We start from the raw sequence: 144,179 nt of genomic DNA, 5'->3' as shown, positions 1-144,179 counted from the left end.
GCGGTACCACACTACTACCTGGTCCAACCCAGAAAACGCCCAGGATCTGGCCAACAAGTATGCGAAAAATACGGAAGCATGAGTCGGATGATGGCAAATACCAGACCTAACCCAGATCTAACCGGTATTATCCTCTAAAATGTAGATTGAATCCAGGTTTAACTCACTGTTTAAGCGTGATACCACATTGTTATGTGATCCAAACCAGAAAACGCCCAGGATCTGGCCAACAAGTATGCCAAAATTGCGAAAGTATGAGCCAGATGATGGCAAATACCAGATCTAACCCTGACCTAACCGGTGTTACCCTCTAATAAATAGATCGAATCCAGGATTAACTCACTGTTTCAGTGTGGTACCACATGACTGCGTGATCCAAACCTGAAAACGCCCAGGATCTGGTCAACAAGTATGCGAAAAATGCGAAAGCATGAGCCAGATGATGGCAAATACCAGACCTAACCCAAACCTAACCGGTGTTACCCTCTAATATATAGATCGAATCTAGGATTACTTCACTGTTTCAGTGCGGTACCACACTACTACCTGATCCAACCCAGAAAACGCCCAGGATCTGGCCAACAAGTTTGCGAAAAATGCGGAAGCATGAGCCAGATGATGGCAAATACCAGACCTAACCCATACCTAACCGTTGTTACCCTCTAATATATAGATCGCATCCAGGATTACTTCACTGTTTTAGTGGGTTACCACACTACTACCAGATCCAACCCAGAAAACGCCCAGGATCTGGCCAACAAGAATGCGAAAAATGCGAAAGTATGAGCCAGATGATGGCAAATACCAGACCCAACCCTGACCTAACCGGTGTTATCCTCTAAAATATAGATTGTATCCAGGTTTAACTCACTGTTTGAGTGTGGTGCCACATTACTACGTGATCCAACCCAGAATACGCGCAGTATCTGGCCAACAAGTAGGTGAAGAATGCGAAAGTATGAGCCAGAGGATGGCAAATACCAGACCTAACCCTGACCTAACCGGTGTTATCCTCTAAAATATAGATTGAATGCAGGTTTAACTCATGTGCCTGTGTGGTACCACATTACTACGTGAACCAAACCAGAAAACGCCCTGGATCTGGCCAACAAGTATGCGAAAAGTGCGAAAGTATGAGGCAGACGATGGCAAACACCAGACCTAACCCTGACCTAACCGGTGTTATCCTCTAAAATATTGATTGAAACCAGGTTCTACTCACGGTTTGAGTGTGGTGCCACATTACTTCGTGATCCGACCCAGAAAACGCCCAGTATCTGGCAAACAAGTATGCGAAAAAAGCGAATGTATGAGGCAGGAGATGTCAAATACAAGACCCAACCCTGATCTCACCGCTGTTATCCTCTAAAATATAGATTGAATCCAGGATTAACTCACTGTTTCAGTGTGGTACCACATTACTACGTGATCCAAACCTGAAAACGCCCAGGATCTGGCCAACAAGTATGCGAAAAATGCGAAAGTATAAGCCAGATTATAGCAAATACCAGACCTAACCCTGACCTAGCCGGTGTTATCCTCTAAAATATAGATTGAATCCAGGTTTAACTCACTGTTTCAGTGTGGTACCACATTACTACGTGATCCAAACCAGAAAACGCCCAGTATCTGGCCAACAAGTATGCAAAAAATGCGAAAGTATGAGCCAGATGATGGTAAATACCAGACCTAACCCTGACCTAACGTGTGTTATCCTCTAAAATATAGATTGATTCCAGGTTTAACTCATGTGGCTGTGTGGTACCACATTACTACGTGATCCAAACCTGAAAACGCCCAAGATCTGGCCAACAAGTATGCGAAAAATGCGAAAGTATGAGCCAGATTATAGCAAATACCAGACCTAACCCTGACCTAACCGGTGTTATCCTCTAAAATATAGATTGTATCCAGGTTTAACTCACTGTTTCAGTGTGGTACCACATTACTACGTGATCCAAACCTGAAAACGCCCAGGATCTGGCCAACAAGTATGCGAAAAATGCGAAAGTATGAGCCAGATTATAGCAAATACCAGACCTAACCCTGACCTAACCGGTGTTACCCTCTAATATATAGATCGAATCCAGGATAAACTCACTGTTTCAGTGTGGTACAACATTACTGCGTGATCCCAACCAGTAAACGCCCTGGATCTGGCCATCAAGTATGCGAAAAATGCGGAAGCATGAGCCAGATGATGGCAAATACCAGATCTAACCCAAACCTAAACGGTGTTACCCTCTAATATATAGATCGAATCCAGGATTACTTCACTGTTTCAGTGCGGTACCACACTACTACCTGGTCCAACCCAGAAAACGCCCAGGATCTGGCCAACAAGTATGCGAAAAATACGGAAGCATGAGTCGGATGATGGCAAATACCAGACCTAACCCAGATCTAACCGGTATTATCCTCTAAAATATAGATTGAATCCAGGTTTAACTCACTGTTTCAGTGCGGTACCACACTACTACCTGATCCAACCTAGAAAACGCCCAGGATCTGGCCAACAAGCTTGCGAAAAATGCGGAAGCATGAGCCAGATGATGGCAAATACCAGACCTAACCCAAACCTAACCGGTGTTACCCTCTAATATATAGATCGCATCCAGGATTACTTCACTGTTTCAGTGCGGTACCACACTACTACCTCATCGAACCCAGAAAACGCCCAGGATCTGGCCAACAATTATTCGAAAATTGCGAAAGTATGAGGCAGACGATGGCAAATACCAGACCTAACCCTGACCTAACCGGTATTATCCTCTAAAATATAGATTGAATCCAGGATTAACTCACTGTTTCAGTGTGGTACCACATTACTACGTGATCCAAACCTGAAAACGCCCAGGATCTGGCCAACAAGTATGCGAAAAATGCGAAAGTATGAGCCAGATTATAGCAAATACCAGACCTAACCCTGACCTAACCGGTGTTATCCTCTAAAATATAGATTGAATCCAGGTTTAACTCATGTGGCTGTGTGGTACCACATTACTACGTGAACCAAACCAGAAAACGCCCAGGATCTGGCCAACAAGTTCGCGAAAAATGCGAAAGTATGTGCCAGATGATGGCAAATACCAGACCTAACCCTGACCTAACCGGTGTTACCCTCTAATATATAGATTGAATCCAGGTTTAACTCACTGTTTGAGTGTGGTGCCACATTACTACGTGATCCGACCCAGAAAACGCCCAGGATCTGGCCAACAAGTAGGAGAAAAATGCGAAAGCAAGAGGCAGATGATGGCAAATACCAGACCTAACCCTGACCTAACCGGTGTTACCCTCTAATATATAGTTCGAATACAGGATTAACTCACAGTTTCAGTGTGGTACCACATTACTACGTGATCCAACCCAGAAAACGCCCAGTATCAGGCCAACAAGTAGGTGAAAAATGCGAAAGTATGAGCCAGATGATGGCAAATACCAGACCTAACCCTGACCTAACCTGTGTTACCCTCTAATATATAGATCGAATCCAGGATTAACTCACTGTTTCAGTGTGGTACCACATTACTGCGTGTTCCCAACCAGAAAACGCCCTGGATCTGGCCATCAAGTATGCGAAAAATGCGGAAGCATGAGCCAGATGATGGCAAATACCTGACCTAACCCAAACCTAACCGGTGTTACCCTCTAATATATAGATCGAATCCAGGATTACTTCACTGTTTCAGTGCGGTACCACACTACTACCTGATCCAACCCAGAAGACGCCCAGGATCTGGCCAACAAGTATTCGAAAATTGCGAAAGTATGAGCCAGATGATGGCAAATACCAGATCTGACCCTGACCTAACCGGTGTTATCCTCTAAAATATAGATTGAATCCAGGTTTAACTCACTGTTTGAGTGTGGTGCCACATTACTACGTGATCCGACCCAGAAAACGCCCAGGATCTGGCCAACAAGTAGGAGAAAAATGCGAAAGCATGAGTCGGATAATGGCAAATACCAGAACTAACCCAGATCTAACCGGTATAATCCTCTAAAATATAGATTGAATCCAGGTTTAACTCACTGTTTCAGTGTGGTACCACATTACTACGTGATCCAAACCAGAAAACGCGCTGGATCTGGCCAACAAGTATGCGAAAAGTGCGAAAGTATGAGGCAGACGATGGCAAATACCAGACCTAACCCTGACCTAACCGGTGTTATCCTCTAAAATATTGATTGAAACCAGGTTTTACTCACGGTTTGAGTGTGGTGCCACATTACTACGTGATCCGACCCAGAAACCGCCCAGTATCTGGCCAACAAGTATGCGAAAAAAGCGAATGTATGAGGCAGGAGATGGCAAATACAAGACCCAACCCTGATCTCACCGCTGTTATCCTCTAAAATATAGATTGAATCCAGGATTAACTCACTGTTTCAGTGTGGTACCACATTACTACGTGATCCAAACCTGAAAACGCCCAGGATCTGGCCAACAAGTATGCGAAAAATGCGAAAGTATGAGCCAGATTATAGCAAATACCAGACCTAACCCTGACCTAACCGGTGTTATCCTCTAAAATATAGATTGAATCCAGGTTTAACTCACTGTTCCAGAGTGGTTCTACATTACTACGTGATCCAAACCAGAAAACGCCCAGTATCTGGCCAACAAGTATGCAAAAAATGCGAAAGTATGAGCCAGATGATGGTAAATACCAGACCTAACCCTGACCTAACCGGTGTTATCCTCTAAAATATAGATTGATTCCAGGTTTAACTCATGTGGCTGTGTGGTACCACATTACTACGTGATCCAAACCTGAAAACGCCCAGGATCTGGCCAACAAGTATGCGAAAAATGCGAAAGTATGAGCCAGATTATAGCAAATACCAGACCTAACCCTGACCTAACCGGTGTTATCCTCTAAAATATAGATTGAATCCAGGTTTAACTCATGTGGCTGTGTGGTACCACATTACTACGTGAACCAAACCAGAAAACGCCCAGGATCTGGCCAACAAGTTCGCGAAATATGCGAAAGTATGTGCCAGATGATGGCAAATACCAGACCTAACCCTGACCTAACCGGTGTTACCCTCTAATCTATAGATTGAATCCAGGTTTAACTCACTGTTTGAGTGTGGTGCCACATTACTGCGTGATCCGACCCAGAAAACGCCCAGGATCTGGCCAACAAGTAGGAGAAAAATGCGAAAGCAAGAGGTAGATTATGGCAAATACCAGACCTAACCCTGACCTAACCGGTGTTACCCTCTAATATATAGTTCGAATACAGGATTAACTCACAGTTTCAGTGTGGTACCACATTACTACGTGATCCAAACCAGAAAACGCCCAGTATCTGGCCAACAAGTAGGTGAAAAATGCGAAAGTATGAGCCAGATGATGGCAAATACCAGACCTAACCCTGACCTAACCTGTGTTACCCTTTAATATATAGATCGAATCCAGGATTAACTCACTGTTTCAGTGTGGTACCACATTACTGCGTGTTCCCAACCAGAAAACGCCCTGGATCTGGCCATCAAGTATGCGAAAAATGCGGAAGCATGAGCCAGATGATGGCAAATACCTGACCTAACCCAAACCTAACCGGTGTTACCCTCTAATATATAGATCGAATCCAGGATTACTTCACTGTTTCAGTGCGGTACCACACTACTACCTGATCCAACCCAGAAGACGCCCAGGATCTGGCCAACAAGTATTCAAAAATTGCGAAAGTATGAGCCAGATGATGGCAAATACCAGATCTAACCCTGACCTAACCGGTGTTATCCTCTAAAATATAGATTGAATCCAGGTTTAACTCACTGTTTGAGTGTGGTGCCACATTACTACGTGATCCGACCCAGAAAACGCCCAGGATCTGGCCAACAAGTAGGAGGAAAATGCGAAAGCAAGAGGCAGATGATGGCAAATACCAGACCTAACCCAGACCTAACCGGTGTTACCCTCTAATATATAGTTCGAATACAGGATTAACTCACAGTTTCAGTGAGGTACCACATTACTACGTGATCCAACCCAGAAAACGCCCAGTATCTGGCCAACAAGTAGGTGAAAAATGCGAAAGTTTGAGCCAGATGATGGCAAATACCAGACCTAACCCTGACCTAACCGGTGTTACCCTCTAATATATAGATCCAATCCAGGATTAACTCACTGTTTCAGTGTGGTACCACATTACTGCGTGTTCCCAACCAGAAAACGCCCTGGATCTGGCCATCAAGTATGCGAAAAATGCGGAAGCATGAGCCAGATGATGGCAAATACCTGACCTAACCCAAACCTAACCGGTGTTACCCTCTAATATATAGATCGAATCCAGGATTACTTCACTGTTTCAGTGCGGTACCACACTACTACCTGATCCAACCCAGAAAACGCCCAGGATCTGGCCAACAAGTATGCGAAAAATGCGAAAGTATGAGCCAGATTATAGCAAATACCAGACCTAACCCAGACCTAACCGGTGTTATCCTCTAAAATATAGATTGAATCCAGGTTTAACTCATGTGGCTGTGTGGTACCACATTACTACGTGAACCAAACCAGAAAACGCCCTGGATCTGGCCAACAAGTTCGCGAAAAGTGCGAATGTATGAGGCAGACGATGGCAAATACCAGACCTAACCCTGACCTAACCGGTGTTATCCTCTAAAATATAGATTGAATCCAGGTTTTACTCACTGTTTGAGTGAGGTACCACATTACTACGTGATCCAACCCAGAAAACGCCCAGTATCTGGCCAACAAGTAGGTGAAAAATGCGGAAGTATGAGGCAGATGATGGCAAATACCAGAGCTGACCCAAACCTAACCATTGTTACCCTCTAATATATAGATCGAGTCCAGGATTAACTCACTGTTTCAGTGTGGTACCACATTACTACATGATCCAAACCAGAAAACGGGCTGGATCTGGCCAACAAGTATGCGAAAAGTGCGAAAGTATGAGGCGGACGATGGCAAATACCAGACCTAACCCTGACCTAACCGGTGTTATCCTCTAAAATATAGATTGAGTCTAGGTTTAACTCACAGTTTGAGTCTGGTGCCGTATTACTACGTGATCCGAACCAGAAAACGCCCAGGATCTGGCCAACAAGTAGGAGAAAAATGCGAAAGCATGAGGCAGATGATGGCAAATACCAGACCTAACCCAAACCTAACCGTTGTTACCCTCTAATATATAGATCGAATCCAGGATTAACTCACTGTTTCAGTGTGGTACCACATTACTACGTGATCCAAACCAGAAAACGCGCTGGATCTCGCCAACAAGTATGCGAAAAGTGCGAAAGTATGAGGCAGACGATGGCAAATACCAGACCTATACCAAACCTTGCCTGTGTTACCCTCTAACATATAGATCGAATCCAGGATTAACTCACTGTTTCAGTGCGGTACCACATTACCACGTGATACAACCCAGAAAACGCCCAGGATCTGGCCAACAAGTAGGTGAAAAATGCGAAAGTATGAGCCAGATGATGGCAAATACCAGACCTAACCCTGACCTAACCGGTGTTACCCTCTAATATATAGATCGAATCCAGGATTAACTCACTGTTTCAGTGTGGTACCACATTACTACGTGATCCAAACCTGAAAACGCCCAGGATCTGGCCAACAAGTATGCGAAAAATGCGAAAGTATGAGCCAGATTATAGCAAATACCAGACCTAACCCTGACCTAACCGGTGTTACCCTCTAATATATAGATCGAATCCAGGATAAACTCACTGTTTCAGTGTGGTACCACATTACTGCGTGATCCCAACCAGTAAACGCCCTGGATCTGGCCATCAAGTATGCGAAAAATGCGGAAGCATGAGCCAGATGATGGCAAATACCAGATCTAACCCAAACCTAAACGGTGTTACCCTCTAATATATAGATCGAATCCAGGATTACTTCACTGTTTCAGTGCGGTACCACACCACTACCTGGTCCAACCCAGAAAACGCCCAGGATCCGGCCAACAAGTATGCGAAAAATACGGAAGCATGAGTCGGGTGATGGCAAATACCAGACATAACCCTGATCTAACCGGTATTATCCTCTAAAATATAGATTGAATCCAGGTTTAACTCACTGTTTCAGTGCGGTACCACACTACTACCTGATCCAACCCAGAAAACGCCCAGGATCTGGCCAACAAGCTTGCGAAAAATGCGGAAGCATGAGCCAGATGATGGCAAATACCAGACCTAACCCAAACCTAACCGGTGTTACCCTCTAATATATAGATCGCATCCAGGATTACTTCACTGTTTCAGTGCGGTACCACACTACTACCTCATCGAACCCAGAAAACGCCCAGGATCTGGCCAACAATTATTCGAAAATTGCGAAAGTATGAGGCAGACGATGGCAAATACCAGACCTAACCCTGACCTAACCGGTATTATCCTCTAAAATATAGATTGAATCCAGGATTAACTCACTGTTTCAGTGTGGTACCACATTACTACGTGATCCAAACCTGAAAACGCCCAGGATCTGGCCAACAAGTATGCGCAAAATGCGAAAGTATGAGCCAGATTATAGCAAATACCAGACCTAACCCTGACCTAACCGGTGTTATCCTCTAAAATATAGATTGAATCCAGGTTTAACTCACTGTTCCAGAGTGGTTCTACATTACTACGTGATCCAAACTGTAAAACGCCCAGTATCTGGCCAACAAGTATGCAAAAAATGCGAAAGTATGAGCCAGATGATGGTAAATACCAGACCTAACCCTGACCTAACCGGTGTTATCCTCTAAAATATAGATTGATTCCAGGTTTAACTCATGTGGCTGTGTGGTACCACATTACTACGTGATCCAAACCTGAAAACGCCCAGGATCTGGCCAACAAGTATGCGAAAAATGCGAAAGTATGTGCCAGATTATAGCAAATACCAGACCTAACCCTGACCTAACCGGTGTTATCCTCTAAAATATAGATTGAATCCAGGTTTAACTCATGTGGCTGTGTGGTACCACATTACTACGTGAACCAAACCAGAAAACGCCCAGGATCTGGCCAACAAGTTCGCGAAAAATGCGAAAGTATGTGCCAGATGATGGCAAATACCAGACCTAACCCTGACCTGACCGGTGTTACCCTCTAATATATAGATTGAATCCAGGTTTAACTCACTGTTTGAGTGTGGTACCACATTACTGCGTGCTCCCAACCAGAAAACGCCCTGGATCTGGCCATCAAGTATGCGAAAAATGCGGAAGCATGAGCCAGATGGTGGCAAATACCTGACCTAACCCAAACCTAACCGGTGTTACCCTCTAATATATAGATCGAATCCAGGATTACTTCACTGTTTCAGTGCGGTACCACACTACTACCTGATCCAACCCAGAAGACGCCCAGGATCTGGCCAACAAGTATTCGAAAATTGCGAAAGTATGAGCCAGATGATGGCAAATACCAGATCTAACCCTGACCTAACCGGTGTTATCCTCTAAAATATAGATTGAATCCAGGTTTAACTCACTGTTTGAGTGTGGTGCCACATTACTACGTGATCCGACCCAGAAAACGCCCAGGATCTGGCCAACAAGTAGGAGAAAAATGCGAAAGCATGAGTCGGATAATGGCAAATACCAGAACTAACCCAGATCTAACCGGTATAATCCTCTAAAATATAGATTGAATCCAGGTTTAACTCACAGTTTCAGTGTGGTACCACATTACTACGTGATCCAAACCAGAAAACGCGCTGGATCTGGCCAACAAGTATGCGAAAAGTGCGAAAGTATGAGGCAGACGATGGCAAATACCAGACCTAACCCTGACCTAACCGGTGTTATCCTCTAAAATATTGATTGAAACCAGGTTTTACTCACGGTTTGAGTGTGGTGCCACATTACTACGTGATCCGACCCAGAAAACGCCCTTTATCTGGCCAACAAGTATGCGAAAAAAGCGAATGTATGAGGCAGGAGATGGCAAATACAAGACCCAACCCTGATCTCACCGCTATTATCCTCTAAAATATAGATTGAATCCAGGATTAACTCACTGTTTCAGTGTGGTACCACATTACTACGTGATCCAAACCTGAAAACGCCCAGGATCTGGCCAACAAGTATGCGAAAAATGCGAAAGTATGAGCCAGATTATAGCAAATACCAGACCTAACCCTGACCTAACCGGTGTTATCCTCTAAAATATAGATTGAATCCAGGTTTAACTCACTGTTCCAGAGTGGTTCTACATTACTACGTGATCCAAACCAGAAAACGCCCAGTATCTGGCCAACAAGTATGCAAAAAATGCGAAAGTATGAGCCAGATTATAGCAAATACCAGACCTAACCCTGACCTAACCGGTGTTATCCTCTAAAATATAGATTGAATCCAGGTTTAGCTCATGTGGCTGTGTGGTACCACATTACTACGTGAACCAAACCAGATAACGCCCAGGATCTGGCCAACAAGTTCGCGAAAAATGCGAAAGTATGTGCCAGATGATGGCAAATACCAGACCTAACCCTGACCTAACCGGTGTTACCCTCTAATATATAGATTGAATCCAGGTTTAACTCACTGTTTGAGTGTGGTGCCACATTACTACGTGATCCGACCCAGAAAACGCCCAGGATCTGGCCAACAAGTAGGAGAAAAATGCGAAAGCAAGAGGCAGATGATGGCAAATACCAGACCTAACCCTGACCTAACCGGTGTTACCCTCTAATATATAGTTCGAATACAGGATTAACTCACAGTTTCAGTGTGGTACCACATTACTACGTGATCCAACCCAGAAAACGCCCAGTATCTGGCCAACAAGTACGTGAAAAATGCGAAAGTATGAGCCAGATGATGGCAAATACCAGACCTAACCCTGACCTAACCTGTGTTACCCTCTAATATATAGATCGAATCCAGGATTAACTCACTGTTTCAGTGTGGTACCACATTACTGTGTGCTCCCAACCAGAAAACGCCCAGTATCTGGCCAACAAGTATGCAAAAAATGCGAAAGTATGAGCCAGATTATAGCAAATACCAGACCTAACCCTGACCTAACCGGTGTTATCCTCTAAAATATAGATTGAATCCAGGTTTAACTCATGTGGCTGTGTGGTACCACATTACTACGTGAACCAAACCAGATAACGCCCAGGATCTGGCCAACAAGTTCGCGAAAAATGCGAAAGTATGTGCCAGATGATGGCAAATACCAGACCTAACCCTGACCTAACCGGTGTTACCCTCTAATATATAGATTGAATCCAGGTTTAACTCACTGTTTGAGTGTGGTGCCACATTACTACGTGATCCGACCCAGAAAACGCCCTTTATCTGGCCAACAAGTATGCGAAAAAAGCGAATGTATGAGGCAGGAGATGGCAAATACAAGACCCAACCCTGATCTCACCGCTATTATCCTCTAAAATATAGATTGAATCCAGGATTAACTCACTGTTTCAGTGTGGTACCACATTACTACGTGATCCAAACCTGAAAACGCCCAGGATCTGGCCAACAAGTAGGAGAAAAATGCGAAAGCAAGAGGCAGATGATGGCAAATACCAGACCTAACCCTGACCTAACCGGTGTTACCCTCTAATATATAGTTCGAATACAGGATTAACTCACAGTTTCAGTGTGGTACCACATTACTACGTGATCCAAACCAGAAAACGCCCAGTATCTGGCCAACAAGTAGGTGAAAAATGCGAAAGTATGAGCCAGATGATGGCAAATACCAGACCTAACCCTGACCTAACCTGTGTTACCCTCTAATATATAGATCGAATCCAGGATTAACTCACTGTTTCAGTGTGGTACCACATTACTGCGTGTTCCCAACCAGAAAACGCCCTGGATCTGGCCATCAAGTATGCGAAAAATGCGGAAGCATGAGCCAGATGATAGCAAATACCTGACCTAACCCAAACCTAACCGGTGTTACCCTCTAATATATAGATCGAATCCAGGATTACTTCACTGTTTCAGTGCGGTACCACACTACTACCTGATCCAACCCAGAAGACGCCCAGGATCTGGCCAACAAGTATTCGAAAATTGCGAAAGTATGAGCCAGATGATGGCAAATACCAGATCTAACCCTGACCTAACCGGTGTTATCCTCTAAAATATAGATTGAATCCAGGTTTAACTCACTGTTTGAGTGTGGTGCCACATTACTACGTGATCCGACCCAGAAAACGCCCAGGATCTGGCCAACAAGTAGGAGAAAAATGCGAAAGCAAGAGGCAGATGATGGCAAATACCAGACCTAACCCTGACCTAACCGGTGTTACCCTCTAATATATAGTTCGAATACAGGATTAACTCACTGTTTCAGTGTGGTACCACATTACTACATGATCCAAACCAGAAAACGGGCTGGATCTGGCCAACAAGTATGCGAAAAGTGCGAAAGTATGAGGCGGACGATGGCAAATACCAGACCTAACCCTGACCTAACCGGTGTTATCCTCTAAAATATAGATTGAGTCTAGGTTTAACTCACAGTTTGAGTCTGGTGCCGTATTACTACGTGATCCGAACCAGAAAACGCCCAGGATCTGGCCATCAAGTATGCGAAAAATGCGGAAGCATGAGCCAGATGATGGCAAATACCTGACCTAACCCAAACCTAACCGGTGTTACCCTCTAATATATAGATCGAATCCAGGATTACTTCACTGTTTCAGTGCGGTACCACACTACTACCTGATCCAACCCAGAAAACGCCCAGGATCTGGCCAACAAGTATGCGAAAAATGCGAAAGTATGAGCCAGATTATAGCAAATACCAGACCTAACCCAGACCTAACCGGTGTTATCCTCTAAAATATAGATTGAATCCAGGTTTAACTCATGTGGCTGTGTGGTACCACATTACTACGTGAACCAAACCAGAAAACGCCCTGGATCTGGCCAACAAGTTCGCGAAAAGTGCGAATGTATGAGGCAGACGATGGCAAATACCAGACCTAACCCTGACCTAACCGGTGTTATCCTCTAAAATATAGATTGAATCCAGGTTTTACTCACTGTTTGAGTGTGGTGCCACATTACTACGTGATCCGACCCAGAAAACGCCCAGGATCTGGCCAACAAGTAGGAGAAAAATGCGAAAGCAAGTGGCAGATGATGGCAAATACCAGACCTAACCCTGACCTAACCGGTGTTACCCTCTAATATATAGTTCGAATACAGGATTAACTCACAGTTTCAGTGAGGTACCACATTACTACGTGATCCAACCCAGAAAACGCCCAGTATCTGGCCAACAAGTAGGTGAAAAATGCGGAAGCATGAGGCAGATGATGGCAAATACCAGAGCTGACCCAAACCTAACCATTGTTACCCTCTAATATATAGATCGAGTCCAGGATTAACTCACTGTTTCAGTGTGGTACCACATTACTACATGATCCAAACCAGAAAACGGGCTGGATCTGGCCAACAAGTATGCGAAAAGTGCGAAAGTATGAGGCGGACGATGGCAAATACCAGACCTAACCCTGACCTAACCGGTGTTATCCTCTAAAATATAGATTGAGTCTAGGTTTAACTCACTGTTTGAGTCTGGTGCCGCATTACTACGTGATCCGACCCAGAAAACGCCCAGGATCTGGCCAACAAGTAGGAGAAAAATGCGAAAGCATGAGGCAGATGATGGCAAATACCAGGCCTAACCCAAACCTAACCGTTGTTACCCTCTAATATATAGATCGAATCCAGGATTAACTCACTGTTTCAGTGTGGTACCACACTACTACCTGATCCAACCCAGAAAACGCCCAGGATCTGGCCAACAAGTATGCGAAAAATGCGAAAGTATGAGCCAGATTATAGCAAATACCAGACCTAACCCAGACCTAACCGGTCTTATCCTCTAAAATATAGATTGAATCCAGGTATAACTCATGTGGCTGTGTGGTACAACATTACTACGTGAACCAAACCAGAAAACGCCCTGGATCTGGCCATCAAGTTCGCGAAAAGTGCGAAAGTATGAGGCAGACGATGGCAAATACCAGACCTATACCAAACATTGCCTGTGTTACCCTCTAACATATAGATCGAATCCAGGATTAACTCACTGTTTCAGTGCGGTACCACATTACCACGTGATACAACCCAGAAAACGCCCAGGATCTGGCCAACAAGTAGGTGAAAAATGCGAAAGTATGAGGCAGACGATGGCAAATACCAGACCTAACCCTGACCTAACCGGTGTTATCCTCTAAAATATAGATTGAGTCTAGGTTTAACTCACTGTTTGAGTCTGGTGCCGCATTACTACGTGATCCGACCCAGAAAACGCCCAGGATCTGGCCAACAAGTAGGAGAAAAATGCGAAAGCATGAGGCAGACGATGGCAAATACCAGACCTAACCCTGACCTAACCGGTGTTATCCTCTAAAATATAGATTGAATCCAGGTTTTACTCACTGTTTGAGTGTGGTGCCACATTACTACGTGATCCGACCCAGAAAACGCCCAGGATCTGGCCAACAAGTAGGAGAAAAATGCGAAAGCAAGAGGCAGATGATGGCAAATACCAGACCTAACCCTGACCTAACCGGTGTTACCCTCTAATATATAGTTCGAATACAGGATTAACTCACAGTTTCAGTGTGGTACCACATTACTACGTGATCCAAACCAGAAAACGCGCTGGATCTCGCCAACAAGTATGCGAAAAGTGCGAAAGTATGAGGCAGACGATGGCAAATACCAGACCTATACCAAACATTGCCTGTGTTACCCTCTAACATATAGATCGAATCCAGGATTAACTCACTGTTTCAGTGCGGTACCACATTACCACGTGATACAACCCAGAAAACGCCCAGGATCTGGCCAACAAGTAGGTGAAAAATGCGAAAGTATGAGCCAGATGATGGCAAATACCAGACCTAACCCAAACCTAACCGGTGTTACCCTCTAATATATAGATCGAATCCAGGTTTAACTCATGTGGCTGTGTGGTACCACATTACTACGTGAACCAAACCAGAAAACGCGCTGGATCTGGCCAACAAGTATGCGAAAAGTGCGAAAGAATGAGGCAGACGATGGCAAATACCAGACCTAACCCTGACCTAACCGGTGTTATCCTCTAAAATATAGATTGAATCCAGGTTTTACTCATTGTTTGAGTGTGGTGCCACATTACTACGTGATCCGACCCAGAAAACGCCCAGGATCTGGCCAACAAGTATGCGAAAAAAGCGAATGTATGAGGCAGGAGATGGCAAATACAAGACCCAACCCTGATCTCACCGCTGTTATCCTCTAAAATATAGATTGAATCTGGGATTAACTCACTGTTTCAGTGTGGTACCACATTACTACGTGATCCAAACCAGAAAACGCGCTGGATCTGGCCAACAAGTATGCGAAAAGTGCGAAAGTATGAGGCAGTCGATGGCAAATGCCAGACCTAACCCTGACCTAACCGGCGTTATCCTCTTACATATAGATTGAATCCAGGTTTCACTCATGTGGCTGTGTGGTATCACATTACTACGTGATCCAAACCAGAATACGCCCTGGATCTGGCCAACACGTATGCGAGAAATGCGAAAGTATGAGCCAGATGATGGGAAATACCAAACCTGACCCAAACCTAACCGGTGTTACCCTCTAATATATAGATCGAATCCAGGATTACTTCACTGTTTCAGTGCGGTACCACACTACTACCTGATCCAACCCAGAAAACGCCCAGGATCTGGCCAACAAGTATACGAAAATTGCGAAAGTATGAGCCAGATGATGGCAAATACCAGACCTAACCCAAACCCAGCCGGTGTTGTCCTCTAAAATATAGATTGAATCCAGGTTTAACTCATGTGGCTGTGTGGTACCACATTACTACGTGATCCAAACCAGAAAACGCCCTGGATCTGGCCAACACGTATGCGAAAAATGCGAAAGTATGAGCCAGATGATGGCAAATACCAGACCTAAACCAAACCTTGCCTGTGTTACCCTCTAACATATAGATCGAATCCAGGATTACTTCACTGTTTCAGTGCGGCACGACATTACCACGTGATACAACCCAGAAAACGCCCAGCATCTGACCAACAAGTAGGTGAAAAATGCGAAAGTATGAGCCAGATGATGGCAAATACCAGACCTAACCCTGACCTAACCGGTGTTACCCTCTAATATATAGATCGAATCCAGGATAAACTCACTGTTTCAGTGTGGTACCACGTTACTACGTGATCGAAACCAGAAAACGCGCTGGATCTGGCCAACGAGTATGCGAAAAACGCGAAAGTATGAGGCAGACGATGGCAAATACCAGACCTAACCCTGACCTAACCGGTGTCATCCTCTAAAATATAGATTGAATCCTGCTTTTACTCATTGTTTGAGTGTGGTGCCACATTACTACGTGATCCGACCCAGAAAACGCCCGGGATCTGGCCAACAAGTATGCGAAAAAAGCGAACGTATGAGGCAGGAGATGGCAAATACAAGACCCAACCCTGATCTCACCGCTGTTATCCTCTAAAATATAGATTGAATCTGGGATTAACTCACTGTTTCAGTGTGGTACCACATTACTACGTGATCCAAACCAGAAAACGCCCTGGATCTGGCCAACACGTATGCGAAAAATGCGAAAGTATGAGCCAGATGATGGCAAATACCAGACCTAAACCAAACCTTGCCTGTGTTACCCTCTAACATATAGATCGAATCCAGGATTACTTCACTGTTTCAGTGCGGTACCACATTACCACGTGATACAACCCAGAAAACGCCCAGTATCTGACCAACAAGTAGGTGAAAAATGCGAAAGTATGAGCCAGATGATGGCAAATACCAGACCTAACCCTGACCTAACCGGTGTTACCCTCTAATATATAGATCGAATCCAGGATAAACTCACTGTTTCAGTGTGGTACCACGTTACTACGTGATCCAAACCAGAAAACGCGCTGGATCTGGCCAACAAGTATGCGAAAAGTGCGAAAGTATGAGGCAGGCGATGGCAAATACCAGACCTTACCCTGACCTAACCGGTGTTATCCTCTAAAATATAGATTGAATCCAGGTTTAACTCACTGTTTGACTGTGGTGCCACATTACTACGTGATCCGACCCAGAAAACGCCCAGGATCTGGCCAACAAGTAGGAGAAAAATACGAAAGCAAGAGGCAGATGATGGCAAAAACCTGACCTAACCCAAACCTAACCGTTGTTACCCTGTAATATATAGATCGAATCCAGGATTAACTCACTGTCTCAGTGTGGGACCACATCACTACGTGATCCAAACCAGAAAACGCGCTGGATCTGGCCAACAAGTATGCGAAAAGTGCGAAAGTATGAGGCGGACGATGGCAAATACCAGACCTAACCCTGACCTAACCCGGTGTTGTCCACTAAAATATAGATTGAATCCAGGTTTAGCTCACTGTTTGAGTGTGGTGCCACATTACTACGTGATCCGACCCAGAAAACGCCCAGGATCTGGCCAACAAGTAGGAGAAAAATGCGAAAGCATGAGGCAGATGATGGCAAACACCAGACCTAAGTCTGACCTAACCGGTGTTATCCTCTAAAATATAGGTTGAATCCAGGTTTAACTCATTGTTTGAGTGTGGGGCCACATTACTACGTGATCCAAACCAGAAAACGCCCTGTATCTGGCCAACAAGTAGGCGAAAAATTCGAAAGTATGAGACAGATGATTGCAAATACCAGACCTAACCCTGACCTCACCGCTGTTATCCTCTAAAATATAGATTGCATCCAGGTTTAACTCACTGTTTAAGTGTGACACCACATTGCTATGTGATCCAAACCAGAAAACGCCCAGGATCTGGCCAACAAGTAGGCGAAAAATGCGAAAGTATGAGCCAGATGATGGCAAATACCAGACCTAACCCAAACCCAGCCGGTGTTGTCCTCTAAAATATAGATTGAATCCAGGTTTAACTCATGTGGCTGTGTGGTACCACATTACTACGTGATCCAAACCAGAAAACGCCCTGGATCTGGCCAACACGTATGCGAAAAATGCGAAAGTATGAGCCAGATGATGGCAAATACCAGACCTAAACCAAACCTTGCCTGTGTTACCCTCTAACATATAGATCGAATCCAGGATTACTTCACTGTTTCAGTGCGGCACGACATTACCACGTGATACAACCCAGAAAACGCCCAGCATCTGACCAACAAGTAGGTGAAAAATGCGAAAGTATGAGCCAGATGATGGCAAATACCAGACCTAACCCTGACCTAACCGGTGTTACCCTCTAATATATAGATCGAATCCAGGATAAACTCACTGTTTCAGTGTGGTACCACGTTACTACGTGATCGAAACCAGAAAACGCGCTGGATCTGGCCAACGAGTATGCGAAAAACGCGAAAGTATGAGGCAGACGATGGCAAATACCAGACCTAACCCTGACCTAACCGGTGTTATCCTCTAAAATATAGATTGAATCCTGCTTTTACTCATTGTTTGAGTGTGGTGCCACATTACTACGTGATCCGACCCAGAAAACGCCCGGGATCTGGCCAACAAGTATGCGAAAAAAGCGAACGTATGAGGCAGGAGATGGCAAATACATGACCCAACCCTGATCTCACCGCTGTTATCCTCTAAAATATAGATTGAATCTGGGATTAACTCACTGTTTCAGTGTGGTACCACATTACTACGTGATCCAAACCAGAAAACGCCCTGGATCTGGCCAACACGTATGCGAAAAATGCGAAAGTATGAGCCAGATGATGGCAAATACCAGACCTAAACCAAACCTTGCCTGTGTTACCCTCTAACATATAGATCGAATCCAGGATTACTTCACTGTTTCAGTGCGGTACCACATTACCACGTGATACAACCCAGAAAACGCCCAGTATCTGACCAACAAGTAGGTGAAAAATGCGAAAGTATGAGCCAGATGATGGCAAATACCAGACCTAACCCTGACCTAACCGGTGTTACCCTCTAATATATAGATCGAATCCAGGATAAACTCACTGTTTCAGTGTGGTACCACGTTACTACGTGATCCAAACCAGAAAACGCGCTGGATCTGGCCAACAAGTATGCGAAAAGTGCGAAAGTATGAGGCAGGCGATGGCAAATACCAGACCTTACCCTGACCTAACCGGTGTTATCCTCTAAAATATAGATTGAATCCAGGTTTAACTCACTGTTTGACTGTGGTGCCACATTACTACGTGATCCGACCCAGAATACGCCCAGGATCTGGCCAACAAGTAGGAGAAAAATACGAAAGCAAGAGGCAGATGATGGCAAAAACCTGACCTAACCCAAACCTAACCGTTGTTACCCTGTAATATATAGATCGAATCCAGGATTAACTCACTGTCTCAGTGTGGGACCACATCACTACGTGATCCAAACCAGAAAACGCGCTGGATCTGGCCAACAAGTATGCGAAAAGTGCGAAAGTATGAGGCGGACGATGGCAAATACCAGACCTAACCCTGACCTAACCCGGTGTTGTCCACTAAAATATAGATTGAATCCAGGTTTAGCTCACTGTTTGAGTGTGGTGCCACATTACTACGTGATCCGACCCAGAAAACGCCCAGGATCTGGCCAACAAGTAGGAGAAAAATGCGAAAGCATGAGGCAGATGATGGCAAACACCAGACCTAAGTCTGACCTAACCGGTGTTATCCTCTAAAATATAGGTTGAATCCAGGTTTAACTCATTGTTTGAGTGTGGGGCCACATTACTACGTGATCCAAACCAGAAAACGCCCTGTATCTGGCCAACAAGTAGGCGAAAAATTCGAAAGTATGAGACAGATGATTGCAAATACCAGACCTAACCCTGACCTCACCGCTGTTATCCTCTAAAATATAGATTGCATCCAGGTTTAACTCACTGTTTAAGTGTGACACCACATTGCTATGTGATCCAAACCAGAAAACGCCCAGGATCTGGCCAACAAGTAGGCGAAAAATGCGAAAGTATGAGCCAGATGATGGCAAATACCAGACCTAACCCAAACCTAACCGGTGTTATCCTCTAAAATATAGATTGAATCCAGGTTTAACTCATGTGGCTGTCTGGTACCACATTACCACGTGATCCAAACCAGAATACTCCCTGGATCTGGCCCACAAGTATGCTAAAAATGCGAAAGTATGAGCCAGATGATGGCAAATACCAGACCTAACCCAAACCTAACCGGTGTTATCCTCTAAAATATAGATTGAATCCAGGTTTAACTCATGTGGCTGTGTGGTACCACATTACTACGTGATCCAAAACAGAATACGCCCTGGATCTGGCCAACAAGTATGCGACAAATGCGAAAGTATGAGCCAGATGATGGCAAATACCAGACCTAACCCAAACCTAACCTGTGTTACCCTCTAATATATAGATCGAATCCAGGATTACTTCACTGTTTCAGTGCGGTACCACATTACTACGTGATCCAAACCTGCAAACGCCCAGGATCTGGTCAACAAGTAGGTGAAAAATGCGAAAGTATGAGCCAGACGATGGCAAATACCAGACCTAACCCTGACCTAACCGGTGTTACCATCTAATATATAGATCGAATCCAGGATTAACTCACTGTTTCAGTGTGGTACCACATTACTACGTGATCCAAACCAGAATACGCCCTGGATCTGGCCAACAAGTATGCGAAAAATGCGAAAGTATGAGCCAGATGATGGCAAATACCAGACCTAACCCAAACCTAACCGGTGTTACCCTCTAATATATCGATCGAATCTAGGATTACTTCACTGTTTCAGTGCGGTACCACACTACTACCTGATCCAACCCAGAAAACGCCCAGGATCTGGCCAACAAGTTTGCGAAAAATGCGGAAGCATGAGCCAGATGATGGCAAATACCAGACCTTATCCAAACCTAACCGGTGTTACCCTCTAATATATAGATCGCATCCAGGATTACTTCACTGTTTTAGTGGGTTACCACACTACTACCAGATCCAACCCAGAAAACGCCCAGGATCTGGCCAACAAGTATGCGAAAAATGCGAGAGTATGAGCCAGATGATGGCAAATACCAGACCTAACCCTGACCTAACAGGTGTTATCCTCTAAAATATAGATTGTATCCAGGTTTAACTCACTGTTGCTGTGTGGAACCACATTACTACGTGATCCAAACCAGAAAACGCCCAGGATCTGGCCAATAAGTATGCGAAAAATGCGAAAGCATGAGTCGGATGATGGCAAATACCAGACCTAACCCAGATCTAACCTGTATTATCCTCTAAAATATAGATTGAATCCAGGTTTAACTCACTGTTTAAGTGTGATACCACATTGTTATGTGATCCAAACCAGAAAACGCCCGGGATCTGGCCAACAAGTATGCGAAAATTGCGAAAGTATGCGCCAGATGATGGCAAATACCAGACCTAACACAAACCTAACCGGTGTTACCCTCTAATATATAGATCGAATCCAGGATTATCTCACTGTTTCAGTGTGGTACCACATTACTACGTGATCCAAACCAGATAACGCCCAGGATCTGGCCAACAAGTATGCGAAAAATCAGAAAGCATGAGGCAGGCGATGGCAAATACCAGACCTAACCCTGACCTAACCGGTGTTATCCTGTAAAATATAGATTGAATCCAGGTTTAACTCACTGTTAGAGTGTGGTGCCACATTACTACGTGATCCAACCCAGAATACGCCCAGTATCTGGCCAACAAGTAGGTGAAGAATGCGAAGGTATGAGCCAGATGATGGCAAATACCAGACCTAACCCTGACCTAACCGGTGTTATTCTCTAAAATATAGATTGAATCCAGGTTTACTCATGTGGCTGTGTGGTACCACATTACTACGTGAACCAAACCAGAAAACGCCCTGGATCTGGCCAACAAGTATGCGAAAAGTGTGAAAGTATGAGGCAGACGATGGCAAATACCAGACCTAACCCAAACCTAACCGTTGTTACCATCTAATATATAGATCGAATCCAGGATTAACTCACTGTCTCAGTGTGGTACCACATTACTACGTGATCCAAACCAGAAAACGCGCTGGATCTGGCCAACAAGTATGCGAAAAGTGTGAAAGTATGAGGCAGACGATGGCAAATACCAGACCTAACCCTGACCTAACCGGTATTATCCTCTAAAATATAGATTGAATCCAGGTTTAACTCACTGTTTGAGTGTGGTGCCACATTACGACGTGATCCGACCCAGAAAACGCCCAGGATCTGGCCAACAAGTAGGAGAAAAATGCGAAAGCATGAGGCAGATGATGGCAAATACCAGACCTAACCCAAACCTAACCGTTGTTACCATCTAATATATAGATCGAATCCAGGATTAACTCACTGTCTCAGTGTGGTACCACATTACTACGTGATCCAAACCAGAAAACGCGCTGGATCTGGCCAACAAGTATGCGAAAAGTGCGAAAGTATGAGGCAGACGATGGCAAATACCAGACCTAACCCTGACCTAACCGGTGTTATCCTCTAAAATATAGATTGAATCCAGGTTTAACTCACTGTTTGAGTGTGGTGCCACATTACGACGTGATCCGACCCAGAAAACGCCCAGGATCTGACCAACAAGTAGGAGAAAAATGCGGAAGCATGAGCCAGATGATGGCAAATACCAGACCTAATCCAAACCTAACCGGTGTTACCCTGTAAAATATAGATCGCATCCAGGATTACTTCACTGTTTTAGTGGGTTACCACACTACTACCAGATCCAACCCAGAAAACGCCCAGGATCTGGTCAACAAGTATGCGAAAAATGCGAGAGCATGAGTCGGATGATGGCAAATACCAGACCTAACCCAGATCTAACCTGTATTATCCTCTAAAATATAGATTGAATCCAGGTTTAACTCACTGTTTAAGTGTGATACCACATTGTTATGTGGTCCAAACCAGAAAACGCCCAGGATCTGGCCAATAAGTATGCGAAAAATGCGAGAGCATGAGTCGGATGATGGCAAATACCAGACCTAACCCAGATCTAACCTGTATTATCCTCTAAAATATAGATCGAATCCAGGATTAACTCACTGGTTCAGTGTGGTACCACATTACTACATGATCCAAACCAGAAAACGCGCTGGATCTGGCCAACAAGTAGGAGAAAAATGCGAAAGCATGAGGCAGATGATGGCAAATACCAGACCTAACCCCAACCTAACCGTTGTTACCCTCTAATATATAGATCGAATCCAGGATTAACTCACTGTTTCAGTGTGGTACCACATTACTACGTGATCCAAACCAGAAAACGCGCTGGATCTGGCCAACAAGTATGCAAAAAATGCGAAAGTATGAGCCAGATGATGGTAAATACCAGACCCAACCCTGATCTCACCGCTGTTATCCTCTAAAATATAGATTGAATCTAGGATTACTTCACTGTTTCAGTGCGGTACCATATTACCACGTGATCCAACCCAGAAAACGCCCAGCATCTGGCCAACAGGTATGCAAAAAATGCGAAAGTATGAGCCAGATGATGGTAAATACCAGACCTAAGCCTGACCTAACCGGTGTTATCCTCTAAAATATAGATTGAATCTAGGCTTAACACACTGTTTCAGAGTGGTTCGACATCACTACGTGTTCCAAACCAGAAAACGCCCAGGATCTGGCCAACAAGTAGGAGAAAAATGCGAAAGCATGAGGCAGATGATGGCAAATACCAGACCTAACCCCAACCTAACCGTTGTTACCCTCTAATATATAGATCGAATCCAGGATTAACTCACTGTTTCAGTGTGGTACCACATTACTACGTGATCCAAACCAGAAAACGCGCTGGATCTGGCCAACAAGTATGCGAAAACTGCGAAAGTATGAGGCAGACGATGGCAAATACCAGACCTAACCCTGACCTAACCGCTGTTATCCTCTTACATATAGATTGAATCCAGGTTTAACTCATGTGGCTGTGTGGTACCACATTACTACGTGATCCAAACCAGAATACGCCCTGGATCTGGCCAACAAGTATGCGAAAAATGCGAAAGTATGAGCCAGATGATGGCAAATACCAGACCTAACCCAAACCTAACCTGTGTTACCCTCTAATATATAGATCGAATCCAGGATTACTTCACTGTTTCAGTGCGGTACCACATTACCACGTGATCCAACCCAGGAAGCGCCCAGTATCTGGCCAACAAGTAGGTGAAAAATGCGAAAGTATGAGCCAGATGATGGCAAATACCAGACCTAACCCTGACCTAACCAGTGTTACCCTCTAATATATAGATCGAATCCAGGATTAACTCATTGTTTCAGTGTGGTACCACATTACTACGTGATCCAAACCTGAAAACGCCCAGGATCTGGCCAACAAGTATGCGAAAAATGCGAAAGTATGAGCCAGATTATAGCAAATACCAGACCTAACCCTGACCTAACCGGTGTTATCCTCTAAAATATAGATTGAATCCAGGTTTAACTCACTGTTTCAGAGTGGTTCTACATTACTACGTGATCCAAACCAGAAAGCGCCCAGTATCTGGCCAACAAGTATGCAAAAAATGCGAAAGTATGAGCCAGATGATGGTAAATACCAGACCCAACCCTGATCTCACCGCTGTTATCCTCTAAAATATAGATTGAATCTAGGATTACTTCACTGTTTCAGTGCGGTACCATATTACCACGTGATCCAACCCAGAAAACGCCCAGTATCTGGCCAACAGGTATGCAAAAAATGCGAAAGTATGAGCCAGATGATGGTAAATACCAGACCTAAGCCTGTCCTACCCGGTGTTATCCTCTAAAATATAGATTGAATCTAGGCTTAACACACTGTTTCAGAGTGGTTCTACATCTCTACGTGATCCAAACCAGAAAACGCCCAGGATCTGGCCAACAAGTATGCGAAAAATGCGAAAGTATGAGCCAGATGATGTCAAATACCAGACCCAACCCTGACCTAACCAGTGTCATCCTCCAAAATATAGATTGAATCCAAGATAAACTCACTGTTTCAGTGTGGTACCACATTACTGCGTGATCCAAACCAGAAAACGCCCTCGATCTGGCCATCAAGTATGCGAAAAATGCGGAAGCATGAGCCAGATGATGGCAAATACCAGACCTAATCCAAACCTAACCGGTGTTACCCTGTAAAATATAGATCGCATCCAGGATTACTTCACTGTTTTAGTGGGTTACCACACAACTACCAGATCCAACCCAGAAAACGCCCAGGATCTGGCCAACAAGTATGCGAAAAATGCGAAAGTATGAGCCAGATGATGGCAAATACCAGACCTAACCCAGATCTAACCTGTATTATCCTCTAAAATATAGATTGAATCCAGGTTTAACTCACTGTTTAAGTGTGATACCACATTGTTATGTGGTCCAAACCAGAAAACGCCCAGGATCTGGGCAATAAGTATGCGAAAAATGCGAGAGCATGAGTCGGATGATGGCAAATACCAGACCTAACCCAGATCTAACCTGTATTATCCTCTAAAATATAGATTGAATCCAGGTTTAACTCACTGTTTAAGTGTGATACCACATTGTTATGTGGTCCAAACCAGAAAACGCCCAGGATCTGGCCAACAAGTATGCGAAAATTGCGAAAGTATGCGCCAGATGATGGCAAATACCAGACCTAACACAAACCTAACCGGTGTTACCCTCTAATATATAGATCGAATCCAGGATTAACTCACTGTTTCAGTGTGGTACCACATTACTACGTGATCCAAACCAGATAACGCCCAGGGTCTGGCCAACAAGTATGCGAAAAATCAGAAAGCATGAGGCAGGCGATGGCAAATACCAGACCTAACCCTGACCTAACCGGTGTTATCCTGTAAAATATAGATTGAATCCAGGTTTAACTCACTGTTAGAGTGTGGTGCCACATTAGTACGTGATCCAACCCAGAATACGCCCAGTATCTGGCCAACAAGTAGGTGAAGAATGCGAAAGTATGAGCCAGATGATGGCAAATACCAGACCTAACCCTGACCTAACCGGTGTTATTCTCTAAAATATAGATTGAATCCAGGTTTAACTCATGTGGCTGTGTGGTACCACATTACTACGTGAACCAAACCAGAAAACGCCCTGTATCTGGCCAACGAGTATGCGAAAAGTGTGAAAGTATGAGGCAGACGATGGCAAATACCAGACCTAATCCTGACCTAACCGGTGTTATCCTCTATAATATAGATTGAATCCAGGTTTAACTCACTGTTTGAGTGTGGTGCCACATTACTACGTGATCCAACCCAGAATACGCCCAGTATCTGGCCAACAAGTAGGTGAAGAATGCGAAAGCTATGAGCCAGATGATGGCAAGTACCAGACCTAACCCAAACCTAACCGGTGTTACCCTCAAATATATAGATCGAATCCATGATTAACTGACTGTTTCAGTGTGGTACCACATTACTACATGATCCAAACCAGAAAACGCGGTGGATCTGGCCAACAAGTATGCGAAAAGTGTGAAAGTATGAGGCAGACGATGGCAAATACCAGACCTAACCCTGATCTAACCGGTATTATCCTCTAAAATATAGATTGAATCCAGGTTTAACTCACTGTTTGAGTGTGGTGCCACATTACGACGTGATCCGACCCAGAATACGCCCAGGATCTGGCCAACAAGTAGGAGAAAAATCCGAAAGTATGCGCCACATGATGGCAAATACCAGACCTAACCCAAACCTAACCGTTGTTACCATCTAATATATAGATCGAATCCAGGATTAACTCACTGTCTCAGTGTGGTACCACATTACTACGTGATCCAAACCAGAAAACGCGCTGGATCTGGCCAACAAGTATGCGAAAAGTGCGAAAGTATGAGGCAGACGATGGCAAATACCAGACCTAACCCTGACCTAACCGGTGTTATCCTCTAAAATATAGATTGAATCCAGGTTTAACTCACTGTTTGAGTGTGGTGCCACATTACGACGTGATCCGACCCAGAAAACGCCCAGGATCTGACCAACAAGTAGGAGAAAAATGCGGAAGCATGAGCCAGATGATGGCAAATACCAGACCTAATCCAAACCTAACCGGTGTTACCCTGTAAAATATAGATCGCATCCAGGATTACTTCACTGTTTTAGTGGGTTACCACACTACTACCAGGTCCAACCCAGAAAACGCCCAGGATCTGGCCAACAAGTATGCGAAAAATGCGAAAATATGAGCCAGATGATGGCAAATACCAGAACTAACCCTGACCTAACAGGTGTTATCCTCTAAAATATAGATTGTATCCAGGTTTAACTCACTGTTGCTGTGTGGAACCACATTACTACGTGATCCAAACCAGAAAACGCCCAGGATCTGGCCAATAAGTATGCGAAAAATGCGAGAGCATGAGTCGGATGATGGCAAATACCAGACCTAACCCAGATCTAACCTGTATTATCCTCTAAAATATAGGTTGAAACCAGGTTTAACTCACTGTTTAAGTGTGATACCACATTGTTATGTGGTCCAAACCAGAAAACGCCCAGGATCTGGCCAACAAGTATGCGAAAATTGCGAAAGTATGCGCCAGATGATGGCAAATACCAGACCTAACACAAACCTAACCGGTGTTACCCTCTAATATATAGATCGAATCCAGGATTAACTCACTGTTTCAGTGTGGTACCACATTACTACGTGATCCAAACCAGATAACGCCCAGGATCTGGCCAACAAGTATGCGAAAAATCAGAAAGCATGAGGCAGGCGATGGCAAATACCAGACCTACCCCTGACCTAACCGGTGTTATCCTGTAAAATATAGATTGAATCCAGGTTTAACTCACTGTTAGAGTGTGGTGCCACATTACTACGTGATCCAACCCAGAATACGCCCAGTATCTGGCCAACAAGTAGGTGAAGAATGCGAAAGTATGAGCCAGATGATGGCAAATACCAGACCTAACCCTGACCTAACCGGTGTTATTCTCTAAAATATAGATTGAATCCAGGTTTAACTCATGTGGCTGTGTGGTACCACATTACTACGTGAACCAAACCAGAAAACGCCCTGTATCTGGCCAACAAGTATGGGAAAAGTGTGAAAGTATGAGGCAGACGATGGCAAATACCAGACCTAATCCTGACCTAACCGGTGTTATCCTCTATAATATAGATTGAATCCAGGTTTAACTCACTGTTTGCGTGTGGTGCCACATTACTACGTGATCCAACCCAGTATACGCCCAGTATCTGGCCAACAAGTATGCGAAAAATGCGGAAGCATGAGCCAGATGATGGCAAATGCCAGACCTAATCCAAACCTAACCGGTGTTACCCTCTAATATATAGATCGCATCCAGGATTACTTCACTGTTTCAGTGCAGTACCACACTACTACCTGATCCAACCCAGAAAACGCCCAGTATCTGGCCAACAAGTATACGAAAATTGCGAAAGTATGAGCCAGATGATGGCAAATACCAGACCTAACCCAAACCTAACCTGTGTTACCCTCTAATATATAAATCGAATCCAGGATTACTTCACTGTTTCAGTGCGGTACCACATTACCACGTGATACAACCCAGAAAACGCCCAGTATCTGGCCAACAAGTAGGTAAAAAATGCGATAGAATGAGCCAGATGATGGCAAACACCTGACCTAACCCTGACCTAACCGGAGTTATCCTCTAAAATATAGATTGAATCCAGGTTTAACTCATGTGACTGTGTGGTACCACATTACTACGTGATCCAAACCAGAATACGCCCTGGATCTGGCCAACAAGTATGCGAAAAATGCGAAAGTATGAGCCAGATGATGGCAAATACCAGACCTAACCCAAACCTAACCGGTGATGTCCTCTAAAATATAGATTGAATCCAGGTTTAACTCACTGTTAGAGTGTGGTGCCACATTACTACGTGATCCAACCCAGAATACGCCCAGTATCTGGCCAACAAGTAGGTGAAGAATGCGAAAGTATGAGCCAGATGATGGCAAATACCAGACCTAACGCAAACGTAACCGGTGTTACCCTCTAATGTATAGATCGAATCCAGGATTACTTCACTGTTTCAGTGCGGTACCACACTACTACCTGATCCAACCCAGAAAACGCCCAGGATCTGGCCAACAAGTATACGAAAATTGCGAAAGTATGAGCCAGATGATGGCAAATACAAGACCTAACCCAAACCTAGCCGGTGTTATCCTCTAAAATATAGATTGAATCCAGGTTTAACTCATGTGGCTGTGTGGTACCACATTACTACGTGATCCATACCAGAAAACGCCCTGGATCTGGCCAACACGTATGCGAAAAATGCGAAAGTATGAGCCAGATGATGGCAAATACCAGACCTAAACCAAACCTAACCTGTGTTACCCTCTAACATATAGATCGAATCCAGGATTACTTCACTGTTCCAGTGTGGTACCACATTACCATGTGATACAACCCAGAAAACGCCCAGTATCTGGCCAACAAGCAGGTGAAATATGCGAAAGTATGAGCCAGATGATGGCAAATTCCTGATCTAACCCAAACCTAAACTGTGTTACCCTCTAATATATAGATCGAATGCAGGATTATTTCACTGTTTCAGTGCGGTACCACACTACTACCTGATCCAACCCAGAAAACGCCCAGGATCTGGCCAACAAGTATGCGAAAAATGCGGAAGCATGAGCCAGATGATGGCAAATACCTGACCTAACCCAAACCTAACCGGTGTTACCCTCTAATATATAGATCGAATCCAGGATTACTTCACTGTTTCAGTGCAGTACCACACTACTACCTGATCCAACCCAGAAAACGCCCAGTATCTGGCCAACAAGTATTCGAAAATTGCGAAAGTATGAGCCAGATGATGGCAAATACCAGATCTAACCCAGACCGAACCGGTGTTATCCTCTAAAATATAGATTGAATCCAGGTTTAACTCATGTGGCTGTGTGGTACCACATTACTACGTGAACCAAACCAGAAAACGCCCTGGATCTGGCCAACAAGTTCGCGAAAAATGCGAAAGTATGAGCCAGATGATGGCAAGTACCAGACCTAACCCAAATCTAACCGGTGTTCCCCTCTAATATATAGATCGAATCCAGGATTAACTCACTGGTTCAGTGTGGTACCACATTACTACATGATCCAAACCAGAAAACGCGCTGGATCTGGCCAACAAGTATGCGAAAAGTGCGAAAGTATGAGGCAGACGATGGCAAATACCAGACCTAACCCAGATCTAACCTGTATTATCCTCTAAAATATAGATTGAATCCAGGTTTATCTCACTGTTTAAGTGTGATACCACATTGTTATGTGGTCCAAACCAGAAAACGCCCAGGATCTGGCCAACAAGTATGCGAAAATTGCGAAAGTATGCGCCAGATGATGGCAAATACCAGACCTAACACAAACCTAACCGGTGTTACCCTCTAATATATAGATCGAATCCAGGATTAACTCACTGTTTCAGTGTGGTACCACATTACTACGTGATCCAAACCAGATAACGCCCAGGATCTGGCCAACAAGTATGCGAAAAATCAGAAAGCATGAGGCAGGCGATGGCAAATACCAGACCTACCCCTGACCTAACCGGTGTTATCCTGTAAAATATAGATTGAATCCAGGTTTAACTCACTGTTAGAGTGTGGTGCCACATTACTACGTGATCCAACCCAGAATACGCCCAGTATCTGGCCAACAAGTAGGTGAAGAATGCGAAAGTATGAGCCAGATGATGGCAAATACCAGACCTAACCCTGACCTAACCGGTGTTATTCTCTAAAATATAGATTGAATCCAGGTTTAACTCATGTGGCTGTGTGGTACCACATTACTACGTGAACCAAACCAGAAAACGCCCTGTATCTGGCCAACAAGTATGGGAAAAGTGTGAAAGCATGAGGCAGACGATGGCAAATACCAGACCTAATCCTGACCTAACCGGTGTTATCCTCTATAATATAGATTGAATCCAGGTTTAACTCACTGTTTGCGTGTGGTGCCACATTACTACGTGATCCAACCCAGTATACGCCCAGTATCTGGCCAACAAGTATGCGAAAAATGCGGAAGCATGAGCCAGATGATGGCAAATGCCAGACCTAATCCAAACCTAACCGGTGTTACCCTCTAATATATAGATCGCATCCAGGATTACTTCACTGTTTTAGTGGGTTACCACACTACTACCTGATCCAACCCAGAAAACGCCCAGGATCTGGCCAACAAGTATACGAAAATTGCGAAAGTATGAGCCAGATGATGGCAAATACCAGACCTAACCCAAACCTAACCTGTGTTACCCTCTAATATATAAATCGAATCCAGGATTACTTCACTGTTTCAGTGCGGTACCACATTACCACGTGATACAACCCAGAAAACGCCCAGTATCTGGCCAACAAGTAGGTAAAAAATGCGATAGAATGAGCCAGATGATGGCAAATACCTGACCTAACCCTGACCTAACCGGAGTTATCCTCTAAAATATAGATTGAATCCAGGTTTAACTCATGTGACTGTGTGGTACCACATTACTACGTGATCCAAACCAGAATACGCCCTGGATCTGGCCAACAAGTATGCGAAAAATGCGAAAGTATGAGCCAGATGATGGCAAATACCAGACCTAACCCAAACCTAACCGGTGATGTCCTCTAAAATATAGATTGAATCCAGGTTTAACTCACTGTTAGAGTGTGGTGCCACATTACTACGTGATCCAACCCAGAATACGCCCAGTATCTGGCCAACAAGTAGGTGAAGAATGCGAAAGTATGAGCCAGATGATGGCAAATACCAGACCTAACCCAAACCTAACCGGTGTTACCCTCTAATGTATAGATCGAATCCAGGATTACTTCACTGTTTCAGTGCGGTACCACACTACTACCTGATCCAACCCAGAAAACGCCCAGGATCTGGCCAACAAGTATACGAAAATTGCGAAAGTATGAGCCAGATGATGGCAAATACAAGACCTAACCCAATCCTAGCCGGTGTTATCCTCTAAAATATAGATTGAATCCAGGTTTAACTCATGTGGCTGTGTGGTACCACATTACTACGTGATCCATACCAGAAAACGCCCTGGATCTGGCCAACACGTATGCGAAAAATGCGAAAGTATGAGCCAGATGATGGCAAATACCAGACCTAAACCAAACCTAACCTGTGTTACCCTCTAACATATAGATCGAATCCAGGATTACTTCACTGTTCCAGTGTGGTACCACATTACCATGTGATACAACCCAGAAAACGCCCAGTATCTGGCCAACAAGCAGGTGAAATATGCGAAAGTATGAGCCAGATGATGGCAAATTCCAGATCTAACCCAAACCTAAACTGTGTTACCCTCTAATATATAGATCGAATGCAGGATTACTTCACTGTTTCAGTGCGGTACCACACTACTACCTGATCCAACCCAGAAAACGCCCAGGATCTGGCTAACAAGTATGCGAAAAATGCGGAAGCATGAGCCAGATGATGGCAAATACCTGACCTAACCCAAACCTAACCGGTGTTACCCTCTAATATATAGATCGAATCCAGGATTACTTCACTGTTTCAGTGCAGTACCACACTACTACCTGATCCAACCCAGAAAACGCCCAGTATCTGGCCAACAAGTATTCGAAAATTGCGAAAGTATGAGCCAGATGATGGCAAATACCAGATCTAACCCAGACCGAACCGGTGTTATCCTCTAAAATATAGATTGAATCCAGGTTTAACTCATGTGGCTGTGTGGTACCACATTACTACGTGAACCAAACCAGAAAACGCCCTGGATCTGGCCAACAAGTTCGCGAAAAATGCGAAAGTATGAGCCAGATGATGGCAAGTACCAGACCTAACCCAAATCTAACCGGTGTTCCCCTCTAATATATAGATCGAATCCAGGATTAACTCACTGGTTCAGTGTGGTACCACATTACTACATGATCCAAACCAGAAAACGCGCTGGATCTGGCCAACAAGTATGCGAAAAGTGCGAAAGTATGAGGCAGACGATGGCAAATACCAGACCTAACCCTGACCTAACCGGTGTTATCCTCTAAAATATAGATTGAATCCAGGTTTAACTCACTGTTTGAGTGTGGTGCCGCATTACTACGCGATCCGACCCAGAAAACGCCCAGGATCTGGCCAACAAGTAGGAGAAAAATGCGAAAGCATGAGGCAGATGATGGCAAATACCAGACCTAACCCCAACCTAACCGTTGTTACCCTCTAATATATAGATCGAATCCAGGATTAACTCACTGTTTCAGTGTGGTACCACATTACTACGTGATCCAAACCAGAAAACGCGCTGGATCTGGCCAACAAGTATGCGAAAACTGCGAAAGTATGAGGCAGACGATGGCAAATACCAGACCTAACCCTGACCTAACCGGTGTTATCCTCTTAAATATAGATTGAATCCAGGTTTAACTCATGTGGCTGTGTGGTACCACATTACTACGTGATCCAAACCAGAATACGCCCTGGATCTGGCCAACAAGTATGCGAAAAATGCGAAAGTATGAGCCAGATGATGGCAAATACCAGACCTAACCCAAACCTAACCTGTGTTACCCTCTAATATATAGATCGAATCCAGGATTACTTCACTGTTTCAGTGCGGTACCACATTACCACGTGATCCAACCCAGAAAACGCCCAGTATCTGGCCAACAAGTAGGTGAGAAATGCGAAAGTATGAGCCAGATGATGGCAAATACCAGACCTAACCATGACCTAACCAGTGTTACCCTCTAATATATAGATCGAATCCAGGATTAACTCATTGTTTCAGTGTGGTACCACATTACTACGTGATCCAAACCTGAAAACGCCCAGGATCTGGCCAACAAGTATGCGAAAAATGCGAAAGTATGAGCCAGATTATAGCAAATACCAGACCTAACCCTGACCTAACCGGTGTTATCCTCTAAAATATAGATTGAATCCAGGTTTAACTCACTGTTTCAGAGTGGTTCTACATTACTACGTGATCCAAACCAGAAAGCGCCCAGTATCTGGCCAACAAGTATGCAAAAAATGCGAAAGTATGAGCCAGATGATGGTAAATACCAGACCCAACCCTGATATCACCGCTGTTATCCTCTAAAATATAGATTGAATCTAGGATTACTTCACTGTTTCAGTGCGGTACCATATTACCACGTGATCCAACCCAGAAAACGCCCAGTATCTGGCCAACAGGTATGCAAAAAATGCGAAAGTATGAGCCAGATGATGGTAAATACCAGACCTAAGCCTGACCTAACCGGTGTTATCCTCTAAAATATAGATTGAATCTAGGCTTAACACACTGTTTCAGAGTGGTTCTACATCACTACGTGATCCAAACCAGAAAACGCCCAGGATCTGGCCAACAAGTATGCGAAAAATGCGAAAGTATGAGCCAGATGATGTCAAATACCAGACCCAACCCTGACCTAACCAGTGTCATCCACCAAAATATAGATTGAATCCAAGATAAACTCACTGTTTCAGTGTGGTACCACATTACTGCGTGATCCAAACCAGAAAACGCCCTCGATCTGGCCATCAAGTATGCGAAAAATGCGGAAGCATGAGTCAGATGATGGCAAATTCCAGACCTAATCCAAACCTAACCGGTGTTACCCTGTAAAATATAGATCGCATCCAGGATTACTTCACTGTTTTAGTGGGTTACCACACTACTACCAGATCCAACCCTGAAAACGCCCAGGATCTGGCCAACAAGTATGCGAAAAATGCGAAAGTATGAGCCAGATGATGGCAAATACCAGACCTAACCCTGAGCTAACAGGTGTTATCCTCTAAAATATAGATTGTATCCAGGTTTAACTCACTGTTGCTGTGTGGAACCACATTACTACGTGATCCAAACCAGAAAACGCCCAGGATCTGGCCAATAAGTATGCGAAAAATGCGGGAGCATGAGTCGGATCATGGCAAATACCAGACCTAACCCAGATCTAACCTGTATTATCCTCTAAAATATAGATTGAATCCAGGTTTAACTCACTGTTTAAGTGTGATACCACATTGTTATGTGGTCCAAACCAGAAAACGCCCAGGATCTGGCCAACAAGTATGCGAAAATTGCGAAAGTATGCGCCAGATGATGGCAAATACCAGACCTAACACAAACCTAACCGGTGTTACCCTCTAATATATAGATCGAATCCAGGCTTAACTCACTGTTTCAGTGTGGTACCACATTACTACGTGATCCAAACCAGATAACGCCCAGGATCTGGCCAACAAGTATGCGAAAAATCAGAAAGCATGAGGCAGGCGATGGCAAATACCAGACCTAACCCTGACCTAACCGGTGTTATCCTGTAAAATATAGATTGAATCCAGGTTTAACTCACTGTTAGAGTGTGGTGCCACATTACTACGTGATCCAACCCAGAATACGCCCAGTATCTGGCCAACAAGTAGGTCAAGAATGCGAAAGTATGAGCCAGATGATGGCAAATACCAGACCTAACCCTGACCTAACCGGTGTTATTCTCTAAAATATAGATTGAATCCAGGTTTAACTCATGTGGCTGTGTGGTACCACATTACTACGTGAACCAAACCAGAAAACGCCCTGTATCTGGCCAACAAGTAGGTGAAGAATGCGCAAGTATGAGCCAGATGATGGCAAGTACCAGACCTAGCCCTGACCTAACCGGTGTTATCCTCTATAATATAGATTGAATCCAGGTTTAACTCACTGTTTGAGTGTGGTGCCACATTACTACGTGATCCAACCCAGAATACGCCCAGTATCTGGCCAACAAGTAGGTGAAGAATGCGAAAGTATGAGCCAGATGATGGCAAGTACCAGACCTAACCCAAACCTAACCGGTGTTACCCTCTAATATATAGATCGAATCCATGATTAACTCACGGTTTCAGTGTGGTACCACATTACTACATGATCCAAACCAGAAAACGCGCTGGATCTGGCCAACAAGTATGCGAAAAGTGTGAAAGTATGAGGCAGACGATGGCAAATACCAGACCTAACCCTGACCTAACCGGTGTTATCCTCTAAAATATAGATTGAATCCAGGTTTAACTCACTGTTTGAGTGTGGTGCCACATTACTACGTGATCCGACCCAGAAAACGCCCAGGATCTGGCCAACAAGTAGGAGAAAAATGCGAAAGCATGAGGCAGATGATGGCAAATACCAGACCTAACCCTGACCTAACCGGTGTTATCCTCTAAAATATAGGTTGAATCCAGGTTTAACTCATTGTTTGAGTGTGGGCCACATTACTACGTGATCCAAACCAGAAAACGCCCTATATCTGGCCAACAAGTAGGCGAAAAATTCGAAAGTATGAGACAGATGATTGCAAATACCAGACCTAACCCTGACCTCAACGCTGTTATCCTCTAAAATATAGATTGAATCCAGGTTTAACTCACTGTTTAAGTGTGACACCACACTGCTATGTGATCCAAACCAGAAAACGCCCAGGATCTGGCCAACAAGTATGCGAAAAATGCGAAAGTATGAGCCAGATGATGGCAAATACCAGACCTAACCCAAACCTAACCGGTGTTATCCTCTAAAATATAGATTGAATCCAGGTTTAACTCATGTGGCTGTCTGGTACCACTTTACTACGTGATCCAAACCAGAATACTCCCTGGATCTGGCCAACAAGTATGCGAAAAATGCGAAAGTATGAGCCAGATGATGGCAAATACCAGACCTAACACAAACCTAACCGGTGTTATCCTCTAAAATATAGATTGAATCCAGGTTTAACTCATGTGGCTGTCTGGTACCACTTTACTACGTGATCCAAACCAGAATACTCCCTGGATCTGGCCAACAAGTATGCGAAAAATGCGAAAGTATGAGCCAGATGATGGCAAATACCAGACCTAACCCAAACCTAACCTGTGTTACCATCTAATATATAGATCGAATCCAGGATTACTTCACTGTTTCAGTGCGGTACCACATTACTACGTGATCCAAACCTGGAAACGCCCAGGATCTGGTCAACAAGTAGATGAAAAATGCGAAAGTATGAGCCAGATGATGGCAAATACCAGACCTAACCCTGACCTAACCGGCGTTACCCTCTAATATATAGATCGAATCCAGGATTAACTCACTGTTTCAGTGTGGTACCACATTACTACGTGATCCAAACCTGAAAACGCCCAGGATCTGGCCAACAAGTATGCGAAAAATGCGGAAGCATGAGCCAGATGATGGCAAATGCCAGACCTAATCCAAACCTAACCGGTGTTACCCTCTAATATATAGATCGCATCCAGGGTTACTTCACTGTTTTAGTGGGTTACCACACTACTACCAGATCCAACCCAGAAAACGCCCAGGATCTGGCCAACAAGTATGCGAAAAATGCGAAAGTATGAGCCAGATGATGGCAAATACCAGACCTAAGCCTGACCTAACCGGTGTTATCCTCTAAAATATAGATTGTATCCAGGTTTAACTCACTGTTGCTGTGTGGAACCACATTACTACGTGATCCAAACCAGAAAACGCCCAGGATCTGCCCAATAAGTATGCGAAAAATGCGAAAGCATGAGTCGGATGATGGCAAATACCAGACCTAACCCAGATCTAACCGGTGTTATCCTGTAAAATATAGATTGAATCCAGGTTTATCTCACTGTTTGTGTGTGGTGCCACATTACTACGTGATCCAACCCAGAAAACGCCCAGAATCTGGCCAACAAGTATGCGAAAAATGCGAAAGTATGAGCCAGATGATGTCAAATACCAGTGTCATCCTCCAAAATATAGATTGAATCCAAGATAAACTCACTGTTTCAGTGTGGTACCACATTACTGCGTGATCCAAACCAGAAAACGCCCTGGATCTGGCCAACAAGTATGCGAAAATTGCGAAAGTATGCGCCAGATGATGGCAAATACCAGACCTAACCCAAACCTAAACGGTGTTACCCTCTAATATATAGATCGAATCCATGATTAACTCACTGTTTCAGTGTGGTACCACATTACTACATGATCCAAACCAGAAAACGCGCTGGATCTGGCCAACAAGTATGCGAAAAGTGTGAAAGTATGAGGCAGACGATGGCAAATACCAGACCTAACCCTGACCTAACCGGTGTTATCCTCTAAAATATAGATTGAATCCAGGTTTAACTCACTGTTTGAGAGTGACACCACACTGCTATGTGATCCAAACCAGAAAACGCCCAGGATCTGGCCAACAAGTATACGAAAAATGCGAAAGAATGAGCCAGATGATGGCATATACCAGACCTAACCCAAACCTAACCGGTGTTACCCTCTAATATATAGATCGAATCCAGGATTACTTCACTGTTTCAGTGCGGTATCACACTACTACCTGATCCAACCCAGAAAACGCCCAGGAACTGGCGAACAAGTATGCGAAAAATGCGGAAGCAAGAGCCAGATGATGGCAAATACCTGACCTAACCCAAACCTAACCGGTGTTACCCTCTAATATATAGATCGAATCCAGGATTACTTCACTGTTTCAGTGCGGTACCACACTACTACCTGATCCAACCCAGAAAACGCCCAGGATCTGGCCAACAGGTATACGAAAATTGCGAAAGTATGAGCCAGATGATGGCAAATACCAGACCTAACCCAAACCTAACCTGTGTTACCCTCTAATATATAAATCGAATCCAGGATTACTTCACTGTTTCAGTGCGGTACCACATTACCACGTGATACAACACAGAAAACGCCCAGTATCTGGCCAACAAGTAGGTGAAAAATGCGATAGAATGAGCCAGATGATGGCAAATACCTGACCTAACCCTGACCTAACCGGAGTTATCCTCTAAAATATAGATTGAATCCAGGTTTAACTCATGTGACTGTGTGGTACCACATTACTACGTGGTCCAAACCAGAATACGCCCTGGATCTGGCCAACAAGTATGCGAAAAATGCGAAAGTATGAGCCAGATGATGGTAAATACCAGACCTAACCCAAACCTAACCGGTGATGTCCTCTAAAATATAGATTGAATCCAGGTTTAACTCATGTGGCTGTGTGGTATCACATTACTACGTGATCCAAACCAGAATACGCCCTGGATCTGGCCAACAAGTATGCGAGAAATGCGAAAGTATGAGCCAGATGATGGCAAATACCAGACCTAACCCAAACCTAACCGGTGTTACCCTCTAATGTATAGATCGAATCCAGGATTACTTCACTGTTTCAGTGCGGTACCACACTACTACCTGATCCAACCCAGAAAACGCCCAGGATCTGGCCAACAAGTATACGAAAATTGCGAAAGTATGAGCCAGATGATGGCAAATACAAGACCTAACCCAAACCTAGCCGGTGTTATCCTCTAAAATATAGATTGAATCCAGGTTTAACTCATGTGGCTGTGTGGTACCACATTACTACGTGATCCATACCAGAAAACGCCCTGGATCTGGCCAACACGTATGCGAAAAATGCGAAAGTATGAGCCAGATGATGGCAAATACCAGACCTAAACCAAACCTAACCTGTGTTACCCTCTAATATATAGATCGTATCCAGGATTACTTCACTGTTTCAGTGCGGTACCACACTACTACCTGATCCAACCCAGAAAACGCCCTCGATCTGGCCATCAAGTATGCGAAAAATGCGGAAGCATGAGCCAGATGATGGCAAATACCAGATCTAACCCAAACCTAAACGGTGTTACCCTCTAATATATAGATCGAATCCAGGATTACTTCACTGTTTCAGTGCGGTACCACACTACTACCTGATCCAACCCAGAAAACGCCCAGGATCTGGCGAACAAGTATGCGAAAAATGCGGAAGCAAGAGCTAGATGATGGCAAATACCTGACCTAACCCAAACCTAACCGGTGTTACCCTCTAATATATAGATCGAATCCAGGATTACTTCACTGTTTCAGAGCGGTACCACACTACTACCTGATCCAACCCAGAAAACGCCCAGGATCTGGCAAACAAGTATACGAAACTTGCGAAAGTATGAGCCAGATGATGGCAAATACCAGACCTAACCCAAACCTAACCTGTGTTACCCTCTAATATATAAATCGAATCCAGGATTACTTCACTGTTTCAGTGCGGTACCACATTACCACGTGATACAAACCAGAAAACGCCCAGTATCTGGCCAAAAAGTAGGTGAAAAATGCGATAGAATGAGCCAGATGATGGCAAATACCTGACCTAACCGGAGTTATCCTCTAAAATATAGATTGAATCCAGGTTTAACTCATGTGACTGTGTGGTACCACATTACTACGTGATCCAAACCAGAATACGCCCTGGATCTGGCCAACAAGTATGCGAAAAATGCGAAAGTATGAGCCAGATGATGGCAAATACCAGACCTAACCCAAACCTAACCGGTGTTACCCTCTAATGTATAGATCGAATCCAGGATTACTTCACTGTTTCAGTGCGGTACCACACTACTACCTGATCCAACCCAGAAAACGCCCAGGATCTGGCCAACAAGTATACGAAAATTGCGAAAGTATGAGCCAGATGATGGCAAATACAAGACCTAACCCAAACCTAGCCGGTGTTATCCTCTAAAATATAGATTGAATCCAGGTTTAACTCATGTGGCTGTGTGGTACCACATTACTACGTGATCCATACCAGAAAACGCCCTGGATCTGGCCAACACGTATGCGAAAAATGCGAAAGTATGAGCCAGATGATGGCAAATACCAGACCTAAACCAAACCTAACCTGTGTTACCCTCTAACATATAGATCGAATCCAGGATTACTTCACTGTTCCAGTGTGGTACCACATTACCACGTGATACAACCCAGAAAACGCCCAGTATCTGGCCAACAAGCAGGTGAAAAATGCGAAAGTATGAGCCAGATGACGGCAAATTCCAGATCTAACCCAAACCTAAACTGTGTTACCCTCTAATATATAGATCGAATCCAGGATTACTTCACTGTTTCAGTGCGGTACCACACTACTACCTGATCCAACCCAGAAAACGCCCAGGATCTGGCCAACAAGTATGCGAGAAATGCGGAAGCATGAGCCAGATGATGGCAAATACCTGACCTAACCCAAACCTAACCGGTGTTACCCTCTAATATATAGATCGAATCCAGGATTACATCACTGTTTCAGTGCGGTACCACACTACTACCTGATCCAACCCAGAAAACGCCCAGGATCTGGCCAACAAGTATTCGAAAATTGCGAAAGTATGAGCCAGATGATGGCAAATACCAGATCTAACCCTGACCTAACCGGTGTTATCCTCTAAAATATAGATTGAATCCAGGTTTAACTCATGTGGCTGTGTGGTACCACATTACTACGTGAACCAAACCAGAAAGCGCCCTGGATCTGGCCAACAAGTTCGCGAAAAATGCGAAAGTATGAGCCAGATGATGGCAAGTACCAGACCTAACCCAAACCTAACCGGTGTTACCCTCTAATATATAGATCGAATCCAGGATTAACTCACTGTTTCAGTGTGGTACCATATTACTACATGATCCAAACCAGAAAACGCGCTGGATCTGTCCAACAAGTATGCGAAAAGTGCGAAAGTATGAGGCAGACGATGGCAAATACCAGACCTAACCCTGACCTAACCGGTGTTATCCTCTTAAATATAGACTGAATCTAGGATTACATCACTGTTTCAGTGCGGTACCACACTACTACCTGATCCAACCCAGAAAACGCCCAGGATCTGGCCAACAAGTTTGCGAAAAATGCGGAAGCATGAGCCAGGTGATGGCAAATACCAGACCTAACCCAAACCTAACCGGTGTTACCCTCTAATATATAGATCGCATCCAGGATTACTTCACTGTTTTAGTGGGTTACCACACTACTACCAGATCCAACCCAGAAAACGCCCAGGATCTGGCCTACAAGTATGCGAAAAATGCGAAAGTATGAGCCAGATGATGGCAAATACCAGACCTAACCCTGACCTAACCGGTGTTATCCTCTAAAATATAGATTGTATCCAGGTTTAACTCACTGTTGCTGTGTGGAACCACATTATTACGTGATCCAAACCAGAAAACGCCCAGGATCTGGCCAACAAGTATGCGAAAAATGCGAAAGTATGAGCCAGATGATGGCAAATACCAGACCTAACCCAAACCTAACCGGTGTTACCCTCTAATGTATAGATCGAATCCAGGATTACTTCACTGTTTCAGTGCGGTACCACACTACTACCTGATCCAACCCAGAAAACGCCCAGGATCTGGCCAACAAGTATACGAAAATTGCGAAAGTATGAGTCGGATGATGGCAAATACCAGACCTAACCCAGATCTAACCGGTATTATCCTCTAAAATATAGATTGAATCCAGGTTTAACTCACTGTTTAAGTGTGATACCACATTGCTATGTGATTCAAACCAGAAAACGCCCAGGATCTGGCCAACAAGTATGCGAAAATTGCGAAAGTATGCGCCACATGATGGCAAATACCAGACCTAACACAAACCTAACCGGTGTTACCCTCTAATATATAGATCGAATCCAGGATTACTTCACTGTTTCAGTGCGGTACCACATTACTACGTGATCCAAACCCGATAACGCCCAGGATCTGGCCAACAAGTATGCGAAAAATCAGACAGCTTGAGGCAGGCAATGGTAAATACCAGACCTAACCCAAACCTAACCGGTGTTATCCTCTATAATATAGATTGAATCCAGGTTTAACTCACTGTTTCAGTGTGGTACCACATTACTACGTGATCCAAACCAGAAAACGCGCTGGATCTGGCCAACAAGTATGCGAAAAGTGCGAAAGTATGAGCCAGATGATGGCAAATACCAGACCTAACCCTGACCTAACTGGTGTTATCCTCTAAAATATAGATTGAATCCAGGTTAAACTCATGTGGCTGTTTGGTACCACATTACTACGTGAACCAAACCATAAATCGCCCTGGATCTGGCCAACAAGTATGCGAAAATTGCGAAAGTATGCGCCAGATGATGGCAAATACCAGACCTAACCCAAACCTAATCGGTGTTACCCTCTAATATATAGATCGAATCCATGATTAACTCACTGTTTCAGTGTGGTACCACATTACTACATGATCCAAACCAGAAAACGCGCTGGATCTGGCCAACAAGTATGCGAAAAGTGTGAAAGTATGAGGCAGACGGTGGCAAATACCAGACCTAACCCTGACCTAACCGGTGTTATCCTCTAAAATATAGATTGAATCCAGGTTTAACTCACTGTTTGAGTGTGACACCACATTGCTATGTGATCCAAACCAGAAAACGCCCAGGATCTGGCCAATAAGTATGCGAAAAATGCGAAAGAATGAGCCAGATGATGGCAAATACCAGACCTAACCCAAACCTAACCGGTGTTATCCTCTAAAATATAGATTGAATCCAGGTTTGACTCACTGTTTCAGTGTGGTACCACATTACTACATGATCCAAACCAGAAAACGCGCTGGATCTAGCCAACAAGTATGCGAAAAGTGTGAAAGTATGAGGCAGACGATGGCAAATACCAGACCTAACCCTGACCTAACCGGTGTTATCCTCTAAAATATAGATTGAATCCAGGTTGAACTCACTGTTTGAGTGTGACACCACATTGCTATGTGATCCAAACCAGAAAACGCCCAGGATCTGGCCAATAAGTATGCGAAAAATGCGAAAGAATGAGCCAGATGATGGCAAATACCAGACCTAACCCAAACCTAACCGGTGTTATCCTCTAAAATATAGATTGAATCCAGGTTTGACTCACTGTTTCAGTGTGGTACCACATTACTACGTGATCCAAACCAGAAAACGCGCTGGATCTGGCCAACAAGTATGCGAAAAGTGCGAAAGTATGAGGCAGACGATGGCAAATACCAGACCTAACCCAAACCTAACCGGTGTTATCCTCTAAAATATAGATTGAATCCAGGTTTAACTCATGTGGCTGTGTGGTACCACATTACTACGTGATCCAAACCAGAATACGCCCTGGATCTGGCCAACAAGTATGCGAAAAATGCGGAAGCATGAGCCAGATGATGGCAAATACCAGACCTAATCCAAACCTAACCGGTGTTACCCTCTAATATATAGATCGCATCCAGGATCACTTCACTGTTTTAGTGGGTTACCACACTACTACCAGATCCAACCCAGAAAACGCCCAGGATCTGGCCAACAAGTATGCGAAAAATGCGAAAGTATGAGCCAGATGATGGCAAGTACCAGACCTAACCCTGACCTAACAGGTGTTATCCTCTAAAATATAGATTGTATCCAGGTTTAACTCACTGTTGCTGTGTGGAACCACATTACTACGTGATCCAAACCAGAAAACGCCCAGGATCTGGCCAATGAGTATGCGAAAAATGCGAAAGCATGAGTCGGATGATGGCAAATACCAGACCTAACCCAGATCTAACCGGTATTATCCTCTAAAATATAGATTGAATCAAGGTTTAACTCACTGTTTAAGTGTGATACCACATTGTTATGTGATCCAAACCAGAAAACGCCCAGGATCTGGCCAACAAGTATGCGAAAATTGCGAAAGTATGGGCCAGATGATGGCAAATACCAGACCTAACCCTGACCTAACCGGTGTTATCCTCTAAAATATAGATTGAATCCAGGTTTAACTCATGTGGCTGTGTGGTACCACATTACTACGTGAACCAAACCAGAAAACGCCCTGGATCTGGCCAACAAGTTCGCGAAAAATGCGAAAGTATGAGCCAAATTATGGCAAGTACCAGACCTAACCCAAACCTAACCGGTGTTACCCTCTAACATATAGATCGAATCCAGGATGAACACACTGTTTCAGTGTGGTACCACATTACTACATGATCCAAACCAGAAAACGCGCTGGATCTGGCCAACAAGTATGCGAAAAGTGTGAAAGTATGAGGCAGACGATAGCAAATACCAGACCTAACCCTGACCTAACCGGTGTTATCCTCCAAAATATAGATTGAATCCAGGTTTAACTCACTGTTTGAATGTGGTGCCGCATTACTACGTGATCCGACTCAGATAGCGCCCAGGATCTGGCCAACAAGTAGGAGAAAAATGCGAAAGTATGAGCCAAATTATGGCAAGTACCAGACCTAACCCAAACCTAACCGGTGTTACCCTCTAATATATAGATCGAATCCAGGATGAACACACTGTTTCAGTGTGGTACCACATTACTACGTGATCCAAACCAGAAAACGCGCTGGATCTGGCCAACAAGTATGCGAAAAGTGCGAAAGTATGAGGCAGACGATGGCAAATACCAGACCTAACCCTGACCTAACCGGTGTTATCCTCTAAAATATAGATTGGATCCAGGTTTTACTCACTGTTTGAGTGTGGTGCCACATTACTACGTGATCCGACCCAGAAAACGCCCAGTATCTGGCCAACAAGTATGCGAAAAAAGCGAATGTATGAGGCAGGAGATGGCAAATACAAGACCCAACCCTGATCTCACCGCTGTTATCCTCTAAAATATAGATTGAATGTAGGATTAACTCACTGTTTCTGTGTGGTACCACATTACTACGTGATCCAAACCAGAAAACGCGCTGGATCTGGCCAACAAGTATGCGAAAAGTGCGAAAGTATGAGGCAGACGATGGCAAATACCAGACCTAACCCTGACCTAACCGGTGTTATCCTCTTAAATATAGATTGAATCCAGGTTTAACTCATGTGGCTGTGTGGTACCACATTACTGCGTGATCCAAACCAGAATACGCCCTGGATCTGGCCAACAAGTATGCGAAAAATGCGAAAGTATGAGCCAGATGTTGGCAAATACCAGACCTAACCCAAACCTAACCTGTGTTACCCTCTAATATATAGATCGAATCCAGGATTACTTCACTGTTTCAGTGCGGTACCACATTACCACGTGATCCAACCCAGAAAACGCCCAGTATCTGGCCAACAAGTAGGTGAAAAATGCGAAAATATGAGCCAGATTATGGCAAATACCAGACCTAACCCTGACCTAACCGGTGTTATCCTCCAAAATGAAGATTGAATCCAGGTTTAACTCACTGTTTCAGAGTGGTTCTACATTGCTACGTGATCCAAACCAGAAAACGCCCAGGATCTGGCCAACAAGTATGCGAAAAATGCGAAAGTATGAGCCAGATGATGTCAAATACCAGACCCAACCCTGACCTAACCGGTGTCATCCTCCAAAATATAGATTGAATCCAAGATAAACTCACTGTTTCAGTGTGGTACCACATTACTGCGTGATCCAAACCAGAAAACGCCCTGGATCTGGCCATCAAGTATGCGAAAAATGCGGAAGCAAGAGCCAGATGATGGCAAATACCTGACCTAACCCAAACCTAACCGGTGTTACCCTCTAATATATACATCGAATTCAGGATTACTTCACTGTTTCAGTGCGGTACCACACTACTACCTGATCCAGCCCAGAAAACGCCCAGGATCTGGCCAACGAGTATTCGAAAAATGCGAAAGTATGAGCCAGATGATGGCAAATACCAGACCTAACCCAAACCTAACCGGTGTTATCCTCTAAAATATAGATTGAATCCAGGTTTAACTCATGTGGCTGTGTGGTACCTCATTACTACGTGATCCAAACCAGAATACGCCCTGGATCTGGCCAACAAGTATGCGAAAAATGCGAAAGTATGACCCAGATGATGGCAAATACCAGACCTAACCCAAACCTAACCGGTGTTACCCTCTAATATATAGATCGAATTCAGGATTACTTCACTGTTTCAGTGCGGTACCACACTACTACCTGATCCAACCCAGAAAACGCCCAGGATCTGGCCAACAAGTATTCGAAAATTGCGAAAGTATGAGCCAGATGATGGCAAATACCAGACCTAACCCAAACCTAACCTGTGTTACCCTCTAATATATAAATCGAATCCAGGATTACTTCCCTGTTTCAATACGGTACCACATTACCACGTGATACAACCCAGAAAACGCCCAGTATCTGGCCAACAAGTATGCGAAAAATGCGAAAGTATGAGTCAGATGATGGCAAATACCAGACCTAACCCAAACCTAACCGGTGATGTCCTCTAAAATATAGATTGAATACAGGTTTAACTCATGTGGCTGTGTGGTACCACATTACTACGTGAACCAAACCAGAAAACGCCCTGGATCTGGCCAACAAGTTCGCGAAAAATGCGAAAGTATGAGCCAGATGATGGCAAGTACCAGACCTAACCCAAACCTAACCGGTGTTACCCTCTAATATATAGATCGAATCCACGATTAACTCACTGTTTCAGTGTGGTACCACATTACTACATGATCCAAACCAGAAAACGCGCTGGATCTGGCCAACAAGTATGCGAAAAGTGCGAAAGTATGAGGCAGACGATGGCAAATACCAGACCTAACCCTGACCTAACCGGTGTTATCCTCTTAAATATAGATTGAATCCAGGTTTAACTCATGTGGCTGTGTGGTACCACATTACTACGTGATCCAAACCAGAATACGCCCTGGATCTGGCCAACAAGTATGCGAAAATTGCGAAAGTATGAGCCAGATGATGGCAAATACCAGACCTAACCCAATCCTAACCTGTGTTACCCTCTAATATATAGATCGAATCCAGGATTACTTCACTGTTTCAGTGCGGTACCACATTACCACGTGATCCAAACCTGAAAACGCCCAGGATCTGGCCAACAAGTATGCGAAAAATGCGAAAGTATGAGCCAGATTATAGCAAATTCCAGACCTAACCCTGACCTAACCGGTGTTATCCTCTAAAATATAGGATGAATCCAGGTTTAACTCACTGCTTGAGTGTGGGGCCATATTACTACGTGATCCAACCCAGAAAACGCCCAGTATCTGGCCAACAAGTAGGTGAAAAATGCGAAAGTATGAGCCAGATGATGGCAAATACCAGACCTAACCCTGACCTAACCGGTGTTATCCTCTAAAATATAGGATGAATCCAGGTTTAACTCACTGCTTGAGTGTGGGGCCACATTACTACGTGATCCAACCCAGAAAACGCCCAGTATCTGGCCAACAAGTAGGTGAAAAATGCGAAAGTATGAGCCAGATGATGGCAAATACCAGACCTAACCCTGACCTAACCGGTGTTATCCTCTAAAATACAGATTGAGTCCAGGTTTAACTCACTGTTTGAGTGTGGTGCCACATTACTACGTGATCCGACCCAGAAAACGCCCAGGATCTGGCCAACAAGTAGGAGAAAAATGCGAAAGCATGAGGCAGATGATGGCAAATACCAGACCTAACCCAAACCTAACCGTTGTTACCCTCTGATATATAGATCGAATCCAGGATTAACTCACTGTTTCAGTGTGGTACCACATTACTACGTGATCCAAACCAGAAAACGCGCTGGATCTGGCCAACAAGTATGCGAAAAGTGCGAAAGTATGAGGCAGACGATGGCAAATACCAGACCTAACCCTGACCTAACCGGTGTTATCCTCTAAAATATAGATTGGATCCAGGTTTTACTCACTGTTTGAGTGTGGTGCCACATTACTACGTGATCCGACCCAGAAAACGCCCAGTATCTGGCCAACAAGTATGCGAAAAAAGCGAATGTATGAGGCAGGAGATGGCAAATACAAGACCCAACCCTGATCTCACCGCTGTTATCCTCTAAAATATAGATTGAATGTAGGATTAACTCACTGTTTCTGTGTGGTACCACATTACTACGTGATCCAAACCAGAAAACGCGCTGGATCTGGCCAACAAGTATGCGAAAAGTGCGAAAGTATGAGGCAGACGATGGCAAATACCAGACCTAACCCTGACCTAACCGGTGTTATCCTCTTAAATATAGATTGAATCCAGGTTTAACTCATGTGGCTGTGTGGTACCACATTACTGCGTGATCCAAACCAGAATACGCCCTGGATCTGGCCAACAAGTATGCGAAAAATGCGAAAGTATGAGCCAGATGATGGCAAATACCAGACCTAACCCAAACCTAACCTGTGTTACCCTCTAATATATAGATCGAATCCAGGATTACTTCACTGTTTCAGTGCGGTACCACATTACCACGTGATCCAACCCAGAAAACGCCCAGTATCTGGCCAACAAGTAGGTGAAAAATGCGAAAATATGAGCCAGATTATGGCAAATACCAGACCTAACCCTGACCTAACCGGTGTTATCCTCCAAAATGAAGATTGAATCCAGGATTAACTCACTGTTTCAGAGTGGTTCTACATTGCTACGTGATCCAAACCAGAAAACGCCCAGGATCTGGCCAACAAGTATGCGAAAAATGCGAAAGTATGAGCCAGATGATGTCAAATACCAGACCCAACCCTGACCTAACCGGTGTCATCCTCCAAAATATAGATTGAATACAAGATAAACTCACTGTTTCAGTGTGGTACCACATTACTGCGTGATCCAAACCAGAAAACGCCCTGGATCTGGCCATCAAGTATGCGAAAAATGCGGAAGCAAGAGCCAGATGATGGCAAATACCTGACCTAACCCGAACCTAACCGGTGTTACCCTCTAATATATACATCGAATTCAGGATTACTTCACTGTTTCAGTGCGGTACCACACTACTACCTGATCCAACCCAGAAAACGCCCAGGATCTGGCCAACGAGTATTCGAAAAATGCGAAAGTATGAGCCAGATGATGGCAAATACCAGACCTAACCCAAACCTAACCGGTGTTATCCTCTAAAATATAGATTGAATCCAGGTTTAACTCATGTGGCTGTGTGGTACCACATTACTACGTGATCCAAACCAGAATACGCCCTGGATCTGGCCAACAAGTATGCGAAAAATGCGAAAGTATGACCCAGATGATGGCAAATACCAGACCTAACCCAAACCTAACCGGTGTTACCCTCTAATATATAGATCGAATTCAGGATTACTTCACTGTTTCAGTGCGGTACCACACTACTACCTGATCCAACCCAGAAAACGCCCAGGATCTGGCCAACAAGTATTCGAAAATTGCGAAAGTATGAGCCAGATGATGGCAAATACCAGACCTAACCCAAACCTAACCTGTGTTACCCTCTAATATATAAATCGAATCCAGGATTACTTCACTGTTTCAATACGGTACCACATTACCACGTGATACAACCCAGAAAACGCCCAGTATCTGGCCAACAAGTAGGTGAAAAATGCGATAGAATGAGCCAGATGATGGCAAATACCAGACCTAACCCTGACCTAACCGGAGTTATCCTCTAAAATATAGATTGAATCCAGGTTTAACTCATGTGGCTGAGTGGTACCACATTACTACGTGATCCAAACCAGAATACGCCCTGGATCTGGCCAACAAGTATGCGAAAAATGCGAAAGTATGAGTCAGATGATGGCAAATACCAGACCTAACCCAAACCTAACCGGTGATGTCCTCTAAAATATAGATTGAATACAGGTTTAACTCATGTGGCTGTGTGGTACCACATTACTACGTGAACCAAACCAGAAAACGCCCTGGATCTGGCCAACAAGTTCGCGAAAAATGCGAAAGTATGAGCCAGATGATGGCAAGTACCAGACCTAACCCAAACCTAACCGGTGTTACCCACTAATATATAGATCGAATCCAGGATTAACTCACTGTTTCAGTGTGGTACCACATTACTACATGATCCAAACCAGAAAACGCGCTGGATCTGGCCAACAAGTATGCGAAAAGTGCGAAAGTATGAGGCAGACGATGGCAAATACCAGACCTAACCCTGACCTAACCGGTGTTATCCTCTTAAATATAGATTGAATCCAGGTTTAACTCATGTGGCTGTGTGGTACCACATTACTACGTGATCCAAACCAGAATACGCCCTGGATCTGGCCAACAAGTATGCGAAAATTGCGAAAGTATGAGCCAGATGATGGCAAATACCAGACCTAACCCAATCCTAACCTGTGTTACCCTCTAATATATAGATCGAATCCAGGATTACTTCACTGTTTCAGTGCGGTACCACATTACCACGTGATCCAAACCTGAAAACGCCCAGGATCTGGCCAACAAGTATGCGAAAAATGCGAAAGTATGAGCCAGATTATAGCAAATTCCAGACCTAACCCTGACCTAACCGGTGTTATCCTCTAAAATATAGATTGAATCCAGGTTTAACTCACTGTTTCAGAGTGGTTCTACATCACTACGTGATCCAAACCAGGAAACGCCCAGTATCTGGCCAACAAGTAGGTGAAAAATGCGAAAGTATGAGCCAGATGATGGCAAATACCAGACCTAACCCTGACCTAACCGGTGTTATCCTCTAAAATATAGGATGAATCCAGGTTTAACTCACTGCTTGAGTGTGGGGCCACATTACTACGTGATCCAACCCAGAAAACGCCCAGTATCTGGCCAACAAGTAGGTGAAAAATGCGAAAGTATGAGCCAGATGATGGCAAATACCAGACCTAACCCTGACCTAACCGGTGTTATCCTCTAAAATACAGATTGAGTCCAGGTTTAACTCACTGTTTGAGTGTGGTGCCACATTACTACGTGATCCGACCCAGAAAACGCCCAGGATCTGGCCAACAAGTAGGAGAAAAATGCGAAAGCATGAGGCAGATGATGGCAAATACCAGACCTAACACTGACCTAACCGGTGTTATCCTCCAAAATATAGGATGAATCCAGGATTACTTCACTGTTTCAGTGCGGTACCACACTACTACATGATCCAACCCAGAAAACGCCCAGGATCTGGCCAACAAATATGCGGAAAATGCGGAAGCATGAGCCAGATGATGGCAAATACCTCACCTAACCCAAACCTAACCGGTGTTACCCTCTTGTATATAGATCGAATCCAGGATTACTTCACTGTTTCAGTGCGGTACCACACTACTATCTGATCCAACCCAGAAAACGCCCAGGATCTGGCCAACAAGTATTCGAAAATTGCGAAAGTATGAGCCAGATGATGGCAAATACCAGATCTAACCCTGACCTAACCGGTGTTATCCTCTAAAATATAGATTGAATCCAGGTTTAACTCATGTGGCTGTGTGGTACCACATTACTACGTGAACCAAACCAGAAAACGCCCTGGATCTGGCCAACAAGTTCGCGAAAAATGCGAAAGTATGAGCCAGATGATGGCAAGTACCAGACCTAACCCAAACCTAACCGGTGTTACCCTCTAATATATAGATCGAATCCAGGATTAACTCACTGTTTCAGTGTGGTACCACATTACTACATGATCCAAACCAGAAAACGCGCTGGATCTGGCCAACAAGTATGCGAAAAGTGCGAAAGTATGAGGCAGATGATGGCAAATACCAGACATAACCCTGACCTAACCGGTGTTATCCTCTGAAATATAGATTGAATCCAGGTTTAACTCATGTGGCTGTGTGGTACCACATTACTACGTGATCCAAACCAGAATACGCCCTGGATCTGGCCAACAAGTATGCGAAAATTGCGAAAGTATGAGCCAGATGATGGCAAATACCAGACCTAACCCAATCCTAACCTGTGTTACCCTCTAATATATAGATCGAATCCAGGATTACTTCACTGTTTCAGTGCGGTACCACATTACCACGTGATCCAAACCTGAAAACGCCCAGGATCTGGCCAACAAGTATGCGAAAAATGCGAAAGTATGAGCCAGATTATAGCAAATACCAGACCTAACCCTGACCTAACCGGTGTTATCCTCTAAAATATAGGATGAATCCAGGTTTAACTCACTGTTTGAGTGTGGTGCCACATTACTACGTGATCCGACCCAGAAAACGCCCAGGATCTTGCCAACAAGTAGGAGAAAAATGCGAAAGCATGAGGCAGATGATGGCAAATACCAGACCTAACCCTGACCTAACCGGTGTTATCCTCTAAAATATAGATTGAATCCAGGTTTAACTCACAGTTTCAGAGTGGTTCTACATTACTACGTGATACAAACCAGAAAACGCCCAGTATCTGGCCAACAAGTATGCAAAAAATGCGAAAGTATGAGCCAGATGATGGTAAATACAAGACCTAACCCAAACCTAACCTGTGTTACCCTCTAATATATAGATCGAATCCAGGATTACTTCACTGCTTTAGAGGGTTACCACACTACTACGTGATCCAAACCAGAATACGCCCTGGATCTGGCCAACAAGTATGCGAAAAATGCGAAAGTATGAGCCAGATGGTGGCAAATACCAGACATAACCCTGACCTAACCGGTGTTATCCTCTAAAATATAGATTGAATCCAGGTTTAACTCACTGTTTGAGTGTGGTGCCACATTACTACGTGATCCGACCCAGAAAACGCCCAGGATCTGGCCAACAAGTAGGAGAAAAATGCGAAAGCATGAGGCAGATGATGGCAAATACCAGACCTAACCCTGACCTAACCGGTGTTATCCTCCACAATTTAGGATGAATCCAGGTTTAACTCACTGCTTGCGTGTGGGGCCACATTACTACGTGATCCAACCCAGAAAACGCCCAGTATCTGGCCAACAAGTAGGTGAAAAATGCGAAAGTATGAGCCAGATGATGGCAAATACCAGACCTAACCCTGACCTAACCGGTGTTATCCTCTAAAATACAGATTGAGTCCAGGTTTAACTCACTGTTTGAGTGTGGTGCCACATTACTACGTGATCCGACCCAGAAAACGCCCAGGATCTGGCCAACAAGTAGGAGAAAAATGCGAAAGCATGAGGCAGATGATGGCAAATACCAGACCTAACCCTGACCTAACCGGTGTTATCCTCCACAATTTAGGATGAATCCAGGTTTAACTCACTGTTTGAGTGTGGGGCCACATTACTACGTGATCCAACCCAGAAAACGCCAAGTATCTGGCCAACAAGTAAGCGAAAAATTCGAAAGTATGAGACAGATGATGGCAAATACCAGACCTAACCCTGACCTCACCGCTGTTATCCTCTAAACTATAGATTGAATCCAGGTTTAACTCACTGTTTAAGTGTGACACCACATTGCTATGTGATCCAACGAAGAAAACGCCCAGGATCTGGCCAACAAGTATGCGAAAAGTGCGAAAGTATGCGCCAGTTGATGGCAAATACCAGACTTAACACAAACCTAACCGGTGTTACCCTCTAATATATAGATCGAATCCAGGATTAACTCACTGTTTCAGTGTGGTACCACATTACTACGTGATCCAAACCAGATAACGCCCAGGATCTGGCCAACAGGTATGCGAAAAATGCGAAGCAATGAGGCAGGCGATGGCAAATACCAGACCTAACCCTGACCTAACCGGTGTTATCCTGTAAAATATAGATTGAATCCAGGTTTAACTCACTGTGTGAGTGTGGTGCCACATTACTACGTGATCCAATCCAGAATACGCCCAGTATCTGGCCAACAAGTTGGTGAAAAATGCGAAAGTATGAGCTAGATGATGGCAAATACCAGAACTAACCCTGACCTAACCGGTGTTATCCTCTAAAATATAGATTGAGTCCAGGTTAAACTCACTGTTTGAGTGTGGTGCCACATTACTACGTGATCCGACCCAGAAAACGCCCAGGATCTGGCCAACAAGTAGGGGAAAAATGCGAAAGCATGAGGCAGATGTTGGCAAATACCAGACCTAACCCTGACCAAACCTGTGTTACCCTCTAATATATAGATCGAATCCAGGATTACTTCACTGTTTCAGTGCGGTACCACATTACCACGTGATCCAACCCAGAAAACGCCCAGTATCTGGCCAACAAGTAGGTGAAAAATGCGAAAGTATAAGCCAGATGATGGCAAATACCAGACCTAACCCTGACCTAACCAGTGTTACCCTCTAATATATAGATCGAATCCAGGATTATCTCACTGTTTCAGTGTGGTACCACATTACTACGTGATCCAAACCTGAAAACGCCCAGGATCTGGCCAACAAGTATGCGAAAAATGCGAAAGTATGAGCCAGATTATAGCAAATACCAGACCTAAACCTGACCTAACCGGTGTTATCCTCTAAAATATAGATTGAATCCAGGTTTAACTCACTGTTTCAGAGTGGTTCTACATTACTACGTGATACAAACCAGAAAACGCCCAGTATCTGGCCAACAAGTATGCAAAAAATGCGAATGTATGAGCCAGATGATGGTAAATACAAAACCTAACCCTGACCTAACCGGTGTTATCCTCTAAAATATAGATTGAATCTAGGCGTAACACACTATTTCGGAGTGGTTCTACATCACTACGTGATCCAAACCAGGAAACGCCCAGTATCTGGCCAACAAGTAGGTGAAAAATGCGAAAGTATGAGCCAGATGATGGCAAATACCAGACCTAACCCTGACCTAACCGGTGTTATCCTCTAAAATATAGGATGAATCCAGGTTTAACTCACTGCTTGAGTGTGGGGCCACATTACTACGTGGTCCAACCCAGAAAACGCCCAGTATCTGGCCAACAAGTAGGTGAAAAATGCGAAAGTATGAGCCAGATGATGGCAAATACCAGACCTAACCCTGACCTAACCGGTGTTATCCTCTAAAATACAGATTGAATCCAGGTTTAACTCACTGTTTGAGTGTGGTGCCACATTACTACGTGATCCGACCCAGAAAACGCCCAGGATCTTGCCAACAAGTAGGAGAAAAATGCGAAAGCATGAGGCAGATGATGGCAAATACCAGACCTAACCCTGACCTAACCGGTGTTATCCTCCAAACTATAGATTGAATCCAGGTTTAACTCACTGTTTAAGTGTGACACCACATTGCTATGTGATCCAAAGAAGAAAACGCCCAGGATCTGGCCAACAAGTATGCGAAAATTGCGAAAGTATGCGCCAGATGATGGCAAATACCAGACCTAACACAAACCTAACCGGTGTTACCCTCTAATATATAGATCGAATCCAGGATTAACTCACTGTTTCAGTGTGGTACCACATTACTACGTGATCCAAACCAGATAACGCCCAGGATCTGGCCAACAGGTATGCGAAAAATGCGAAGCAATGAGGCAGGCGATGGCAAATACCAGACCTAACCCTGACCTAACCGGTGTTATCCTCTAAAATATAGATTGAATCCAGGTTTAACTCACTGTTTCAGAGTGGTTCTACATTACTACGTGATACAAACCAGAAAACGCCCAGTATCTGGCCAACAAGTATGCAAAAAATGCGAAAGTATGAGCCAGATGATGGTAAATACAAGACCTAACCCAAACCTAACCTGTGTTACCCTCTAATATATAGATCGAATCCAGGATTACTTCACTGTTTTAGAGGGTTACCACACTACTACGTGATCCAAACCAGAATACGCCCTGGATCTGGCCAACAAGTATGCGAAAAATGCGAAAGTATGAGCCAGATGGTGGCAAATACCAGACATAACCCTGACCTAACCGGTGTTATCCTCTAAAATATAGATTGAATGCAGGTTTAACTCACTGTTTGAGTGTGGTGCCACATTACTACGTGATCCGACCCAGAAAACGCCCAGGATCTGGCCAACAAGTAGGAGAAAAATGCGAAAGCATGAGGCAGATGATGGCAAATACCAGACCTAACCCTGACCTAACCGGTGTTATCCTCTAAAATATAGGATGAATCCAGGTTTAACTCACTGTTTGAGTGTGGGGCCACATTACTACGTCATCCAACCCAGAAATCGCCCAGCATCTGGCCAACAAGTAGGCGAGATATTCGAAAGTATTAGACTGATGATGGCAAATACCAGACCTAACCCTGACCTCACCGCTGTTATCCTCTAAAATATAGATTGAATCCAGGTTTAGCTCACTGTTTAAGTGTGATACCACATTGCTATGTGATCCAAACCAGAAAACGCCCAGGATCTGGCCAACAAGTATGCGAAAATTGCGAAAGTATGAGCCAGATGATGGCAAATACCAGACCTAAACCAAACCTAACCGGTGTTACCCTCTAATATATAGATCGAATCCAGGATTACGTCACTGTTTCAGTGCGGTACCACATTACCACGTGATCCAAACCAGAGAACGCCCAGTATCTGGCCAACAAGTAGGCGAAAAATGCGAAGGTATGAGACAGATGATGGCAAATACCAGACCTAACCCTGACCTAACCGGTGTTATCCTCTAAAATATAGGATGAATCCAGGTTTAACTCACTGTTTGAGTGTGGGGCCACATTACTACGTCATCCAACCCAGAAATCGCCCAGCATCTGGCCAACAAGTAGGCGAAAAATTCGAAAGTATTAGACAGATGATGGCAAATACCAGACCTAACCCTGACCTCACCGCTGTTATCCTCTAAAATATAGATTGAATCCAGGTTTAACTCACTGTTTAAGTGTGATACCACATTGCTATGTGATCCAAACCAGAAAACGCCCAGGATCTGGCAAACAAGTATGCGAAAATTGCGAAAGTATGAGCCAGATGAAGGCAAATACCAGACCTAAACCAAACCTAACCGGTGCTACCCTCTAATATATAGATCGAATCCAGGATTACTTCACTGTTTCAGTGCGGTACCACATTACCACGTGATCCAAACCAGAGAACGCCCAGTATCTGGCCAACAAGTAGGCGAAAAATGCGAAGGTATGAGACAGATGATGGCAAATACCAGACCTAACCCTGACCTAACCGGTGTTATCCTCTAAAATATAGATTGAATCCAGGTTTAACTCACAGCTTCAGAGTGGTTCTACATTACTACGTGATCCAAACCAGAAAACGCCCAGGATCAGGGCAACAAGTATGCGAAAATTGCGAAAGTATGAGCCAGATGATGGCAAATACCGGACCTAAACCAAACCCAACCGGTGTTACCCTCTAATATATAGATCGAATCCAGGGTTACTTCACTGTTTCAATGTGGTACCACATTACTGCGTGATCCAAACCAGAAAACGCCCTCGATCTGGCCATCAAGTATGCGAAAAATGCGGAAGCATGAGCCAGATGATGGCAAATACCAGATCTAACCCAAACCTAAACGGTGTTACCCTCTAATATATAGATCGAAGCCAGGATTACTCACTGTTTCAGTGCGGTACCACACTACTACCTGATCCAACCCAGAAAACGCCCAGGATCTGGCGAACAAGTATGCGAAAAATGCGGAAGCAAGATCCAGATGATGGCAAATACCTGACCTAACCCAAACCTAACCGGTGTTACCTCTAATATATAGATCGAATTCAGGATTACTTCACTGTTTCAGTGCGGTACCACACTACTACCTGATCCAACCCAGAAAACGCCCAGGATCTGGCCAACGAGTATTCGAAAAATGCGAAAGTATGAGCCAGATGATGGCAAATACCAGACCTAACCCAAACCTAACCGGTGTTATCCTCTAAAATATAGATTGAATCCAGGTTTAACTCATGTGGCTGTGTGGTACCACATTACTACGTGATCCAAACCAGAATACGCCCTGGATCTGGCCAACAAGTATGCGAAAAATGCGAAAGTATGACCCAGATGATGGCAAATACCAGACCTAACCCAAACCTAACCGGTGTTACCCTCTAATATATAGATCGAATTCAGGATTACTTCACTGTTTCAGTGCGGTACCACACTACTACCTGATCCAACCCAGAAAACGCCCAGGATCTGACCAACAAGTATTCGAAAATTGCGAAAGTATGAGCCAGATGATGGCAAATACCAGACCTATCCCAAACCTAACCTGTGTTACCCTCTAATATATAAATCTAATCCAGGATTACTTCACTGTTTCAGAGCGGTACCACATTACCACGTGATCCAACCCAGAAAACGCCCAGTATCTGGCCAACAAGTAGGTGAAAAATGCGATAGAATGAGCCAGATGATGGCAAATACCAGACCTAACCCTGACCTAACCAGTGTTACCCTCCAATATATAGATCGAATCCAGGATTATCTCACTGTTTAAGTGTGATACCACATTGCTATGTGATCCAAACCAGAAAACGCCCAGGATCTGGCCAACAAGTATGCGAAAATTGCGAAAGTATGAGCCAGATGATGGCAAATACCAGACCTAACCCAAACCTAACCGGTGTTACCCTCTAATATATAGATCGAATCCGGGATTACTTCACTGTTTCAGTGCGGTACCACATTACCACGTGATCCAACCCAGAGAACGCCCAGTATCTTGCCAACAAGTAGGTGAAGAATGCGAAAGTATGAGCCAGATGATGGCAAATACCAGACCTAACCAATGACCTAACCGGTGTTACCGTCTAATATATAGATCGAATCCAGGATTAACTCACTGTTTCAGTGTGGTACCACATTACTACGTGATCCAAACCTGAAAACGCCCAGGATCTGGCCAACAAGTATGCGAAAAATGCAAAAGCATGAGCCAGATGATGGCAAATACCAGACCTAACCCAAACCTAACCGGTGTTACCCTCTAATATATAGATCGAATCCAGGATTACTTCACTGTTTTAGAGGGTTACCACACTACTACGTGATCCAAACCAGAATACGCCCTGGATCTGGCCAACAAGTATGCGAAAAATGCGAAAGTATGAGCCAGATGGTGGCAAATACCAGACATAACCCTGACCTAACCGGTGTTATCCTCTAAAATATAGATCGAATCCAGGTTTAAGTCACTGTTTCAGTGTGGTACCACATTACTACGTGATCCAAACCAGAAAACGCCCAGGATCTGGCCAACAAGAATGCGAAAATTGCGAAAGTATGAGCCAGATGATGGCAAATACCAGACCTAAACCAAACCTAACCGGTGTTACCCTCTAATATATAGATCGAATCCAGGATTTCTTCACTGTTTCAGTGCGGTACCACATTACCACGTGATCCAAACCAGAGAACGCCCAGTATCTGGCCAACAAGTAGGCGAAAAATGCGAAGGTATGAGACAGATGATGGCAAATACCAGACCTAACCCTGACCTAACCGGTGTTATCCTCTAAAATATAGATCGAATCCAGGTTTAACTCACTGTTTGAGTGTGGTGCCACATTACTACGTGATCCGACCCAGAAAACGCCCAGGATCTGGCCAACAAGTAGGAGAAAAATGCGAAAGCATGAGGCAGATGATGGCAAATACCAGACCTAACCCTGACCTTACCGGTGTTATCCTCTAAAATATAGGATGAATCCAGGTTTAACTCACTGTTTGAGTGTGGTGCCACATTACTACGTGATCTAAGCCAGAAAACGCCCAGTATCTGGCCAACAAGTATCCGAAAAATGCGAAAGTATGAGACAGATGATGGCAAATACCAGACCTAACCCAGACCTAACCGGTGTCATCCTCCAAAATATAGATTGAATCCAAAATAAACTCACTGTTTCAGTGTGGTACCACATTACTGCGTGATCCAAACCAGAAAACGGCCTGGATCTGGCCATCAAGTATGCGAAATATGCGGAAGCATGAGCCAGATGATGGCAAATACCAGATCTAACCCAAACCTAAACGGTGTTACCCTCTAATATATAGATCGAATCCAGGATTACTTCACTGTTTCAGTGCGGTACCACACTACTACCTGATCCAGCCCAGAAAACGCCCAGGATCTGGCCAACAAGTATGCGAAAAATGCGGAAGCATGAGCCAGATGATCGCAAATACCTGACCTAACCCAAACCTAACCGGTGTTACCCTCTAATATATAGATCGAATCCAGGATTACTTCACTGTTTCAGTGCGGTACCACACTACTACCTGATCCAACCCAGAAAACGCCCAGGATCTGGCCAACAAGTATTCGAAAATTGCGAAAGGATGAGCCAGATGATGGCAAATACCAGACCTAACCCTGACCTAACCGGTGTTATCCTCTAAAATATAGATTGTATCCAGGTTTAACTCACTGTTGCTGTGTGGAACCACATTACTACGTGATCCAAACCAGAAAACGCCCAGGATCTGGCCAATAAGTATGCGAAAAATGCGAAAGCATGAGTCGGATGATGGCAAATACCAGACCTAACCCAGATCTAACCGGTATTGTCCTCTAAAATATAGATTGAATCCAGAATTAACACACTGTTTCAGTGTGGTACCACATTACTACGTGATCCAAACCAGAAAACGCCCTGGATCCGGCCAACAAGTATGCGAAAAATGCGAAAGTATGAGACAGATGATGGCAATTACCAGACCTAACCCTGACCTCACCGCTGTTATCCTCTAAAATATAGATTGAATCCAGGTTTAACTCACTGTTTAAGTGTGATACCACATTGCTATGTGATCCAAACCAGAAAACGCCCAGGATCTGGCCAACAAGTATGCGAAATTTGCGAAAGTATGAGCCGGATGATGACAAATACCAGACCTAACCCAGACCTAACCGGTGTTACCCTCTAATATATAGTTCGAATACAGGATTAACTCACAGTTTCAGTGAGGTACCGCATTACTACGTGATCCAAACCAGAAAACGCCCTGGATCTGGCCACCAAGTATGCGAAAAAAGCGAAAGTATGAGGCAGGCGATGGCAAATACCAGACCCAACCCTGATCTCACCGCTGTTATCCTCTAAAATATAGATTGAATCTAGGATTAACTCACTGTTTCAGTGTGGTACCTTATTACTACGTGATCCAAACCAGAAGACGCCCAGGATCTGGCCAACAAGTATGCGAAAAATGCGGAAGTATGAGGCAGATGTTGGCAAATACCAGACCTAACCCTGACCAAACCGGTGTTATCCTCTAAAATATAGATTGAATCCAGGTCTAACTCATGTGGCTTTGTGGTAGCACATTACTACGTGATCCAAACCAGAATACGCCCTGGATCTGGCCAACAAGTATGCGAAAAATGCGAAAGTATGAGCCAGATGATGGCAAATACCAGACCTAACCCAAACCTAACCTGTATTTCCCTCTAATATATAGATCGAATCCTGGATTACTTCACTGTTTCAGTGCGGTACCACATTACCACGTGATCCGACCCAGAAAACGCCCAGGATCTGGCCAACATGTAGGAGAAAAATGCGAAAGTATGAGACAGATGATGGCAAATACCAGACCTAACCCTGACCTCACCGCTGTTATCCTCTAAAATATAGATTGAATCCAGGTTTAACTCACTGTTTAAGTGTGATACCACATTGCTATGTGATCCAAACGAGAAAACGCCCAGGATCTGACCAAGACGTATGCGAAAATTGCGAAAGTATGAGCCAGATGATGGCAAATACCAGACCTAACCCAAACCTAACCGGTTTTACCCTCTAATATATAAATCGAATCCAGGATTACTTCACTGTTTCAGTGCGGTACCACATTACAACGTGATCCAACCCAGAGAACGCCCAGTATCTGGCCAACAAGTAGGTGAAGAATGCGAAATAATGAGCCAGATGATGGCAAATAGCAGACCTAACCCTGACCTAACCGGTGTTACCCTCTAATATATAGATCGAATCCAGGATTAACTCACTGTTTCAGTGTGGTACCACATTACTACGTGGTCCAAACCTGAAAACGCCCAGGATCTGGCCAACAAGTATGCGAAAAATGCGAAAGCATGAGCCAGATGATGGCAAATACCAGACCTAACCCAAACCTAACCGGTGTTATCCTCTAAAATATAGATTGAATCCAGGTTTAACTCATGTGGCTGTGTGGTACCACATTACTACGTGATCCAAACCAGAAAACGCGCTGGATCTGGCCAACAAGTATGCGAAAAGTGCGAAAGTATGAGGCAGACGATGGCAAATACCAGACCTAACCCAAGCCTAACCGGTGTTATCCTCTAAAATATAGATTGAATTCAAGATTAACTCACTGTTTCAGTGTGATACCACATTACTAAGTGATCCAAACCAGAAAACGCCCAGGATCTGGCCAATAAGTATGCGAAAAATGCGAAAGCATGAGTCGGATGATGGCAAATACCAGACCTAACCCAGATCTAACCGGTATTATCCTCTAAAATATAGATTGAATCCAGGTTTAACTCACTGTTTAAGTGTGATACCACATTGCTATGTGATCCAAACCAGAAAACGCCCGGGATCTGGCCAACAAGTAGGTGAAAAATGCGAAAGTATAAGCCAGATGATGGCAAATACCGGTCCTAACCCTGACCTAACCGGTGTTATCCTCTAAAATATAGATTGAATCCAGGTTTAACTCATGTGGCTGTGTGGTACCACATTACTACGTGAACCAAACCAGAAAACGCCCTGGATCTGGCCAACAAGTACGCGAAAAATGCGAAAGTATCAGCCAGATCATGGCAAATACCAGACCTAACCCAAACCTGACCAGTGTTACCCTCTAATATATAGATCGAATCCAGGATTAACTCACTGTTTCAGTGTGGTACCACATTACTACGTGATCCAAACCAGAAAATGCGCTGGATCTGGCCAACAAGTATGCGAAAAGTGCGAAAGTATGAGGCAGACAATGGCAAATACCAGACCTAACCCTGACCTAACCGGTGTTATCCTCTAAAATATAGATTGAATCCAGGTTTAACTCACTGTTTGAGTGTGGTGCCGCATTACTACGTGATCCGGCCCAGAAAACGCCCAGGATCTGGCCAACAAGTAGAAGAAAAATGCGAAAGCATGAGGCAGATGATGGCAAATACCAGACCTAACCCTGACCTCACCGCTGTTATCCTCTAAAATATAGATTGAATCCAGGTTTAACTCACTGTTTAAATGAGGTACCACATTACTACGGGATCCAAACCAGATAACGCCCAGGATCTGGCCAACAAGTATGCGAAAAATCAGAAAGCATGAGGCAGGCGACCGCAAATACCAGACCTAACCCTGACCTAACCGGTGTTATCTTGTAAAATATAGTTTGAATCCAGGTTTAACTCACTGTTTGAGTGTGGTGCCACATTACTACGTGATCCAACCCAGAATACGCCCAGTATCTGGCCAACAAGTAGGTGAAGAATGCGAAAGCATGAGGCAGATGATGGCAAATACCAGACCTAACCCTGACCTAACCGGTGTTATCCTCTATAATATAGGATGAATCCAGGTTTGACTCACTGTTTGAGTGTGGGGCCACATTACTACGTGATCCAACCCAGAAAACGCCCAGTATCTGGCCAACAAGTAAGCGAAAAATTCGAAAGTATGAGACAGATGATGGCAAATACCAGACCTAACCCTGACCTCACCGCTGTTATCCTCTAAAATATAGATTGAATCCAGGTTTAAGTCACTGTTTAAGTGAGGTACCACATTACTACGAGATGCAACCCAGAAAACGCCCAGTATCTGGCCAACAAGTAGGTGAAAAATGCGAAAGTATGAGCCAGATGATGGCAAATACCAGACCTAAACCAAACCTAACCGGTGTTACCCTCTAATATATAGATCGAATCCAGGATTACGTCACTGTTTCAGTGCGGTACCACATTACCACGTGATCCAAACCAGAGAACGCCCAGTATCTGGCCAACAAGTAGGCGAAAAATGCGAAGGTATGAGACAGATGATGGCAAATACCAGACCTAACCCTGACCTAACCGGTGTTATCCTCTAAAATATAGGATGAATCCAGGTTTAACTCACTGTTTGAGTGTGGGGCCACATTACTACGTCATCCAACCCAGAAATCGCCCAGCATCTGGCCAACAAGTAGGCGAAAAATTCGAAAGTATTAGACAGATGATGGCAAATACCAGACCTAACCCTGACCTCACCGCTGTTATCCTCTAAAATATAGATTGAATCCAGGTTTAACTCACTGTTTAAGTGTGATACCACATTGCTATGTGATCCAAACCAGAAAACGCCCAGGATCTGGCAAACAAGTATGCGAAAATTGCGAAAGTATGAGCCAGATGAAGGCAAATACCAGACCTAAACCAAACCTAACCGGTGCTACCCTCTAATATATAGATCGAATCCAGGATTACTTCACTGTTTCAGTGCGGTACCACATTACCACGTGATCCAAACCAGAGAACGCCCAGTATCTGGCCAACAAGTAGGCGAAAAATGCGAAGGTATGAGACAGATGATGGCAAATACCAGACCTAACCCTGACCTAACCGGTGTTATCCTCTAAAATATAGATTGAATCCAGGTTTAACTCACAGCTTCAGAGTGGTTCTACATTACTACGTGATCCAAACCAGAAAACGCCCAGGATCAGGGCAACAAGTATGCGAAAATTGCGAAAGTATGAGCCAGATGATGGCAAATACCGGACCTAAACCAAACCCAACCGGTGTTACCCTCTAATATATAGATCGAATCCAGGGTTACTTCACTGTTTCAATGTGGTACCACATTACTGCGTGATCCAAACCAGAAAACGCCCTCGATCTGGCCATCAAGTATGCGAAAAATGCGGAAGCATGAGCCAGATGATGGCAAATACCAGATCTAACCCAAACCTAAACGGTGTTACCCTCTAATATATAGATCGAAGCCAGGATTACTCACTGTTTCAGTGCGGTACCACACTACTACCTGATCCAACCCAGAAAACGCCCAGGATCTGGCGAACAAGTATGCGAAAAATGCGGAAGCAAGATCCAGATGATGGCAAATACCTGACCTAACCCAAACCTAACCGGTGTTACCTCTAATATATAGATCGAATTCAGGATTACTTCACTGTTTCAGTGCGGTACCACACTACTACCTGATCCAACCCAGAAAACGCCCAGGATCTGGCCAACGAGTATTCGAAAAATGCGAAAGTATGAGCCAGATGATGGCAAATACCAGACCTAACCCAAACCTAACCGGTGTTATCCTCTAAAATATAGATTGAATCCAGGTTTAACTCATGTGGCTGTGTGGTACCACATTACTACGTGATCCAAACCAGAATACGCCCTGGATCTGGCCAACAAGTATGCGAAAAATGCGAAAGTATGACCCAGATGATGGCAAATACCAGACCTAACCCAAACCTAACCGGTGTTACCCTCTAATATATAGATCGAATTCAGGATTACTTCACTGTTTCAGTGCGGTACCACACTACTACCTGATCCAACCCAGAAAACGCCCAGGATCTGACCAACAAGTATTCGAAAATTGCGAAAGTATGAGCCAGATGATGGCAAATACCAGACCTATCCCAAACCTAACCTGTGTTACCCTCTAATATATAAATCTAATCCAGGATTACTTCACTGTTTCAGAGCGGTACCACATTACCACGTGATCCAACCCAGAAAACGCCCAGTATCTGGCCAACAAGTAGGTGAAAAATGCGATAGAATGAGCCAGATGATGGCAAATACCAGACCTAACCCTGACCTAACCAGTGTTACCCTCCAATATATAGATCGAATCCAGGATTATCTCACTGTTTAAGTGTGATACCACATTGCTATGTGATCCAAACCAGAAAACGCCCAGGATCTGGCCAACAAGTATGCGAAAATTGCGAAAGTATGAGCCAGATGATGGCAAATACCAGACCTAACCCAAACCTAACCGGTGTTACCCTCTAATATATAGATCGAATCCGGGATTACTTCACTGTTTCAGTGCGGTACCACATTACCACGTGATCCAACCCAGAGAACGCCCAGTATCTTGCCAACAAGTAGGTGAAGAATGCGAAAGTATGAGCCAGATGATGGCAAATACCAGACCTAACCAATGACCTAACCGGTGTTACCGTCTAATATATAGATCGAATCCAGGATTAACTCACTGTTTCAGTGTGGTACCACATTACTACGTGATCCAAACCTGAAAACGCCCAGGATCTGGCCAACAAGTATGCGAAAAATGCAAAAGCATGAGCCAGATGATGGCAAATACCAGACCTAACCCAAACCTAACCGGTGTTACCCTCTAATATATAGATCGAATCCAGGATTACTTCACTGTTTTAGAGGGTTACCACACTACTACGTGATCCAAACCAGAATACGCCCTGGATCTGGCCAACAAGTATGCGAAAAATGCGAAAGTATGAGCCAGATGGTGGCAAATACCAGACATAACCCTGACCTAACCGGTGTTATCCTCTAAAATATAGATCGAATCCAGGTTTAAGTCACTGTTTCAGTGTGGTGCCACATTACTACGTGATCCAAACCAGAAAACGCCCAGGATCTGGCCAACAAGAATGCGAAAATTGCGAAAGTATGAGCCAGATGATGGCAAATACCAGACCTAAACCAAACCTAACCGGTGTTACCCTCTAATATATAGATCGAATCCAGGATTTCTTCACTGTTTCAGTGCGGTACCACATTACCACGTGATCCAAACCAGAGAACGCCCAGTATCTGGCCAACAAGTAGGCGAAAAATGCGAAGGTATGAGACAGATGATGGCAAATACCAGACCTAACCCTGACCTAACCGGTGTTATCCTCTAAAATATAGATCGAATCCAGGTTTAACTCACTGTTTGAGTGTGGTGCCACATTACTACGTGATCCGACCCAGAAAACGCCCAGGATCTGGCCAACAAGTAGGAGAAAAATGCGAAAGCATGAGGCAGATGATGGCAAATACCAGACCTAACCCTGACCTTACCGGTGTTATCCTCTAAAATATAGGATGAATCCAGGTTTAACTCACTGTTTGAGTGTGGTGCCACATTACTACGTGATCTAAGCCAGAAAACGCCCAGTATCTGGCCAACAAGTATCCGAAAAATGCGAAAGTATGAGACAGATGATGGCAAATACCAGACCTAACCCAGACCTAACCGGTGTCATCCTCCAAAATATAGATTGAATCCAAAATAAACTCACTGTTTCAGTGTGGTACCACATTACTGCGTGATCCAAACCAGAAAACGGCCTGGATCTGGCCATCAAGTATGCGAAATATGCGGAAGCATGAGCCAGATGATGGCAAATACCAGATCTAACCCAAACCTAAACGGTGTTACCCTCTAATATATAGATCGAATCCAGGATTACTTCACTGTTTCAGTGCGGTACCACACTACTACCTGATCCAGCCCAGAAAACGCCCAGGATCTGGCCAACAAGTATGCGAAAAATGCGGAAGCATGAGCCAGATGATCGCAAATACCTGACCTAACCCAAACCTAACCGGTGTTACCCTCTAATATATAGATCGAATCCAGGATTACTTCACTGTTTCAGTGCGGTACCACACTACTACCTGATCCAACCCAGAAAACGCCCAGGATCTGGCCAACAAGTATTCGAAAATTGCGAAAGGATGAGCCAGATGATGGCAAATACCAGACCTAACCCTGACCTAACCGGTGTTATCCTCTAAAATATAGATTGTATCCAGGTTTAACTCACTGTTGCTGTGTGGAACCACATTACTACGTGATCCAAACCAGAAAACGCCCAGGATCTGGCCAATAAGTATGCGAAAAATGCGAAAGCATGAGTCGGATGATGGCAAATACCAGACCTAACCCAGATCTAACCGGTATTGTCCTCTAAAATATAGATTGAATCCAGAATTAACACACTGTTTCAGTGTGGTACCACATTACTACGTGATCCAAACCAGAAAACGCCCTGGATCCGGCCAACAAGTATGCGAAAAATGCGAAAGTATGAGACAGATGATGGCAATTACCAGACCTAACCCTGACCTCACCGCTGTTATCCTCTAAAATATAGATTGAATCCAGGTTTAACTCACTGTTTAAGTGTGATACCACATTGCTATGTGATCCAAACCAGAAAACGCCCAGGATCTGGCCAACAAGTATGCGAAATTTGCGAAAGTATGAGCCGGATGATGACAAATACCAGACCTAACCCAGACCTAACCGGTGTTACCCTCTAATATATAGTTCGAATACAGGATTAACTCACAGTTTCAGTGAGGTACCGCATTACTACGTGATCCAAACCAGAAAACGCCCTGGATCTGGCCACCAAGTATGCGAAAAAAGCGAAAGTATGAGGCAGGCGATGGCAAATACCAGACCCAACCCTGATCTCACCGCTGTTATCCTCTAAAATATAGATTGAATCTAGGATTAACTCACTGTTTCAGTGTGGTACCTTATTACTACGTGATCCAAACCAGAAGACGCCCAGGATCTGGCCAACAAGTATGCGAAAAATGCGGAAGTATGAGGCAGATGTTGGCAAATACCAGACCTAACCCTGACCAAACCGGTGTTATCCTCTAAAATATAGATTGAATTCAGGTCTAACTCATGTGGCTTTGTGGTAGCACATTACTACGTGATCCAAACCAGAATACGCCCTGGATCTGGCCAACAAGTATGCGAAAAATGCGAAAGTATGAGCCAGATGATGGCAAATACCAGACCTAACCCAAACCTAACCTGTATTTCCCTCTAATATATAGATCGAATCCTGGATTACTTCACTGTTTCAGTGCGGTACCACATTACCACGTGATCCGACCCAGAAAACGCCCAGGATCTGGCCAACATGTAGGAGAAAAATGCGAAAGTATGAGACAGATGATGGCAAATACCAGACCTAACCCTGACCTCACCGCTGTTATCCTCTAAAATATAGATTGAATCCAGGTTTAACTCACTGTTTAAGTGTGATACCACATTGCTATGTGATCCAAACGAGAAAACGCCCAGGATCTGACCAAGACGTATGCGAAAATTGCGAAAGTATGAGCCAGATGATGGCAAATACCAGACCTAACCCAAACCTAACCGGTTTTACCCTCTAATATATAAATCGAATCCAGGATTACTTCACTGTTTCAGTGCGGTACCACATTACAACGTGATCCAACCCAGAGAACGCCCAGTATCTGGCCAACAAGTAGGTGAAGAATGCGAAATAATGAGCCAGATGATGGCAAATAGCAGACCTAACCCTGACCTAACCGGTGTTACCCTCTAATATATAGATCGAATCCAGGATTAACTCACTGTTTCAGTGTGGTACCACATTACTACGTGGTCCAAACCTGAAAACGCCCAGGATCTGGCCAACAAGTATGCGAAAAATGCAAAAGCATGAGCCAGATGATGGCAAATACCAGACCTAACCCAAACCTAACCGGTGTTATCCTCTAAAATATAGATTGAATCCAGGTTTAACTCATGTGGCTGTGTGGTACCACATTACTACGTGATCCAAACCAGAAAACGCGCTGGATCTGGCCAACAAGTATGCGAAAAGTGCGAAAGTATGAGGCAGACGATGGCAAATACCAGACCTAACCCAAGCCTAACCGGTGTTATCCTCTAAAATATAGATTGAATTCAAGATTAACTCACTGTTTCAGTGTGATACCACATTACTAAGTGATCCAAACCAGAAAACGCCCAGGATCTGGCCAATAAGTATGCGAAAAATGCGAAAGCATGAGTCGGATGATGGCAAATACCAGACCTAACCCAGATCTAACCGGTATTATCCTCTAAAATATAGATTGAATCCAGGTTTAACTCACTGTTTAAGTGTGATACCACATTGCTATGTGATCCAAACCAGAAAACGCCCGGGATCTGGCCAACAAGTAGGTGAAAAATGCGAAAGTATAAGCCAGATGATGGCAAATACCGGTCCTAACCCTGACCTAACCGGTGTTATCCTCTAAAATATAGATTGAATCCAGGTTTAACTCATGTGGCTGTGTGGTACCACATTACTACGTGAACCAAACCAGAAAACGCCCTGGATCTGGCCAACAAGTACGCGAAAAATGCGAAAGTATCAGCCAGATCATGGCAAATACCAGACCTAACCCAAACCTGACCAGTGTTACCCTCTAATATATAGATCGAATCCAGGATTAACTCACTGTTTCAGTGTGGTACCACATTACTACGTGATCCAAACCAGAAAATGCGCTGGATCTGGCCAACAAGTATGCGAAAAGTGCGAAAGTATGAGGCAGACAATGGCAAATACCAGACCTAACCCTGACCTAACCGGTGTTATCCTCTAAAATATAGATTGAATCCAGGTTTAACTCACTGTTTGAGTGTGGTGCCGCATTACTACGTGATCCGGCCCAGAAAACGCCCAGGATCTGGCCAACAAGTATGCGAAAAGTGCGAAAGTATGAGGCAGACAATGGCAAATACCAGACCTAACCCTGACCTAACCGGTGTTATCCTCTAAAATATAGATTGAATCCAGGTTTAACTCACTGTTTGAGTGTGGTGCCGCATTACTACGTGATCCGGCCCAGAAAACGCCCAGGATCTGGCCAACAAGTAGAAGAAAAATGCGAAAGCATGAGGCAGATGATGGCAAATACCAGACCTAACCCTGACCTCACCGCTGTTATCCTCTAAAATATAGATTGAATCCAGGTTTAACTCACTGTTTAAATGAGGTACCACATTACTACGGGATCCAAACCAGATAACGCCCAGGATCTGGCCAACAAGTATGCGAAAAATCAGAAAGCATGAGGCAGGCGACCGCAAATACCAGACCTAACCCTGACCTAACCGGTGTTATCTTGTAAAATATAGTTTGAATCCAGGTTTAACTCACTGTTTGAGTGTGGTGCCACATTACTACGTGATCCAACCCAGAATACGCCCAGTATCTGGCCAACAAGTAGGTGAAGAATGCGAAAGCATGAGGCAGATGATGGCAAATACCAGACCTAACCCTGACCTAACCGGTGTTATCCTCTATAATATAGGATGAATCCAGGTTTGACTCACTGTTTGAGTGTGGGGCCACATTACTACGTGATCCAACCCAGAAAACGCCCAGTATCTGGCCAACAAGTAAGCGAAAAATTCGAAAGTATGAGACAGATGATGGCAAATACCAGACCTAACCCTGACCTCACCGCTGTTATCCTCTAAAATATAGATTGAATCCAGGTTTAAGTCACTGTTTAAGTGAGGTACCACATTACTACGAGATGCAACCCAGAAAACGCCCAGTATCTGGCCAACAAGTAGGTGAAAAATGCGAAAGTATGAGCCAGATGATGGCAAATACCAGACCTAAACCAAACCTAACCGGTGTTACCCTCTAATATATAGATCGAATCCAGGATTACGTCACTGTTTCAGTGCGGTACCACATTACCACGTGATCCAAACCAGAGAACGCCCAGTATCTGGCCAACAAGTAGGCGAAAAATGCGAAGGTATGAGACAGATGATGGCAAATACCAGACCTAACCCTGACCTAACCGGTGTTATCCTCTAAAATATAGGATGAATCCAGGTTTAACTCACTGTTTGAGTGTGGGGCCACATTACTACGTCATCCAACCCAGAAATCGCCCAGCATCTGGCCAACAAGTAGGCGAAAAATTCGAAAGTATTAGACAGATGATGGCAAATACCAGACCTAACCCTGACCTCACCGCTGTTATCCTCTAAAATATAGATTGAATCCAGGTTTAACTCACTGTTTAAGTGTGATACCACATTGCTATGTGATCCAAACCAGAAAACGCCCAGGATCTGGCAAACAAGTATGCGAAAATTGCGAAAGTATGAGCCAGATGAAGGCAAATACCAGACCTAAACCAAACCTAACCGGTGCTACCCTCTAATATATAGATCGAATCCAGGATTACTTCACTGTTTCAGTGCGGTACCACATTACCACGTGATCCAAACCAGAGAACGCCCAGTATCTGGCCAACAAGTAGGCGAAAAATGCGAAGGTATGAGACAGATGATGGCAAATACCAGACCTAACCCTGACCTAACCGGTGTTATCCTCTAAAATATAGATTGAATCCAGGTTTAACTCACAGCTTCAGAGTGGTTCTACATTACTACGTGATCCAAACCAGAAAACGCCCAGGATCAGGGCAACAAGTATGCGAAAATTGCGAAAGTATGAGCCAGATGATGGCAAATACCAGATCTAACCCAAACCTAAACGGTGTTACCCTCTAATATATAGATCGAAGCCAGGATTACTCACTGTTTCAGTGCGGTACCACACTACTACCTGATCCAACCCAGAAAACGCCCAGGATCTGGCGAACAAGTATGCGAAAAATGCGGAAGCAAGATCCAGATGATGGCAAATACCTGACCTAACCCAAACCTAACCGGTGTTACCTCTAATATATAGATCGAATTCAGGATTACTTCACTGTTTCAGTGCGGTACCACACTACTACCTGATCCAACCCAGAAAACGCCCAGGATCTGGCCAACGAGTATTCGAAAAATGCGAAAGTATGAGCCAGATGATGGCAAATACCAGACCTAACCCAAACCTAACCGGTGTTATCCTCTAAAATATAGATTGAATCCAGGTTTAACTCATGTGGCTGTGTGGTACCACATTACTACGTGATCCAAACCAGAATACGCCCTGGATCTGGCCAACAAGTATGCGAAAAATGCGAAAGTATGACCCAGATGATGGCAAATACCAGACCTAACCCAAACCTAACCGGTGTTACCCTCTAATATATAGATCGAATTCAGGATTACTTCACTGTTTCAGTGCGGTACCACACTACTACCTGATCCAACCCAGAAAACGCCCAGGATCTGACCAACAAGTATTCGAAAATTGCGAAAGTATGAGCCAGATGATGGCAAATACCAGACCTATCCCAAACCTAACCTGTGTTACCCTCTAATATATAAATCTAATCCAGGATTACTTCACTGTTTCAGAGCGGTACCACATTACCACGTGATCCAACCCAGAAAACGCCCAGTATCTGGCCAACAAGTAGGTGAAAAATGCGATAGAATGAGCCAGATGATGGCAAATACCAGACCTAACCCTGACCTAACCAGTGTTACCCTCCAATATATAGATCGAATCCAGGATTATCTCACTGTTTAAGTGTGATACCACATTGCTATGTGATCCAAACCAGAAAACGCCCAGGATCTGGCCAACAAGTATGCGAAAATTGCGAAAGTATGAGCCAGATGATGGCAAATACCAGACCTAACCCAAACCTAACCGGTGTTACCCTCTAATATATAGATCGAATCCGGGATTACTTCACTGTTTCAGTGCGGTACCACATTACCACGTGATCCAACCCAGAGAACGCCCAGTATCTTGCCAACAAGTAGGTGAAGAATGCGAAAGTATGAGCCAGATGATGGCAAATACCAGACCTAACCAATGACCTAACCGGTGTTACCGTCTAATATATAGATCGAATCCAGGATTAACTCACTGTTTCAGTGTGGTACCACATTACTACGTGATCCAAACCTGAAAACGCCCAGGATCTGGCCAACAAGTATGCGAAAAATGCAAAAGCATGAGCCAGATGATGGCAAATACCAGACCTAACCCAAACCTAACCGGTGTTACCCTCTAATATATAGATCGAATCCAGGATTACTTCACTGTTTTAGAGGGTTACCACACTACTACGTGATCCAAACCAGAATACGCCCTGGATCTGGCCAACAAGTATGCGAAAAATGCGAAAGTATGAGCCAGATGGTGGCAAATACCAGACATAACCCTGACCTAACCGGTGTTATCCTCTAAAATATAGATCGAATCCAGGTTTAAGTCACTGTTTCAGTGTGGTGCCACATTACTACGTGATCCAAACCAGAAAACGCCCAGGATCTGGCCAACAAGAATGCGAAAATTGCGAAAGTATGAGCCAGATGATGGCAAATACCAGACCTAAACCAAACCTAACCGGTGTTACCCTCTAATATATAGATCGAATCCAGGATTTCTTCACTGTTTCAGTGCGGTACCACATTACCACGTGATCCAAACCAGAGAACGCCCAGTATCTGGCCAACAAGTAGGCGAAAAATGCGAAGGTATGAGACAGATGATGGCAAATACCAGACCTAACCCTGACCTAACCGGTGTTATCCTCTAAAATATAGATCGAATCCAGGTTTAACTCACTGTTTGAGTGTGGTGCCACATTACTACGTGATCCGACCCAGAAAACGCCCAGGATCTGGCCAACAAGTAGGAGAAAAATGCGAAAGCATGAGGCAGATGATGGCAAATACCAGACCTAACCCTGACCTTACCGGTGTTATCCTCTAAAATATAGGATGAATCCAGGTTTAACTCACTGTTTGAGTGTGGTGCCACATTACTACGTGATCTAAGCCAGAAAACGCCCAGTATCTGGCCAACAAGTATCCGAAAAATGCGAAAGTATGAGACAGATGATGGCAAATACCAGACCTAACCCAGACCTAACCGGTGTCATCCTCCAAAATATAGATTGAATCCAAAATAAACTTACTGTTTCAGTGTGGTACCACATTACTGCGTGATCCAAACCAGAAAACGGCCTGGATCTGGCCATCAAGTATGCGAAATATGCGGAAGCATGAGCCAGATGATGGCAAATACCAGATCTAACCCAAACCTAAACGGTGTTACCCTCTAATATATAGATCGAATCCAGGATTACTTCACTGTTTCAGTGCGGTACCACACTACTACCTGATCCAGCCCAGAAAACGCCCAGGATCTGGCCAACAAGTATGCGAAAAATGCGGAAGCATGAGCCAGATGATCGCAAATACCTGACCTAACCCAAACCTAACCGGTGTTACCCTCTAATATATAGATCGAATCCAGGATTACTTCACTGTTTCAGTGCGGTACCACACTACTACCTGATCCAACCCAGAAAACGCCCAGGATCTGGCCAACAAGTATTCGAAAATTGCGAAAGGATGAGCCAGATGATGGCAAATACCAGACCTAACCCTGACCTAACCGGTGTTATCCTCTAAAATATAGATTGTATCCAGGTTTAACTCACTGTTGCTGTGTGGAACCACATTACTACGTGATCCAAACCAGAAAACGCCCAGGATCTGGCCAATAAGTATGCGAAAAATGCGAAAGCATGAGTCGGATGATGGCAAATACCAGACCTAACCCAGATCTAACCGGTATTGTCCTCTAAAATATAGATTGAATCCAGAATTAACACACTGTTTCAGTGTGGTACCACATTACTACGTGATCCAAACCAGAAAACGCCCTGGATCCGGCCAACAAGTATGCGAAAAATGCGAAAGTATGAGACAGATGATGGCAATTACCAGACCTAACCCTGACCTCACCGCTGTTATCCTCTAAAATATAGATTGAATCCAGGTTTAACTCACTGTTTAAGTGTGATACCACATTGCTATGTGATCCAAACCAGAAAACGCCCAGGATCTGGCCAACAAGTATGCGAAATTTGCGAAAGTATGAGCCGGATGATGACAAATACCAGACCTAACCCAGACCTAACCGGTGTTACCCTCTAATATATAGTTCGAATACAGGATTAACTCACAGTTTCAGTGAGGTACCGCATTACTACGTGATCCAAACCAGAAAACGCCCTGGATCTGGCCACCAAGTATGCGAAAAAAGCGAAAGTATGAGGCAGGCGATGGCAAATACCAGACCCAACCCTGATCTCACCGCTGTTATCCTCTAAAATATAGATTGAATCTAGGATTAACTCACTGTTTCAGTGTGGTACCTTATTACTACGTGATCCAAACCAGAAGACGCCCAGGATCTGGCCAACAAGTATGCGAAAAATGCGGAAGTATGAGGCAGATGTTGGCAAATACCAGACCTAACCCTGACCAAACCGGTGTTATCCTCTAAAATATAGATTGAATTCAGGTCTAACTCATGTGGCTTTGTGGTAGCACATTACTACGTGATCCAAACCAGAATACGCCCTGGATCTGGCCAACAAGTATGCGAAAAATGCGAAAGTATGAGCCAGATGATGGCAAATACCAGACCTAACCCAAACCTAACCTGTATTTCCCTCTAATATATAGATCGAATCCTGGATTACTTCACTGTTTCAGTGCGGTACCACATTACCACGTGATCCGACCCAGAAAACGCCCAGGATCTGGCCAACATGTAGGAGAAAAATGCGAAAGTATGAGACAGATGATGGCAAATACCAGACCTAACCCTGACCTCACCGCTGTTATCCTCTAAAATATAGATTGAATCCAGGTTTAACTCACTGTTTAAGTGTGATACCACATTGCTATGTGATCCAAACGAGAAAACGCCCAGGATCTGACCAAGACGTATGCGAAAATTGCGAAAGTATGAGCCAGATGATGGCAAATACCAGACCTAACCCAAACCTAACCGGTTTTACCCTCTAATATATAAATCGAATCCAGGATTACTTCACTGTTTCAGTGCGGTACCACATTACAACGTGATCCAACCCAGAGAACGCCCAGTATCTGGCCAACAAGTAGGTGAAGAATGCGAAATAATGAGCCAGATGATGGCAAATAGCAGACCTAACCCTGACCTAACCGGTGTTACCCTCTAATATATAGATCGAATCCAGGATTAACTCACTGTTTCAGTGTGGTACCACATTACTACGTGGTCCAAACCTGAAAACGCCCAGGATCTGGCCAACAAGTATGCGAAAAATGCAAAAGCATGAGCCAGATGATGGCAAATACCAGACCTAACCCAAACCTAACCGGTGTTATCCTCTAAAATATAGATTGAATCCAGGTTTAACTCATGTGGCTGTGTGGTACCACATTACTACGTGATCCAAACCAGAAAACGCGCTGGATCTGGCCAACAAGTATGCGAAAAGTGCGAAAGTATGAGGCAGACGATGGCAAATACCAGACCTAACCCAAGCCTAACCGGTGTTATCCTCTAAAATATAGATTGAATTCAAGATTAACTCACTGTTTCAGTGTGATACCACATTACTAAGTGATCCAAACCAGAAAACGCCCAGGATCTGGCCAATAAGTATGCGAAAAATGCGAAAGCATGAGTCGGATGATGGCAAATACCAGACCTAACCCAGATCTAACCGGTATTATCCTCTAAAATATAGATTGAATCCAGGTTTAACTCACTGTTTAAGTGTGATACCACATTGCTATGTGATCCAAACCAGAAAACGCCCGGGATCTGGCCAACAAGTAGGTGAAAAATGCGAAAGTATAAGCCAGATGATGGCAAATACCGGTCCTAACCCTGACCTAACCGGTGTTATCCTCTAAAATATAGATTGAATCCAGGTTTAACTCATGTGGCTGTGTGGTACCACATTACTACGTGAACCAAACCAGAAAACGCCCTGGATCTGGCCAACAAGTACGCGAAAAATGCGAAAGTATCAGCCAGATCATGGCAAATACCAGACCTAACCCAAACCTGACCAGTGTTACCCTCTAATATATAGATCGAATCCAGGATTAACTCACTGTTTCAGTGTGGTACCACATTACTACGTGATCCAAACCAGAAAATGCGCTGGATCTGGCCAACAAGTATGCGAAAAGTGCGAAAGTATGAGGCAGACAATGGCAAATACCAGACCTAACCCTGACCTAACCGGTGTTATCCTCTAAAATATAGATTGAATCCAGGTTTAACTCACTGTTTGAGTGTGGTGCCGCATTACTACGTGATCCGGCCCAGAAAACGCCCAGGATCTGGCCAACAAGTAGAAGAAAAATGCGAAAGCATGAGGCAGATGATGGCAAATACCAGACCTAACCCTGACCTCACCGCTGTTATCCTCTAAAATATAGATTGAATCCAGGTTTAACTCACTGTTTAAATGAGGTACCACATTACTACGGGATCCAAACCAGATAACGCCCAGGATCTGGCCAACAAGTATGCGAAAAATCAGAAAGCATGAGGCAGGCGACCGCAAATACCAGACCTAACCCTGACCTAACCGGTGTTATCTTGTAAAATATAGTTTGAATCCAGGTTTAACTCACTGTTTGAGTGTGGTGCCACATTACTACGTGATCCAACCCAGAATACGCCCAGTATCTGGCCAACAAGTAGGTGAAGAATGCGAAAGCATGAGGCAGATGATGGCAAATACCAGACCTAACCCTGACCTAACCGGTGTTATCCTCTATAATATAGGATGAATCCAGGTTTGACTCACTGTTTGAGTGTGGGGCCACATTACTACGTGATCCAACCCAGAAAACGCCCAGTATCTGGCCAACAAGTAAGCGAAAAATTCGAAAGTATGAGACAGATGATGGCAAATACCAGACCTAACCCTGACCTCACCGCTGTTATCCTCTAAAATATAGATTGAATCCAGGTTTAAGTCACTGTTTAAGTGAGGTACCACATTACTACGAGATGCAACCCAGAAAACGCCCAGTATCTGGCCAACAAGTAGGTGAAAAATGCGAAAGTATGAGCCAGATGATTGCAAATACCATACCTAACCCTGATCTAGCCGGTGTTACCCTCTAATATATAGATCGAATCCAGGATTAACTCACTGTTTCAGTGTGGTACCACATTGCTACGTGATCCAAACCTGAAACCGCCCAGGATCTGGCCAACAAGTATGTGAAAAAGGCGAAAGTATGAGCCAGATTATAGCAAATACCAGACCTAAACCTGACCTAACCGGTGTCATCCTCCAAAATATAGATTGAATCCAATATAAACTCACTGTTTCAGTGTGGTACCACATTTCTGCGTGATCCCAACCAGAAAACGCCCAGGATCTGGCCAACAAGTATGCGAAAAATGCGGAAGCATGAGCCAGATGATGGCAAATACCAGACCTAACCCAAACCTAACCGGTGTTACCCTCTAATATATAGATCGAATCCAGGATTACTTCACTCTTCCAGTGCGGTACCACATTACTACGTGATCCAAACCAGATAACGCCCAGGATCTGGCCAACAAGTATGCGAAAAATCAGAAAGCACGAGGCAGGCGATGGCAAATACCAGACCTAACCCAAACCTAACCGGTGTTACCCTCTAATATATAGATCGAATCTAGGATTACATCACTGTTTCAGTGCGGTACCACACTGCTACCTGATCCAACCCAGAAAACGCCCAGGATCTGGCCAACAAGTTTGCGAAAAATGCGAAAGTATGCGCCAGATGATGGCAAATACCAGACCTAACCCAAACCTAACCGGTGTTACCCTCTAATATATAGATCGCATCCAGGATTACTTCACTGTTTTAGTGGGTTACCACACTACTACCAGACCCAACCCAGAAAACGCCCAGGATCTGGCCAACAAGTATGCGAAAAATGCGAAAGTATGACCTAAAGGGTGTTATCCTCAAAAATATAGATTGTATCCAGGTTTAACTCACTGTTGCTGTGTGGAACCACATTATTACGTGATCCAAACCAGAAAACGCCCAGGATCTGGCCAACAAGTATGCGAAAAATGCGAAAGTATGAGCCAGATGATGGCAAATACCAGACCTAACCCTGACCTAACCGGTGTTATCCTCTAAAATATAGATTGTATCCAGATTTAACTCACTGTTGCTGTGTGGAACCACATTATTACGTGATCCAAACCAGAAAACGCCCAGGATCTGGCCAATAAGTATGCGAAAAATGCGAAAGCATGTGTCGGATGATGGCAAATACCAGACCTAACCCTGACCTAACCGGTGTTATCCTCTAAAATATAGATTGTATCCAGGTTTAACTCACTGTTGCTGTGTGGAACCACATTATTACGTGATCCAAACTTGAAAACGCCCAGGATCTGGCCAACAAGTATGCGAAAATTGCGAAAGTATGCGCCAGATGATGGCAAATACCAGACCTAACACAAACCTAACCGGTGTTACCCTCTAATATATAGATCGAATCCAGGATTACCTCACTGTTTCAGTGCGGTACCACATTACTACGTGATCCAAACCAGATAACGCCCAGGATCTGGCCAACAAGTATGCGAAAAATCAGAAAGCATGAGGCAGGCGACCGCAAATACCAGACCTAACCCTGACCTAACCGGTGTTATCTTGTAAAATATAGTTTGAATCCAGATTTAACTCACTGTTTGAGTGTGGTGCCACATTACTACGTGATCCAACCCAGAATACGCCCAGTATCTGGCCAACAAGTAGGTGAAGAATGCGAAAGCATGAGGCAGATGATGGCAAATACCAGACCTAACCCTGACCTAACCGGTGTTATCCTCTATAATATAGGATGAATCCAGGTTTGACTCACTGTTTGAGTGTGGGGCCACATTACTACGTGATCCAACCAAGAAAACGCCCAGTATCTGGCCAACAAGTAAGCGAAAAATTCGAAAGTATGAGACAGATGATGGCAAATACCAGACCTAACCCTGACCTCACCGCTGTTATCCTCAAAAATATAGATTGAATCCAGGTTTAACTCACTGTTTAAGTGAGGTACCACATTACTACGAGATGCAACCCAGAAAACGCCCAGTATCCGGCCAACAAGTAGGTGAAAAATGCGAAAGTATGAGCCAGATGATTGCAAATACCATACCTAACCCTGATCTAGCCGGTGTTACCCTCTAATATATAGATCGAATCCAGGATTAACTCACTGTTTCAGTGTGGTACCACATTGCTACGTGATCCAAACCAGAAAACGCCCTGGATCTGGCCAACAAGTATGCGAAAAATGCGGAAGCATGAGCCAGATGATGGCAAATACCTGACCTAACCCAATCCTAACCGGTGTTACCCTCTAATATATAGATCGAATCTAGGATTACATCACTGTTTCAGTGCGGTACCGCATTACTACGTGATCCAAACCAGAAAACGCCCTGGATCTGGCCACCAAGTATGCGAAAAAAGCGAAAGTATGAGGCAGGCGATGGCAAATACCAGACCCAACCCTGATCTCACCGCTGTTATCCTCTAAAATATAGATTGAATCTAGGATTAACTCACTGTTTCAGTGTGGTACCTTATTACTACGTGATCCAAACCAGAAGACGCCCAGGATCTGGCCAACAAGTATGCGAAAAATGCGAAAGCATGAGCCAGATGATGGCAAATACCAGACCTAACCCAAACCTAACCGGTGTTATCCTCTAAAATATAGATTGAATCCAGGTTTAACTCATGTGGCTGTGTGGTACCACATTACTACGTGATCCAAACCAGAAAACGCGCTGGATCTGGCCAACAAGTATGCGAAAAGTGCGAAAGTATGAGGCAGACGATGGCAAATACCAGACCTAACCCAAGCCTAACCGGTGTTATCCTCTAAAATATAGATTGAATTCAAGATTAACTCACTGTTTCAGTGTGATACCACATTAGTAAGTGATCCAAACCAGAAAACGCCCAGGATCTGGCCAATAAGTATGCGAAAAATGCGAAAGCATGAGTCGGATGATGGCAAATACCAGACCTAACCCAGATCTAACCGGTATTATCCTCTAAAATATAGATTGAATCCAGGTTTAACTCACTGTTTAAGTGTGATACCACATTGCTATGTGATCCAAACCAGAAAACGCCCGGGATCTGGCCAACAAGTAGGTGAAAAATGCGAAAGTATAAGCCAGATGATGGCAAATACCGGTCCTAACCCTGACCTAACCGGTGTTATCCTCTAAAATATAGATTGAATCCAGGTTTAACTCATGTGGCTGTGTGGTACCACATTACTACGTGAACCAAACCAGAAAACGCCCTGGATCTGGCCAACAAGTACGCGAAAAATGCGAAAGTATCAGCCAGATCATGGCAAATACCAGACCTAACCCAAACCTGACCAGTGTTACCCTCTAATATATAGATCGAATCCAGGATTAACTCACTGTTTCAGTGTGGTACCACATTACTACGTGATCCAAACCAGAAAATGCGCTGGATCTGGCCAACAAGTATGCGAAAAGTGCGAAAGTATGAGGCAGACAATGGCAAATACCAGACCTAACCCTGACCTAACCGGTGTTATCCTGTAAAATATAGATTGAATCCAGGTTTAACTCACTGTTTGAGTGTGGTGCCGCATTACTACGTGATCCGGCCCAGAAAACGCCCAGGATCTGGCCAACAAGTAGAAGAAAAATGCGAAAGCATGAGGCAGATGATGGCAAATACCAGACCTAACCCTGACCTCACCGCTGTTATCCTCTAAAATATAGATTGAATCCAGGTTTAACTCACTGTTTAAATGAGGTACCACATTACTACGGGATCCAAACCAGATAACGCCCAGGATCTGGCCAACAAGTATGCGAAAAATCAGAAAGCATGAGGCAGGCGACCGCAAATACCAGACCTAACCCTGACCTAACCGGTGTTATCTTGTAAAATATAGTTTGAATCCAGGTTTAACTCACTGTTTGAGTGTGGTGCCACATTACTACGTGATCCAACCCAGAATACGCCCAGTATCTGGCCAACAAGTAGGTGAAGAATGCGAAAGCATGAGGCAGATGATGGCAAATACCAGACCTAACCCTGACCTAACCGGTGTTATCCTCTATAATATAGGATGAATCCAGGTTTGACTCACTGTTTGAGTGTGGGGCCACATTACTACGTGATCCAACCCAGAAAACGCCCAGTATCTGGCCAACAAGTAAGCGAAAAATTCGAAAGTATGAGACAGATGATGGCAAATACCAGACCTAACCCTGACCTCACCGCTGTTATCCTCTAAAATATAGATTGAATCCAGGTTTAAGTCACTGTTTAAGTGAGGTACCACATTACTACGAGATGCAACCCAGAAAACGCCCAGTATCTGGCCAACAAGTAGGTGAAAAATGCGAAAGTATGAGCCAGATGATTGCAAATACCATACCTAACCCTGATCTAGCCGGTGTTACCCTCTAATATATAGATCGAATCCAGGATTAACTCACTGTTTCAGTGTGGTACCACATTGCTACGTGATCCAAACCTGAAACCGCCCAGGATCTGGCCAACAAGTATGTGAAAAAGGCGAAAGTATGAGCCAGATTATTGCAAATACCAGACCTAACCCTGACCTAACCGGTGTCATCCTCCAAAATATAGATTGAATCCAATATAAACTCACTGTTTCTGTGTGGTACCACATTTCTGCGTGATCCCAACCAGAAAACGCCCAGGATCTGGCCAACAAGTATGCGAAAAATGCGGAAGCATGAGCCAGATGATGGCAAATACCAGACCTAACCCAAACCTAACCGGTGTTACCCTCTAATATATAGATCGAATCCAGGATTACTTCACTCTTTCAGTGCGGTACCACATTACTACGTGATCCAAACCAGATAACGCCCAGGATCTGGCCAACAAGTATGCGAAAAATCAGAAAGCACGAGGCAGGCGATGGCAAATACCAGACCTAACCCAAACCTAACCGGTGTTACCCTCTAATATATAGATCGAATCTAGGATTACATCACTGTTTCAGTGCGGTACCACACTGCTACCTGATCCAACCCAGAAAACGCCCAGGATCTGGCCAACAAGTTTGCGAAAAATGCGAAAGTATGCGCCAGATGATGGCAAATACCAGACCTAACACAAACCTAACCGGTGTTACCCTCTAATATATAGATCGCATCCAGGATTACTTCACTGTTTTAGTGGGTTACCACACTACTACCAGACCCAACCCAGAAAACGCCCAGGATCTGGCCAACAAGTATGCGAAAAATGCGAAAGTATGACCTAAAGGGTGTTATCCTCAAAAATATAGATTGTATCCAGGTTTAACTCACTGTTGCTGTGTGGAACCACATTATTACGTGATCCAAACCAGAAAACGCCCAGGATCTGGCCAACAAGTATGCGAAAAATGCGAAAGTATGAGCCAGATGATGGCAAATACCAGACCTAACCCTGACCTAACCGGTGTTATCCTCTAAAATATAGATTGTATCCAGATTTAACTCACTGTTGCTGTGTGGAACCACATTATTACGTGATCCAAACCAGAAAACGCCCAGGATCTGGCCAATAAGTATGCGAAAAATGCGAAAGCATGTGTCGGATGATGGCAAATACCAGACCTAACCCTGACCTAACCGGTGTTATCCTCTAAAATATAGATTGTATCCAGGTTTAACTCACTGTTGCTGTGTGGAACCTCATTATTACGTGATCCAAACTTGAAAACGCCCAGGATCTGGCCAACAAGTATGCGAAAATTGCGAAAGTATGCGCCAGATGATGGCAAATACCAGACCTAACACAAACCTAACCGGTGTTACCCTCTAATATATAGATCGAATCCAGGATTACCTCACTGTTTCAGTGCGGTACCACATTACTACGTGATCCAAACCAGATAACGCCCAGGATCTGGCCAACAAGTATGCGAAAAATCAGAAAGCATGAGGCAGGCGACCGCAAATACCAGACCTAACCCTGACCTAACCGGTGTTATCTTGTAAAATATAGTTTGAATCCAGATTTAACTCACTGTTTGAGTGTGGTGCCACATTACTACGTGATCCAACCCAGAATACGCCCAGTATCTGGCCATCAAGTAGGTGAAGAATGCGAAAGCATGAGGCAGATGATGGCAAATACCAGACCTAACCCTGACCTAACCGGTGTTATCCTCTATAATATAGGATGAATCCAGGTTTGACTCACTGTTTGAGTGTGGGGCCACATTACTACGTGATCCAACCCAGAAAACGCCCAGTATCTGGCCAACAAGTAAGCGAAAAATTCGAAAGTATGAGACAGATGATGGCAAATACCAGACCTAACCCTGACCTCACCGCTGTTATCCTCTAAAATATAGATTGAATCCAGGTTTAAGTCACTGTTTAAGTGAGGTACCACATTACTACGAGATGCAACCCAGAAAACGCCCAGTATCTGGCCAACAAGTAGGTGAAAAATGCGAAAGTATGAGCCAGATGATTGCAAATACCATACCTAACCCTGATCTAGCCGGTGTTACCCTCTAATATATAGATCGAATCCAGGATTAACTCACTGTTTCAGTGTGGTACCACATTGCTACGTGATCCAAACCTGAAACCGCCCAGGATCTGGCCAACAAGTATGTGAAAAAGGCGAAAGTATGAGCCAGATTATAGCAAATACCAGACCTAACCCTGACCTAACCGGTGTCATCCTCCAAAATATAGATTGAATCCAATATAAACTCACTGTTTCAGTGTGGTACCACATTTCTGCGTGATCCCAACCAGAAAACGCCCAGGATCTGGCCAACAAGTATGCGAAAAATGCGGAAGCATGAGCCAGATGATGGCAAATACCAGACCTAACCCAAACCTAACCGGTGTTACCCTCTAATATATAGATCGAATCCAGGATTACTTCACTCTTTCAGTGCGGTACCACATTACTACGTGATCCAAACCAGATAACGCCCAGGATCTGGCCAACAAGTATGCGAAAAATCAGAAAGCACGAGGCAGGCGATGGCAAATACCAGACCTAACCCAAACCTAACCGGTGTTACCCTCTAATATATAGATCGAATCTAGGATTACATCACTGTTTCAGTGCGGTACCACACTGCTACCTGATCCAACCCAGAAAACGCCCAGGATCTGGCCAACAAGTTTGCGAAAAATGCGAAAGTATGCGCCAGATGATGGCAAATACCAGACCTAACACAAACCTAACCGGTGTTACCCTCTAATATATAGATCGCATCCAGGATTACTTCACTGTTTTAGTGGGTTACCACACTACTACCAGACCCAACCCAGAAAACGCCCAGGATCTGGCCAACAAGTATGCGAAAAATGCGAAAGTATGACCTAAAGGGTGTTATCCTCAAAAATATAGATTGTATCCAGGTTTAACTCACTGTTGCTGTGTGGAACCACATTATTACGTGATCCAAACCAGAAAACGCCCAGGATCTGGCCAACAAGTATGCGAAAAATGCGAAAGTATGAGCCAGATGATGGCAAATACCAGACCTAACCCTGACCTAACCGGTGTTATCCTCTAAAATATAGATTGTATCCAGATTTAACTCACTGTTGCTGTGTGGAACCACATTATTACGTGATCCAAACCAGAAAACGCCCAGGATCTGGCCAATAAGTATGCGAAAAATGCGAAAGCATGTGTCGGTTGATGGCAAATACCAGACCTAACCCTGACCTAACCGGTGTTACCCTCTAATATATAGATCGAATCCAGGATTACTTTACTGTTTCAGTGCGGTACCACATTACTACGAGATGCAACCCAGAAAACGCCCAGTATCCGGCCAACAAGTAGGTGAAAAATGCGAAAGTATGAGCCAGATGATTGCAAATACCATACCTAACCCTGATCTAGCCGGTGTTACCCTCTAATATATAGATCGAATCCAGGATTAACTCACTGTTTCAGTGTGGTACCACATTGCTACGTGATCCAAACCTGAAACCGCCCAGGATCTGGCCAACAAGTATGTGAAAAATGCGAAAGTATGAGCCAGATTATAGCAAATACCAGACCTAACCCTGACCTAACCGGTGTCATCCTCCAAAATATAGATTGAATCCAATATAAACTCACTGTTTCAGTGTGGTACCACATTTCTGCGTGATCCCAACCAGAAAACGCCCTGGATCTGGCCGTCAAGTATGCGAAAACTGCGGAAGCATGAGCCAGATGATGGCAAATACCAGATCTAACCCAAACCTAAACTGTGTTACCCTTTAATATATAGATCGAATCCAGGATTACTTTACTGTTTCAGTGCGGTACCACACTACTACCTGATCCAACCCAGAAAACGCCCTGGATCTGGCCAACAAGTATGCGAAAAATGCGGAAGCATGAGCCAGATGATGGCAAATACCTGACCTAACCCAATCCTAACCGGTGTTACCCTCTAATATATAGATCGAATCTAGGATTACATCACTGTTTCAGTGCGGTACCACACTACTACCTGATCCAACCCAGAAAACGCCCAGGATCTGGCCAACAAGTTTGCGAAAAATGCGGAAGCATGAGCCAGATGATGGCAAATACCAGACCTAACCCAAACCTAACCGGTGTTACCCTCTAATATATAGATCGAATCCAGGATTACTTCACTCTTTCAGTGCGGTACCACATTACTACGTGATCCAAACCAGATAACGCCCAGGATCTGGCCAACAAGTATGCGAAAAATCAGAAAGCACGAGGCAGGCGATGGCAAATACCAGACCTAACCCAAACCTAACCGGTGTTACCCTCTAATATATAGATCGAATCTAGGATTACATCACTGTTTCAGTGCGGTACCACACTGCTACCTGATCCAACCCAGAAAACGCCCAGGATCTGGCCAACAAGTTTGCGAAAAATGCGGAAGCATGAGCCAGATGATGGCAAATACCAGACCTAACCCAAACCTAACCGGTGTTACCCTCTAATATATAGATCGCATCCAGGATTACTTCACTGTTTTAGTGGGTTACCACACTACTACCAGACCCAACCCAGAAAACGCCCAGGATCTGGCCAACAAGTATGCGAAAAATGCGAAAGTATGACCTAAAGGGTGTTATCCTCAAAAATATAGATTGTATCCAGGTTTAACTCACTGTTGCTGTGTGGAACCACATTATTACGTGATCCAAACCAGAAAACGCCCAGGATCTGGCCAACAAGTATGCGAAAAATGCGAAAGTATGAGCCAGATGATGGCAAATACCAGACCTAACCCTGACCTAACCGGTGTTATCCTCTAAAATATAGATTGTATCCAGATTTAACTCACTGTTGCTGTGTGGAACCACATTATTACGTGATCCAAACCAGAAAACGCCCAGGATCTGGCCAATAAGTATGCGAAAAATGCGAAAGCATGTGTCGGTTGATGGCAAATACCAGACCTAACCCTGACCTAACCGGTGTTATCCTCTAAAATATAGATTGTATCCAGGTTTAACTCACTGTTGCTGTGTGGAACCACATTATTACGTGATCCAAACTTGAAAACGCCCAGGATCTGGCCAACAAGTATGCGAAAATTGCGAAAGTATGCGCCAGATGATGGCAAATACCAGACCTAACACAAACCTAACCGGTGTTACCCTCTAATATATAGATCGAATCCAGGATTACCTCACTGTTTCAGTGCGGTACCACATTACTACGTGATCCAAACCAGATAACGCCCAGGATCTGGCCAACAAGTATGCGAAAAATCAGAAAGCATGAGGCAGGCGATGGCAAATACCAGACCTCACCCTGACCTAACCGGTGTTATCCTGTAAAATATAAATTGAATCCAGGTTTAACTCACTGTTTGATTGTGGTGCCACATTACTACGTGATCCAACCCAGAATACCCCCAGTATCTGGCCAACAAGTAGGTGAAGAATGCGAAAGTATGAGCCAGATGATGGCAAATATCAGAACTAACCCTGACCTAACCGGTGTTACCCTCTAATATATAGATTGTATCCAGGTTTAACTCACTGTTGCTGTGTGGAACCACATTATTACGTGATCCAAACCAGAAAACGCCCAGGATCTGGCCAACAAGTATGCGAAAAATGCGAAAGTATGAGCCAGATGATGGCAAATACCAGACCTAACCCTGACCTAACCGGTGTTATCCTCTAAAATATAGATTGTATCCAGATTTAACTCACTGTTGCTGTGTGGAACCACATTATTACGTGATCCAAACCAGAAAACGCCCAGGATCTGGCCAATAAGTATGCGAAAAATGCGAAAGCATGTGTCGGTTGATGGCAAATACCAGACCTAACCCTGACCTAACCGGTGTTATCCTCTAAAATATAGATTGTATCCAGGTTTAACTCACTGTTGCTGTGTGGAACCACATTATTACGTGATCCAAACTTGAAAACGCCCAGGATCTGGCCAACAAGTATGCGAAAATTGCGAAAGTATGCGCCAGATGATGGCAAATACCAGACCTAACACAAACCTAACCGGTGTTACCCTCTAATATATAGATCGAATCCAGGATTACCTCACTGTTTCAGTGCGGTACCACATTACTACGTGATCCAAACCAGATAACGCCCAGGATCTGGCCAACAAGTATGCGAAAAATCAGAAAGCATGAGGCAGGCGATGGCAAATACCAGACCTCACCCTGACCTAACCGGTGTTATCCTGTAAAATATAAATTGAATCCAGGTTTAACTCACTGTTTGATTGTGGTGCCACATTACTACGTGATCCAACCCAGAATACCCCCAGTATCTGGCCAACAAGTAGGTGAAGAATGCGAAAGTATGAGCCAGATGATGGCAAATATCAGAACTAACCCTGACCTAACCGGTGTTACCCTCTAATATATAGATCGAATCCAGAATTAACTCACTGTTTCAGTGTGGTACCACATTACTACGTGATCCAAACCAGAAAACGCCCTGGATCTGGCCAACAAGTATGCGAAAAATGCGAAAGTATGAGACAGATGATAGCAAATACCAGACCTAACCCTGACCTCACCGCTGTTATCCTCTAAAATATAGATTGAATCCAGGTTTAACTCACTGTTTAAGTGTGATACCACATTGCTATGTGATCCAAACCAGAAAACGCCCAGGATCTGGCCAACAAGTATGCGAAATTTGCGAAAGTATGAGCCGGATGATGACAAATACCAGACCTAACCCAGACCTAACCGGTGTTACCCTCTAATATATAGTTCGAATACAGGATTAACTCACAGTTTCAGTGAGGTACCGCATTACTACGTGATCCAAACCAGAAAACGCGCTGGATCTGGCCACCAAGTATGCGAAAAAAGCGAAAGTATGAGGCAGGCGATGGCAAATACCAGACCCAACCCTGATCTCACCGCTGTTATCCTCTAAAATATAGATTGAATCTAGGATTAACTCACTGTTTCAGTGTGGTACCTTATTACTACGTGATCCAAACCAGAAGACGCCCAGGATCTGGCCAACAAGTATGCGAAAAATGCGAAAGTATGAGCCAGATGATGGCAAATACCAGACCTAACCCTGACCTAACCGGTGTTACCCTCTAATATATAGATCGAATCCAGAATTAACTCACTGTTTCAGTGTGATACCACATTGCTATGTGATCCAAACCAGAAAACGCCCAGGATCTGATCAGCAAGTATGCGAAAATTGCGAAAGTATGAGCCAGATCATGGCAAATACCAGACCTAACCCAAACCTAACCGGCGTTACCCTCTAATATATAAATCGAATCCAGGATTACTTCACTGTTTCAGTGCGGTACCACATTACAACGTGATCCAACCCAGGGAACGCCCAGTATCTGGCCAACAAGTAGGTGAAAAATGCGAAAGTATGAGCCAGATGATGGCAAATACCAGACCTAACCCTGACCTAACCGGTGTTACCCTCTAATATATAGATCGAAACCAGGATTAACTCACTGTTTCAGTGTGGTACCACATTACTACGTGATCCAAACCTGAAAACGCCCAGGATCTGGCCAACATGTATGCGAAAAATGCGAAAGTATGAGCCAGATTATAGCAAATACCAGACCTAACCCTGACCTAACCGGTGTTATCCTCTAAAATATAGATTGAATCCAGGTTTAACTCATGTGGTTGTGTGGTACCACATTACTACGTGATCCAAACCAGAAAACGCGCTGGATCTGGCCAACAAGTATGCGAAAAGTGCGAAAGCATGAGGCAGACGATGGCAAATACCAGACCTAACCCAAACCTAACCGGTGTTATCCTCTAAAATACAGATTGAATTCAAGATTAACTCACTGTTTCAGTGTGATACCACATTACTAAGTGATCCAAACCAGAAAACGCCCAGGATCTGGCCAATAAGTATGCGAAAAATGCGAAAGCATGAGTCGGATGATGGCAAATACCAGACCTAACCCAGATCTAACCGGTATTATCCTCTAAAATATAGATTGAATCCAGGTTTAACTCACTGTTTAAGTGTGATACCACATTGCTATTTGATCCAAACCAGAAAACGCCCGGGATCTGGCCAACAAGTAGGTGAAAAATGCGAAAGTATAAGCCAGATGATGGCAAATACCGGTCCTAACCCTGACCTAACCGGTGTTATCCTCTAAAATATAGATTGAATCCAGGTTTAACTCATGTGGCTGTGTGGTACCACATTACTACGTGGACCAAACCAGAAAACGCCCTGGATCTGGCCAACAAGTACGCGAAAAATGCGAAAGTATCAGCCAGATCATGGCAAATACCAGACCTAACCCAAACCTGACCAGTGTTACCCTCTAATATATAGATCGAATCCAGGATTAACTCACTGTTTCAGTGTGGTACCACATTACTACGTGATCCAAACCAGAAAATGCGCTGGATCTGGCCAACAAGTATGCGAAAAGTGCGAAAGTATGAGGCAGACAATGGCAAATACCAGACCTAACCCTGACCTAACCGGTGTTATCCTCTAAAATATAGATTGAATCCAGGTTTAACTCACTGTTTGAGTGTGGTGCCGCATTACTACGTGATCCGGCCCAGAAAACGCCCAGGATCTGGCCAACAAGTAGAAGAAAAATGCGAAAGCATGTGGCAGATGATGGCAAATACCAGACCTAACCCTGACCTCACCGCTGTTATCCTCTAAAATATAGATTGAATCCAGGTTTAACTCACTGTTTAAGTGAGGTACCACATTACTACGTGATCCAAACTAGATAACGCCCAGGATCTGGCCAACAAGTATGCGAAAAATCAGAAAGCATGAGGCAGGCGACCGCAAATACCAGACCTAACCCTGACCTAACCGGTGTTATCGTGCAAAATATAGATTGAATCCAGGTTTAACTCACTGTTTGAGTGTGGTGCCACATTACTACGTGATCCAACCCAGAATACGCCCAGTATCTGGCCAACAAGTAGGTGAAGAATGCGAAAGCATGAGGCAGATGATGGCAAATACCAGACCTAACCCTGACCTAACCGGTGTTATCCTCTAAAATATAGGATGAATCCAGGTTTATCTCACTGTTTGAGTGTGGGGCCACATTACTACGTGATCCAACCCAGAAAACGCCCAATATCTGGCCAACAAGTAAGCGAAAAATTCGAAAGTATGAGACAGATGATGGCAAATACCAGACCTAACCATAACCTCACCGCTGTTATCCTCTAAAATATAGATTGAATCCAGGTTTAACTCACTGTTTAAGTGAGGTACCACATTACTACGTGATCCAACCCAGAAAACGCCCAGTATCTGGCCAACAAGTAGGTGAAAAATGCGAAAGTATGAGCCAGATGATGGCAAATACCATACCTAACCCTGACCTAACCGGTGTTACCCTCTAATATATAGATCGAACCCAGGATTAACTCACTGTTTCAGTGTGGTACCACATTACTACGTGATCCAAACCTGAAAACGCCCAGGATCTGGCCAACAAGTATGCGAAAAATGCGAAAGTATGAGCCAGATTATAGCAAATACCAGACCTAACCCTGACCTAACCGGTGTCATCCTCCAAAATATAGATTGAATCCAAGATAAACTCACTGTTTCAGTGTGGTACCACATTTCTGCGTGATCCCAACCAGAATACGCCCTGGATCTGGCCATCAAGTATGCGAAAAATGCGGAAGCATGAGCCAGATGAAGGCAAATACCAGATCTAACCCAAACCTAAACTGTGTTACCCTCTAATATATAGATCGAATCCAGGATTACTTTACTGTGTCAGTGCGGTACCACACTACTACCTGATCCAACCCAGAAAACGCCCTGGATCTGGCCAACAAGTATGCGAAAAATGCGGAAGCATGAGCCAGATGATGGCAAATACCTGACCTAACCCAAACCTAACCGGTGTTACCCTCTAATATATAGATCGAATCTAGGATTACATCACTGTTTCAGTGCGGTACCACACTACTACCTGATCCAACCCAGAAAACGCCCAGGATCTGGCCAACAAGTTTGCGAAAAATGCGGAAGCATGAGCTAGATGATGGCAAAAACCAGACCTAACCCAAACCTAACCGGTGTTACCCTCTAATATATAGATCGAATCCAGGATTACTTCACTCTTTCAGTGCGGTACCACATTACTACGTGATCCAAACCAGATAACGCCCAGGATCTGGCCAACAAGTATGCGAAAAATCAGAAAGCATGAGGCTGGCGATGGCAAATACCAGACCTAACCCAAACCTAACAGGTGTTACCCTCTAATATATAGATCGAATCTAGGATTACATCACTGTTTCAGTGCGGTACCACACTACTACCTGATCCAACCCAGAAAACGCCCAGGATCTGGCCAACAACTTTGCGAAAAATGCGGAAGCGTGAGCCAGATGATGGCAAATACCAGACCTAACCCAAACCTAACCGGTGTTACCCTCTAATATATAGATCGCATCCAGGATTACTTCACTGTTTTAGTGGGTTACCACACTACTACCAGATCCAACCCAGAAAACGCCCAGGATCTGGCCAACAAGTATGCGAAAAATGCGAAAGTATGACCTAACCGGTGTTATCCTCTAAAATATAGATTGTATCCAGGTTTAACTCACTGTTGCTGTGTGGAACCACATTATTACGTGATCCAAACCAGAAAACGCCCAGGATCTGGCCAACAAGTATGCGAAAAATGCGAAAGCATGTGTCGGATGATGGCAAATACCAGACCTAACCCTGACCTAACCGGTGTTATCCTCTAAAATATAGATTGTATCCAGGATTTAACTCACTGTTGCTGTGTGGAACAACATTATTACGTGATCCAAACCAGAAAACGCCCAGGATCTGGCCAACAAGTATGCGAAAAATGCGAAAGCATGTGTCGGATGATGGCAAATACCAGACCTAACCCTGACCTAACCGGTGTTATCCTCTAAAATATAGATTGTATCCAGGATTTAACTCACTGTTGCTGTGTGGAACAACATTATTACGTGATCCAAACCAGAAAACGCCCAGGATCTGGCCAACAAGTATGCGAAAAATGCGAAAGTATGAGCCAGATGATGGCAAATACCAAACCTAACCCTGACCTAACCGGTGTCATCCTCCAAAATATAGATTGAATCCAAGATAAACTCACTGTTTCAGTGTGGTACCACATTTCTGCGTGATCCCAACCAGAAAACGCCCTGGATCTGGCCATCAAGTATGCGAAAAATGCGGAAGCATGAGCCAGATGATGGCAAATACCAGATCTAACCCAAACCTAAACTGTGTTACCCTCTAATATATAGATCGAATCCAGGATTACTTTACTGTTTCAGTGCGGTACCACACTACTACCTGATCCAACCCAGAAAACGCCCTGGATCTGGCCAACAAGTATGCGAAAAATGCGGAAGCATGAGCCAGATGATGGCAAATACCAGACCTAACCCAAACCTAACCGGTGTTACCCTCTAATATACAGATCGAATCCAGGATTACTTCACTCTTTCAGTGCGGTACCACATTACTACGTGATCCAAACCAGATAACGCCCAGGATCTGGCCAACAAGTATGCGAAAAATCAGAAAGCATGAGGCAGGCGATGGCAAATACCAGACCTCACCCTGACCTAACCGGTGTTATCCTGTAAAATATTGATTGAGTCCAGGTTTAACTCACTGTTGCTGTGTGGAACCACATTATTACGTGATCCAAACCAGAAAACGCCCAGGATCTGGCCAACAAGTATGCGAAAATTGCGAAAGTATGCGCCAGATGATGGCAAATACCAGACCTAACACAAACCTAACCGGTGTTACCCTCTAATATATAGATCGAATCCAGGATTACCTCACTGTTTCAGTGCGGTACCACATTACTACGTGATCCAAACCAGATAACGCCCAGGATCTGGCCAACAAGTATGCGAAAAATCAGAAAGCATGAGGCAGGCGATGGCAAATACCAGACCTCACCCTGACCTAACCGGTGTTATCCTGTAAAATATTGATTGAGTCCAGGTTTAACTCACTGTTGCTGTGTGGAACCACATTATTACGTGATCCAAACCAGAAAACGCCCAGGATCTGGCCATTAAGTATGCGAAAAATGCGAAAGCATGTGTCGGATGATGGCAAATACCAGACCTAACCCTGACCTAACCGGTGTTATCCTCTAAAATATAGATTGTATCCAGGTTTAACTCACTGTTGCTGTGTGGAACCACATTATTACGTGATCCAAACCAGAAAACGCCCAGGATCTGGCCAACAAGTATGCGAAAATTGCGAAAGTATGCGCCAGATGATGGCAAATACCAGACCTAACACAAACCTAACCGGTGTTACCCTCTAATATATAGATCGAATCCAGGATTACCTCACTGTTTCAGTGCGATACCACATTACTACGTGATCCAAACCAGATAACGCCCAGGATCTGGCCAACAAGTATGCGAAAAATCAGAAAGCATGAGGCAGGCGATGGCAAATACCAGACCTCATCCTGACCTAACCGGTGTTATCCTGTAAAATATAGATTGAGTCCAGGTTTAACTCACTGTTGCTGTGTGGAACCACATTATTACGTGATCCAAACCAGATAACGCCCAGGATCTGGCCAACAAGTATGCGAAAAATCAGAAAGCATGAGGCAGGCGATGGCAAATACCAGACCTAACCCTGACCTAACCGGTGTTATCCTCTAAAATATAGATTGAATCCAGGTTTAACTCACTGTTGCTGTGTGGAACCACATTATTACGTGATCCAAACCTGAAAACGCCCAGGATCTGGCCAACAAGTATGCGAAAAATGCGAAAGTATGAGCCAGATTAGAGCAAATACCAGACCTAACCCTGACCTAACCGGTGTCATCCTCCAAAATATAGATTGAATCCAAGATAAACTCACTGTTTCAGTGTGGTACCACTTTACTGCGTGATCCCAACCAGAAAACGCCCTGGATCTGGCCATCAAGTATGCGAAAAATGCGGAAGCATGAGCCAGATGATGGCAAATACCAGATCTAACCCTCACCTAACCGGTGTTACCCTCTATTATATAGATCGAATCCAGCATAAACTCACTGATTCAGTGTGGTACCACATTACTACGTGATCCGGCCCAGAAAACGCCCAGGATCTGGCCAACAAGTAGAAGAAAAATGCGAAAGCATGAGGCAGATGATGGCAAATACCAGACCTAACCCTGACCTCACCGCTGTTATCCTCTAAAATATAGATTGAATCCAGGTTTAACTCACTGTTTAAGTGAGGTACCACATTACTACGTGATCCAAACCAGATAACGCCCAGGATCTGGCCAACAAGTATGCGAAAAATCAGAAAGCATGAGGCAGGCGACCGCAAATACCAGACCTAACCCTGACCTAACCGGTGTTATCGTGTAAAATATAGATTGAATCCAGGTTTAACTCACTGTTTGAGTGTGGTGCCACATTACTACGTGATCCAACCCAGAATACGCCCAGTATCTGGCCAACAAGTAGGTGAAGAATGCGAAAGCATGAGGCAGATGATGGCAAATACCAGACCTAACCCTGACCTAACCGGTGTTATCCTCTAAAATATAGGATGAATCCAGGTTTAACTCACTGTTTGAGTGTGGGGCCACATTACTACGTGATCCAACCCAGAAAACGCCCAATATCTGGCCAACAAGTAAGCGAAAAATTCGAAAGTATGAGACAGATGATGGCAAATACCAGACCTAACCATAACCTCACCGCTGTTATCCTCTAAAATATAGATTGAATCCAGGTTTAACTCACTGTTTAAGTGAGGTACCACATTACTACGTGATCCAACCCAGAAAACGCCCAGTATCTGGCCAACAAGTAGGTGAAAAATGCGAAAGTATGAGCCAGATGATGGCAAATACCATACCTAACCCTGACCTAACCGGTGTTACCCTCTAATATATAGATCGAATCCAGGATTAACTCACTGTTTCAGTGTGGTACCACATTACTACGTGATCCAAACCTGAAAACGCCCAGGATCTGGCCAACAAGTATGCGAAAAATGCGAAAGTATGAGCCAGATTATAGCAAATACCAGACCTAACCCTGACCTAACCGGTGTCATCCTCCAAAATATAGATTGAGTCCAAGATAAACTCACTGTTTCAGTGTGGTACCACATTTCTGCGTGATCCCAACCAGAATACGCCCTGGATCTGGCCATCAAGTATGCGAAAAATGCGGTAGCATGAGCCAGATGATGGCAAATACCAGATCTAACCCAAACCTAAACTGTGTTACCCTCTAATATATAGATCGAATCCAGGATTACTTTACTGTGTCAGTGCGGTACCACACTACTACCTGATCCAACCCAGAAAACGCCCTGGATCTGGCCAACAAGTATGCGAAAAATGCGGAAGCATGAGCCAGATGATGGCAAATACCTGACCTAACCCAAACCTAACCGGTGTTACCCTCTAATATATAGATCGAATCTAGGATTACATCACTGTTTCAGTGCGGTACCACACTACTACCTGATCCAACCCGGAAAACGCCCAGGATCTGGCCAACAAGTTTGCGAAAAATGCGGAAGCATGAGCCAGATGATGGCAAATACCAGACCTAACCCAAACCTAACCAGTGTTACCCTCTAATATATAGATCGAATCTAGGATTACATCACTGTTTCAGTGCGGTACCACACTACTACCTGATCCAACCCAGAAAACGCCCAGGATCTGGCCAACAAGTTTGCGAAAAATGCGGAAGCGTGAGCCAGATGATGGCAAATACCAGACCTAACCCAAACCTAACCGGTGTTACCCTCTAATATATAGATCGCATCCAGGATTACTTCACTGTTTTAGTGGGTTACCACACTACTACCAGATCCAACCCAGAAAACGCCCAGGATCTGGCCAACAAGTATGCGAAAAATGCGAAAGTATGACCTAACCGGTGTTATCCTCTAAAATATAGATTGTATCCAGGTTTAACTCACTGTTGCTGTGTGGAACCACATTATTACGTGATCCAAACCAGAAAACGCCCAGGATCTGGCCAACAAGTATGCGAAAAATGCGAAAGTATGAGCCAGATGATGGCAAATACCAGACCTAACCCTGACCTAACCGGTGTCATCCTCCAAAATATAGATTGAATCCAAGATAAACTCACTGTTTCAGTGTGGTACCACATTTCTGCGTGATCCCAACCAGAAAACGCCCTGGATCTGGCCATCAAGTATGCGAAAAATGCGGAAGCATGAGCCAGATGATGGCAAATACCAGATCTAACCCAAACCTAAACTGTGTTACCCTCTAATATATAGATCGAATCTAGGATTACATCACTGTTTCAGTGCGGTACCACACTACTACCTGATCCAACCCAGAAAACGCCCAGGATCTCGCCAACAAGTTTGCGAAAAATGCGGAAGCATGAGCCAGATGATGGCAAATACCAGACCTAACCCAAACCTAACCGGTGTTACCCTCTAATATATAGATCGCATCCAGGATTACTTCACTGTTTTAGTGGGTTACCACACTACTACCAGATCCAACCCAGAAAACGCCCAGGATCTGGCCAACAAGTATGCGAAAAATGCGAAAGTATGACCTAACCGGTGTTATCCTCTAAAATATAGATTGTATCCAGGTTTAACTCACTGTTGCTGTGTGGAACCACATTATTACGTGATCCAAACCAGAAAACGCCCAGGATCTGGCCAATAAGTATGCGACGAATGCGAAAGCATGTGTCGGATGATGGCAAATACCAGACCTAACCCTGACCTAACCGGTGTTATCCTCTAAAATATAGATTGAATCCAGGTTTAACTCATGTGGCTGTGTGGTACCACATTACTACGTGATCCAAACCAGAAAACGCCCAGGATCTGGCCAACAAGTATGCGAAAATTGCGAAAGTATGCGCCAGATGATGGCAAATACCAGACCTAACACAAACCTAACCGGTGTTACCCTCTAATATATAGATCGAATCCAGGATTACCTCACTGTTTCAGTGCGGTAACACATTACTACGTGATCCAAACCAGATAACGCCCAGGAGCTGGCCAACAAGTATGCGAAAAATCAGAAAGCATGAAACAGGCGATGGCAAATACCAGACCTCACCCTGACCTAACCGGTGTTATCCTGTAAAATATAGATTGAATCCAGGTTTAACTCACTGTTTGAGTGTGGTGCCACATTACTACGTGATCCAACCCAGAATACCCCCAGTATCTGGCCAACAAGTAGGAGAAAAATGCGAAAGCATGAGGCAGATGATGGCAAATACCAGACCTAACCCAAACCTAACCGTTGTTACCCTCTAATATATGGATCGAATCCAGGATTAACTCACTGTCTCAGTGTGGTACCACATTACTACATGATCCAAACCAGAGAACGCCCAGTATCTGGCCAACAAGTAGGTGAAAAATGCGAAAGTATGAGCCAGATGATGGCAAATACCAGACCTAACCCTGTCCTAACCGGTGTTACCCTCTAATATATAGATCGAAACCAGGATTAACTCACTGTTTCAGTGTGGTACCACATTACTACGTGATCCAAACCTGAAAACGCCCAGGATCTGGCCAACATGTATGCGAAAAATGCGAAAGTATGAGCCAGATTATAGCAAATACCAGACCTAACCCTGACCTAACCGGTGTCATCCTCCAAAATATAGATTGAATCCAAGATAAACTCACTGTTCCAGTGTGGTACCACATTACTGCGTGATCCCAACCAGAAAACGCCCTGGATCTGGCCATCAAGTATGCGAAAAATGCGGAAGCATGAGCCAGATGATGGCAAATACCAGATCTAACCCTGACCTAACCGGTGTTACCCTCTATTATATAAATCGAATCCAGCATAAACTCACTGATTCAGTGTGGTACCACATTACTACGTGATTCAAACCAGAAAACGCGCTGGATCTGGCCAGCAAGTATGCGAAAAGTGCGAAAGTATGCGGCAGACGATGGCAAATACCAGACCTAACCCTGACCTAACCGGTGTTGCCCTCTAATATATAGATCGAATCCAGCATTACTTCACTGTTTCAGTGCGCTACCACACTACTACCTGATCCAACCCAGAAAACGCCCAAGATCTGGCCAACAAGTATTCGAAAATTGCGAAAGTATGAGCCAGATCATGGTAAATACCAGATCTAACCCTGACCTATCCGGTGTTATCCTCTAAAATATAGATTGTATCCAGATTTAACTCACTGTTGCTGTGTGGAACCACATTATTACGTGATCCAAACCAGAAAACGCCCAGGATCTGGCCAATAAGTATGCGAAAAATGCGACAGCATGTGTCGGATGATGGCAAATACCAGACCTAACCCTGACCTAACCGGTGTTATCCTTTAAAATATAGATTGTATCCAGGTTTAACTCACTGTTGCTGTGTGGAACCACATTATTACGTGATCCAAACCAGAAAACGCCCAGGATCTGGCCAACAAGTATGCGAAAATTGCGAAAGTATGCGCCAGATGATGGCAAATACCAGACCTAACACAAACCTAACCGGTGTTACCCTCTAATATATAGATCGAATCCAGGATTACCTCACTGTTTCAGTGCGGTACCACATTACTACGTGATCCAAACCAGATAACGCCCAGGATCTGGCCAACAAGTATGCGAAAAATCAGAAAGCATGAGGCAGGCGATGGCAAATACCAGACCTCATCCTGACCTAACCGGTGTTATCCTGTAAAATATAGATTGAGTCCAGGTTTAACTCACTGTTGCTGTGTGGAACCACATTATTACGTGATCCAAACCAGATAACGCCCAGGATCTGGCCAATAAGTATGCGAAAAATGCGAAAGCATGTGTCGGATGATGGCAAATACCAGACCTAACCCTGACCTAACCGGTGTTATCCTCTAAAATATAGATCGAATCCAGGGTTACCTCACTGTTTCAGTGCGGTACCACATTACTACGTGATCCAAACCAGATAACGCCCAGGATCTGGCCAACAAGTATGCGAAAAATCAGAAAGCATGAGGCAGGCGATGGCAAATACCAGACCTCATCCTGACCTAACCGGTGTTATCCTGTAAAATATAGATTGAATCCAGGTTTAACTCACTGTTTCAGTGTGGTGCCACATTACTACGTGATCCAACCCAGAATGCCCCCAGCATCTGGCCAACAAGTAGGTGAAGAATGCGAAAGTATGAGCCAGATGATGGCAAATACCAGACCTAACCCTGACCTAACCGGTGTTATCCTCTAAAATATAGATTGAATCCAGGTTTAACTCGTGTGGCTGTGTGGTACCACATTACTACGTGAACCAAACCAGAAGACGCCCAGGATCTGGCCAACAAGTTCGCGAAAAATGCGAAAGTATGAGCCAGATGATGGCAAATACCAGACCTAACCCTGACCTAACCGGTGTTATCCTCTAAAATATAGATTGAATCCAGGTTTAACTCACTGTTTGAGTGTGGCGCCACATTACGACGCGATCCGACCCAGAAAACGCCCAGGATCTGGCCAACAAGTAGGAGAAAAATGCGAAAGCATGAGGCAGATGATGGCAAATACCAGACCTAACCCAAACCTAACCGTTGTTACCCTCTAATATATGGATCGAATCCAGGATTAACTCACTGTTTCAGTGTGGTACCACATTACTACGTGATCCAAACCTGAAAACGCCCAGGATCTGGCCAACAAGTATGCGAAAAATGCGAAAGTATGAGCCAGATTAGAGCAAATACCAGACCTAACCCTGACCTAACCGGTGTCATCCTCCAAAATATAGATTGAATCCAAGATAAACTCACTGTTTCAGTGTGGTACCACATTACTGCGTGATCCCAACCAGAAAACGCCCTGGATCTGGCCATCAGGTATGCGAAAAATGCGGAAGCATGAGCCAGATGATGGCAAATACCAGATCTAACCCTGACCTAACCGGTGTTACCCTCTATTATATAGATCGAATCAAGCATAAACTCACTGATTCAGTGTGGTACCACATTACTACGTGATCCAAACCAGAAAACGTGCTGGATCTGGCCAACAAGTATGCGAAAAGTGCGAAAGTATGCGGCAGGCGATGGCAAATACCAGACCTAACCCTGACCGAACCGGTGTTGCCCTCTAATTTATAGATCGAATCCAGCATTACTTCACTGTTTCAGTGCGCTACCACACTACTACCTGATCCAACCCAGAAAACGCCCAGGATCTGGCCAACAAGTATTCGAGAATTGCGAAAGTATGAGCCAGATGATGGTAAATACCAGATCTAACCCTGACCTATCCGGTGTTACCCTCTAATATATAGATCGAATACAGGATTAACTCACGGTTTCAGTGTGGTACCACATTTCCACGTGATCCAAACCTGAAAACGCCCAGGATCTGACCAACAAGTATGCGAAAAATGCGAAAGCATGAGCTAGATGATGGCAAATACCAGACCTAACCCAAACCTAACCGGTGTTACCCTCTAATATATAGATCGAATCTAGGATTACATCACTGTTTCAGTGCGGTACCACACTACTACCTGATCCAACCCAGAAAACGCCCAGGGTCTGGCCAACAAGTTTGCAAAAAATGCGGAAGCATGAGCCAGATGATGGCAAATACCAGACCTAACCCAAACCTAACCGTTGTTACCCTCCAATATATAGATCGCATCCAGGATTACTTCACTGTTTTAGTGGGTTACCACACTACTACCAGATCCAACCCAGAAAACGCCCAGGATCTGGCCAACAAGTATGTGAAAAATGCGAAAGTATGAGCCAGATGATGGCAAATACCAGACCTAACCCTGACCTAACCGGTGTTATCCTCTAAAATATAGATTGTATCCAGGTTTAACTCACTGTTGCTGTGCGGAATCACATTACTACGTGATCCAAACCAGAAAACGCCCAGGATCTGGCCAATAAGTATGCGAAAAATGCGAAAGCATGAGTCGGATGATGGCAAATACCAGACCTAACCCAGATCTAACCGGTATTACCCTCTAAAATATAGATTGAATCCAGGTTTAACTCACTGTTTAAGTGTGATACCACATTGCTATGTGATCCAAACCAGAAAACGCCCAGGATCTGGCCAACAAGTATGCGAAAATTGCGAAAGTATGCGCCAGATGATGGCAAATACCAGACCTAACACAAACCTAACCGGTGTTACCCTCTAATATATAGATCGAATCCAGGATTACTTCACTGTTTCTGTGCGGTACCACATTACTACGTGATCCAAACGAGTAAACGCCCAGGATCTGGCCAACAAGTATGCGAAAAATCAGAAAGCTTGAGGCAGGCGATGGTAAATACCAGACCTAACCCTGACCTAACCGGTGTTATCCTGTAAAATATAGATTGAATCCAGGTTTAACTCACTGTCTGAGTGTGGTGCCACATTACTACGTGATCCAACCCAGAATACGCCCAGTATCTGGCCAACAAGTAGGTGAAGAATGCGAAAGTATGAGCCAGATGATGGCAAATACCAGACCTAACCCTGACCTAACTGGTGTTATCCTCTAAAATATAGATTGAATCCAGGTTAAACTCATGTGGCTGTGTACCACATTACTACGTGAACCAAACCAGAAATCGCCCTGGATATGGCCAACAAGTATGCGAAAATTGCGAAAGTATGCGCCAGATGATGGCAAATACCAGACCTAACCCAAACCTAATCGGTGTTACCCTCTAATATATAGATCGAATCCATGATTAACTCACTGTTTCAGTGTGGTACCACATTACTACATGATCCAAACCAGAAAACGCGCTGGATCTGGCCAACAAGTTTGCGAAAAGTATGAAAGTATGAGGCAGACGATGGCAAATACCTAGACCTAACCCTGACCTAACCGGTGTTATCCCCTAAAATATAGATTGAATCCAGGTTTAACTCACTGTTTGAGTGTGACACCACATTGCTATGTGATCCAAACCAGAAAACGCCCAGGATCTGGCCAACACGTATGCGAAAAATGCGAAAGTATGAGGCAGACGATGGCAAATACCAGAACTAACCCTAACCTAACCTGTGTTACCCTCTAATATATAGATCGAATCCAGGATTACTTCACTGTTTCAGTGCGGTACCACATTACTACGTGATCCAAACCAGAAAACGCCCAGGATCTGGCCAACAAGTATGCGAAAAATGCGAAAGAATGGGCCAGATGATGGCAAATACCAGACCTAACCCAAACTTAACCGGTGTTATCCTCTAAAATATAGATTGAATCCAGGTTTAACTCACTGTTTCAGTGTGGTACCACATTACTACGTGATCCAAACCAGAAAACGCGCTGGATCTGACCAACAAGTATGCGAAAAGTGCGAAAGTATGAGGCAGACGATGGCAAATACCAGACCTAACCCAAACCTAACCGGTGTTATCCTCTAAAATATAGATTGAATCCAGGTTTAACTCATGTGGCTGTGTGGTACCACATTACTACGTGATCCAAACCAGTATACGCCCTGGATCTGGCCAACAAGTATGCGAAAAATGCGAAAGTATGAGCCAGATGATGGCAAATACCAGAACTAACCCTAACCTAACCTGTGTTACCCTCTAATATATAGATCGAATCCAGGATTACTTCACTGTTTCAGTGCGGTACCACATTACTACGTGATCCAAACCAGAAAACGCCCAGGATCTGGCCAACAAGTATGCGAAAAATGCGAAAGAATGGGCCAGATGATGGCAAATACCAGACCTAACCCAAACTTAACCGGTGTTATCCTCTAAAATATAGATTGAATCCAGGTTTAACTCACTGTGTGAGTGTGGCGCCGCATTACTACGTGATCCGACTCAGAAAGCGCCCAGGATCTGGCCAAAAAGTAGGAGAAAAATGCGAAAGCATGAGGCAGATGATGGCAAATACCAGACCTAACCCAAACCTAACCGTTGTTACCCTCTAATATATAGATCGAATCCAGGATTAACTCACTGTTTCAGTGTGGTACCACATTACTACGTGATCCAAACCAGAAAACGCTCAGGATCTGGCCAACAAGTATGCGAAAAATGCGAAAGAATGAGCCAGATGATGGCAAATACCAGACCTCACCCAAACCTAACCGGTGTTATCCTCTAAAATATAGATTGAATCCAGGTTTAACTCACTGTTTCAGTGTGGTACCACACTACTACGTGATCCAAACCAGAAAACGCGCTGGATCTGGCCAACAAGTATGCGAAAAGTGCGAAAGTATGAGGCAGACGATGGCAAATACCAGACCTAACCCTGACCTAACCGGTGTTATCCTCTAAAATATAGATTGAATCCAGGTTTTACTCACTGTTTGAGTGTGGTGCCACATTACTACGTGATCCGACCCAGAAAACGGCCAGTATCTGGCCAACAAGTATGCGAAAAAAGCGAATGTATGAGGCAGGAGATGGCAAATACAAGACCCAACCCTGATCTCACCGCTGCTATGCTCTAAAATATAGATTGAATGTAGGATTAACTCACTGTTTCAGTGTGGTACCACATTACTACGTGATCCAAACCAGAAAACGCGCTGGATCTGGCCTACACGTATGCGAAAAGTGCGAAAGTATGAGCCAGATGATGGTAAATACCAGACCTAACCCTGACCTAACCGGTGTTATCCTCTAAAATATAGATTGAATCTAGGCTTAACACACTGTTTCAGAGTGGTTCTACATCACTACGTGATCCAAACCAGAAAACGCCCAGGATCTGGCCAACAAGTATGCGAAAAATGCGAAAGTATGAGCCAGATGATGTCAAATACCAGACCCAACCCTGACCTAACCGGTGTCATCCTCCAAAATATAGATTGAATCCAAGATAAACTCACTGTTTCAGTGTGGTACCACATTACTGCGTGATCCAAACCAGAAAACGCCCTGGATCTGGCCATCAAGTATGCGAAAAATGCGGAAGCATGTGTCGGATGATGGCAAATACCAGACCTAACCCTGACCTAACCGGTGTTATCCTCTAAAATATAGATTGTATCCAGGTTTAACTCACTGTTGCTGTGTGGAACCACATTATTACGTGATCCAAACCAGAAAACGCCCAGGATCTGGCCAACAAGTATGCGAAAATTGCGAAAGTATGCGCCAGATGATGGCAAATACCAGACCTAACACAAACCTAACCGGTGTTACCCTCTAATATATAGATCGAATCCAGGATTACCTCACTGTTTCAGTGCGGTACCACATTACTACGTGATCCAAACCAGATAACGCCCAGGATCTGGCCAACAAGTATGCGAAAAATCAGAAAGCATGAGGCAGGCGATGGCAAATACCAGACCTCATCCTGACCTAACCGGTGTTATCCTGTAAAATATTTGATTGAATCCAGGTTTAACTCACTGTTTCAGTGTGGTGCCACATTACTACGTGATCCAACCCAGAATACCCCCAGCATCTGGCCAACAAGTAGGTGAAGAATGCGAAAGTATGAGCCAGATGATGGCAAATACCAGACCTAACCCTGACCTAACTGGTGTTATCCTCTAAAATATAGATTGAATCCAGGTTTAACTCGTGTGGCTGTGTGGTACCACATTACTACGTGAACCAAACCAGAAGACGCCCAGGATCTGGCCAACAAGTTCGCGAAAAATGCGAAAGTATGAGCCAGATTAGAGCAAATACCAGACCTAACCCTGACCTAACCGGTGTCATCCTCCAAAATATAGATTGAATCCAAGATAAACTCACTGTTTCAGTGTGGTACCACATTACTGCGTGATCCCAACCAGAAAACGCCCTGGATCTGGCCATCAAGTATGCGAAAAATGCGGAAGCATGAGCCAGATGATGGCAAATACCAGATCTAACCATGACCTAACCGGTGTTACCCTCTATTATATAGATCGAATCCAGCATAAACTCACTGATTCAGTGTGGTACCACATTACTACGTGATCCAAACCAGAAAACGTGCTGGATCTGGCCAACAAGTATGCGAAAAGTGCGAAAGTATGCGGCAGGCGATGGCAAATACCAGACCTAACCCTGACCGAACCGGTGTTGCCCTCTAATTTATAGATCGAATCCAGCATTACTTCACTGTTTCAGTGCGCTACCACACTACTACCTGATCCAACCCAGAAAACGCCCAGGATCTGGCCAACAAGTATTCGAAAATTGCGAAAGTATGAGCCAGATGATGGTAAATACCAGATCTAACCCTGACCTATCCGGTGTTACCCTCTAATATATAGATCGAATACAGGATTAACTCACGGTTTCAGTGTGGTACCACATTTCCACGTGATCCAAACCTGAAAACGCCCAGGATCTGACCAACAAGTATGCGAAAAATGCGAAAGCATGAGCCAGATGATGGCAAATACCAGACCTAACCCAAACCTAACCGGTGTTACCCTCTAATATATAGATCGAATCTAGGATTACATCACTGTTTCAGTGCGGTACCACACTACTACCTGATCCAACCCAGAAAACGGCCAGGGTCTGGCCAACAAGTTTGCAAAAAATGCGGAAGCATGAGCCAGATGATGGCAAATACCAGACCTAACCCAAACCTAACCGTTGTTACCCTCTAATATATAGATCGCATCCAGGATTACTTCACTGTTTTAGTGGGTTACCACACTACTACCAGATCCAACCCAGAAAACGCCCAGGATCTGGCCAACAAGTATGTGAAAAATGCGAAAGTATGAGCCAGATGATGGCAAATACCAGACCTAACCCTGACCTAACCGGTGTTATCCTCTAAAATATAGATTGTATCCAGGTTTAACTCACTGTTGCTGTGCGGAATCACATTACTACGTGATCCAAACCAGAAAACGCCCAGGATCTGGCCAATAAGTATGCGAAAAATGCGAAAGCATGAGTCGGATGATGGCAAATACCAGACCTAACCCAGATCTAACCGGTATTATCCTCTAAAATATAGATTGAATCCAGGTTTAACTCACTGTTTAAGTGTGATACCACATTGCTATGTGATCCAAACCAGAAAACGCCCAGGATCTGGCCAACAAGTATGCGAAAATTGCGAAAGTATGCGCCAGATGATGGCAAATACCAGACCTAACACAAACCTAACCGGTGTTACCCTCTAATATATAGATCGAATCCAGGATTACTTCACTGTTTCAGTGCGGTACCACATTACTACGTGATCCAAACCAGTAAACGCCCAGGATCTGGCCAACAAGTATGCGAAAAATCAGAAAGCTTGAGGCAGGCGATGGTAAATACCAGACCTAACCCTGACCTAACCGGTGTTATCCTGTAAAATATAGATTGAATCCAGGTTTAACTCACTGTCTGAGTGTGGTGCCACATTACTACGTGATCCAACCCAGAATACGCCCAGTATCTGGCCAACAAGTAGGTGAAGAATGCGAAAGTATGAGCCAGATGATGGCAAATACCAGACCTAACCCTGACCTAACTGGTGTTATCCTCTAAAATATAGATTGAATCCAGGTTAAACTCATGTGGCTGTGTGGTACCACATTACTACGTGAACCAAACCAGAAATCGCCCTGGATATGGCCAACAAGTATGCGAAAATTGCGAAAGTATGCGCCAGATGATGGCAAATACCAGACCTAACCCAAACCTAATCGGTGTTACCCTCTAATATATAGATCGAATCCATGATTAACTCACTGTTTCAGTGTGGTACCACATTACTACATGATCCAAACCAGAAAACGCGCTGGATCTGGCCAATAAGTTTGCGAACAGTGTGAAAGTATGAGGCAGACGATGGCAAATACCTAGACCTAACCCTGACCTAACCGGTGTTATCCCCTAAAATATAGATTGAATCCAGGTTTAACTCACTGTTTGAGTGTGACACCACATTGCTATGTGATCCAAACCAGAAAACGCCCAGGATCTGGCCAACAAGTATGCGAAAAATGCGAAAGAATGAGCCAGATGATGGCAAATACCAGACCTAACCCAAACCTAACCGGTGTTATCCTCTAAAATATAGATTGAATCCAGGTTTAACTCACTGTTTCAGTGTGGTACCACATTACTACGTGATCCAAACCAGAAAACGCGCTGGATCTGGCCAACAAGTATGCGAAAAGTGCGAAAGTATGAGGCAGACGATGGCAAATACCAGACCTAACCCAAACCTAACCGGTGTTATCCTCTAAAATATAGATTGAATCCAGGTTTAACTCATGTGGCGGTGTGGTACCACATTACTACGTGATCCAAACCAGTATACGCCCTGGATCTGGCCAACAAGTATGCGAAAAATGCGAAAGTATGAGCCAGATGATGGCAAATACCAGAACTAACCCTAACCTAACCTGTGTTACCCTCTAATATATAGATCGAATCCAGGATTACTTCACTGTTTCAGTGCGGTACCACATTACTACGTGATCCAAACCAGAAAACGCCCAGGATCTGACCAACAAGTATGCGAAAAATGCGAAAGCATGAGCCAGATGATGGCAAATACCAGACCTAACCCAAACCTAACCGGTGTTACCCTCTAATATATAGATCGAATCTAGGATTACATCACTGTTTCAGTGCGGTACCACACTACTACCTGATCCAACCCAGAAAACGGCCAGGGTCTGGCCAACAAGTTTGCAAAAAATGCGGAAGCATGAGCCAGATGATGGCAAATACCAGACCTAACCCAAACCTAACCGTTGTTACCCTCTAATATATAGATCGCATCCAGGATTACTTCACTGTTTTAGTGGGTTACCACACTACTACCAGATCCAACCCAGAAAACGCCCAGGATCTGGCCAACAAGTATGTGAAAAATGCGAAAGTATGAGCCAGATGATGGCAAATACCAGACCTAACCCTGACCTAACCGGTGTTATCCTCTAAAATATAGATTGTATCCAGGTTTAACTCACTGTTGCTGTGCGGAATCACATTACTACGTGATCCAAACCAGAAAACGCCCAGGATCTGGCCAACAAGTATGCGAAAATTGCGAAAGTATGCGCCAGATGATGGCAAATACCAGACCTAACACAAACCTAACCGGTGTTACCCTCTAATATATAGATCGAATCCAGGATTACTTCACTGTTTCAGTGCGGTACCACATTACTACGTGATCCAAACCAGTAAACGCCCAGGATCTGGCCAACAAGTATGCGAAAAATCAGAAAGCTTGAGGCAGGCGATGGTAAATACCAGACCTAACCCTGACCTAACCGGTGTTATCCTGTAAAATATAGATTGAATCCAGGTTTAACTCACTGTCTGAGTGTGGTGCCACATTACTACGTGATCCAACCCAGAATACGCCCAGTATCTGGCCAACAAGTAGGTGAAGAATGCGAAAGTATGAGCCAGATGATGGCAAATACCAGACCTAACCCTGACCTAACTGGTGTTATCCTCTAAAATATAGATTGAATCCAGGTTAAACTCATGTGGCTGTGTGGTACCACATTACTACGTGAACCAAACCAGAAATCGCCCTGGATATGGCCAACAAGTATGCGAAAATTGCGAAAGTATGCGCCAGATGATGGCAAATACCAGACCTAACCCAAACCTAATCGGTGTTACCCTCTAATATATAGATCGAATCCATGATTAACTCACTGTTTCAGTGTGGTACCACATTACTACATGATCCAAACCAGAAAACGCGCTGGATCTGGCCAATAAGTTTGCGAACAGTGTGAAAGTATGAGGCAGACGATGGCAAATACCTAGACCTAACCCTGACCTAACCGGTGTTATCCCCTAAAATATAGATTGAATCCAGGTTTAACTCACTGTTTGAGTGTGACACCACATTGCTATGTGATCCAAACCAGAAAACGCCCAGGATCTGGCCAACAAGTATGCGAAAAATGCGAAAGAATGAGCCAGATGATGGCAAATACCAGACCTAACCCAAACCTAACCGGTGTTATCCTCTAAAATATAGATTGAATCCAGGTTTAACTCACTGTTTCAGTGTGGTACCACATTACTACGTGATCCAAACCAGAAAACGCGCTGGATCTGGCCAACAAGTATGCGAAAAGTGCGAAAGTATGAGGCAGACGATGGCAAATACCAGACCTAACCCAAACCTAACCGGTGTTATCCTCTAAAATATAGATTGAATCCAGGTTTAACTCATGTGGCGGTGTGGTACCACATTACTACGTGATCCAAACCAGTATACGCCCTGGATCTGGCCAACAAGTATGCGAAAAATGCGAAAGTATGAGCCAGATGATGGCAAATACCAGAACTAACCCTAACCTAACCTGTGTTACCCTCTAATATATAGATCGAATCCAGGATTACTTCACTGTTTCAGTGCGGTACTACATTAGTACGTGATCGAAACCAGAAAACGCCCAGGATCTGGCCAACAAGTATGCGAAAAATGCGAAAGAATGAGCCAGATGATGGCAAATACCAGACCTAACCCAAACTAACCTGTGTTATCCTCTAAAATACAGATTGAATCCAGGTTTAACTCATGTGGCTGTGTGGTACCACATTACTACGTGATCCAAACCTGAAAACGCCCAGGATCTGGCCAACAAGTATGCGAAAAATGCGGAAGCATGAGCCAGATGATGGTAAATACAAGACCTAACCCTGGCCTAACCGGTGTTATCCTCTAAAATATAGATTGAATCTAGGCTTAACACACTGTTTCAGAGTGGTTCTACATCACTACGTGATCCAAACCAGGAAACGCCCAGTATCTGGCCAACAAGTAGGTGAAAAATGCGAAAGTATGAGCCAGATGATGGCAAATACCAGACCTAACCCTGACCTAACCGGTGTTATCCTCTAAAATACAGATTGAATCCAGGTTTAACTCACTGTTTGAGTGTGGTGCCACATTACTACGTGATCCGACCCAGAAAACGCCCAGGATCTGGCCAACAAGTAGGAGAAAAATGCGAAAGCATGAGGCAGATGATGGCAAATACCAGACCTAACCCTGACCTAACCGGTGTTATCCTCCAAAATATAGGATCAATCCAGGTTTAACTCACTGTTTGAGTGCGGGGCCACATTACTACGTGATCCAACCCAGAAAACGCCCAGTATCTGGCCAACAAGTAAGCGAAAAATTCGAAAGTATGAGACAGATGATGGCAAATACCAGACCTAACCCTGACCTCACCGCTGTTATCCTCTAAACTATAGATTGAATCCAGGTTTAACTCACTGTTTAAGTGTGACACCACATTGCTATGTGATCCAAACAAGAAAACGCCCAGGATCTGGCCAACAGGTATGCGAAAATTGCGAAAATATGCGCCAGATTATGGCAAATACCAGACCTAACACAAACCTAACCGGTGTTACCCTCTAATATATAGCTCGAATCCAGGATTTACTCACTGTTTCAGTGTGGTACCACATTACTACGTGATCCAAACCAGATAACGCCCAGGATCTGGCCAACAGGTATGCGAAAAATGCGAAGCAATGAGGCAGGCGATGGCAAATACCAGACCTAACCCAGACCTAACCGGTGTTATCCTGTAAAATATAGATTGAATCCAGGTTTAACTCACTGTGTGAGTGTGGTGCCACATTACTACGTGATCCAATCCAGAATACGCCCAGTATCTGGCCAACAAGTAGGTGAAAAATGCGAAAGTATGAGCTAGATGATGGCAAATACCAGAACTAACCCTGGCCTAACCGGTGTTATCCTCTAAAATATAGATTGAATCCAGGTTTAACTCATGTGGCTGTGTGGTACCACATTACAACGTGAACCAAACCAGAAAACGCCCTGGATCTGGCCAACAAGTACGCGAAAAATGCGAAAGTATGAGCCAGATGATGGCAAATACCAGACCTAACCCAAACCTGACCGGTGTTACCCTCTAATATATAGATCGAATCCAGGATTAACTCACTGTTTCAGTGTGGTACCACATTACTACGTGATCCAAACCAGAAAACGCGCTGGATCTGGCCAACAAGTATGCTAAAAGTGCGAAAGTATGAGACAGACGATGGCAAATACCAGACCTAACCCTGACCTAACCGGTGTTATCCTCTAAAATATAGATTGAATCCAGGTTTAACTCACTGTTTGAGTGTGGTGCCACATTACTACGTGATCCGACCCAGAAAACGCCCAGGATCTGGCCAACAAGTAGGAGAAAAATGCGAAAGCATGAGGCAGATGTTGGCAAATACCAGACCTAACCCTGACCTAACCGGTGTTATCCTCTAAAATATAGGATGAATCCAGGATTACTTCACTGTTTTAGAGGGTTACCGCACTACTACGTGATCCAAACCAGAATACGCCCTGGATCTGGCCAACAAGTATGCGAAAAATGCGAAGGTATGAGCCAGATGATGGCAAATACCAGACCTAACCCTGACCTAACCGGTGTAATCCTCTAAAATACAGATTGAATCCAGGTTTAACTCACTGTTTGAGTGTGGTGCCACATTACTACGTGATCCGACCCAGAAAACGCCCAGGATCTGGCCAACAAGTAGGAGAAAAATGCGAAAGCATGAGGCAGATGATGGCAAATACCAGACCTAACCCTGACCTAACCGGTGTTATCCTCCAAAATATAGGATCAATCCAGGTTTAACTCACTGTTTGAGTGTGGAGCCACATTACTACGTGATCCAACCCAGAAAACGCCCAGTATCTGGCCAACAAGTAAGCGAAAAATTCGAAAGTTTGAGACAGATGATGGCAAATACCAGACCTAACCCTGACCTCACCGCTGTTATCCTCTAAACTATAGATTGAGTCCAGGTTTAACTCACTGTTTAAGTGTGACACCACATTGCTATGTGATCCAAACAAGAAAACGCCCACGATCTGGCCAACAAGTATGCGAAAATTGCGAAAGTATGCGCCAGATGATGGCAAATACGAGACCTAACACAAACCTAACCGGTGTTACCCTCTAATATATAGATCGAATCCAGGATTAACTCACTGTTTCAGTGTGGTACCACATTACTACGTGATCCAAACCAGATAACGCCCAGGATCTGGCCAACAGGTATGCGAAAAATGCGAAGCAATGAGGCAGGCGATGGCAAATACCAGACCTAACCCTGACCTAACCGGTGTTATCCTGTAAAATATAGATTGAATCTAGGTTTAACTCACTGTGTGAGTGTGGTGCCACATTACTACGTGATCCAATCCAGAATACGCCCAGTATCTGGCCAACAAGTAGGTGAAAAATGCGAAAGTATGAGCTAGATGATGGCAAATACCAGAACTAACCCTGACCTAACCGGTGTTATCCTCTAAAATATAGATTGAATCCAGGTTTAACTCATGTGGCTGTGTGGTACCACATTACAACGTGAACCAAACCAGAAAACGCCCTGGATCTGGCCAACAAGTACGCGAAAAATGCGAAAGTATGAGCCAGATGATGGCAAATACCAGACCTAACCCAAACCTGACCGGTGTTACCCTCTAATATATAGATCGAATCCAGGATTAACTCACTGTTTCAGTGTGGTACCACAGTACCACGTGATCCAACCCAGAGAACGCCCAGTATCTGGCCAACAAGTAGGTGAAAAATGCGAAAGTATGAGCCAGATGTTGGCAAATACCAGACCAAACCCTGACCACACCGCTGTTATCCTCTAAAATATAGATTGAATCCAGGTTTAACTCACTGTTTAAGTGTGATACCACATTGCTATGTGATCCAAACCAGAAAACGCCCAGGATCTGGCCAACAAGTATGCGAAAATTGCGAAAGTATGAGCCAGATGATGGCAAATACCAGACCTAACCCAAACCTAACCGGTGTTACCCTCTAATATATAGATCGAATCCGGGATTACTTCACTGTTTCAGTGCGGTACCACAGTACCACGTGATCCAACCCAGAGAACGCCCAGTATCTGGCCAACAAGTAGGTGAAAAATGCGAAAGTATGAGCCAGATGTTGGCAAATACCAGACCTAACCCTGACCTAACCGGTGTTATCCTCTAAAATATAGGATGAATCCAGGTTTAACTCACTGTTTAAGTGTGATACCACATTGCTATGTGATCCAAACCAGAAAACGCCCAGGATCTGGCCAACAAGTATGCGAAAATTGCGAAAGTATGAGCCAGATGATGGCAAATACCAGACCTAACCCAAACCTAACCGGTGTTACCCTCTAATATATAGATCGAATCCGGGATTACTTCACTGTTTCAGTGCGGTACCACAGTACCACGTGATCCAACCCAGAGAACGCCCAGGATCTGGCCAACAGGTATGCGAAAAATGCGAAGCAATGAGGCAGGCGATGGCAAATACCAGACCTAACCCTGACCTAACCGGTGTTATCCTGTAAAATATAGATTGAATCTAGGTTTAACTCACTGTGTGAGTGTGGTGCCACATTACTACGTGATCCAATCCAGAATACGCCCAGTATCTGGCCAACAAGTAGGTGAAAAATGCGAAAGTATGAGCCAGATGTTGGCAAATACCAGACCTAACCCTGACCTAACCGGTGTTATCCTCTAAAATATAGGATGAATCCAGGTTTAACTCACTGTTTGAGTGTGGGGCCACATTACTACGTGATCCAACCCAGAAAACGCCCAGTATCTGGCCAACAAGTACGCGATAAATTCGAAAGTATGAGACAGATGATGGCAAATACCAGACCTAACCCTGACCACACCGCTGTTATCCTCTAAAATATAGATTGAATCCAGGTTTAACTCACTGTTTAAGTGTGATACCACATTGCTATGTGATCCAAACCAGAAAACGCCCAGGATCTGGCCAACAAGTATGCGAAAATTGCGAAAGTATGAGCCAGATGATGGCAAATACCAGACCTAACCCAAACCTAACCGGTGTTACCCTCTAATATATAGATCGAGTCCGGGATTACTTCACTGTTTCAGTGCGGTACCACAGTACCACGTGATCCAACCCAGAGAACGCCCAGTATCTGGCCAACAAGTAGGTGCAAAATGCGAAAGTATGAGCCAGATGATGGCAAATACCAGACCTAACCAATGACCTCACCGGTGTTACCCTCTAATATATAGATCGAATCCAGGATTAACTCACTGTTTCAGTGTGGTACCACATTACTACGTGATCCAAACCTGAAAACGCCCAGGATCTGGCCAACAAGTATGCGAAAAATGCGAAAGCATGAGCCAGATGATGGCAAATACCAGACCTAACCCAAACCTAACCGGTGTTACCCTCTAATATATAGATCGAATCCAGGATTACTTCACTGTTTTAGAGGGTTACCGCACTACTACGTGATCCAATCCAGAATACGCCCTGGATCTGGCCAACAAGTATGCGAAAAATGCGAAAGTATGAGCCAGATGGTGGCAAATACCAGACATAACCCTGACCTAACCGGTGTTATCCTCTAAAATATAGATTGAATCCAGGTTTAACTCACTGTTTGAGTGTGGTGCCACATTACTACGTGATCCGACCCAGAAAACGCCCAGGATCTGGCCAACAAGTAGGAGAAAAATGCGAAAGCATGAGGCAGATGATGGCAAATACCAGACCTAACCCTGACCTAACCGGTGTTATCCTCTAAAATATAGGATGAATCCAGGTTTAACTCACTGTTTGAGTGTGGGGCCACATTACTACGTGATCCAACCCAGAAATCGCCCAGCATCTGGCCAACAAGTAGGCGAAAAATTCGAAAGTATGAGACAGATGATGGCAAATACCAGACCTAACCCTGACCTAACCGGTGTTATCCTCTAAAATATAGATTGAATCCAGGTTTAACTCACAGCTTCAGAGTGGTTCTACATTACTACGTGATCCAAACCAGAAAACGCCCAGGATCAGGGCAACAAGTATGCGAAATATGCGAAAGTATGAGCCGGATGATGACAAATACCAGACCTCACCCAAACCTAACCGGTGTTACCGTCGAATATATAGATCGAATCCAGAATTAACTCACTGCTTCAGTGTGGTGCCACATTACTACGCGATCCAAACCAGAAAACGCCCTGGATCTGGCCAACAAGTATGAGAAAAATGCGAAAGTATGAGGCAGGCGATGGCAAATACCAGACCTAACTCTGACCTAACCGGTATTATCCTCTAAAATATAGATTGAATCCAGATTCAACTCACTGATTAAGTGTGATACCACATTGCTACGTGATCCAAACCAGAAAACGCCCAGTATCTGGCTAACAAGTAGGCGAAATATGCGAAAGTATGAGCCGGATGATGACAAATATCAGACCTAACCCTGACCTAACCGGTGTTACCCTCTAATATATAAATCGAATCCCGGATTACTTCACCGTTTCAGTGCGGTACCACACTACTACGTGATCCAAACCAGAATACGCCCTGGATCTGGCCAACAAGTATGCGAAAAATGCGAAAGTATGAGCCAGATGATGGCAAATACCAGACCTCACCCAAACCTCACCGGTGTTACCCTCTAATATATAGAACGAATCCAGGTTTAACTCACTGTTTGAGTGTGGTGCCACATTACTACGTGATCTAACCCAGAAAACGCCCTGGATCTGGCCAACAAGTATGCGAAAAATGCGAAAGTATGAGCCAGATGATGGCAAATACCAGACCTAACCCAAACCTAACCGGTGTTACCCTCTAATATATAGATCGAATCCAGGTTTAACTCACTGTTTGAGTGTAGTGCCACATTACTCCGTGATCCGTCCCAGAAAACTCCCAGGATCTGGCCAACAAGTAGGTGAAAAATGCAAAAGCATGAGGCAGGCGATGGCAAATACCAGACCTAAGACAGACCTAACCGGTGTTACCCTCTAATATATTGATCGAATCCAGGTTTAAGTCACTGTTTGAGTGTGGGGCCACATTACTACGTGATCCAACCCAGAAATAGCCCAGCATCTGGCCAACAAGTAGGCGAAAAATTCGAAAGTATTAGACAGATGGTGGCAAATACCAGACCTAACCCTGACCTCACCGCTGTTATCCTCTAAAATCTAGATTGAATCCAGGTTTAACTCACTGTTTAAGTGTGATACCACATTGCTATGTGATCCAAACCAGAAAACGCCCAGGATCTGGCCAACAAGTATGCGAAAATTGCGAAAGCATGAGCCAGATGATGGCAAATACCAGACCTAACCCAAACCCAACCGGTGTTACCCCCTAATATATAGATCGAATCCACGATTAACTCACTGTTTCAGTGAGGTACCATACTACTACGTGATCCAACCCAGAAAACGCCCAGTATCTGGCCAACAAGTAGATGAAAAATGCGAAAATATGAGGCAGGCGATGGCAAATACCAGACCTAAGACTGACCTAACCGGTGTTACCCTCTAATATATAGATCGAATCCAGGTTTAAGTCACTGTTTGAGTGTGGTACCACATTACTACGTGATCCAACCCAGAAAACGCCCAGTATCTGGCCAACAAGTAGGCGAAAAATGCGAAAGTATGAGACAGATGATGGCAAATACCAGACCTAACCCAAACCTAACCGGTGTTACCCTCTAATATATAGATCGAATCCAGGATTACTTCACTGTTTCAGTGCGGTACCACATTACCACGTGATCCAAACCAGAGAACGCCCAGTATCTGGCCAACAAGTAGGCGAAAAATGCGAAGGTATGAGACAGATGATGGCAAATACCAGACCTAACCCAAACCTAACCGGTGTTACCCTCTAATATATAGATCGAATCCAGGATTATTTCACTGTTTCAGTGCGGTACCACATTACCACGTGATCCAAACCAGAGAACGCCCAGTATCTGGCCAACAAGTAGGCGAAAAATGCGAAGGTATGAGACAGATGATGGCAAATACCAGACCTAACCCAAACCTAACCGGTGTTACCCTCTAATATATAGATCGAATCCAGGTTTAAGTCACTGTTTGAGTGTGGTACCACATTACTACGTGATCCAAACCAGAAAACGCCCTGGATCTGGCCAACAAGTATGCGAAAAATGCGAAAGTATGAGCCGGATGATGACAAATACCAGACCTAACCCAAACCTAACCGGTGTTACCCCCTAATATATAGATCGAATCCAGAATTAACTCACTGCTTCAGTGTGGTGCCACATTACTACGCGATCCAAACCATAAAACGCCCTGGATCTGGCCAACAAGTATGCGAAAAATGCGAAAGTATGAGGCAGGCGATGGCAAATACCAGACCTAACTCTGACCTAACCGGTGTTATCCTCTAAAATATTGATTGAATCCAGATTTAACTCACTGTTTGAGTGTGGTGCCACATTACTACTTTATCCAACCCAGAAAACGCCCAGGATCTGGCCAACAAGTAGGTGAAAAATGTAAAAGCATGAGCCAGATGATGGCAAATACCAGACCTAACCCAAACCTAACCGGTGTTACCCTCCAATATATAGATCGAATCCAGGATTAACTCAGTGTTTCAGTGTGGTACCACATTACTACGTGATCCAACCCAGAAAACGCCCAGTATCTGGCCAACAAGTAGGTGAAAAATGCGAAAGTATGAGCCAGATGATGGCAAATACCAGACCTAACCCAAACCTAACCGGTGTTACCCTCTAATATATAGATCGAATCCAGGTTTAAGTCACTGTTTGAGTATGGTACCACATTACTACGTGATCCAAACCAGAAAACGCCCTGGATCTGGCCAACAAGTATGCGAAAAATGCGAAAGTATGAGCCGGATGATGACAAATACCAGACCTCACCCAAACCTAACCGGTGTTACCCTCCAATATATAGATCGAATCCAGGATTAACTCAGTGTTTCAGTGTGGTACCACATTACTACGTGATCCAAACCTGAAAACGCCCAGGATCTGGCCAACTAGTATGCGCAAATGCGAAAGTATGAGCCGGATGATGACAAATACCAGACCTAACCCAAACCTAACCGGTGTTACCCACTAATATATAGATCGAATCCAGGTTTAACTCACTGTTTGAGTGTGGTGCCGCATTACTACGTGATCCGACACAGAAATCGCCCAGGATCTGGCCAACAAGTAGGAGAAAAATGCGAAAGCATGAGGCAGATGATGGCAAATACCAGACCTAACCCTGACCTAACCGGTGTTATCCTCTAAAATATAGGATGAATCCAGGTTTAACTCACTGTTTGAGTGTGGGGCCACATTACTACGTGATCCAACCCAGAAATAGCCCAGCATCTGGCCAACAAGTAGGCGAAAAATTCGAAAGTATTAGACAGATGGTGGCAAATACCAGACCTAACCCTGACCTCAGCGCTGTTATCCTCTAAAATATAGATTGAATCCAGGTTTAACTCACTGTTTAAGTGTGATACCACATTGCTATGTGATCCAAACCAGAAAACGCCCAGGATCTGGCCAACAAGTATGCGAAAATTGCGAAAGTATGAGCCAGATGATGGCAAATACCAGACCTAAACCAAACCTAACCGGTGTTACCCTCTAATATATAGATCGAATCCAGGATTACTTCACTGTTTCAGTGCGGTACCACATTACCACGTGATCCAAACCAGAGAACGCCCAGTATCTGGCCAACAAGTAGGCGAAAAATGCGAAGGTATGAGACAGATGATGGCAAATACCAGACCTAACCCTGACCTAACCGGTGTTATCCTCTAAAATATAGATTGAATCCAGGTTTAACTCACAGCTTCAGAGTGGTTCTACATTACTACGTGATCCAAACCAGAAAACGCCCAGGATCAGGCCAAGAAGTAGGCGAAAAATTGCGAAAGTATGAGACAGATGATGGCAAATACCAGACCTAACCCAAACCTAACCGGTGTTACCCTCTAATATATAGATCGAATCCAGGTTTAAGTCACTGTTTGAGTGTGGTACCACATTACTACGTGATCCAACCCAGGAAACGCCCAGTATCTGGCCAACAAGTAGGCGAAAAATGCGAAAGTATGAGACAGATGATGGCAAATACCAGACCTAACCCAAACCTAACCGGTGTTATCCTCTAAAATATAGATTGAATCCAGGTTTAACTCACAGCTTCAGAGTGGTTCTACATTACTACGTGATCCAAACCAGAAAACGCCCAGGATCAGGGCAACAAGTATGCGAAATATGCGAAAGTATGAGCCGGATGATGACAAATACCAGACCTAAACCAAACCTAACCGGTGTTACCCTCTAATATATAGATCGAATCCAGGATTACTTCACTGTTTCAGTGCGGTACCACATTACCACGTGATCCAAACCAGAGAACGCCCAGTATCTGGCCAACAAGTAGGCGAAAAATGCGAAGGTATGAGACAGATGATGGCAAATACCAGACCTAACCCTGACCTAACCGGTGTTATCCTCTAAAATATAGATTGAATCCAGGTTTAACTCACAGCTTCAGAGTGGTTCTACATTACTACGTGATCCAAACCAGAAAACGCCCAGGATCAGGCCAACAAGTAGGCGAAAAATGCGAAAGTATGAGACAGATGATGGCAAATACCAGACCTAACCCAAACCTAACCGGTGTTACCCTCTAATATATAGATCGAATCCAGGTTTAAGTCACTGTTTGAGTGTGGTACCACATTACTACGTGATCCAACCCAGGAAACGCCCAGTATCTGGCCAACAAGTAGGCGAAAAATGCGAAAGTATGAGGCAGGCGATGGCAAATACCAGACCTAACTCTGACCTAACCGGCGTTATCCTCTAAAATATAGATTGAATCCAGATTTAACTCACTGTTCGCGTGTGGTGCCACATTACTACTTTATCCATCCCAGAAAACGCACAGTATCTGGCCAACAAGTACGCGAAAAATGCGAAAGTATGAGTCGGATGATGGCAAATACCAGGCCTAACCCAGATCTAACCGGTATTATCCTCTAAAATATAGATTGAATCCAGGTTTAACTCACTGTTTAAGTGTGATAGCACATTGCTATGTGATCCAAACCAGAAAACGCCCAGGATCTGGCCAACAAGTATGCGAAAATTGCGAAAGTATGCGCCAGATGATGGCAAATACCAGACCTAACACAAACCTAACCGGTGTTACCCTCTAATATATAGATCGAATCCAGGATTACTTCACTGTTTCAGTGCGGTACCACATTACTACGTGATCCAAACCAGAATACGCCCTGGATCTGGCCAACAAGTATGCGAAAAATGCGAAAGTATGAGCCAGATGATGGCAAATACCAGACCTAACCCAAACCTAACCGGTGTTACCCTCTAATATATAGATCGAATCCAGGTTTAACTCACTGTTTGAGTGTAGTGCCACATTACTACGTGATCCGTCCCAGAAAACGCCCAGGATCTGGCCAACAAGTAGGTGAAAAATGCGAAAGTATGAGCCAGATGATGGCAAATACCAGACCTAACCCTGACCTAACCGGTGTTACCCTCCAATATATAGATCGAATCCAGGATTAACTCAGTGTTTCAGTGTGGTACCACATTACTACGTGATCCAAACCAGGAAACGCCCTGGATCTGGCCAACAAGTATGCGCAAATGCGAAAGTATGAGCCGGATGATGACAAATACCAGACCTAACCCAAACCTAACCGGTGTTACCCTCTAATATATAGATCGAATCCAGGTTTAACTCACTGTTTGAGTGTGGTGCCACATTACTACGTGATCCAAACCAGAAAACGCCCTGGATCTGGCCAACAAGTATGCGAAAAATGCGAATGTATGAGCCAGATGATGGCAAATACCAGACCTAACCCAAACCTAACCGGTGTTACCCTCTAATATATAGATCGAATCCAGGATTACTTCACTGTTTCAGTGCGGTACCACAGTACCACGTGATCCAACCCAGAGAACGCCCAGTATCTGGCCAACAAGTAGGCGAAAAATGCGAAAGTATGAGACAGATGATGGCAAATACCAGACCTAACCCAAACCTAACCGGTGTTACCCTCTAATATATAGATCGAATCCAGGTTTAACTCACTGTTTGAGTGTGGTGCCACATTACTACGTGATCTAACCCAGAAAACGCCCAGTATCTGGCCAACAGGTAGGTGAAAAATGCGAAGGTATGAGAGAGATGATGGCAAATACCAGACCTAACCCAAACCTAACCGGTGTTACCCTCTAATATATAGATCGAATCCAGGATTAACTCAGTGTTTCAGTGTGGTACCACATTACTACGTGATCCAAACCAGGAAACGCCCTGGATCTGGCCAACAAGTATGCGCAAATGCGAAAGTATGAGCCGGATGATGACAAATACCAGACCTAACCCAAACCTAACCGGTGTTACCCTCTAATATATAGATCGAATCCAGGTTTAACTCACTGTTTGAGTGTGGTGCCACATTACTACGTGATCCAAACCAGAAAACGCCCTGGATCTGGCCAACAAGTATGCGAAAAATGCGAATGTATGAGCCAGATGATGGCAAATACCAGACCTAACCCAAACCTAACCGGTGTTACCCTCTAATATATAGATCGAATCCAGGATTACTTCACTGTTTCAGTGCGGTACCACAGTACCACGTGATCCAAACCAGAAAACGCCCTGGATCTGGCCAACAAGTATGCGAAAAATGCGAATGTATGAGCCAGATGATGGCAAATACCAGACCTAACCCAAACCTAACCGGTGTTACCCTCTAATATATAGATCGAATCCAGGTTTAACTCACTGTTTGAGTGTGGTGCCACATTACTACGTGATCTAACCCAGAAAACGCCCAGTATCTGGCCAACAGGTAGGTGAAAAATGCGAAGGTATGAGAGAGATGATGGCAAATACCAGACCTAACCCAAACCTAACCGGTGTTACCCTCTAATATATAGATCGAATCCAGGTTTAAGTCACTGTTTGAGTGTGGTACCACATTACTACGTGATCCAACCCAGAAAACGCCCAGTATCTGGCCAACAAGTAGGCGAAAAATGCGAAAGTATGAGACAGATGATGGCAAATACCAGACCTAACCCAAACCTAACCGGTGTTACCCTCTAATATATAGATCGAATCCAGGTTTAACTCACTGTTTGAGTGTGGTGCCACATTACTACGTGATCTAACCCAGAAAACGCCCAGTATCTGGCCAACAAGTAGGTGAAAAATGCGAAAGTATGAGACAGATGATGGCAAATACCAGACCTAAACCTGACTTCACCGCTGTTATCCTCTAAAATATAGATTGAATCCAGGTTTAACTCACTGTTTAAGTGTGATACCACATTGCTATGTGATCCAAACCAGAAAACGCCCAATATCTGGCCAACAAGTAGGCGAAATATGCGAAAGTGTGAGCCGGATGATGACAAATATCAGACCTAACCCTGACCTAACCGGTGTTACCCTCTAATATATAGTTCGAATACAGGATTAACACACAGTTTCAGTGAGGTACCACATTACTACGTGATCCAAACCAGAAAACGCCCAGTATCTGGCCAACAAGTATGCGAAAAATGCGAAAGTATGAGGCAGGCGATGGCAAATACCAGACCTAACCCAAACCTAACCGGTGTTACCCTCTAACATATAGATCGAATCCAGGTTTAAGTCACTGTTTGAGTGTGGTACCACATTACCACGTGATCCAACCCAGAAAACGCCCAGTATCTGGCCAACAAGTAGGCGAAATATGCGAAAGTATGAGACAGATGATGGCAAATACCAGACCTAACCCAAACCTAACCGGTGTTACCCTCTAATATATAGATCGAATCCAGGTTTAAGTCACTGTTTGAGTGTGGTACCACATTACTACGTGATCCAAACCAGAAAACGCCCAGTATCTGGCCAACAAGTATGCGAAAAATGCGAAAGTATGAGGCAGGCGATGGCAAATACCAGACCTAACCCAAACCTAACCGGTGTTACCCTCTAACATATAGATCGAATCCAGGTTTAAGTCACTGTTTGAGTGTGGTACCACATTACTACGTGATCCAAACCAGAAGACGCCCTGGATCTGGCCAACAAGTATGCGAAAATTGCGAAAGTATGAGGCAGGCGATGGCAAATACCAGACCTAACTCTGACCTAACCGGTGTTATCCTCTAAAATATAGATTGAATCCAGATTTAACTCACTGTTTGAGTGTGGTGCCACATTACTACTTTATCCAACCCAGAAAACGCACAGTATCTGGCCAACAAGTAAGCGAAAAATGCGACAGTATGAGTCGGATGATGGCAAATACCAGGCCTAACCCAGATCTAACCGGTATTATCCTCTAAAATATAGATTGAATCCAGGTTTAACTCACTGTTTAAGTGTGATACCACATTGCTATGTGATCCAAACCAGAAAACGCCCAGGATCTGGCCAACAAGTATGCCAAAATTGCGAAAGTATGCGCCAGATGATGGCAAATACCAGACCTAACACAAACCTAACCGGTGTTACCCTCTAATATATAGATCGAATCCAGGATTACTTCACTGTTTCAGTGCGGTACCACATTACTACGTGATCCAAACCAGAAAACGCCCTGGATCTGGCCAACAAGTATGCGAAAAATGCGAATGTATGAGCCAGATGATGGCAAATACCAGACCTAACCCAAACCTAACCGGTGTTACCCTCTAATATATAGATCGAATCCAGGATTACTTCACTGTTTCAGTGCGGTACCACAGTACCACGTGATCCAAACCAGAAAACGCCCTGGATCTGGCCAACAAGTATGCGAAAAATGCGAATGTATGAGCCAGATGATGGCAAATACCAGACCTAACCCAAACCTAACCGGTGTTACCCTCTAATATATAGATCGAATCCAGGTTTAACTCACTGTTTGAGTGTGGTGCCACATTACTACGTGATCTAACCCAGAAAACGCCCAGTATCTGGCCAACAGGTAGGTGAAAAATGCGAAGGTATGAGAGAGATGATGGCAAATACCAGACCTAACCCAAACCTAACCGGTGTTACCCTCTAATATATAGATCGAATCCAGGTTTAAGTCACTGTTTGAGTGTGGTACCACATTACTACGTGATCCAACCCAGAAAACGCCCAGTATCTGGCCAACAAGTAGGCGAAAAATGCGAAAGTATGAGACAGATGATGGCAAATACCAGACCTAACCCAAACCTAACCGGTGTTACCCTCTAATATATAGATCGAATCCAGGTTTAACTCACTGTTTGAGTGTGGTGCCACATTACTACGTGATCTAACCCAGAAAACGCCCAGTATCTGGCCAACAAGTAGGTGAAAAATGCGAAAGTATGAGACAGATGATGGCAAATACCAGACCTAAACCTGACTTCACCGCTGTTATCCTCTAAAATATAGATTGAATCCAGGTTTAACTCACTGTTTAAGTGTGATACCACATTGCTATGTGATCCAAACCAGAAAACGCCCAATATCTGGCCAACAAGTAGGCGAAATATGCGAAAGTGTGAGCCGGATGATGACAAATATCAGACCTAACCCTGACCTAACCGGTGTTACCCTCTAATATATAGTTCGAATACAGGATTAACACACAGTTTCAGTGAGGTACCACATTACTACGTGATCCAAACCAGAAAACGCCCAGTATCTGGCCAACAAGTATGCGAAAAATGCGAAAGTATGAGGCAGGCGATGGCAAATACCAGACCTAACCCAAACCTAACCGGTGTTACCCTCTAACATATAGATCGAATCCAGGTTTAAGTCACTGTTTGAGTGTGGTACCACATTACCACGTGATCCAACCCAGAAAACGCCCAGTATCTGGCCAACAAGTAGGCGAAATATGCGAAAGTATGAGACAGATGATGGCAAATACCAGACCTAACCCAAACCTAACCGGTGTTACCCTCTAATATATAGATCGAATCCAGGTTTAAGTCACTGTTTGAGTGTGGTACCACATTACTACGTGATCCAAACCAGAAAACGCCCAGTATCTGGCCAACAAGTATGCGAAAAATGCGAAAGTATGAGGCAGGCGATGGCAAATACCAGACCTAACCCAAACCTAACCGGTGTTACCCTCTAACATATAGATCGAATCCAGGTTTAAGTCACTGTTTGAGTGTGGTACCACATTACTACGTGATCCAAACCAGAAAACGCCCTGGATCTGGCCAACAAGTATGCGAAAAATGCGAAAGTATGAGGCAGGCGATGGCAAATACCAGACCTAACTCTGACCTAACCGGTGTTATCCTCTAAAATATAGATTGAATCCAGATTTAACTCACTGTTTGAGTGTGGTGCCACATTACTACTTTATCCAACCCAGAAAACGCACAGTATCTGGCCAACAAGTAAGCGAAAAATGCGACAGTATGAGTCGGATGATGGCAAATACCAGGCCTAACCCAGATCTAACCGGTATTATCCTCTAAAATATAGATTGAATCCAGGTTTAACTCACTGTTTAAGTGTGATACCACATTGCTATGTGATCCAAACCAGAAAACGCCCAGGATCTGGCCAACAAGTATGCCAAAATTGCGAAAGTATGCGCCAGATGATGGCAAATACCAGACCTAACACAAACCTAACCGGTGTTACCCTCTAATATATAGATCGAATCCAGGATTACTTCACTGTTTCAGTGCGGTACCACATTACTACGTGATCCAAACCAGAAAACGCCCTGGATCTGGCCAACAAGTATGCGAAAAATGCGAAAGTATGAGGCAGGCGATGGCAAATACCAGACCTAACCCTGACCTAACCGGTGTTACCCTCTAATATATAAATCGAATCCCGGATTACTTCACCGTTTCAGTGCGGTACCACACTACTACGTGATCCAAACCAGAATACGCCCTGGATCTGGCCAACAAGTATGCGAAAAATGCGAAAGACTGAGCCAGATGATGGCAAATACCAGACCTAACCCAAACCTAACCGGTGTTACCCTCTAATATATAGATCGAATCCAGGTTTAACTCACTGTTTGAGTGTGGTGCCACATTACTACGTGATCTAACCCAGAAAACGCCCTGGATCTGGCCAACAAGTATGCGAAAAATGCGAAAGTATGAGCCAGATGATGGCAAATACCAGACCTAACCCAAACCTAACCGGTGTTACCCTCTAATATATAGATCGAATCCAGGTTTAACTCACTGTTTGAGTGTAGTGCCACATTACTACGTGATCCGTCCCAGAAAACTCCCAGGATCTGGCCAACAAGTAGGTGAAAAATGCAAAAGCATGAGCCAGATGATGGCAAATACCAGACCTAACCCAAACCCAACCGGTGTTACCCCCTAATATATAGATCGAATCCATGATTAACTCACTGTTTCAGTGACGTACCATATTACTACGTGATCCAACCCAGAAAACGCCCAGTATCTGGCCAACAAGTAGGCGAAATATGCGAAAGTATGAGCCGGATGATGACAAATATCAGACCTAACCCTGACCTAACCGGTGTTACCCTCTAATATATAGTTCGAATACAGGATTAACACACAGTTTCAGTGAGGTACCACATTACTACGTGATCCAAACCAGAAAACGCCCAGTATCTGGCCAACAAGTAGGCGAAATATGCGAAAGTATGAGACAGATGATGGCAAATACCAGACCTAACCCAAACCTAACCGGTGTTACCCTCTAATATATAGATCGAATCCAGAATTAACTCACTGCTTCAGTGTGGTGCCACATTACTACGCGATCCAAACCAGAAAACGCCCTGGATCTGGCCAACAAGTATGCGAAAAATGCGAAAGTATGAGGCAGGCGATGGCAAATACCAGACCTAACTCAAACCTAACCGGCGTTATCCTCTAAAATATAGATTGAATCCAGATTTAACTCACTGTTTGAGTGTGGTGCCACATTACTACTTTATCCAACCCAGAAAACGCACAGTATCTGGCCAACAAGTAGGCGAAAAATGCGAAAGTATGAGTCGGATGATGGCAAATACCAGGCCTAACCCAGATCTAACCGGTATTATCCTCTAAAATATAGATTGAATCCAGGTTTAACTCACTGTTTAAGTGTGATAGCACATTGCTATGTGATCCAAACCAGAAAACGCCCAGGATCTGGCCAACAAATATGCGAAAATTGCGAAAGTATGCGCCAGATGATGGCAAATACCAGACCTAACACAAACCTAACCGGTGTTACCCTCTAATATATAGATCGAATCCAGGATTACTTCACTGTTTCAGTGCGGTACCACATTACTACGTGATCCAAACCAGAAAACGCCCTGGATCTGGCCAACAAGTATGCGAAAAATGCGAAAGTATGAGCCAGATGATGGCAAATACCAGACCTAACCCTGACCTAACCGGTGTTACCCTCTAATATATAAATCGAATCCCGGATTACTTCACCGTTTCAGTGCGGCACCACACTACTACGTGATCCAAACCAGAATACGCCCTGGATCTGGCCAACAAGTATGCGAAAAATGCGAAAGTATGAGCCGGATGATGACAAATACCAGACCTAACCCAAACCTAACCGGTGTTACCCACTAATATATAGATCGAATCCAGGTTTAACTCACTGTTTGAGTGTGGTGCCGCATTACTACGTGATCCGACCCAGAAATCGCCCAGGATCTGGCCAACAAGTAGGAGAAAAATGCGAAAGCATGAGGCAGATGATGGCAAATACCAGACCTAACCCTGACCTAACCGCTGTTATCCTCTAAAATATAGGATGAATCCAGGTTTAACTCACTGTTTGAGTCTGGGGCCACATTACTACGTGATCCAACCCAGAAATCGCCCTGGATCTGGCCAACAAGTAGGTGAAAAATGCAAAAGCATGAGCCAGATGATGGCAAATGCCAGACCTAGCCCAAACCCAACTGTTGTTACCCCCTAATATATAGATCGAATCCATGATTAACTCACTGTTTCAGTGAGGTACCATATGACTACGTGATCCAACCCAGAAAACGCCCAGTATCTGGCCAACAAGTAGGTGAAAAATGCGAAAGTATGAGCCAGATGATGGCAAATACCAGACCTAACCCTGACCTAACCGGTGTTACCCTCCAATATATAGATCGAATCCAGGATTAACTCAGTGTTTCAGTATGGTACCACATTACTACGTGATCCAAACCAGAAAACGCCCTGGATCTGGCCAACAAGTATGCGCAAATGCGAAAGTATGAGCCGGATGATGACAAATACCAGACCTAACCCAAACCTAACCGGTGTTACCCACTAATATATAGATCGAATCCAGGTTTAACTCACTGTTTGAGTGTGGTGCCGCATTACTACGTGATCCGACCCAGAAATCGCCCAGGATCTGGCCAACAAGTAGGAGAAAAATGCGAAAGCATGAGGCAGATGATGGCAAATACCAGACCTAACCCTGACCTAACCGCTGTTATCCTCTAAAATATAGGATGAATCCAGGTTTAACTCACTGTTTGAGTGTGGGGCCACATTACTACGTGATCCAACCCAGAAATCGCCCAGCATCTGGCCAACAAGTAGGCGAAAAATTCGAAAGTATTAGACAGATGGTGGCAAATACCAGACCTAACCCTGACCTCACCGCTGTTATCCTCTAAAATATAGATTGAATCCAGGTTTAACTCACTGTTTAAGTGTGATACCACATTGCTATGTGATCCAAACCAGAAAACTGGCCAACAAGTATGCGAAAATTGCGAAAGTATGAGCCAGATGATGGCAAATACCAGATCTAAACCAAACCTAACCGGTGTTACCCTCTAATATATAGATCGAATCCAGGATTACTTCACTGTTTCAGTGCGGTACCACATTACCACGTGATCCAAACCAGAGAACGCCCAGTATCTGGCCAACAAGTAGGCGAAAAATGCGAAGGTATGAGACAGATGATGGCAAATACCAGACCTAACCCTGACCTAACCGGTGTTATCCTCTAAAATATAGATTGAATCCAGGTTTAACTCACAGCTTCGGAGTGGTTCTACATTACTACGTGATCCAAACCAGAAAACGCCCAGGATCAGGGCAACAAGTATGCGAAATATGCGAAAGTATGAGCCGGATGATGACAAATACCAGACCTCACCCTGACCTAACCGGTGTTACCCTCTAATATATAGATCGAATCCAGGTTTAACTCACTGTTTGAGTGTGGTGCCACATTACTACGTGATCTAACCCAGAAAATGCCCAGTATCTGGCCAACAAGTAGGTGAAAAATGCGAAGGTATGAGAGAGATGATGGCAAATACCAGACCTAACCCAAACCTAACCGGTGTTACCCTCTAATATATAGATCGAATCCAGGTTTAAGTCACTGTTTGAGTGTGGTACCACATTACTACGTGATCCAACCCAGAAAACGCCCAGTATCTGGCCAACAAGTAGGCGAAAAATGCGAAAGTATGAGACAGATGATGGCAAATACCAGACCTAACCCAAACCTAACCGGTGTTACCCTCTAATATATAGATCGAATCCAGGTTTAGCTCACTGTTTGAGTGTGGTGCCACATTACTACGTGATCTAACCCAGAAAACGCCCAGTATCTGGCCAACAAGTAGGTGAAAAATGCGAAAGTATGAGGCAGGCGATGGCAAATACCAGACCTAACTCTGACCTAACCGGTGTTATCCTCTAAAATATAGATTGAATCCAGATTTAACTCACTGTTTGAGTGTGGTGCCACATTACTACTTTATCCAACCCAGAAAACGCCCAGTATCTGGCCAACAAGTAGGCGAAAAATGCGAAAGTATGCGCCAGATGATGGCAAATACCAGACCTAACACAAACCTAACCGGTGTTACCCTCTAATATATAGATCGAATCCAGGATTACTTCACTGTTTCAGTGCGGTACCACATTACTACGTGATCCAAACCAGAGAACGCCCTGGATCTGGCCAACGAGTATGCGAAAAATGCGAAAGTATGAGGCAGGCGATGGCAAATACCAGACCTAACCCTGACCTAACCGGTGTTACCCTCTAATATATAAATCGAATCCCGGATTACATCACCGTTTCAGTGCGGTACCACACTACTACGTGATCCAAACCAGAATACGCCCTGGATCTGGCCAACAAGTATGCGAAAAATGCGAAAGTATGAGCCAGATGATGGCAAATACCAGACCTAACCCAAACCTAACCGGTGTCACCCTCTAATATATAGATCGAATCCAGGTTTAACTCACTGTTTGAGTGTGGTACCACATTACTACGTGATCCAACCCAGAAAACGCCCAGTATCTGGCCAACAAGTAGGCGAAAAATGCAAAAGTATGAGACAGATGATGGCAAATACCAGACCTAACCCAAACCTAACCGGTGTTACCCTCTAATATATACATCGAATCCAGGTTTAAGTCACTGTTTGAGTGTGGTACCACATTACTACGTGATCCAAACCAGAAAACGCCCTGGATCTGGCCAACAAGTATGCGAAAAATGCGAAAGTATGAGCCAGATGATGGCAAATACCAGACCTAACCCAAACCTAACCGGTGTTACCCTCTAATATATAGATCGAATCCAGGTTTAACTCACTGTTTGAGTGTAGTGCCACATTACTACGTGATCCGTCCCAGAAAACTCCCAGGATCTGGCCAACAAGTAGGTGAAAAATGCAAAAGCATGAGCCAGATGATGGCAAATACCAGACCTAACCCAAACCCAACCGGTGTTACCCCCTAATATATAGATCGAATCCATGATTAACTCACTGTTTCAGTGAGGTACCATATTACTACGTGATCCAACCCAGAAAACGCCCAGTATCTGGCCAACAAGTAGGTGAAAAATGCGAAATTATGAGGCAGGCGATGGCAAATACCAGACCTAACCCTGACCTAACCGGTGTTACCCTCTAATATATAGATCGAATCCAGGTTTAAGTCACTGTTTGAGTGTGGTACCACATTACTACGTGATCCAACCCAGAAAACGCCCAGTATCTGGCCAACAAGTAGGCGAAAAATGCGAAAGTATGAGACAGATGATGGCAAATACCAGACCTAACCCAAACCTAACCGGTGTTACCCTCTAATATATAGATCGAATCCAGAATTAACTCACTGCTTCAGTGTGGTGCCACATTACTACGCGATCCAATCCAGAAAACGCCCTGGATCTGGCCAACAAGTATGCGAAAAATGCGAAAGTATGAGGCAGGCGATGGCAAATACCAGACCTAACTCTGACCCAACCGGCGTTATCCTCTAAAATATAGATTGAATCCAGATTTAACTCACTGTTTGAGTGTGGTACCACATTACTACGTGATCCAACCCAGAAAACGCCCAGTATCTGGCCAACAAGTAGGCGAAAAATGCGAAAGTATGAGACAGATGATGGCAAATACCAGACCTAACACAAACCTAACCGGTGTTACCCTCTAATATATAGATCGAATCCAGGTTTAACTCACTGTTTGAGTGTGGTGCCACATTACTACGTGATCTAACCCAGAAAACGCCCAGTATATGGCCAACAAGTAGGTGAAAAATGCGAAGGTATGAGACAGATGATGGCAAATACCAGACCTAACACAAACCTAACCGGTGTTACCCTCTAATATATAGATCGAATCCAGGATTACTTCACTGTTTCAGTGCGGTACCACATTACTACGTGATCCAAACCAGAAAACGCCCTGGATCTGGCCAACAAGTATGCGAAAAATGCGAAAGTATGAGGCAGGCGATGGCAAATACCAGACCTAACCCTGACCTAACCGGTGTTACCCTCTAATATATAAATCGAATCCCGGATTACTTCACCGTTTCAGTGCGGCACCACACTACTACGTGATCCAAACCAGAATACGCCCTGGATCTGGCCAACAAGTATGCGAAAAATGCGAAAGTATGAGCCAGATGATGGCAAATACCAGACCTAACCCAAACCTAACCGGTGTTACACTCTAATATATAGATCGAATCCAGGTTTAACTCACTGTTTGAGTGTGGTGCCACATTACTACGTGATCTAACCCAGAAAACGCTCTGGATCTGGCCAACAAGTATGCGAAAAATGCGAAAGTATGAGCCAGATGATGGCAAATACCAGACCTAACCCAAACCTAACCGGTGTTACCCTCTAATATATAGATCGAATCCAGGTTTAACTCACTGTTTGAGTGTAGTGCCACATTACTACGTGATCCGTCCCAGAAAACGCCCAGGATCTGGCCAACAAGTAGGTGAAAAATGCAAAAGCATGAGCCAGATGATGGCAAATGCCAGACCTAGCCCAAACCCAACCGTTGTTACCCCCTAATATATAGATCGAATCCATGATTAACTCACTGTTTCAGTGAGGTACCATATTACTACGTGATCCAACCCAGAAAACGCCCAGTATCTGGCCAACAAGTAGGTGAAAAATGCGAAAGTATGAGCCAGATGATGGCAAATACCAGACCTAACCCTGACCTAACCGGTGTTACCCTCCAATATATAGATCGAATCCAGGATTAACTCAGTGTTTCAGTGTGGTACCACATTACTACGTGATCCAAACCAGAAAACGCCCTGGATCTGGCCAACAAGTATGCGCAAATGCGAAAGTATGAGCCGGTTGATGACAAATACCAGACCTAACCCAAACCTAACCGGTGTTACCCACTAATATATAGATCGAATCCAGGTTTAACTCACTGTTTGAGTGTGGTGCCGCATTACTACGTGATCCGACCCAGAAATCGCCCAGGATCTGGCCAACAAGTAGGAGAAAAATGCGAAAGCATGAGGCAAATGATGGCAAATACCAGACCTAACCCTGACCTAACCGCTGTTATCCTCTAAAATATAGGATGAATCCAGGTATAACTCACTGTTTGAGTGTGGGGCCACATTACTACGTGATCCAACCCAGAAATCGCCCAGCATCTGGCCAACAAGTAGGCGAAAAATTCGAAAGTATTAGACAGATGGTGGCAAATACCAGACCTAACCCTGACCTCACCGCTGTTATCCTCTAAAATATAGATTGAATCCAGGTTTAACTCACTGTTTAAGTGTGATACCACATTGCTATGTGATCCAAACCAGAAAACGCCCAGGATCTGGCCAACAAGTATGCGAAAATTGCGAAAGTATGAGCCAGATGATGGCAAATACCAGATCTAAACCAAACCTAACCGGTGTTACCCTCTAATATATAGATCGAATCCAGGATTACTTCACTGTTTCAGTGCGGTACCACATTACCACGTGATCCAAACCAGAGAACGCCCAGTATCTGGCCAACAAGTAGGCGAAAAATGCGAAGGTATGAGACAGATGATGGCAAATACCAGACCTAACCCTGACCTAACCGGTGTTATCCTCTAAAATATAGATTGAATCCAGGTTTAACTCACAGCTTCGGAGTGGTTCTACATTACTACGTGATCCAAACCAGAAAACGCCCAGGATCAGGGCAACAAGTATGCGAAATATGCGAAAGTATGAGCCGGATGATGACAAATACCAGACCTCACCCTGACCTAACCGGTGTTATCCTCTAAAATATAGATTGAATCCAGATTTAACTCACTGTTTGAGTGTGGTGCCACATTGCTACGTGATCCAACCCAGAAAACGACCAGTATCTGGCCAACAAGTAGGCGAAAAATGCGAAAGTATGAGACAGATGATGGCAAATACCAGACCTAACCCAAACCTAACCGGTGTTACCCTCTAATATATAGATCGAATCCAGGTTTAAGTCACTGTTTGAGTGTGGTACCACATTACTACGTGATCCAACCCAGAAAACGCCCAGTATCTGGCCAACAAGTAGGCGAAAAATGCGAAAGTATGAGACAGATGATGGCAAATACCAGACCTAACCCAAACCTAACCGGTGTTACCCTCTAATATATAGATCGAATCCAGGTTTAGCTCACTGTTTGAGTGTGGTGCCACATTACTACGTGATCTAACCCAGAAAACGCCCAGTATCTGGCCAACAAGTAGGTGAAAAATGCGAAAGTATGAGGCAGGCGATGGCAAATACCAGACCTAACTCTGACCTAACCGGTGTTATCCTCTAAAATATAGATTGAATCCAGATTTAACTCACTGTTTGAGTGTGGTGCCACATTACTACTTTATCCAACCCAGAAAACGCCCAGTATCTGGCCAACAAGTAGGCGAAAAATGCGAAAGTATGCGCCAGATGATGGCAAATACCAGACCTAACACATGCCTAACCGGTGTTACCCTCTAATATATAGATCGAATCCAGGATTACTTCACTGTTTCAGTGCGGTACCACATTACTACGTGATCCAAACCAGAGAACGCCCTGGATCTGGCCAACGAGTATGCGAAAAATGCGAAAGTATGAGGCAGGCGATGGCAAATACCAGACCTAACCCTGACCTAACCGGTGTTACCCTCTAATATATAAATCGGATCCCGGATTACATCACCGTTTCAGTGCGGTACCACACTACTACGTGATCCAAACCAGAATACGCCCTGGATCTGGCCAACAAGTATGCGAAAAATGCGAAAGTATGAGCCGGATGTTGACAAATACCAGACCTAACCCAAACCTAACCGGTGTTACCCTCTAATATATAGATCGAATCCAGAATTAACTCACTGCTTCAGTGTGGTGTCACATTACTACGCGATCCAAACCAGAAAACGCCCTGGATCTGGCCAACAAGTATGCGAAAAATGCGAAAGTATGAGGCAGGCGATGGCAAATACCTGACCTAACTCTGACCTAACCGGTGTTATCCTCTAAAATATAGATTGAATCCAGATTTAACTCACTGTTTGAGTGTGGTGCCACATTACTACTTTATCCAACCCAGAAAACGCACAGTATCTGGCCAACAAGTAAGCGAAAAATGCGAAAGTATGAGTCGGATGATGGCAAATACCAGGCCTAACCCAGATCTAACCGGTATTATCCTCTAAAATATAGATTGAATCCAGGTTTAACTCACTGTTTAAGTGTGATACCACATTGCTATGTGATCCAAACCAGAAAACGCCCAGGATCAGGCCAACAAGTATGCGAAAATTGCGAAATTATGCGCCAGATGATGGCAAATACCAGACCTAACACAAACCTAACCGGTGTTACCCTCTAATATATAGATCGAATCCAGGATTACTTCACTGTTTCAGTGCGGTACCACATTACTACGTGATCCAAACCAGAAAACGCCCTGGATCTGGCCAACAAGTATGCGAAAAATGCGAAAGTATGAGGCAGGCGATGGCAAATACCAGACCTAACCCTGACCTAACCGGTGTTACCCTCTAATATATAAATCGAATCCCGGATTACTTCACCGTTTCAGTGCGGTACCACACTACTACGTGATCCAAACCAGAATACGCCCTGGATCTGGCCAACAAGTATGCGAAAAATGCGAAAGTATGAGCCAGATGATGGCAAATACCAGACCTAACCCAAACCTAACCGGTGTTACCCTCTAATATATAGATCGAATCCAGGTTTAACTCACTGTTTGAGTGTGGTGCCACATTACTACGTGATCTAACCCAGAAAACGCCCTGGATCTGGCCAACAAGTATGCGAAAAATGCGAAAGTATGAGCCAGATGATGGCAAATACCAGACCTAACCCCAAACCTAACCGGTGATACCCTCTAATATATAGATCGAATCTAGGTTTAACTCACTGTTTGAGTGTAGTGCCACATTACTACGTGATCCGTCCCAGAAAACTCCCAGGATCTGGCCAACAAGTAGGTGAAAAATGCAAAAGCATGAGCCAGATGATGGCAAATACCAGACCTAACCCAAACCCAACCGGTGTTACCCCCTAATATATAGATCGAATCCATGATTAACTCACTGTTTCAGTGAGGTACCATATTACTACGTGATCCAACCCAGAAAACGCCCAGTATCTGGCCAACAAGTATGCGAAAAATGCGAAAGTATGAGGCAGGCGATGGCAAATACCAGACCTAACCCTGACCTAACCGGTGTTACCCTCTAATATATAAATCGAATCCCGGATTACTTCACCGTTTCAGTGCGGTACCACACTACTACGTGATCCAAACCAGAATACGCCCTGGATCTGGCCAACAAGTATGCGAAAAATGCGAAAGTATGAGCCAGATGATGGCAAATACCAGACCAAACCCAAACATAACCGGAGTTACCCTCTAATATATAGATCGAATCCAGGTTTAACTCACTGTTTGAGTGTGGTGCCACATTACTACGTGATCTAACCCAGAAAACGCCCTGGATCTGGCCAACAAGTATGCGAAAAATGCGAAAGTATGAGCCAGATGATGGCAAATACCAGACCTAACCCAAACCTAACCGGTGTTACCCTCTAATATATAGATCGAATCCAGGTTTAACTCACTGTTTGAGTGTAGTGCCACATTACTACGTGATCCGTCCCAGAAAACTCCCAGGATCTGGCCAACAAGTAGGTGAAAAATGCAAAAGCATGAGCCAGATGATGGCAAATACCAGACCTAACCCAAACCCAACCGGTGTTACCCCCTAATATATAGATCGAATCCATGATTAACTCACTGTTTCAGTGAGGTACCATATTACTACGTGATCCAACCCAGAAAACGCCCAGTATCTGGCCAACAAGTAGGTGAAAAATGCGAAATTATGAGGCAGGCGATGGCAAATACCAGACCTAACCCTGACCTAACCGGTGTTACCCTCTAATATATAAATCGAATCCCGGATTACTTCACCGTTTCAGTGCGGCACCACACTACTACGTGATCCAAACCAGAATACGCCCTGGATCTGGCCAACAAGTATGCGAAAAATGCGAAAGTATGAGGCAGGCGATGGCAAATACCAGACCTAACTCTGACCCAACCGGCGTTATCCTCTAAAATATAGATTGAATCCAGATTTAACTCACTGTTTGAGTGTGGTACCACATTACTACGTGATTCAACCCAGAAAACGCCCAGTATCTGGCCAACAAGTAGGCGAAAAATGCGAAAGTATGAGCCAGATGATGGCAAATACCAGACCTAACCCAAACCTAACCGGTGTTACCCTCTAATATATAGATCGAATCCAGGTTTAAGTCACTGTTTGAGTGTGGTACCACATTACTACGTGATCCAACCCAGAAAACGCCCAGTATCTGGCCAACAAGTAGGCGAAAAATGCGAAAGTATGAGACAGATGATGGCAAATACCAGACCTAACCCAAACCTAACCGGTGTTACCCTCTAATATATAGATCGAATCCAGAATTAACTCACTGCTTCAGTGTGGTGCCACATTACTACGCGATCCAATCCAGAAAACGCCCCGGATCTGGCCAACAAGTATGCGAAAAATGCGAAAGTATGAGGCAGGCGATGGCAAATACCAGACCTAACTCTGACCCAACCGGCGTTATCCTCTAAAATATAGATTGAATCCAGATTTAACTCACTGTTTGAGTGTGGTACCACATTACTACGTGATTCAACCCAGAAAACGCCCAGTATCTGGCCAACAAGTAGGCGAAAAATGCGAAAGTATGAGACAGATGATGGCAAATACCAGACCTAACACAAACCTAACCGGTGTTACCCTCTAATATATAGATCGAATCCAGGTTTAACTCACTGTTTGAGTGTGGTGCCACATTACTACGTGATCTAACCCAGAAAACGCCCAGTATATGGCCAACAAGTAGGTGAAAAATGCGAAGGTATGAGACAGATGATGGCAAATACCAGACCTAACACAAACCTAACCGGTGTTACCCTCTAATATATAGATCGAATCCAGGATTACTTCACTGTTTCAGTGCGGTACCACATTACTACGTGATCCAAACCAGAAAACGCCCTGGATCTGGCCAACAAGTATGCGAAAAATGCGAAAGTATGAGGCAGGCGATGGCAAATACCAGACCTAACCCTGACCTAACCGGTGTTACCCTCTAATATATAAATCGAATCCCGGATTACTTCACCGTTTCAGTGCGGCACCACACTACTACGTGATCCAAACCAGAATACGCCCTGGATCTGGCCAACAAGTATGCGAAAAATGCGAAAGTATGAGCCAGATGATGGCAAATACCAGACCTAACCCAAACCTAACCGGTGTTACACTCTAATATATAGATCGAATCCAGGTTTAACTCACTGTTTGAGTGTGGTGCCACATTACTACGTGATCTAACCCAGAAAACGCTCTGGATCTGGCCAACAAGTATGCGAAAAATGCGAAAGTATGAGCCAGATGATGGCAAATACCAGACCTAACCCAAACCTAACCGGTGTTACCCTCTAATATATAGATCGAATCCAGGTTTAACTCACTGTTTGAGTGTAGTGCCACATTACTACGTGATCCGTCCCAGAAAACGCCCAGGATCTGGCCAACAAGTAGGTGAAAAATGCAAAAGCATGAGCCAGATGATGGCAAATGCCAGACCTAGCCCAAACCCAACCGTTGTTACCCCCTAATATATAGATCGAATCCATGATTAACTCACTGTTTCAGTGAGGTACCATATTACTACGTGATCCAACCCAGAAAACGCCCAGTATCTGGCCAACAAGTAGGTGAAAAATGCGAAAGTATGAGCCAGATGATGGCAAATACCAGACCTAACCCTGACCTAACCGGTGTTACCCTCCAATATATAGATCGAATCCAGGATTAACTCAGTGTTTCAGTGTGGTACCACATTACTACGTGATCCAAACCAGAAAACGCCCTGGATCTGGCCAACAAGTATGCGCAAATGCGAAAGTATGAGCCGGTTGATGACAAATACCAGACCTAACCCAAACCTAACCGGTGTTACCCACTAATATATAGATCGAATCCAGGTTTAACTCACTGTTTGAGTGTGGTGCCGCATTACTACGTGATCCGACCCAGAAATCGCCCAGGATCTGGCCAACAAGTAGGAGAAAAATGCGAAAGCATGAGGCAGATGATGGCAAATACCAGACCTAACCCTGACCTAACCGCTGTTATCCTCTAAAATATAGGATGAATCCAGGTATAACTCACTGTTTGAGTGTGGGGCCACGTTACTACGTGATCCAACCCAGAAATCGCCCAGCATCTGGCCAACAAGTAGGCGAAAAATTCGAAAGTATTAGACAGATGGTGGCAAATACCAGACCTAACCCTGACCTCACCGCTGTTATCCTCTAAAATATAGATTGAATCCAGGTTTAACTCACTGTTTAAGTGTGATACCACATTGCTATGTGATCCAAACCAGAAAACGCCCAGGATCTGGCCAACAAGTATGCGAAAATTGCGAAAGTATGAGCCAGATGATGGCAAATACCAGATCTAAACCAAACCTAACCGGTGTTACCCTCTAATATATAGATCGAATCCAGGATTACTTCACTGTTTCAGTGCGGTACCACATTACCACGTGATCCAAACCAGAGAACGCCCAGTATCTGGCCAACAAGTAGGCGAAAAATGCGAAGGTATGAGACAGATGATGGCAAATACCAGACCTAACCCTGACCTAACCGGTGTTATCCTCTAAAATATAGATTGAATCCAGGTTTAACTCACAGCTTCAGAGTGGTTCTACATTACTACGTGATCCAAACCAGAAAACGCCCAGGATCAGGGCAACAAGTATGCGAAATATGCGAAAGTATGAGCCGGATGATGACAAATACCAGACCTCACCCTGACCTAACCGGTGTTATCCTCTAAAATATACATTGAATCCAGATTTGACTCACTGTTTGAGTGTGGTGCCACATTGCTACGTGATCCAACCCAGAAAACGACCAGTATCTGGCCAACAAGTAGGCGAAAAATGCGAAAGTATGAGACAGATGATGGCAAATACCAGATCTAACTCAAACCTAACCGGTGTTACCCTCTAATATATAGATCGAATCCAGGTTTAACTCACTGTTTGAGTGTGGTGCCACATTACTATGTGATCTAACCCAGAAAACGCCCAGTATCTGGCCAACAAGTAGGTGAAAAATGCGAAGGTATGAGAGAGATGATGGCAAATACCAGACCTAACCCAAACCTAACCGGTGTTACCCTCTAAAATATACATTGAATCCAGATTTAAGTCACTGTTTGAGTGTGGTACCACATTACTAGGTGATCCAACCCAGAAAACGCCCAGTATCTGGCCAACAAGTAGGCGAAAAATGCGAAAGTATGAGACAGATGATGGCAAATACCAGACCTAACTCAAACCTAACCGGTGTTACCCTCTAATATATAGATCGAATCCAGGTTTAACTCACTGTTTGAGTGTGGTGCCACATTACTATGTGATCTAACCCAGAAAACGCCCAGTATCTGGCCAACAAGTAGGTGAAAAATGCGAAGGTATGAGAGAGATGATGGCAAATACCAGACCTAACCCAAACCTAACCGGTGTTACCCTCTAATATATAGATCGAATCCAGGTTTAAGTCACTGTTTGAGTGTGGTACCACATTACTACGTGATCCAACCCAGAAAACGCCCAGTATCTGGCCAACAAGTAGGCGAAAAATGCGAAAGTATGAGACAGATGATGGCAAATACCAGACCTAACCCAAACCTAACCGGTGTTACCCTCTAATATATAGATCGAATCCAGGTTTAAGTCACTGTTTGAGTGTGGTACCACATTACTACGTGATCCAAACCAGAAAACGCCCTGGATCTGGCCAACAAGTATGCGAAAAATGCGAAAGTATGAGCCGGATGATGACAAATACCAGACCTAACCCAAACCTAACCGGTGTTACCGTCTAATATATAGATCGAATCCAGAATTAACTCACTGCTTCAGTGTGGTGCCACATTACAACCCGATCCAAACCAGAAAACGCCCTGGATCTGGCCAACAAGTATGCGAAAAATGCGAAAGTATGAGGCAGGCGATGGCAAATACCAGACCTAACTCTGACCTAACCGGTATTATCCTCTAAAATATAGATTGAATCCAGATTTAACTCACTGTTTGAGTGTGGTGCCACATTACCACGTGATCCAACCCAAAAAACGCCCAGTATCTGGCCAACAAGTAGGCGAAAAATGCGAAAGTATGAGACAGATGATGGCAAATACCAGACCTAATCCTGACTTCACCGCTGTTATCCTCTAAAATATACATTGAATCCAGGTTTAACTCACTGTTTAAGTGTGGTACCACATTGCTATGTGATCCAAACCAGAAAACGCCCAGTATCTGGCCAACAAGTAGGCGAAATATACGAAAGTATGAGCCGGATGATGACAAATATCAGACCTAACCCTGACCTAACCGGTGTTACCCTCTAATATATAGTTCGAATACAGGATTAACACACAGTTTCAGTGAGGTACCACATTACTACGTGATCCAAACCAGAAAACGCCCTGGATCTGGCCAACAAGTATGCGAAAAATGCGAAAGTATGAGGCAGGCGATGGCAAATACCAGACCTAACCCTGACCTAACCGGTGTTACCCTCTAATATATAAATCGAATCCAGGATTACTTCACTGTTTCAGTGCGGTACCACATTACCACGTGATCCAAACCAGAGAACGCCCAGTATCTGGCCAACAAGTAGGCGAAAAATGCGAAGGTATGAGACAGATGATGGCAAATACCAGACCTAAACCTGACTTCACCGCTGTTATCCTCTAAAATATAGATTGAATCCAGGTTTAACTCACTGTTTAAGTGTGGTACCACATTGCTATGTGATCCAAACCAGAAAACGCCCAGTATCTGGCCAACAAGTAGGCGAAATATACGAAAGTATGAGCCGGATGATGACAAATATCAGACCTAACCCTGACCTAACCGGTGTTACCCTCTAATATATAGTTCGAATACAGGATTAACACACAGTTTCAGTGAGGTACCACATTACTACGTGATCCAAACCAGAAAACGCCCTGGATC

This window comes from Colletes latitarsis, unplaced genomic scaffold, assembly GCF_051014445.1.
Source record: "Colletes latitarsis isolate SP2378_abdomen unplaced genomic scaffold, iyColLati1 scaffold0021, whole genome shotgun sequence".
NCBI lineage: Eukaryota > Metazoa > Arthropoda > Insecta > Hymenoptera > Colletidae > Colletes > Colletes latitarsis.
The sequence above is the reverse complement of the archived record's forward strand: the minus strand, read 5'-3'. Positions refer to the sequence as shown.